The sequence below is a fragment of the Saccoglossus kowalevskii genome, chromosome 10 (genome assembly GCF_978046115.1).
Source record: "Saccoglossus kowalevskii chromosome 10, keSacKowa6.1, whole genome shotgun sequence".
In the NCBI taxonomy this organism is placed as follows: Eukaryota; Metazoa; Hemichordata; class Enteropneusta; family Harrimaniidae; genus Saccoglossus; species Saccoglossus kowalevskii.
In genome coordinates, this window is record NC_140650.1 from 28,793,129 (window position 1) to 28,937,307 (window position 144,179).

At 35.9% G+C, this 144,179-nt stretch overlaps 6 protein-coding genes and 1 long non-coding RNA gene across 7 annotated transcripts in view; 5 read left to right on the plus strand and 2 right to left on the minus strand.

The window, feature by feature from the left end:
- LOC100373841 (cyclic nucleotide-gated channel alpha-3-like) overlaps nucleotides 1-5,341 on the plus strand; it is a 17,081-nt gene extending 11,740 nt beyond the window's left edge. The window contains exons 2-10 of the mRNA XM_078006480.1: nucleotides 275-333; nucleotides 627-777; nucleotides 1,188-1,290; nucleotides 1,734-1,888; nucleotides 2,037-2,217; nucleotides 2,354-2,523; nucleotides 3,403-3,598; nucleotides 4,334-4,441; nucleotides 4,680-5,341. Coding sequence (XP_077862606.1) covers nucleotides 275-333; nucleotides 627-777; nucleotides 1,188-1,290; nucleotides 1,734-1,888; nucleotides 2,037-2,217; nucleotides 2,354-2,523; nucleotides 3,403-3,598; nucleotides 4,334-4,441; nucleotides 4,680-4,739 — 1,183 coding nt within the window. The 3' untranslated portion in view covers nucleotides 4,740-5,341. The remainder of the gene's footprint in view (nucleotides 1-274; nucleotides 334-626; nucleotides 778-1,187; nucleotides 1,291-1,733; nucleotides 1,889-2,036; nucleotides 2,218-2,353; nucleotides 2,524-3,402; nucleotides 3,599-4,333; nucleotides 4,442-4,679) is intronic.
- Nucleotides 5,342-10,256: 4,915 nt separating this feature from the next.
- Nucleotides 10,257-77,282, plus strand: LOC100375196 (dedicator of cytokinesis protein 1). The gene is made up of 48 exons (XM_085504465.1): nucleotides 10,257-10,384; nucleotides 19,733-19,816; nucleotides 19,955-19,995; nucleotides 20,547-20,602; nucleotides 20,800-20,899; nucleotides 21,834-21,982; nucleotides 22,148-22,271; nucleotides 23,101-23,249; nucleotides 23,493-23,574; nucleotides 26,907-26,970; nucleotides 27,965-28,060; nucleotides 32,179-32,341; nucleotides 35,666-35,789; nucleotides 36,976-37,057; nucleotides 37,491-37,615; nucleotides 37,726-37,824; nucleotides 38,010-38,094; nucleotides 38,189-38,292; nucleotides 39,136-39,328; nucleotides 39,725-39,828; nucleotides 41,029-41,118; nucleotides 42,411-42,511; nucleotides 43,390-43,524; nucleotides 44,367-44,490; nucleotides 46,309-46,486; nucleotides 51,576-51,703; nucleotides 52,395-52,490; nucleotides 52,917-53,110; nucleotides 53,745-53,924; nucleotides 57,831-58,041; nucleotides 59,020-59,105; nucleotides 59,528-59,684; nucleotides 60,271-60,402; nucleotides 61,285-61,398; nucleotides 61,710-61,799; nucleotides 61,946-62,050; nucleotides 62,335-62,479; nucleotides 63,119-63,200; nucleotides 63,437-63,521; nucleotides 63,751-63,837; nucleotides 64,948-65,124; nucleotides 65,250-65,333; nucleotides 68,623-68,763; nucleotides 69,983-70,176; nucleotides 71,759-71,927; nucleotides 72,095-72,185; nucleotides 73,107-73,255; nucleotides 73,417-77,282. Exons 1-48 carry the CDS (start codon nucleotides 10,342-10,344, stop codon nucleotides 73,741-73,743), a joined length of 5,919 nt encoding a protein of 1,972 aa, XP_085360591.1. The 5' UTR covers nucleotides 10,257-10,341; the 3' UTR covers nucleotides 73,744-77,282.
- Nucleotides 77,283-87,450: 10,168 nt separating this feature from the next.
- Nucleotides 87,451-106,024, plus strand: LOC100375052 (lysyl oxidase homolog 3A-like). Its single transcript, XM_078006485.1, has 13 exons — nucleotides 87,451-87,488; nucleotides 89,202-89,576; nucleotides 96,055-96,251; nucleotides 97,292-97,527; nucleotides 98,188-98,416; nucleotides 98,900-99,089; nucleotides 99,372-99,544; nucleotides 101,165-101,320; nucleotides 102,288-102,441; nucleotides 102,637-102,895; nucleotides 103,211-103,463; nucleotides 103,760-103,871; nucleotides 105,811-106,024. The coding sequence occupies exons 2-13, from the start codon at nucleotides 89,276-89,278 to the stop codon at nucleotides 105,822-105,824; spliced, it is 2,274 nt and encodes a 757-aa protein (XP_077862611.1). The 5' UTR covers nucleotides 87,451-87,488; nucleotides 89,202-89,275; the 3' UTR covers nucleotides 105,825-106,024.
- A 13,528-nt stretch (nucleotides 106,025-119,552) lies between these two features.
- On the plus strand, nucleotides 119,553-124,921 carry LOC100374900 (carbohydrate sulfotransferase 3-like). Its single transcript, XM_002742345.4, has 2 exons — nucleotides 119,553-119,791; nucleotides 123,679-124,921. The coding sequence occupies exons 1-2, from the start codon at nucleotides 119,659-119,661 to the stop codon at nucleotides 124,797-124,799; spliced, it is 1,254 nt and encodes a 417-aa protein (XP_002742391.1). The 5' UTR covers nucleotides 119,553-119,658; the 3' UTR covers nucleotides 124,800-124,921.
- Nucleotides 124,922-128,390: 3,469 nt separating this feature from the next.
- LOC102806519 (carbohydrate sulfotransferase 5-like) lies at nucleotides 128,391-130,963 on the minus strand. Its single transcript, XM_006825951.2, has 2 exons — nucleotides 130,861-130,963; nucleotides 128,391-129,373 (listed from the first exon to the last, which is right to left on the minus strand). The coding sequence occupies exons 1-2, from the start codon at nucleotides 130,949-130,951 to the stop codon at nucleotides 128,391-128,393; spliced, it is 1,074 nt and encodes a 357-aa protein (XP_006826014.1). The 5' UTR covers nucleotides 130,952-130,963.
- Nucleotides 130,964-132,155: 1,192 nt separating this feature from the next.
- On the plus strand, nucleotides 132,156-142,530 carry LOC100374603 (uncharacterized). The gene is made up of 6 exons (XM_002742344.4): nucleotides 132,156-132,271; nucleotides 133,093-133,226; nucleotides 133,573-133,793; nucleotides 134,514-134,619; nucleotides 135,670-135,822; nucleotides 142,023-142,530. Exons 2-6 carry the CDS (start codon nucleotides 133,130-133,132, stop codon nucleotides 142,112-142,114), a joined length of 669 nt encoding a protein of 222 aa, XP_002742390.1. The 5' UTR covers nucleotides 132,156-132,271; nucleotides 133,093-133,129; the 3' UTR covers nucleotides 142,115-142,530.
- Nucleotides 136,186-136,952, minus strand: LOC144344612 (uncharacterized). The gene is made up of 2 exons (XR_013419221.2): nucleotides 136,860-136,952; nucleotides 136,186-136,374 (listed from the first exon to the last, which is right to left on the minus strand). It is a non-coding gene; the product is annotated as an uncharacterized LOC144344612 (long non-coding RNA).
- Nucleotides 142,531-144,179: the final 1,649 nt, after the last annotated feature.

Here is a 144,179-nt window from a genome sequence, read left to right on the forward strand (position 1 = left end):
TCCTGACATTTTCCGTAGAAATCAAAGAATTTGTATATGAATATACTGTAGTTGTTTGTAAGTTTTACTTTTAACTTTTGAGGAAAAGTGACGTGTCTGCCTAATACGCCACAAAATTCCAGATAAAATACATAACAAGAAACCCCTAGAAGCGAACTTGAATATCATAAAATGAAAATGAGTTTAAAAAAATTCGTGAGTGTCCAATTCGTAACGATACATTAGAAATACAGAAATGTGACAACGCCTAACGATATTGTGTGTTCTATTTCAGGTATATGTTCTCAATATTGCAATGCATTCTGGGAGTATTCATCTTGGCATTTATAATAGGTAACGGCATAATTTCTTGACTAAAGTAACAGCTGTAATATTGTATTAGAAATTATTTGACAATGCTCCTGGTATTGGAGTCGGCTGCTAAAGACCCTGTCCGTCGATACGGGACATTGTTGCATACTGTACACTCGCCCAATTCACAGCTTATATGGCGTTAGTTCAAACATAATCCGCCTTATCAGGAAGACAAACCAACAATACGTCCTGTGTAACCATGGTGACCAGTGTACGGTCATGCCGTTACCATTGCTGCAATACGTTGTTTTTTTTTTGTTATTTTCCAACAGGTCAAGTCACTCATATTGTAGTGAATAGAAATACTGGCAAAACGGAATACGAAAGAGTTTTACAGAGAACTCGATGTTTTATGCAACACCGAAAAGTTCCTAAATCAACCCAGCTAAAAGTGCAACGATTTTATGATTACGTCTGGTCAAGGTAAAATCACTACTTACTCGTTCAAATAGTTTGACACAAACATATTCCTGCCAAAAAAACGTAATATTTTGTTGTAGGAACTACCTGACCGGGATGTTTAAATCATCTTCCTATCGTATGGACATCATGACATTTTTATGCGGGATCTCCATGTCAGATCCCTGAAATTCGCATTCATTAGTAAATTAATCTCGGCCAATGGTTTTGGCTGTTCCAATGAGTCAGACACACTCACTGATGTATGGTATCGACGCATTTTTGTTGTTCAACCCCAAGTAGGATTCAAACTCCTTGTCTGTCGATCGTCGATCAGGGATGATAATTACTACACTGCCTGTAGTCGATTTGTTGTTCAGTGTAACGATTTGCACGACGTTTACGTATGTTTACATATGTTTGTTTCATTACAGTGGTCAGTTTCATATTCTGGACGAATCAGAGGTACTACGGTTACTGCCAACTGAAATGAAAACAGAACTCGCCTTGAAGGGTAACTTAATTGCGCTGGAAAAGGTGAGTAAAAACAAAGATTTACAGTTTTCTAAGGTTCTTACAGCTAGTTTATAAATACGAAATTATTTGCCCTCTTTGAGACATAGATGAAATTGAAAATGAGTTTCACTTTCTCCGTGTTTGCCCATATTACCATGAAATGCGAACCTCATACTTACCCAATACATTTTATAATACCCCGTCTTTTAAAACCTGTTACTACTCAAAATTCTGATATTTTACAACCACTGGCTACATACATCTTTCATGCATTGAAACGTAGGAACGAGATATGTGATTTTATTTAAATATTCTTCTTGTACATGTAAAGTATTTTTATTTTTTCGAATATTCGTTTTGTACGTGTAAATACTTTTATGGGCCGATGGCCTTGAATTTGTAAATAAAGACCACTACAGTTAGTTTAAAGTTCTGTAATATTTTTGTTGCTTGAATTTCTTTAGGTGTCCTTGTTTCAAGGATGCGATTCGGGATTACTTCGGGATTTGGTATTGAAGTTGAAACACCAGATGTATTCACCGGGTGATTACGTGTGCAGATCTGGTGACTTAGGCAGAGAAATGTTTATAGTTAGCACGGGGAAGCTTCAAGTAATAAGGTAGGGTAATTGTCGACTACCCAATTCTCAGATATATTTTTACAGATTTGGTTTTAAATTTGGTACAAAGGCCAGATTAATGGATTAAATATTGTCGTTCGTTATTTTTGGATTTTGTTTTTAATTAACAAACTATTATTTTTTTCAGTTCTTCCGAGGAGGAAATACGAACAATAGGGGAAGGTGCAATATTTGGTGAAATCAGTGTTCTCAATCTAAATCGAGGCAGTCGTCGTACAACTGACGTCATCTCTAAGGGATACAGCGAGCTATTTATTCTCACTAATACAGATGTTCTGGACACTTTGCAAAATTATCCGAGAGCTAGAGTAAGTTTCGTTCAAGTTGATGGGTCATTTTTTTCCGCGCTGCAAGTCACTGAGTGAGAGATTTGGGGAGCGGCTTAGTCACGGTTAAATAATAACAAGATATTACTAATTGTGTTGATGTTATGCATTCTTCCAGGATATAATTTCTCAGCAAAGTCGCAGGCGACTCCAGGAGCAGTTAAACCGAGTTCGTTCATTTGATGGGAGTGATGCTGGATTTCCAAGTAGACGGGGTAGCTCGAGGGTTTACAGAGACCCGTTCCCAGGTCGTAGCAGGAAATCGTCTGCAAGGCTTAGGAAAATCAGGTATACTTGTTTATATATGTAGTGATTGCACAAATGTAATGTTATTGGAACAAACACGACAAACTCGACTGCCGTTATTTGCGACATACTAGTAGCTGTGCTACGCCTACCGACTTCGAAACGTCGGAACCTGCTACGGCAAGTATTGGTTACTATTTAACTAGAAGTTGGCGGTTGAGTGGGCTGGGGTTGTGTCATATTCACTACTACATTACAACAAAACTCTACTATGTTACGACAAAGATCTGGTATGTTACGACAAACCTCTAGTATGGTACGACAAAACTTTAATATGTTGCGACAAAACTATGATATGTTGCGACAAGTCTCTATTATGTTACGACAAAACTCTAGTATGTTACGACAAACCTCTAGTATGTTACGACAAAACTCTAATATGTTGCGACAAAACTATGATATGTTGCGACAAATCTCTATTATGTTACGACAAAACTCTAATATGTTGCGACAAAACTATGATATGTTGCGACAAATCTCTATTATGTTACGACAACACTCTAGTATGTTACGACAAAACTTTAGTATGGTACGACAAAACTCTAATATATTGCGACAAAACTCTAATATGTTGCGACAAAACTCTAATATGATGCGACAAAACTAATATATTGAGACAAAACTCTAATATGTTGCGACAAAACTCTAATATGTTGCGACAAAGCTTGGCCACATTATTAATACGTCAGATTACGTCAAGTCGATTCTACGTTGTCGTAAAACCATTAATTTAAAACCATTACAATTCGAAAACCATTAAACAAGTGTATCACGCGACAACGGTACAACGAAACGATAGTATACAATGATAAACCCTAGTATTTCACAATAAATCTATGATATATTTACATTGTTTTTCAGTCGCACTAGTAGCAATCAAAGTCGGGACAGTGGCTTCATGTCGACGTCGGGTCATAGTACACTGTCATCTGCACCGAGTGGGAGAATTAGCATGTCGCCCATGGTAGAGGAAGTGACGACAGACATGACAGAGAGACTCCAAAACATATATGAACAAAACACCAGAGCACTGAAGTCATCGCTAGAGCACGTGTTGGTAAGAGAGGTTATTTATTCACACTGGTCAGGTACAACAGAACAATAAGTTGAGGGGTAAAGTTGTCGGGGTACATTGAATAATTGATATAATCAACATACTACATAACAGTAGCTTTATGTATATTTCGATTCAAATGACAGGTTGTGATTCACAATTAGGAACCGCCAATTGGATTTTTCCATTTTTTTGTTAAATACTATAAATTGTTTGTGTGTATAGCGCAATTAGTAATATCTCAAAATAGTCGGTTGTCTCTAGTTGATAGGTTGTCCCTGGTGTGGAAGTCGGGCACACGTTTCTGACAGTGACCATAGTTGTTCATAAAACCTAATTTGAAAAGTGCAGTGAACGAGTTAGCTTGATATATCATTCTATCGTTGGTAACAACCAACCTTTGTGGGACCATCCCGTCAAAATAGCGCAATTGCTTGATTAGATGTTGACTTCCTGACAAGTATTATTATATTTTTCAACAAAATAAAAATGAAGAAATTAAGAAAAAGACTGTAAAAAATGCTAGATTATGGAATGATCGGGACATTTCTTTGCCGTTACTTTTTCTTTTCGCGATCACAGCGCTATTTTGTATTTAGGCATTTTTATGTTTATTTTTGTTGTTGTTGTTGTTTTGTTTTTTGTTGTTGTCTTGTGTTTTTTTATTGTATTCGACAAAACAGTTATATTTGTAAGTAAGTCTAGATTAGATATCATGACGTATTTTGTTTTATCCAGGATCACGAGGTGAAATATCTTCGGCAACGTTTACATGACACAGAGATGGAACGTGATTGCAAACAAAGGGAGATATCACAGTTAAAGAATCAGATCGGCAAATTAAGAGTAAGTGTCACGTGACTCACTCTAGTCTTACTGCGTTATATCATATGTGTATCTGTTTTGAGTCTGTCGAAAATATTTCATATTTAGACATTTTGAGAAGTCAACCTCGGTACAATGAAATAAAAATACAACAACACAATGTATATATCCTGTATTGAAATATTACAAATGTTTTAATCTCGGAATCAGAACATGACCGCCATTCATAATGAAGATCTTTTGTTATTTTACCTTTTAGCATCCAGACCGTGACCACGTTAGCGATGAAAAACACGAAACCAATACCGGGGAAGATTAATCATTTAGCTAGAAGCGAATCAACTTCTATTATTTTCAAAATTGCCTTTATTACTGATTACTAATTACTATGATTTGTTCATTCTTGGTATTTGTAAAGATTGCAATACAGTTTGTTGCTTACAGTGCCCTCAACGATGAATTTCAAGTCGAGAACGGCTAAATACAACGATGAGGGCGCCTAACTAACGCCGTCCGTGTCAATCCCGCTTTGCCTTGATATATATTTATTTGTATGCTGTTGTATAATGTTATATTCCCGGGTAATAACATGGCTATTCGCCTTGAGTACTTCACATTTTCTATTGACATTAAAATAAAAAATATAAGGAGATTATTTATGAAAAAATTATAGCCAGTTTCTTGTTAGCGTAATACGCAAATTAAAATAGCTGCCGCCTGCCAACTTTTTACAATCACCTGACCAGCTTGGATTGTGAAACAGGACGACATCAACAAAACGCCACGGTTATGAAATGAAAGCGGGATTTCGAGCTTGTCTTCTTACATCCAGTGATTATGACATGATTACTATTTATTGTGAAAACTAATGTACCCAAGATTTCATTGAGTTAAAAAATAAATATCGTGATTTGTATAGAATAGCATATGTGTATTTATTTCCGTGAACGAGGACATATTTAAAAACATAACATTTGTGTATGCCGTTTCTCAGTGGTATGAGAGGTGCTCTCGTTATTGTCCAAGCAACGACTGAATCCGCTATGATTCTGGACCATCATCCACCGTGACGCCACTAACAGGCAGTAATCTGTTGAGGCTAGGAGAAGAACTATCGCGTCCCCTAAGTCAGGTCGTGCCCAAGTACAGAGCCCGAGGGCGTGTGTACCTGGTTCTCAGTCGCCGGCGATAGCGACCTATAGAGACGGGAACCAGGCTAGTTTCGCATCCTAATGGTTGTCCATGATTTAGATCACACCGATGACTAGTGTTATTAACCATATTGCAAATTGACTATTGAGCAACCCCGAGATAAAAATAATATGGTTACCCATATCAACTACTTTTCGCACAAAAATCTTGTTTACTGGTATACTGTCTATGGTGATGAGTTGTTAGGACGTGTGACACCAACACCGTGCCCTCAACATTACACACCGAGTTAACGCCGGCGGCGTGTCTCACATCATGCTATGACCGCACGTGGTAGTCACGTGTTGTAGGTCTATCCCTTTCCTAGCAAGCTCTATTCCACAATTCACCCAATAATAACATTACATGTTCCATTCAGTGTACATTGGAATTCAGAATGCAAAGGGCGTATATTCCACCAATAATAAAATTACATGTTCCATTCAGTGTACATTGGAATTCAGAATGCAAAGGGCGTATATTCCACCAATAATAAAATTACATGTTCCATTCAGTGTACATTGGAATTCAGAATGCAAAGGGCGTATATTCCACCAATAATAAAATTACATGTTCCATTCAGTGTACATTGGAATTCAGAATGCAAAGGGCGTATATTCCACCAATAATAAAATTACATGTTCCATTCAGTGTACATTGGAATTCAGAATGCAAAGGGCGTATATTCCACCAATAAAACTCCAACAACCAAACACGCAAAAGTATTTCACTCGGATAACAACATTCAACCATACAACTCTGACATTAATCGTTCACCCAATGGAAACCTTTCAAAAATTTCGGTACTTCCATATATAGTATTGATACTCTCAAAATTAGTTGACGTCATATCGTCCCCAACAGGGGGTATGAATGCCGCTAGAGTGCAAAATACTAGTGTCAACTAGGAAGATGTGTGACTGGCATAACAGCCGTTATACTAATATAACATGTTCATCTGAATGTCAGTACCCTGAACATACTTGTTCGAATTGCGAGTAAACAGACGATGACATGTACATGACTCGCGCTGTGTTCGTCGCTATGTGACCCATAGCGAAATATAAGGACGCCCTCTTTTGGTGAAGGACGGTCATAAATCACAGGACAACGTTCATTGATTTATCATGTGCATATTTTTGAAATAACTCGGGAAACAAAAAGCACCACATTATTCACAATATATAAGTTTTGAGTATTTGCATTTATGAGTAGGCATCCACCTTAAATAATGGAAATAGATCATATCAGTGACATCACCAAGTTGTGCATTAACATCGCACCGTTGCGGCCACTTTATGATTTGACATGAAATAGTTTAGAAGTTTATTGTCATGACTTCAAAAGATGATGTAATAATAAAAAAGATTGGCAACTATATTCATAATGCATTTCAATCAAGAAATAAAAATGCCATTTGATATGTAACACTTGCTTTATCTTTTTTAACAACTAACTTTCTTTTTGCAGTAGTAGTTATCACAACTAATCTTTATTGCTATTAACTGATAGAAACATTGTATTTCTAAGGATGCAATAAAGTTATTATTATTAGTATTATTATTGGTTCATCTGGAGAACGTAAAAGTAGTAAAGTCTCCCGCTGACTAATTACTAGTTTGATCTTTCTAATAATATGTATAAGCACTTAAACAAACAAAACATGTACGTTGACAAACATTGTCTCTCGTTGAAATTCGTATCATCTGAATCGCACGGTGTCACGAGCTCGATGTGAACATACTACATACAGTGGTAAGGCAATGACTATATCGGATACATTGGATTTAACACTTTCCTCACCATACCCCATCACATAAAGTGATAACACGGGAGTGGGAAACTATATTATTAGAAAAATATAAATAGTTCGTCTTTTATCTACCCCTGTTGGCTCTAATTATCATGATTCATCCATTGGAATGGATGATAACGGTTACTAAGGAGATTGAAGATGCAATAAGCTATTTTGTAAAACGGTGAATATGTCCCAAACCAACTGTTTGCACATATATGACTAAATTAAAGTAAACGCATTTACCATTAATACAGATAAACTAGTAATTACGAAGAACGTACAAATTATTGAAATGGGAAAAATGAACAAGGCCTTAGGGGCGATAGAAGTGATTTTTACAATCATATTTTACAGAGATATAAACCAATTATTACCTGTATTGAGACAACACACGAAAATATACAGAAACTAGTGCATATCAAAATTATACACAAACATCCAAGAATTGCATTGAGGGTCACAACATACTTAGTACTTGGAGAATAGACAATATTTTATGTTAAAGGGAATTTCTGCTGTACGAAAAAACAATGAATCAATGTTAATTTGTGTTAGGATTTCTCAAAAACTTTTAGTGGAGATTGGCGTGGCGATCGGAAAGTGACTCTTTTTAATGCAGGAGATTTATAGAACTTAAGTAATGAGAGTAAATATACGTAACAAGGTAAACTTCAATGAAATTGAAACAGATCATTTTGAAAAATCTGAAGGAGATAAACAGGGACGTGTCTTGAGACCATTACTTATTAAATGTTTATGAATTTAAAACTAGGTGTTGTGATAGGTGATACACTAATTCCAGAACTATTTAGGGCAGATAATATAGCATTTATTACCAACAATCCCAATGACTTGCAAAACATCCTAAGCATAGACATTATTTATGCTACAAAGTGGAAATTAGGTTTCAATCGAAATAATGCACTTAAGACAACGCAAAATAGATACAAACTGGTCACTGGATAAATTAAAATTGAAATCAACGCATATTATTCCTTAGGTGTGGCTATAACAAGATCATTAAAAGACCATGAATGCTTTAAGAAGCCCATCGGGGGCACCGATACTGAGTCTCAGTAGCGCAGCGGCAAGAGACGGGAACCGTGTCTACACAAAAGTCAGATAACAAATAATTGGTCACCCAGCTACTCTTCGCATAAAAATGATTCAGATATCCATGAATATGTAGATGTTTAAGCCGTTAACTGTTGGTTCCCATGATAAATCATTTGCCCAAATGTTGGTACTATCATGCACATTCTATGAAAGTAGCATAAAGTACAAAGTTGTGAAGCAACCAATATAAAATGGGTACTTATTCAGAATTAATAGATTTTAGTGGATGAAACTTCTATGGGATTGACGTACTAGAATGAATGGGTTATCTAGAATGAATTATCAGTGTTCACGATGACGTCATTGACTGGCCCTCTATAGGCAAAATTACGCCAGGCAAAGCGGGCGTTTGTCGTCTGCTTCATAGCCCGTTTTATACCCGATATTTCGCAGCACATACAAGTTGTTTTCATCGACTGAATTCATTCTTAGATCTTAAATTTCATGTACAGAGTAACAAAAACTAGACCTCTGCTCCCCTTTAACATAAATAAACGAAAATACATATCCTATATAACATATCCTTTTCTCCATTTTTTCATGTACTAGTATGTAGTTGGTTTTAAAAAATAGTTCGTACCGAATAAAGCATTTTGCACAATGATGAAGTCATCGACTCATGATTTTTTTTAAAAATTTGTACGAAAAAATGCTGGAGTTCACATAAGCGAAAGATTTCGAACATCAAACTCAAATTTTATTATTTCTGTTGTGCGTTGGTTATTGCTATTCTGCTATAAAAGGTGGCGAATAATATGTTAGTCCTAGTATAACTAGTAGCGGAATTACGTAGCAGTGAATCGGAGCGCATGCGTTTTTTCAGTGTTTCATCGAACGAATACTGCTATGTCACCTTCCAGGATTTAAAATGAAATATAATTATTATTATTATTATTATTATTATTATTATTATTATTATTATTATTATTATTATTATTATTATTATTATTATTATTATTATTATTATTATTATTATTATTATTATTATTATTATTATTATTATTATTATTATTATTATAAATTGAGGTAATGTTTTGCATTTCCTCAAGTTGTCGCGGTCGGAATTGGCGTATTTGCTTCGACAGGTCATAAGCATGAATTCAATGAAATGCTGCCCTCAGCGATAAGATGTGTGCATGTAAATGAAGAATCAGCGTACGGCGTACCATCACAGTCCCTCTATCACTATCCAAACTATTACACCATTTAGCTCCATTAGGGATGCTGATATGTTAGACCGAGTCGTTATTTGGAAATGGTTAGGGCATTGGTCAGGTATAACAATGTTAGATAGGCAGGGTTCCAACCGTTATCATACTCATCATGCTTGCGAGCATAAATATCTTACAGACTTCGATTGTGTTAAGCATGGAGGTACCTCCATGTGTTAAGTTACTATGTAATGTAAATGTGACGACTCATGCATCTATGATACCTACTAGTATTTGAGATTAATTAATTAATTAAGAATATATTGCAATCATACCTAGAACTATTCAAATATCAAGTTCAAAGAGAAACCACACCAGAAAGTGAGAAGAAAAAATACCGTAAAATGGAAACAAAGAAAGTGACATATTCATTTCATTAAATGCAAATGAGATGAAGTGCTGACTAAATAATAGACATTGATTGATTGTCCGTGACATAACAAAATAAGCAAATCTAGCAACTGCTTTGCAGATTGAAGTCATGACCTCACTCTTCCGGTTCGTGATTGGACATTTACTGTCACGTGATCAACATCTTTAACATGGCTGCTTGCTGTACAATGGGCGCAAGTCTATAAAAGAAATCGACGGATTTTAGCTTTAAAATGTCGGGCTGGAGACGAACGACCAATGCCAAATACGGCATAGGTAAGTGATTGAATGTACAATGTCACAATTTGGCAGTTTTCTCGGTTTTGCTTTCGCGCGATTGCTTTTCATTGACATGGGTGGTGTTTCACATTGCAAGTTGTCCCGTCGGAGAGACTCTACTACTTCCTTATTCGTATTCACTTCCTGTTTCAACACCCGACAAATTAATCATTGAATTTGCAAAAATATATGAAGTTTTTTCAAATTTATCATCGTATATACTATCTTGAAGAAACTGTTTATACGATGTGCAATTTTAAACTGGTCATAGTTTCCATTTACCGCCCGTTTGTCCATCGTGGTTTATCATCGAATGACATTTAACCCAGGCACACAACCTTAATCTGACCTGCCCTATTTACAAGTTTATAACGTACCTCGGTTTAATATGTCTGCATTTTTGGAAGTCTGTTTTAATTTCATCTATGCTATGACCTGAAACTGCAGATACCGATCATCAAACGGACTACAATTATTAAATTAACATTTCTCTCATACTAAAAGACTGTGTTTACTGTTGAAAGCACTTTTGAGGAGTTCGCTGGTCAAATTAACATTCCACTCACCTGCATAACTAGTCTGGTAGATCCACCACCTCAGTTTGACCAATCCTAACTATATTTATAAACATAATTTAGAATATTTGTTATTCTTTTTTTTTTCGCTCCTACACATACTTGCCCTTTTGTGCCGATCAATTTGCATATCTAATTGACTGATTTTGTCTCTCAAATTGATGCATATCAGTTAAAACCATAATTAAAAGTTAGATTATTCAGGTTATGTGTTATCTGTATATCTGAGCCAGCATGTTTAATGGGCATTATTTGACATGCAAAACGCATACACATTTTGTTTCAACGAAACAGTGAATTTTACATGTAGTGTATATGTCATGCGTTGGACTCGATCATGAGGTGCTACGGTGACCATCGCCATTAATATACAATGTAAGTTTAAAATAAGCAATTGATTTTACTCGTACAAGTATATTTTGTAGTGAAGATTGCTGTCACCTCATGATTATTAATTCATTAATGTTGCACATGCAGCTCAAGATACCTCAAGTAATCACACATACAATGTTCTAACTGTATGGATGCAAATTTATAGGGTATTTTTTATGACCACTGGTACCTAAGACACTCTAGATTTAGTGAGATAGGTAGTAAAAGTCAATTTTAAATGTAGCCGACAGCAGAATGACCCAAAATGTATACAATATCTTTTCATGATGTAAATTTACATTTCTGTGGGTGTAATAATAATAATATCTTTAAAAATAACATTTCTATCTGTGTAGTGTACACCAATAAAGTGTAACATAAAATATAATATAAAGTAGTTTAAAATGAAAAACTGTCAGGAGTCGGCGCACTCTCTCCTAATAGAAAAAATGTTGTATAAATATTCCCCAATCTGTCTGACGAAAGTTTCTTCAGTTGTACTCATTAGGTAAATAAATTTCTGCTCTTTTGTGTTTTTACTTTTTGGAAGCGTTTTCTATATTTTGTACATTCCATGAAGAAATTGTCAATACTTCCTTGTGTACAATATTTACGTTTTCATTTCTAGAGGCATTTTTCCTGTGGGTGTTAACAGAATTAACTTAATATTTGTTTGGAAATTCCTTTTAGTGATTGGAGGCAAAAATGACATTTGTGTTTGCCAAATTTAAAATAATTGAATGAGATTGCCATAAGTTAGTGGAAGCCCTGATGAAGTGAATAGGTACATGTAGGCTATAATACATGTACATTAAATCTAGATTGTGTCTGATTTCTAATGTTTACCCTTATTCATATGCAATATGGGGGTGGGGAATACAATTAATTTTCTGTTTATTTCCTCATTGGATTTAAAATAGATTGGGAAAACAATAGACAGTTTGATTGAGATTTGTGGTAATTTTCATCTGAAACATAACCTAGGGTATAATTGTGTTTTCACATGTTGCTCACTTGTGAACAGTCTGCGCGTATATTTAACTGAAATGCAAGCTGTGCTAACCACACAGCTGATTTCTTTCTTCTGCAGTATGATACACAAATATACCATTTTTTGAATTATTAAATGATTTTTATAATGTACAATTGTAATTGATCTCTGCACTGCCCGATATTATGTAATGCGTCTCACACATTATTGTGTATATTCGTCTTTGCCTCGTTACTTTGCAATAATGGGCAACATGTTGTCTTTTATTCCTTAAATACAATGTTAAATTAATTCTAGTGACATTTTTTCAATGTTGCAAAAAGCAGGTACCCAGTTATCAAACCAGGGCTTATAGTTAAATTTGTTTATTACGGCTGGCCAGTGAAACTCGTTGATTTATTGCATGTTTGTACTTCCTTTAACAGGATCTTGATAATACCATTTCCTTGTGTACATTTACCCTATAAATAGATCATACATACCTAATGTTGTCTATCATAACAGGGTGCCCAGTATTTCTTTCTCTAATAATATATGCAAAGCACATATTTAAAATTTACATAACAATTGACTGCTTGAAGTGTGGAATAAGACTAATGTCTCATTATCAAGCATTTCAAGAACCTGTCCCGGCCCGAGAAAATTTTTGATTAATTTTGTCTTCATTGTTGACTCTAGTTTTGTCTTGTTTCTCATTTTAATATAAATCTTGATTTATATAAATTGATTTCATATTTGGAAATTTACATTTGTTTGATATGATACTACATGTATACTGTAAAATACTTTATTTTCGCTTGGAATTTATTTTCGCTGAAGGAATGATTTAGTGAAAAAAAAAATCCAGCAAATATACCTTTTTCCCTATATTTTACATTCAACTCAGTCAAAAATCAGTGAAAATAAATTCCATACAAAATTACCAAAAAGTCTTTTTCAGCGAAAGATAATTCGAGCTAAAATAAAGTATTTTACAATATCTGAGTAACAGTGGATCATATACTGTAAACCACTCAATTTCACTGCTAGAAATTTGCAAAATATGATGATATTATGGCATATGTAAAGAGAAAAAGATGCTGACTCTCTGATCGTAGGACATCTACAGCATTGTTACCACTACAAAATTGAAGAATTTTCAAATTTTTGGGTGACTTTTTGGAAAACAAATGAAGCAAGAGCGCAACATGTATATGGATAACGTATTTTATAATTAGATATTATTGAAGATGAGCGAGGGTATTTGGTAGCAGATTTAAGATCTTTAATTTTTATCCAGAGGTCTTATATCTGCTACTAAATACACGAACATACCATTTATAAGTAACCTTATTATAACATGCTCACACTACAAACTTGCTGTTTATATCACGTTGTTATGTGTCAATTTCCAATTATCCCAATATTTTTTCTTGGATTATAATATGCGTCGCAAGACAAAATCAACAACATGGTAGTATATTTCAATGAACTAGCAGTAATAACCAGCATATACCATTTTTGCACATAACTGATCCAAAAATGGTTTTTAGTTGTGATTCTTTGCCATTTATATTGACTAACGAAACAGGCGACATGCCAGGCGTGTCAATGCAGCAATGTGTTCAATTTTAATGCTTTGCTAGCATTTTTGGCAATAATAATTCGTGTCGGTACATGTTTCCTTGTTTTGATCAGTTGATCCTACACCCACAATCACTATGAACAGTGCTTACAGTCGGGCGATTTCGATTCAATTTTTTAAACCAGTTTATTTAGTTTTTTGAAATCACTGGTCATCTGACCCTAGATGCACCAAATATGGTCATCATCTATAATGGTCTGTCTTAACTTTGATGAAATATTCTCTGTTACAATATCAAGTTTTTCATTGAAATTTGGCAATCTAAAAAACATTCTTTTTAATTTCATGCATTTTGTGTTCAAATATAAAATGTCATCTTGATTCAAAATGATTTTAAGAAAAAATCACCAAATTTCAGATATTCATGTGATTGTTTACTACCCATACATGGACGTAGTTGGTCACAAGTACTTCAAGACCCATATGGGACAGACCAAGCTTGTTTCCTCATAGACGACATGTTATCTTTACCCTCCAAATGTCTTCTTCACATTTTAGCTCACATTCAGTCATTATACTTGTCCAATTACACAGTCCAGTAAATTTTTTGTCCAAACTAACCGAAAACCCAACCTCTGATCCTATCCAAATGCAGGGGCTGGTGATTACTTTTGTCAAACCGCACAATCCAGTGACTAACCAGACAAACAGACTTGTTTTAATATGATAATATTATCGTTTATTATATTCTTCAAAACCATCTGTGTATGAAAATTTTTGTGGTTTCAATCCTCTAATTAAATTGGAATAAATCGCTCTGAAGTCTCATAGTAATAGTAAAACCTGGAATTTCATGTCAATGCAATCGTGGTTGTTTCTGAACATAACTATTTTTCTAGGACCCCCTACCTTGTGAGAAGTAATTTAGCTATCTAGTGTTCATGGACGAACCATTGCATACATTCTATAATAGTCAGTTGAACCAAAAACACAGGGACAGGGAATTGTCATACTGTAAAACCATTTATTTTCACTGACATTTCATTTCACTATTTTGATGTTTTTAGCCTTTCACTGTGTTTAAATTTCATGAATTTGTCACGGAAACACGGATTGTTTTAGTTTTATTGTTATTTTACATGTTGACTTGGATTTAATTTAGTGGATTTTACTTAATATCGGTGAAATCAAAACCAAGTGACTAATTAATACATTTACAGTATTTTCTTTGATGTAATTAGGATTTGAAAGCAATTTTGAAAATTTGGTGTGTAATATTGCAAGATGTCACATGCACAAAATCCAATAAAATGCTGGGATAAATTTTAAAACTGAAATGTGCTCAAGCAACACATAAGCACTGCATTAGAATATAAATGAATAGGTTTTGATTTATTTTGTTAAATCACATCACAAATGGCTTTTAGGTGGCAGGACATTGTGTTTGTTAATTGAAGCAAGTAAACAATAAAATATTTATAACGATTTTTAAACAAGAACTAGTGAGCGCAATAGTATATAAACAATAGTACCTACCAGCACACTAGTTTGTTGTGAAGTTATTCGATACAGAATGTTTTCAAAAACGGGTCACATATTAAAGGAAATATGAATGGTAGGGGACTTGCATGCCCTGAGCACATGTAAACCATGGTGGTCATAGAAATGTACATATTAATTTGCAAAACATTTGCATAATTATTTCAAATAGAAATTGTGATGAACTTACAAAATTCTATTCCATTTGAAGTTTGTCATAGTTGTTCCTTGGATGGTACCTGTTTTTCTAGTATTGTGGGGTTTCTAATCCTTCCTGAATACACAATATTCTGTATGTGGGAAGTACAATTCCCACTTTAAGGGCTGTTTCGACTATCTGTGTTTGACTCGCGTGTGCAAAGCACACAATGGGGCTCTTGTATATGTGTGTGTGTATGGGTGTCTGTTCCACTGATATCTCAAAAAACAATCATCAGATTTCAATGAAACTTGGCACATAGATGTTTTGGGATAATGTTCAGACCTGTTTTTTGTTGTTGCAACCATGCATATTACAGTACTCATTCCGCCCAACCTCCCGCTTTTATCGCTTTTTTTCCGACCGCTTATCGCTTAATTTCCGACCGCTCGCTGCTTTCCGACCGGAAACCGACCGCTTTTTTTCCGCTCGCTCGCGTTCGCTTTTGTTCGCTCGCTCGCTCGCTTTTGTTCGCTCGCTCGCTTTTGTTCGCTCGCTCACTCCTGCTATGGCTGGCTTCAGAAACATCGTCCGCTTGCCAGCCGACCGCTGGAGTAACAATGATCGTACATTGTATGTATAAACTTAAGTTTTTATTCGTAATAAATTTAGGTTTTAATGACGATTCAAAACACAACGCCTATTGCTTCTCTGTTTTGGAACAAAGACGCCTTCAAATCACTTGACACATTGTAACGTTTGCTACGCAAGTCGAACTGTGACCTGTATTTACATATTTACGTCCTTGTGTGTGTAGTTCAAGCAGCTATATAACTGGTCAATCGCGATATGTATTGAGTACTAGTATTTGTGTGTTGTGTGTGTGTTTCTGTGTGTGATTTTGACTAAATTTATTCCAAACGGCGCTCAAAATAATTTGACACTTTGTTATTTTTGAACGCAACTCGCACTATGACCCTTACTCAATTTGCATAAGTAATACGAATGCTGTAGTTCAGAAAATCTATTGGTTAACTTTTGCTCGTGTCTGGGTGCGCAAAACAAAACTGCACATATAATTATCGCATAGCTGAATTTCTACAAATCAATTGGACTTAAACTACTAGTATAATGATTGTGACGATTAATCGCTTGTCTGAGTACATGCGGCGACGAATTATTGGATTGGCAGCAGCCGGACGAAAAATGAAAGAGATCTCGGAACAGTTAATTTGTTGAGGAAAACAAAACAAACGCAGCCAGTGATACATTTTGAAAACAAAAATACAATGTAATCGCAATCAGAGGCGCCGACCACGCGCGTTGGAAATAAATAAAACGTGTTGTGACAGTCTCACCAAACTCTTTCACTCGCGCAATATAATTATGTTATTTCCCAAAGCACTTATATTTAATACATTGACGAAAAACACCGCAAGAAAAATGTAAATCAGGCTTGTAATTACTACTCGAACGCAATGTTGATCACTGTAAAAGTGGATAAATTCGAACCGTCATCAAATTCAAAATTCAAGCGATCTCGTTGAATGTCAAAAATAAACTCGATGTTTAGAAAGACAAAAACAACACCATATTAGAGTGCAAAAAAAGTTAGCAGCAAAGAACGAGAAGTGCATGTGGGAAAGCGATGAGTGAACTCGAGGAAAATTATGCTGATGTGAGAACAAGCCATATACTCGCGGAGTACTCGCTAAAACATCGAGAAAATGTGCCATTTCAAAGGGCACCCTTACAAATAATGTCTGCGATTGTGTGAACATGAAAACGTGCAAACAAGGAACAGAACTCGTGGTCCACAAGGAAACTTAGCGATGACGCAGTTAGATGTATACGGCTGTTGAAAACAGACTCCTTCGATCTCATATAAGCAGGTTCACGTGGATGTATCATTTTCAACTATTACCAACAACGCTATGATAACAAAGACATTGTGAAATTCTTTTGTTTTTATGTAGAAAAATACAGTAATTTTACCAAGTAAAATCATATTTATTAAAATTGTTGTTCATACACGAGTTGTCGAACACACTACATAGTTTGTAATTTCATCTAGCTCCTTTCAGTCATGATTCAAAACAAATAAAAGGCACAAATATAGATAATATAGCAAATTATTTTTTTCTGTAATATTCGTGTGTAATCAGTAATTATGAAAAAAAATTATGGGTACATATGAAATAGATTTCGTTATGAATTATTCTTAATATCAATTTCTAAATTATTTTGTCAAAATCAGTTTTTTTTCCAGGTTTTTTCCCCAAAACGAAAGAATTTCGTAATGTCGGGAACGAGAAGTTTTTTTCTTCTTATTATTTTTTGGGAACGGAAAGTCTTTATCGTAGAGCTTCGCCTCGGTTGACAATGAGCTCTTCGGGTCGCTAAAACTGTATGTCCACTTCTGTTGGGGTGAACATTTGTATTATTATACTGAATAAATCTTAGAACAGAAATGGTGGCACTCAATTATGGCAATCTTCCAGCTCATCGTTAGAAAGATTTTAGGAGGTAAATTTAATCTTGAAGGATTGCAGGAAATTGACCCTTACCGATTCATATTTATGAATTAATCGGGATTCAGGTATCATAGTGTTTGTAACAGGAAGAAAAAAAAAACGCTTTTGCGTGGGATTTTTCATGCAAACATTGTGAATGGTTCCCCGACACTGATTCCTTTTTAACTTTAAATTTTTCTAAGACGCGGCAAACCCTGCTCATGACCGGAGACGTCGTCGAGATGCAGATGCGATTCCTCTTAGCAACGCGTTCTATTTATTTTCAAAGCGTGTGGTCGGCGCCTTTGATTTCGTTTATTTTGTTCTTTTATTCAGTGAACGTAATCTATCACTGGCAGCGTTTGTTTTTTCGCGTCTCACAACTTAATGTCCAAGCTGACTTTGTTTTGGCTGTAAGTGAACTACGTACAGCTCATGAAAGTATTTCGCCCAGAGTTCGCAAAAAACGGAATACCCTGCAAAATTTGAATCCTTTATTTTATAACGAGACATTGGGCGCAAACATAAAAACCATAATTGTAATTCAACAGATTTATGTAACGTGTTAGTCCGCTTGCCAGCCGCCTAGTTAGAAAACGCGATCTCCAGTGAAGTCGGTGTCGACAACTTCGGACAAGTAAGATGGGCGCTGGCCGACATTACATTTGCAAGTATTGTATTTGTTTGACAAATTGTACACTACGGTCATTCTATAACAATCGATCAGTCGTTTTTTTCACAGTTTTACTATTCCTGCAGATATTCTTCAATTGTTATAGGTGCCACGGATTTTAACATAACTACAACTTGACCCGTGTTAAACCCAAACCATGCGTGCATGACAACCGTCACCCTACACACGGTTTAACTCAACGAATACCGTACTCTACAGTAGACATTTTTCGCTCTCCACCAAAAATAGAATGGTTTTATTTCATATTAGTTGTGTCAGTGTCGTATTTGATTTCACATGTTTGGTTCGATCTTGTTTATGGTGTACATTATTATCACCAATTTTATATGGCCGTGTGATCCACCGTATTTTTTTCAACGGTCGTTCTATAAATTTCTAATTGTATTTATTCTTATTTTAACATCATAAAAACAAAAATGATACACTTGTACATGAAACAGTAGGTAATGAACTGTAAATGCGGGCGGTTGTGCTGTCGGGCGAGCGAGCGAGCGCGAGCGAGCGAGCGATTGCGCGAGCGGATACTTCCAGATTTGCGCGGTCGAAAAAAAAGCGGAAATTGCGCGGTCGGATTGAACAAAGCGAGCGAAAAAAAAGCGATCGAAATCCGGAAGCGGGCGGGAGGTTCGGCGAAATGAGTACTGTACTAATCTAATTTGCATATTAATTGGCCAATTTTAAACTTTTCCCTTTTTTCTCTAAAACTACCTAACAACTTTCAATAAGACTAGATACGTAGATGGCCTGGGATATCATGCACATGTGATTAGTTTATTATTGCAATCTGTGCATATTAATTACCTAATTTATACATTTTCACTTGTTTCTCAATTGTAAAAAACCTTTTTTGAAATTTTGAAGCAATTTTAAATGTGCTTCATTTCAGATTAATATATCTCCAATACTCTCAGCACTACAGTTATTTCTAATCTTTCTTTGATTGTATTTTATTTTCCAGTGATATATAATTTCCAGCAAGAAGAGAAATATTATCTTAGTTTATGCGTAGGTGATGCTGTTCAAATATTAGAAGAAAATAATGGTATGTTTGAAATGTATAAATGTTTCTTTTCAAAAATCAGTTCCATGTTGTGTGAAAATATAAGTATTCTGAATTTACCATAGTTACACCAATCACGAATTCTACAATCTAATAAGTGGCATGTTTTCTTTTATCTAGAGTGGTATAGAGGATTCAATGTCAAGTCCAGATCAGTCAAGGTAAGTTGTCTGAATGGTGGTGAGAAAAAGTCCAGATCAAAGTCAGATGTATTTTAGATATAAGATTTTAACCATTTTTGCATTCATCATTTCATTGCCAATTTATTAATCCAAATATCATTTGCGAAGCTATTTCTGTCAAAATTGTCATCTAACTGTAAGGCCGTCTCTGATTGGCTCTTGAGTTGGATGACAATATCTGTTTCAAAAACCCAGGGAAAGTGCTCTATGTTCATTGTGTAATTAGGTTTTCATATGCAAGGGATTTTTCCACACAGAAATGACAAATTCGGCCCAATTTTGTTCGCGGTTGCTGCCTAAACGAATCATATGGCTGTGAAAGTTTGGTATTGTTTTCCTGATTTGTAGGAATCTGAAATATGCATTTCACAACTTATCTTTTTATTTGTCTCTCCCCATATAGTAAATACCGGTTATTTAATCGCATTTATTTTATTGTCGCTTATGCACCAGCAGACTGGCTGGACGTGTGGCACTTTATCTTTCTGATGAGAACCTACTTTTGAATATTTCTGGTGTTTTCATTGCAGGGCATATTTCCAAAGACTTATGTTCATCTTAAGGATGCTAGAGTAGAGAGTGAAGGGTAGGTCATGAACATTATATTTCATACTGTATTTTCTATATGAGGATGGTATGCATGGTATGAATAATATGAAAGATATTCTTGAGTCCTAAGGTGGTATAAAACAGAGCTCTTGTCACCATAGCAACACATTATTAATGTGTTTTGCACTACATAATAGTGAAATATGCTAATATAATGTTGGTTTATTTCAACAGACATGTACATGAAACTGTTATTCCGAAAGACCTGCCTATTGTCTCAGAAATGACGACAGTGTTACGAGAATGGGGTGCAATATGGAAACAATGTTACGTGGTGAGTCTCAAGTGACACATATAGATGTACTTAATCTCTCAAAGATGAAAAAAGTTCCTTAGAGCTGGAATATAGATGAACTGATGAATAAATACACAAGATTATCACATCTGATTCCAATGCTTTAATTGCCTAGTTTGAGCACCATACTTTTACTTTCAAAAGTGATAGTTCAACATTTTGCATACTTTTACATATTTTTCTTCAATTTTTCTATTGTTTTAAAATCAATTGATTATAATTTCCCAATAGCAACTGAGCTCGATCAAAATTTTAGAAAAAATGTGAACAAATTTAAGTGTATTTATTTGTGAAAGTTCACTTTGATGGTTGATATGTAGTATAATGTGTGTCTAGGCAGCTATGTGTAATAGATAATGATCATGTACGACCAAATTGTACAAATTTAAATTAAACACATGTTGGATACTGATACAGATATCGTAAACTATGTAATTTTCACTTTTGAAAAGGAAGCCTTAACTACTGTAAAACATGTTTTTTTCGCGAGCACTTGACAGTTTTTTTTTGTTTTTATGGAGGTGATTATTGCGCATGACAAGAGAGATGCGCTAAATTAACATTTCGCTGTTACGTCATTTTACCACAATTCGCCAAAATTGTATGTCGCTTTTTCAACATGTTTTACAGTAATTACCGGTACCATTGAAATACAACCACAGTGGTTTATCCCATTCACCACCATTGGCAGCTTTTGTAACCTTCCACAAAATAGTCCCTGTTCAGGTTGTTTCCAAAAAACAAATATGCATAAGCAGTGTCATACTTTGGTTGAATGTTTTTGTAAATTGATCATGTTTCGCAAAATTGTACTTTAATTAAGTAATTTGGCAAGAAAAATGTGCCTGTGAAATGATATAATTAGTATGCGTTAATTTTTGCTCTACTTTACTTATGTTTCTTTCTTTACAAGGATGGAAATACTGAAAATTATGAATTAATCCGTACAATGATGTTAGAGCTTATCACATGGAGGCGACAAATCATGTCGGGCACACTGCCAGGAGAAGAATTCAAGGAACAGATACAAAGAGTCACATCAAAAATAGACTACGGTAACAGGTATCATATGCATTTCCGAATCTAACTTGTTACCATGGATACAAATAAAACTTATTCTGTACTTTTCTTTTCCCATAGAATTACACATCTTTTTATTCAAGTACCCCAATATATAGTTATGTGGGATCATACATACTAAGCATGCTGTTATTTGTATTTCTCCAGAAAATTAGGTCTTGACCTTGTTATCCGAGATGATGATGGTGGTATTGTAGACCCCACTGTACATAGTACCATAGCTGTATTCAGGATGCATGAATTAGCAGTGGAAAGGATACTTCAAGAAACTGTAAGTCTGACTTCATTTTGCCCTGTGTGTCTTTCTGTGAATTTTAAAACTAGGTCGCCATGGTCACAGAGTCGGACAGAGCTACTGGGTATTCATGTTACTGATTGTCCGTTGGTGTTGTCATTAACTTTACATTTTTAGACTTCTTTGTAAAAACCATCAGTTATGTATGGGTGTCATACTCACTCCAAATGTAACGTTTCCTTGGGTGCTTCTCTTGCATATTTGTTTGTTATTTTGTGACGATACCTCCAATTCTCTAAGTTTTGTGGATATTTTGTTTCATGTTTAGTAAAAAAATGTTATTTTTGACTTGTGCTTGAAAACAACTTGCTCAACTGCTTCATTATTTTATGGGCCTCTCTTAGATTTGTTGATTTTATTATGATAACTTTAGTTCTCTAATTTAAGTTAAAACTTTTGTCATTTTTGGCGAAAAAAAAAATATTTGCACCTTTTTAAAACCAGCCTCCCAATTGTTTAGATGGACCACAGTCAGAATGATTTGATTCAGTTTCCCTATCAGATTTATCATTAATTCATTTTTGTGTCAATAATTTTCTATTTTTAGTGAATATTCTTGTTATTTTGGACATGTGATTTGATATTACACATGTACTTTCTCATTATGAATCTGAAACAGCGGAGCTATATCAACTGACAGATTACTTGTCTCTGATTTTCGATTTTATGAAAATTCGTTTCACAAAATGAAACGGTCAGAATCTACATTATTCCGTGAGACAGTTCTGTCATTATAATCTACAACTAATTGTCTTTTACAGTATCTTTCTGTATGTATAAGATTTCTTGTTACTTTACTTTTCAGTCTGATACAAATCCAGCAAAACTGCGGCCTAAAGGAACCACGCATAGTTATAGTTTCTTTGTCACACTGAAAAATAATGTGTGCCATGTTGGTTCAGATGCAGAAGTCTTCCTGAGTCTGTACGACCCAAAAGAAAACAAATTTATCAGGTAAAAATTACGAACTTCATAACACCAATTCATATATGAATTATGTCATCGTCTTTCTTACTTGACAAAGTGTGCATTGAGAAAATATTCAGCAAATCTCTCTTGTTGACCAACATGTGAAATTTGAGCATTAACCTCATCACCTCAGTTGCTGTTCAAATAATTCAACCAATCCACTCCTCAGGTGTTTCTTTTCCACTGTATCTAGCAACACTAATGCCCTTCTCAATCCTCTTTCAACAGTGAGAATTTTTGTGTGAAATGGCCTGCCAGTGGACTGCCGACAAACTTTGACATGTTGGACAATTGCAAGGTGGTCTTTACAGTAAGTAGCATCTTATTTTGCAAATTAATATCCCAAGAACCGTCTACCAGATTGAAATGAAAGTTGGTTCAAGGTGGGCTGGAATACTTCACATGCACTCAGTTTAGTGTTGAAATCCATACATATTAATCTGTATATTAAATGAGGCTGTGGTCAATATAATAAGCTGGTTAGAACCATACTGAACTTAGATGCCTTTGTTGTGTGAAGAATTAACTTCATTACCGTAAATTAATGTATTTAATCATGTCATGTCTGCTTTAAATCAGTACTTTTTAGCTCCGCTGTCGACTTTGTCGAGCGGAGCTTATCATATGAGTGATTGTCCGTCGTCGTCGTCGTCGTCCGTGTCAATGTTTTACTTTTTCGACTTCTTCTTGAAAACTACAAGCCTAAATGCTTTGATACTTGGTGTATATGTACCTTGGGTATACCACTCTTAGGTTTGTTCATTTCATGTTGATATCTTTAATTCTCTAATTTTGGTGAATATTTTTGTCATTTTTGGTAAAAACTGATATTTTCGACTTCTTGTTAAAAACTGCAAGTGCAATTGCTTTGATATTACATATATAGGTACTACATGTGGACCTCTCTCAGATTTGTTAATTTCGTGATGATATCTTCAATTCTCTAATTTTGGTGAATATTTTTGTCATTTTTGGTAAAAACTGATATTTTCGACTTCTTGTTAAAAACCGCAAGTGCAATTGCTTTGATATTACATATATAGGTACTACATGTGGACCTCTCTCAGATTTTTTCTTTTTGTAATGATATCTTTAATTCTCTAATTTTGGTGAATATTTTTGTCATTTTTGGTAAAAACTGATATTTTCGACTTCTTGTTAAAAACCACAAGTGCAAATGCTTTGATATTACATATATAGGTACTACATGTGGACCTCTCTCAGATTTGTTCATTTTGTAATGATATCTTTAATTCTCTATTTTTGGTGAATATTTTTGTCATTTTTTGGTGAAAAGTGATATTTTCGACTTCTTGTTAAAAACCGCAAGTTCGATTGCTTTGATATTACATATATACTTAGGTACTACATGTGGACCTCTCTCAGATTTGTTCATTTTGTGATGATATCTTCAATTCTCTAATTTTGGTGAATATTTTTGTCATTTTTGGTAAAAAGTGATATTTTCGACTTCTTGTTGAAAACTGTAAGTCCGATTGCTTTGATATTACATATATAGGTACTACATGTGGACCTCTCTCAGATTTGTTCGTTTTGTGATGATGTCTTCAATTCTCTAATTAATTTATTTTGGTGAATATTTTTGTAATTTTTGGTAAAAAGTGATATTTTCGACTTCTTGTTAAAAACTGTAAGTCCGATTGCTTTGATACTATTCATATTGTTCATTTTCTAATGATGTCTTCAGTTCTTTAATTGAAATGTGCATTGCTAACAGCAGAGCTATCTCAGCCGATAGGCTGCTTGTTTTTATTTTGCTATAGAACCCAATATTCCACAATAAAGTATTTATAAGTAAATAAAAAAAATATGCACTTGTATCACAAAATAATCCTGTATCATTTTTGGAATATTTTTCTTTTTCAAATAAAAGATTTAATCACAACCTGTAAGCAATGAGAACAGAATTAACAAGGAAATGCATCAAAAAAATTGTTGAACAGTTTATTAATTTCCTAGTTTACAAACTGAAAGTTTGATAAGATAACTTCCCAGTAAAAATAAAACAAAGAAATTAACCTTATCAGAGAAATAAAGCATTCTTTTGTGTTATTTATAGAAAAAAAAAATGAAGTGAATTTTCCACATTAATATATGCAATTACAGTCTTGGTTCCTGATTGTGTAATATACATTATAATTAATCTTTTGTTTTCCATTGTTCTTTCTTGCCTTAAAGTTAATGATCAATAAAGAACCTTTATAGATGAATTCTTTTGTTGTTAGAATACCATGCTTGTAATGGCATTGATCTATATCGTGTAGTGATTTTACTATGCAGTTGCAGTTTTGTACCAAATATGTTGATTTTTAAATGTGCAAGTAGCCTCAAGGCTGTCTTCAAAAGTTTACTGATTTTTTTTTTAAAACATTTTATTGAGTCATCTTATAAGGTTTACAAGTTTAAAGATACATGAAAGTTGGTACTGTAAACGTTACAATGGTTTGAATACAAGATTACAATATTCAGTCTTTAGTGGTTTGGTCGGTATCCATAAGTCGTAATTTCCCCCACTTTTTATTGAGTTTACTCATTTTCCCTTTCCTTTTTGCGGTGTAACATTCAATCATTTCAATCCCTTTAACAAATGTCTTAAAGTTGACATAATTTGGTCTTTTTTAGTGACACCTACATACACAGATAAATCTCTTGGCCAACAGAATCAGACAATTTAGTAACATAGGACGAAGGCAATCACCTAATATAATGAATTCAGGGTCTAATGACCCTGGAGCTCCAACATGTTTTCCCCATTCTTCAATGAATTTTGTCCAGAATGCATTGACGTGAACACAGTGGTTGAACAGGTGAAGAAGAGTTTCGTCTGGCCCTTTACAAAATGATTACTGATTTTTTGTAAAATATGATATTTATATACTTTGATGATGATGATCTTGGTGTTCATACATATACATGTACATACATTTCATGAAAACTGCCAAGCCAAGCCAAGCCAATCTGCTGAATTTGTGATAAAATATCGGAAACTGTCCTATGAATGATGTGTAATAAAATTCCACTTCCTGTCACGAAACTGACACGGATGCACGCTCTGTAAAATAGGATCTAAAAAATAGAGCTGCAAATATTTTAGTTTCAGGAGAAGTCAATTGACAGCTTAGAAAGAAATCCTGAATTCTAAGAATGTTGGAGGCATATGAAGTTGAAAGAATATTTTAAATTAATTAAAATTTACGATTAGCCTTTTCAAGAAGAAGCCTGTTGTCTAATATACTGCTGTTTTTTTTAAATGTGCTTTTTAAGGAATAACATTTGATTGTACATCCGTGGTTTGCAGTCTGTGGTTTATCGCAGAACACTTAATTAAGCACAAAGTTTAACTTGAATCTGATAGGACATTCTTGAAATATCAGAAAGTTTCTTAATTTATGCAAATAAGTTAATTAATATACACAGATTGTGACACTTAGCTTATCTGGTCTGTGGAATAAAAAATAAGCTACTTTTTCATGAAGTTTCATTTAAATCTGCTGAGTTGTTATTGATATACATATGAAGGAGCTGCATATTGACTAACTTGTCAACAAATTATGAATTGAATTGAATTTATGTGTACAGTTTTCATAATTATTGACAGTTGCATAATCATTTACTTCACAGGATCTCGGCAGTAAGGACTTGAAGCGAGAAAAAATATTCTTGGTTTGCCAGATTATCAGAATAGGTAAGAAAATAAATTACTTTCAGTATATAACATAGTCTATAACACACCATATGCAAGCTGGTCACAATTTCCTAAAATTCTAACACTTTTCACTCTCACAGCTTTGAATTTGATGTTTTTAAACCAGTATGTGTACATCAAGAACAGATCACAGTTCAGGAGAAATTTATAAATGTCAAGTTAATAATTGAACCAAAGTATTTCGGCATGGTGGACATGCTTACACTGTTTTATTCCTTCTCAGACTTAGACTGGGCTATTCTTTATACTAATATTACATGTAATATGTACCTGTACTTTAACGATGCCGCAAAAACTTGATTCTGAAAAATGTATAGAGCAATAAACAATTGAACTTAATAGGACACTGGTATCATGTACATGTATTGAGAGTTTCTCACAGTTTGTAAGTTATTTATTAGTTACTATAGTTACCAACTCCTACCTCCCTCCCTCATCAGTACCACTAATTTTTGACACAATAACATCGTGGTGGATCTGTGCTTTAATTCAAACCGGAGCAATAAAGCAATCAAGAAGATTTACTTATGATAAAACTAAGTTGGTGTTTACATGTTTTTTTATAGCAAACCACAAAAAAAAAACATTTTTGTATAGCATTTATAATGAAAAACAATGCAGGTAGCACCCCAAAAAGTAACTTATTTGTGTGTGTCTGCTGTAACTAAATGCTTTCTACAAGTGATGTTTTATTTGTTGCCGTTAATACCAAAATTAGAGGTGAACCATCAGCCAAAGCCAGATAATTTTATGACCACTCCGTAAGTTCAGACAAATAAACAAGTTATGAAAATCTTCCCAATTACATGGTCAATTTTTTTTAGAAAGGTTAAAATGTTGGAGTTTTCACAGTATTTACTTACCTAACATCCTGATAGTTTGCTATTTGGCTCAGATAAAAGCAACACAATTTCAAAAAAAATGTGTCTTAATAATAATCTGATGCGCATAATGTTTTATTTGCACATACTAGATAGGTGTATCAACCTTAAAAAGCCACTAGCAAAGGCAAATTCTGAAAAAAGACCCACTCAACATGTTAGGCGTTTTGGTAAGACACACTCTTCAGGTAAGCACCCCCTACCATGGGGAATTTAAACCATGGTACTGTCCCTACTGCAACTTGCTCATCTGTATGCTCAGACTTTTTCATTCATTGGTGAGGGATGAAAGGTATAAAAAAGAGGTGCTCCTTTTGAATATAGAAAAAATCATTTGCTTTCTCTTCAACCACTAAATGGACAAACTGAAAATGTGACTAGATGTAAATCTTTCAGCTCCAAATTTGTTTTCTTGCTTAAATTGGGGTTAATTTTTCATATTTTCTGTAATTTTCACAGAATTCAATTCAAATTCAAATGCTTTCATTTTTGATCAAAAAATTTGAAATTTTCACTGCATTAAATGTGGAAAAGAGCTGACTATAAATGGAATTATTTGTGGGTGGTACCTGAAGTTGACTTTGGCGCTCAAAAGTTAATAAAAATATAATATTGATTGCATTAATTGAGGATGCTGTCTTTTCTTCAAACAAAAGCAACTTATTTTCCTGCCTGATATATTTAAGTATCGTAACACTAAAAAAAATGAACCCAACTGAATAAAAACTAATAGGACTCAGTTATCAATTGGTTCGTGATGGATATTTGCACTTCATGGCATGGCATATTTCATGGTATTTTACCCTGCAAAACTGAGTGCGTGAACGTCAAGTGAAATGTTATGCTATCTGTGATTTATTTTAGATTTAAATATTTCAATATTCTGTTTTTTTTAGAATTTATTGTCTGAAGTTTATATTTCGACGATTTGGTAAACTTGGTTAGGCTTGAAAATGATAACAATTTAGTAAGGATCATTAATAATTCAAAAGCAGTTTCCAGTATGTCCTTTTAGTCATCTGAAGTTTTTACAAAAACTTGATAAAGTTAAAATGTGAAATCAATTCAGTTAATATACATGAAAGTATTTGTGATGTGCTCTGTTGATTCTAGTTACATTGCTACGTGGCAAAGGTGGGTTTCTACAACACCAAGGTAAAATGTTATGAAAATTATTTTGTTCTGTTCATTTGAATAATAATAATCATAAATTTGTATCATTATCAAACATAAACATCAAGCCACACCACATCAGTCATATTTCACTTTCGGTTCACCACCTAAAGATAAGTTTTAATTAAAAAATGAGCATAAAATATTGTTGTTATATAATATATAAGCTCATCGAATGGTATTTCTTGCATTACTAATTACTATAAACTACTTTAATTATTGAGAGACAAATTTTCGCGAATATTGAGAGTCGTAAAACTTTTGTAGCAATAAGCAATTCATGAGGGTCCTATGAAAATTGACAATTTTGTAGCAGTATACAATTCACCAGGGTCCCGCGATACAGTGTCGTTGGCGTTTGAGAAATTTTGTTTTCACGAATACCATCAAATTTGAAAATTGTGACAACTTTGTAAGCAGTATACAATTCACCAGGACTCCGCGACACAATTACTGTAATATTTACATTGAATTTTATGCTATCTGCTTCCATTTTGAAATTGTGAAGTTGAAAAGCATGTACCACACCACTTCACAAAATATTTCATTTTTTGACGACTTAACATCACATTACTCAATAATCGCATGTATTTCTCAATTTGATTCTAAACAACTTTACCATTTTAAAAATCCACCCTCTGAATTTAACCTTCCACCCCTATTATTCTATTAAAATGGAGCACCTCAAACACTTAAATCATGTATGTGGGGTGCAGCTCATTCCATTTATAAATAAAGGGGTGCTTACATTTCTCCAAGTGCTTCTGTCTAATTAAATACTTCTCTTTGCAGCAAGCAGTATTCCCCTGCTGGTCCATCCACCTGTGTATGTAAACATGTCTAAGGAGACTTGACTGATCTTGTCAGTAATTGACCGTACATACATAATCATAAAATATTCTCATCTGTGATAGTGTTGACTTCAAAACTTATCATTTGATTTACACACACTGGAGTTCAACTATTTTGATTTCCAAATTAATAAATTAGATAATAAATACACAAAGTAGTCATTGTGTAGAATACTACTCTTAGGGTACTTGCCTCCCTAGCTAACTTGAAATAGTGAGTAGATCTCCTTAGGTATGTGTATCTTTACCTTATTCCTGTTTTTTTCTTTATTCCTTGCTGAATTAATGAGTTTAGAGTTCTCTGGTTGCTAGGTTACTGTACATCTGTCAGTGTTGATTGAGTTGTGCAAAAGGGAGGTAGTTATTATGTAACCAGTCTCAAGATTATATAATTGTTGTCTTTTTTTTAAGTGCAAAAGATTTTGATCCTTGTCCCCATTCATTTACACAGATGTTCTGGAAAGTACATATAGTTACCAAGACTATACTAATTATATTGTTTGTCTTGTTTCGTAAGTGTGCATGAAAACTAAGAATTTTTTTACACTTTTTGTCAATCAAATAAACCTGAGATGACTAAAACTCAGAATTGACATGATCGCTGACATGTTCACCTAGCGACTACAGAATTCCAAACCAGGAGAAAAGCACATGTTAACACATTAAGTCATAAAGATGTATTTTAAGGGTGTTAATGGTGGTGGTAAATAAATATACCATATTATCTGTATTAGTATGTTTGCACAATAGGTTTGTTGGTGTTATTGGAGTGTTATATGACATAATTGGAGGCGTGTAAATGCATTAATTATTAACTGGGTTGTAATTTTGTTATTTTTCCTGAAAAGTAAAATTTGCTAAATTTAATCAATATGAATATACCATTGAATAAACTCAAAATATTAAAGCGAGGCAGTCGTCATCTACGTTATGCGTCAGGTGGCCATAGCGTGTCTTTGTTTACAAACAAGCGTCTACACATGAGCCTTTGCGTTCTTAGCGTGTGTTGTTATCATCGCTTTGGACTCAATTCCCTCATGTGCACAGGTGACAACTCTCCTGCTTTGAAATTGAATGATTTTACAGTATTTGACAATTTACTTGGATTCAACTTTGTTTAGGACATATTTCCTGCAATTCATAGAAATCCTTGCTGTCATAAAATAGTATTATAACAACTATAAACCTACAAGCCTCATCATGAGAAAAGATGACTGTAAATAAATTCTATACATATAATGATAGAGTAATATTCATGTATAGTTGTTATAGGTTTAAGTACTGGTGACTAGATTTAGTCAAAGACCATATAAAAGAAATAAACGACTCTCGGACTTGTACTACCGTAATATATTGTGAATGCTTTGTTTGGATTGGTATCCTAATAATATTTCAATTTTCATTTTATAAAATATTACACGGACAAAAATATTTTTCTGGATCTCAAGCTTGCTTAAGATGCTTACTGGTTTTGTTGATTTTCTCTCAATTGTTGTCCTTTGTATTTGTAGTAATAACAACTTATGTTCATACATACATGGGATTTGCCATGTTTTACCAGAAAACGCATCAATTCAAGCGTCCGAGTTCTGAAATAAAATAAATGAATATATGGCAGATTGATCTAGTCACTGTCTCAGTATGATCATTCAAAAAAAAAAATTCAGCAAACATGTTAGGCAAAACTGATCATTGAGTTAGGCAAGAGTTACATTCTGAACATAGTTAGGCAAGAGTGGAAATCGAGTTAAGCAAGAATGGACATTGAGTTAGGCAAGAATGGGCATTAAGTTAGGCAAGAGTGGACATTAAGTTAGGCAAGAAAGGACATTGAGTTAGGCAAGAATGGGCATTGAGTTAGGCAAGAAAGGACATTGAGTTAGGCAAGAAAGGACATTGAGTTAGGCAAGAGTGGACATTGAGTTAGGCAAGAGTGGACATTGAGTTAGGCAAGAAAGGACATTGAGTTAGGCAAGAATGGACATTGAGTTAGGCAAGGATGGGCATTAAGTTAGGCAAGAATGGGCATTGAGTTAGGCAAGGATGGGCATTAAGTTAGGCAAGAATGGGCATTAAGTTAGGCAAGAGTGGAAATTGAGTAAATCAGTAGGTAAGAATGAACATAATATGTTAATGTCATGGTTACATATATTTAGGAAAGTATGGAATTTTCATGTTGAACAAAGTAAGGTATATATAGTTACTGAACATAGGGTTTTACAAAGTTGGCACATTCGTGATTTTTGAGTCATCATCAGTGTCTGTTTCTTCTCCATAAACAGGTAGGATGGAACACCGAGAAGGGACGAGTACACACAAGGATGAAAGAAAATATACACAGAATTTGAGACGGCCATTTGGTGTTGCTGCCATGGAAGTCACGAATTTCATTAGGGAAAAAGTGACGAATGATGACGAGCAGCAACATTTTCTACCTTTTCAACCGTGAGTTCTTTGGACAGCGAGTTATGTGAGCTTCAGTCCTGAATGCCCAGAGCACTAAACATTTTGAATGTTGCACTGAGCACTTTGAATGTTGCACTGAGCACTTTGAATGTTGCACTGAGCAATTTGAATGTTGCACTGAGCACTTTGAATGTTGCACTATGCAATTTGAATATTTCATTAAGCACTTTGAATGTTGCACTGAGCAATTTGAATATTTCACTGAGCACTTTGAATGTTGCACTGAGCATTTTGAATGTTGCACTGAGCACTTTGAATGTTGCACTGAGCACTTTGAATGTTGCACTGAGCACTTTGAATGTTGCACTGAGCAATTTGAATGTTGCACTGAGCACTTTGAATGTTGCACTGAGCACTTTGAATGTTGCACTGAGCATTTTGAATGTGGCACTGAGCATTTTGAATGTTGCACTTAGCACTTTGAATGTTGCACTTAGCACTTTGAATGTGGCACTTAGCACTTTGAATGTTGCACTTAGCACTTTGAATGTTGCACTGAGCACTTTGAATGTTGCACTGAGCATTTTGAATGTTGCACTGAGCACTTTGAATGTTGTACTGAGCATTTTGAATGTTGCACTGAGCACTTTGAATGTTGCACTGAGCACTTTGAATGTTGCACTGAGCAATTTGAATGTTGCACTGAGCAATTTGAATATTTCATTAAGCACTTTGAATGTTGCACTGAGCAATTTGAATATTTCACTGAGCACTTTGAATGTTGCACTGAGCACTTTGAATGTGGCACTGAGCATTTTGAATGTGGCACTGAGCACTTTGAATGTTGCACTGAGCACTTTGAATGTTGCACTGAGCAATGCGAATGTGACACTGAGCACTTTGAATGTGGCACTGAGCACTTTGAATGTGGCACTGAGCACTTTGAATGTTGCACTGAGCATTTTGAATGTGGCACTGAGCATTTTGAATGTTGCACTTAGCACTTTGAATGTTGCACTTAGCAATTTGAATGTTGCACTGAGCACTTTGAATGTTGCACTGAGCACTTTGAATGTTGCACTGAGCACTTTGAATGTGGCACTGAGCACTTTGAATGTGGCACTGAGCACTTTGAATGTGGCACTGAGCACTTTGAATGTTGCACTGAGCACTTTGAATGTTGCACTGAGCACTTTGAATGTTGCACTGAGCACTTTGAATGTTGCACTGAGCACTTTGAATGTTGCACTGAGCACTTTGAATGTTGCACTGAGCACTTTGAATGTTGCACAGAGCACTTTGAATGTTGCACTGAGCACTTTGAATGTTGCACTGAGCACTTTGAATGTTGCACTGAGCATTTTGAATGTTGCACTGAGCACTTTGAATGTTGCACTGAGCATTTTGAATGTTGCACTGAGCACTTTGAATGTTGCACTGAACATTTTGAATGTTGCACTGAGCACTTTGAATGTTGCACTGAGCAATTTGAATATTTCATTGAGCAATTTGAATGTTGCACTGAGCAATTTGAATATTTCATTAAGCACTTTGAATGTTGCACTGATCAATTTGAATATTTCACTGGGCACTTTGAATGTTGCACTGAACACTTTGAATGTGGCACTGAGCATTTTGAATGTGGCACTGAGCACTTTGAATGTTGCACTGAGCACTTTGAATGTTGCACTGAGCACTTTGAATGTTGCACTGAGCAATGCGAATGTGACACTGAGCACTTTGAATGTGGCACTGAGCACTTTGAATGTGGCACTGAGCACTTTGAATGTTGCACTGAGCACTTTGAATGTGGCACTGAGCACTTTGAATGTGGCACTGAGCACTTTGAATGTGGCACTGAGCACTTTGAATGTGGCACTGAGCACTTTGAATGTTGCACTGAGCACTTTGAATGTTGCACTGAGCACTTTGAATGTTGCACTGAGCACTTTGAATGTTGCACTGAGCACTTTGAATGTTGCACAGAGCATTTTGAATGTTGCACTGAGCACTTTGAATGTTGCACTGAGCACTTTGAATGTTGCACTGAACATTTTGAATGTTGCACTGAGCACTTTGAATGTTGCACTGAGCAATTTGAATATTTCATTGAGCAATTTGAATGTTGCACTGAGCACTTTGAATGTGGCACTGAGCCTTTTGAATGTGGCACTGAGCACTTTGAATGTTGCACTGAGCACTTTGAATGTTGCACTGAGCAATTTGAATATTTCACTGAGCATTTTGAATGTTGCACTGAGCACTTTGAATGTTGCACTGAGCATTTTGAATGTTGCACTGAGCACTTTGAATGTTGCACTGAACATTTTGAATGTTGCACTGAGCACTTTGAATGTTGCACTGAGCAATTTGAATATTTCATTGAGCAATTTGAATGTTGCACTGAGCAATTTGAATATTTCATTAAGCACTTTGAATGTTGCACTGATCAATTTGAATATTTCACTGGGCACTTTGAATGTTGCACTGAGCACTTTGAATGTGGCACTGAGCATTTTGAATGTGGCACTGAGCACTTTGAATGTTGCACTGAGCACTTTGAATGTTGCACTGAGCACTTTGAATGTTGCACTGAGCACTTTGAATGTTGCACAGAGCATTTTGAATGTTGCACTGAGCACTTTGAATGTTGCACTGAGCACTTTGAATGTTGCACTGAACATTTTGAATGTTGCACTGAGCACTTTGAATGTTGCACTGAGCAATTTGAATATTTCATTGAGCAATTTGAATGTTGCACTGAGCACTTTGAATGTGGCACTGAGCCTTTTGAATGTGGCACTGAGCACTTTGAATGTTGCACTGAGCACTTTGAATGTTGCACTGAGCAATTTGAATATTTCATTGGGCAATTTGAATGTTGCACTGAGCACTTTGAATGTGGCACTGAGCCTTTTGAATGTGGCACTGAGCACTTTGAAAGTGGTGGAGATGAGAGAGTGATGTTGCCATTGCTTTCATGTACCTGGTGTGTACTGATAAGTGTGATGATGCGCATGATGTTTGTTCAATTTCCTCATCAACTACTCACTCAGTAGTAGAAAATAGAATACACATCGCAGATGACAAAACATGTGGTTTTGGGTTTGGAAGAATGACGTTCTCTTGGATATACTGTGTTCGTATGTACAGTGTATGTTAAAGAACACATGCATCTTAACACAAATCTGAGTGTTAACAAATAAATTATTAAATAAAAACCCAAATTTTCTAACACATTTTACATGGATTGTGGGAGAATAGTTTGACTTTGTTTTCGACTCTGTACTTTGTTCTTGTGTGGATCTCTTTACAAAACTTAGCAATTCTAACTTTACGATGTTTCCCCCCCCCCCTCCCTAGAGTGGTTAGTGATGCAGATTTCCTGGAGAATGTCATCAAGAAGGTTGTCAGTGGTAAAGAGGTCAATGCAAAAGGTCAAGGGTTATGGGTCACCGTGAAAATGCTTCATGGTGATGTTAATCAGGTAGGCCAGATACATTTTCTATTTCCCAACCATGATATTGGCGGCATAAATGTATCAATTTAAGAACATTTGGAAGAAGTATGAATTTAAGCACTCTGATTTACATAGGAGCCTACTCATACATGCAAATACTGTAGAATACTTTATTTTCGCTTGGAGTTTATTTTCGCTATTTTCGCTGAAGGGATGATTCCGTGAAAATAAAATCCAGCAAATATACTTTTTTTCCTATATTTCACATTAAACTCATCAAAAATGAGTGAAAATAAATTCCAAGCAAAACGCCCAAAAAGCCTTTTCAGCGAAAATTAATTCCAGCGAAAATAAAGTATGCCTCAGTACCCAGAATTTATCTATTTTGCAATGAAATTTACTGCAGGGAAATATAAGGATATTGACTTAAAATTTGGGGCCATCAGACTACTGTAGAATACTTTATTTTCGCTTGGAATTTATTTTCGCCATTTTCGCTGAAGGAATGATTCCGTGAAAATAAAATCCAGTGAATATACTTTTTTTCCTATATTTCACATTAAACTCATCAGAAATCAGTGAAAATAAATTCCATACAAAACGCCCAAAAAGCCTTTTCAGCGAAAATTAATTCCAGCGAAAATAAAGTATTCCACAGTAATTTTTGAGAAAATGATTGTTGTATTTTAGTTGATAGTATTGTAACACTTTTACCATAGGTTCCTATGGCAAGGATAGTATGTCATATCTTAAATTGTAGGCTGTTGATATAGGCTGAAAAAAATATTGGTAATTTTGGGGTACTTATTGTAGTCCTGAATTATTTAAAAAAATTTGGGTTTTAAAAAATGTTGAAAGATGCAATTCAATTGACTTGTTTTTTGATGTAAGCTCTGGATCTATGCCAGTCATGTTAAAGCAACAACTCTGACAGGATTTTTCAACAAATTAGAGCACATCTTACTGGAAGTAACACAAGTTCTGATTGGTTGCAGTTTTGCATTATGTGAATGCAACATGGATAGTTTGTCAGATTCAGTAAAAGACAATGACCACAGTTAAAAACCAATGGCTTCTCTATTTGATTTTAATTAGATTGGAATTAGAGCATGTGTACATATTGTCAGTTCACCATGACAATTGTTAAAAACTATTTAAATTTATACATTTTTAGTTTTTCTTTAGTTATTTATTTATATCTTATTTCCTGCAGATCACCAAGGACTATGCTTATCTTGTTGATCAGAAGACAGCGATTGCAAGAAAGATGGGATTTCCTGAAGTTATAATGCCAGGTAAGACTTGTATTAATGTAGATTTTCGTTTTCAATATTTTTGTTTCTTGTAAATAATGTTCATTCAAAGTAAAAACGTATATGTTCTTTGTATCGTTAATTTTTAGTACTTGTTTATCGTTGACATTGAAATGTGGAATTGTAGAAACAGAAATGCTCATGTTTTTTTTTGTTTTGTTTTTTGCAAAAGCAAAAAAAATAATACTTGGTATACTCACTATGATTACACAAGGATGCTAAAGTAGCTCTAGAAAGTAGTTCCAGTCGTCAGGCTACTTTGTGTTTTATATGGGTCCCACGGAACATGTGCCTTGCATGTAAAAAAATCCTTGTTTATTTGAATACAATTCAACCTTAGGCTCCTTTGCATTTAGTTGTTGTATGTTACGTAAAATAGATTGGATTTATTGAGATATTGGTATTTAAATTCTAGTTGATGTTCGGAACGATATCTATGTCACACTGAACTACGGTGATTTTGACAGAGGAAACAAGAAATCCTACAAAAATGTGGAAGTTAGCGTGATTGTGTGCGACGCTGCAGGAAAACTCATTAAAGTAAGTCATTTTTTTCCTAGATTAATTTTTCCATTTTTTTTAATATAATCAAAACTCAAAATAGATTTTAATGACTTTTAATAAAAATGAAAATTTGGTTACATTTTCAGGATATCATTTGCAAGGGTGCTCCTCAGGAACTGATTGATGAATTTAAATCAACTGTGTACTACCAAGTGAGAGGACCACGATGGTTTGAAACGATCAAGGTAACCTTGTGTTTTGATTTGCATTCTATGAATGAGGTCGGCATAAAAAATTACATGAATGGAAAGTTGGATCTGGGTCTACAAATGATGTACCATGATATGATTACAAATAGAGTAAATGCAAAATATTGTCAATGAATATTGTACAATATACTTGTGAATTACGGTGTGTTGTTGCATTTCAGGTTCAACTGCCAATTGATGTTCCGATCGAACAACTCCATGGAACTCACTTGAAATTCAGCTTTAGACACAGATCATCTAAAGAAGGTATTTATTTTATCCCCACTGTCACGCAAGATGCTTACTTTTCACATTCGTTTATTTTTTAATCATGCTTACATTGCTATGTTGTGTTTTACAGCAAAAGATAAAGATGAGAAAGTTTTTGCAATATCATTCTTGAAGTTACTTCATGAAAATGGCACGTCAGTGGTCAGTGGTACCCATGATTTGCTAGTGTACAAGGTAATGACGCTAATATACCGTTTTTGGGAAAGTAAGAATAGTGACAAAATTTCTGTCATCGGTGACAGTCATAAATTTTCCTTGTGGCATGAGAACTCAATAATATTCAGCCGATGAATATTGAATAATTTTATTATGTGATGACTTTTTAGTTCTCGTTCGGACGCAGTCTGAAAACAGGGACTTATGGATTGACCTCTGTGCATATGAACCTATATCTTAGACATGCCTGGACCGATTGCATCATACATATTATTATACATATGCACATCAATTTGTTTCACGATCTGATTCAAGATTGCCAAATGGTGGCCATTTTTGTGCTGAAAAATTACCAAAATCAAGAATTTATGGAGGGATTTTGTTCAAACTTGGTACATACATTGAACATTATGGGACCTTGATGTATGTCATTCTGTTTTTCAGATCGGATATATAAAATGGCTGACTGGCGGCCATTTTGTTTTACTGAATGCAGTTCTCGTGCCATATCTCTGCCATGCTTTGACTGATTATGTTCCAATTTTATATATTCTTATGTTCCAACTATATTACTATAAACAAAACTATATATCTTAAGTTTGATAACTAATTGGGACTGTGCCATGCATGCTTTGTTCTGTGTCTGTATTTCCCGCGCAATATGGTTGGATAATATATTATTTCATTTTTTTTTAGGACTTTTATATTCAATTTTTACCATGCAAAAAAAATATTATTTTGTTAGTGTGTTATCTCTCTATACATTTCTAATTTAATCTAGATTCTCAATGGACAAGGTTGTTATAGTTACGCTATGTTTATAATTTGAAATGTATTGTAATTGACATTGATATTCATTAGGTTGATGGTAAATTGCCGAACAACGCTAAATCTTACTTAGAACTGCCAGCAACTAGAGCCGAGGCTGAAGCAAGAGGCATTTTCCAGTCAACGCAACATAAGGGTGGTATACACCACGGTGGTCTTTCACTGCACAATAAAGATAATTTTCAGATTGCCACTCTGGTTTGCTCTACAAAGTTTCCTCAGAACAGTGAGTCAATTTTTTATTCATTTATTTTTTATATTTATTTTTAAAAGATCTAAGAATATTCATCATATTAGTAATTCATTCAAGAAATAACAGCACAAGGATATTTGTATTTAAAGGTATATGCCTATGCTTGCATGATATATGAATAAGGAAAATATGTCAAATTTGTTTGCAAATAAATTTAAATTAAAAATAATAGTCTATGTGAGGAACGAGAGGATGTAGCAGTGTTACATCGAAGCATCGCTTTATGAGTGTACTGAACAATTAGTATGTGGATTGTTAATTACACAAAACTTGTTTGATATAAAATATTGTGCACAAAGCCAGATTTCATTGTTGACATGTTGCCTAATCTTATTTGTTTGCTGATTACTTGTGTCGTCTATTTTCTAGTTGACTTACTTGGTTTGTTGAAATGGAGAGCCGATCCAGAATTCAACGTTAAAGACAAGCTGTACACCTTTATGAAGAAGGTAGATGGAGAAGAAATCGTCAAGGTATCGTGGTGATAGAAAATAATTCTCTCCGTCCTACTTTGTTGATATTGAATCCAGTTTATTATTGATCACCAATTGTTGATCCTGCAAATCAGTTTCTGTCCAGTTTGTAGCAATTTAACTTTGTTGACAAATTAAGCAGACCTACTTACAATTGGATAAAACGCAATACTGCATTTGTATGTAAGGTGCGTCCCACTCAAAAAATATATTTACATAACAACCAATTTCAGGTAAATATAAATATTGGATAAAACAAAAATATACATCTTTGGGTTGATCCAATGGTCATGAGGCACCAGATGCAACTGGTAGGCTTCTTCATCACATACCACCTTGTTGAGATTGAATAAACTGTGTAGTGCATGTTATATAGGTGGGAACCAATCAGAGAACAGAAGGAGCAAAAATTTCTGCAGTTATGACAATTTTTTCCTTGCCTCAACCCTTTGAATACCAAATCTACATTTGTCTTCTTTCTGTAATTTCTTTAAAATTTTGATGAAAAATATTAGCCAATAGAATAGTATTACTGTGGAATACTTTCGCTTGGAAATAATTTTCGCTATTTTCGCTGAAAGAATGATTCAGTGAAAATAAAATCCAGCGAATATACTTTTTTCCTATATTTTGCATTCAACTTGTCAAAAATCAGTGAAAATATATTCCACACAAAACACCAAAAAAGTCTATTCAGCAAAAATTAAATCCTGCTAAAATAAATTATTTTATAGTATGTCACTTTGGTTCAAAATCAACAAAGATATTACAGTGAAATACATAAATATGTTGCCTTAAAATGCGGAATCTAAGATTACAGGGGGATTGTGAATTTAAAATTTTTTTATTGAAAACCGTTAACTTCATTGCTTTCATACCTGGTACATATGTTCTTTCGGTGGACATCTGTGCTTGATCATTTCGTATTGATATAATCAATTTTAGTGAATATTTCTTGTCATATTTGTTCAAAAACTGCAAATTGAAAACTGCAGGTTTGATTGATTTGATACTTAGTACACATGTGCCGGTACATTAGATTAGTTTATTTTGTGACTTATGCATGCTTAGTTGCATCAGGTCGCTTGTCAAAAATCAAAGGTTAAAATCAATGTCTAAACCGAAGATGTACTGACATTTTCTTTGTACAGCCTTGTATTTTCACATCTTTGACATCTTAAATTTTCCTCTTTCTTCCAGTTTCTAAGAGACACCCTAGAATCATTGTTTTATATCTGGATGGAAAACAATGAAAAAGATGATTATGATGATATGATTTTTGATGCCCTGGTAAGCTTTTTTGAATTAATCCTAAAACAGTGGATGAATGCATAGTATTCTGCCCAATTCCTGTGGTGCCCTTGAACACGTACCTCCATGGAGTGCATGCAGTTGTGGTCTAATTCTTGTAATGCCGCTCAACTCATACCCGCCAAACTGTGTTCAACTTGAACTTTCTAAACTGTATTAGACAATGGCATTCAATATAACTGCTGACCTCAAAGGGTTTCTATGGGAGCATTTAAATACCATATTTGCTCTATTAGTAGCGAGCATGCACATATGTTTATTATTTTTTTTTTATAAATGAAATAAATTATAAATGATCCAGTATAAAATAGAATTTTTTATTTGTCTGCATTTATGTTGCAGATTTATTTCCAATAGAGTGAATACAGTACATATAAATATATTTCTGTATCCAGTGGTACAAATTAAATTGAAATTAAATGTCATCATAAAACATGCTTGTATTCTCTCACAAGAAGTTCTGTAAAACATGTCTTTTTAGCATGTTATTTTAGCTAATCCACAATTTCGTTAAATTAAGATGTCGGTAATTGAAATAGAGTATATTCTCACAGTGAGATTATTGGCACTTTAGCTAAATTTAGATTCAGTTAATTCATGCATTGAGTCAAATTCGCTAAAATGGTATGTAGCTATATGATATGTAGCTAGTGTTTCACAGTATTCAGCAGTGTATTATTTTTTTTAAATTTCCAGTGATATACCTTAAAATGTTAAATATTCATGAATTGGTGATGTAAGGGTGTTATTGACTTCCATTGAATAATTTACTGCTATAGAATTCACATTGATTTGTCTCTTGAGAAATGGAAACACTTTATAGTAACTTATGATCAGTATTTTGTATATGTATTATACTGTGGAATACTTAATTTTCGCTAAAAAGGCTTTTTGGGCGTTTTGTATGGAATTTATTTTCACTAATTTCTGATGAGTTTAATGTGAAATATAGGAAAAAAAAGTATATTCACTGGATTTTATTTTTCACGGAATCATCCCTTCAGCGAAAATAGCAAAAATAAATTCCATGCGAAAATAAAGTATTCTACAGTAATATATATTTAACTGCAATTGAACCACATTCCAAAATCTAAATTACACAAAATGAATAAACCTGCTATTTTTTTTTCTTATCTATAGCCAATGAGTAATTATTTCTATTTGCTTCAAAATTAAAAAAAAAAAAGGTTTGGACACAAATTTTATTTGAAAAATTATAACGACAACGTTAAAAGATGTTGTGCTGACATTTACTGATTTCTCTGTGACAGGTGTTTGTGATTCAACTGATTGCTGACAAGAAGTACCAGCATTTTGGTACTGTACTTGATACGTACATTAAGAAACACTTCAGTGCGACATTGGCGTACAAGTAAGTACCATACTTATTCCATTTGAAGCTCATAATGTGTTGGTATGTAAAGCCCCCAAAAAAGTTGTTTGCTTCTTGCCCTAAAGAAAACGATGCAGTGATACATTTTAATTTATTTATTTTTTTACACCACAACAGCGAAGAAATATGTTCACCATTTAATAATAATGTTTTTAAATACATGAATTAAAGATTGATTTGAATCAACAAAACTTTCTAAATTCTCAGAAACAGGTAACATATATTTACCCTTTCTACAGTATGTAGCGCACTTCACCGGCATAATTGAAAAACAAAATGTGTGAGGTGGAGATTTCAAACTTGCGTGCATGAAAATAAAAAAACAAAACCTTTTTTTTTCTGGCTTTACATAGTCGTTTAGTTGGCTATTTGCTGAGGCAAATTATGTATGTGATAATTCTGTTCGCCAAAGTCTGTGATAAATGATGGGTAGCCAGTTAACTTTTGAATTAGCTAACTAGTAGGGTTGTGTTTGTATAGGCAGATGGCTCTGATTTAACATCTGTCATCACTGATTGTGACAACTGTTTTGGATCAATTCACTACAGAGTATCAAAGCATGTTTTTTACAATGTACATATGGACATTGCTTTGAGTTATTCACATTATCATTAGATAATATACATGTATCAACTTACAGGATGAGTACATGAGAATCACATACAGGATGCAGAGTACCAACACTTTTCAAAGAAAGCCTGACTTTTAAGTTGTCTGTATTCTCAGAAGTTAAACTTGTTTGTCATTGAAATTTTTCTCGATTGTCTTACTGAACCTAATTTATTTTCACATTCATTTCCCTTTAATTTCCTATTTTTATTTACCACCTTTGACGTATGCAATTTTTCTTCTTGTAGGAAATTAATGACCGTTCTTACGAAGTACGCAACCCGTGCTGAGGAAACCGAAAAACAGGAGCCACTATTCAAAGCTCTCAAAGCCTTAGAGTACATATTTAAATTCATCATTCGTTCAAGAGTTTTATTTTCACAGTAAGTTTTCTCTGATTTACAGTGCAATCTTTTTAAGCCAAACAAACAAAGGAACCAAAATATTATCCAGTTTTCAGTGTGTTTAGTTTCGACACATAGTCCAGTGTTCTCGACAAATTAAAATTGATGGAGGAAGCATGACCCAAGAATGTAGAAGTGGTCAGGGCAGTAACAAGTCAAAGTTGGTATGGAAAAATTATGTCAAAGTGGGTGGGGCAGCTGACCTAGTTAAAGGATAAGTGGAATTATTCATTCAAAGAGGATGATTACACCTCAAGGAGGTTTTATTTTTATAAATAAATATTTTACAGTGTTTACATTAATTCATGATGTACACGCTGTATGAAACAGTGAAAGACTTACTGACAATACAAATGTTTCGGCTTAAACGCTCTTCAAATTTATTCACGCAGCATTTATAACTTCCTAGGTGAGAAATCATCTGCCAGCTACCGGTAGCTCACACCATAAAATCTCTAATTTAGGTGTCATTTTTCGAACATTTCAATTTTTCCTGAAATTGCAATATCGCTAAATAGTCATTAACACGGCGGCTATTCTTTTATATGTAATGCATTAGCATGTCAGAGACCAGCATTAGTTCCCACAGGAAATCGACAAGATTTGCCAGTACGGCAAATACGTCTATCAGTCGCTTGTCTAATAACATACAGGGTCAGTTATTAAACTTACCTATATGGTGTTAAAGCAGTATGTACGCACTTATGGTTAAACTGTTTTATAAACTTTTGGCTTTGTATTTGTAGTCACAAAGTAGTTGTAAAATGCAATTTCAGCTGACATTGAGTCAATCAGATGATATTTTGTTCTTTCATTCATAGAGTCAACGAAGGACGTGGTATGGATGAAAGGATTGAGTTTAACAGTGCAATGACTGAATTATTTGTATCTATTAATTGTATGATGAAGTATACTAGTACTTCTGACGCCATCTTGCTCTGTCAGGTAAAATTCATGATCATTCTTATGTGTGTGTATGAAATTTTTTTTTTTTTGGCAGTTCTTGTTTTGCAACATTGCACATGCATTCGCACACATGTAGCATGCAAGTAGTGTAGTAAATTGTCAATAAAAAAATTATACAACTCATGCAGTGTTTTTTTTTTAACACCTTGCCTTCTAAGATCCTTCACAGACGTACCAAATTAAATGACTCGGCTAGTGATGTTACAAATCAAATAAATATAAAAGCATTCATTTTTTCTCTTCACATACATGTATTTTCTATTTTTTTTCTCATCAGTGATAATAGCTAAAATAACTTTAAAAAAATTTAATTTCATGAGACACACACACTTTCAGTAATTTTAAAAGATTTGAACAGTTGCTGATTTACAGGGCTGTATACCACTTTAATTTTGGCAAACAAATTTTTTCAAATTCTGTAAGCCAGTGAAAGTGGTAACATTTTGTAGCAGTCAAAATTTCTCTGAGGTTCGAAAACACAGAGTTTTGTAGTTTTTTTTCTGAATTGACTCATCAAACTCCCAAGCTGCAGATTAACATTGTAAATAACATAAACTACAGTGTCCTACGATTGCCTTACATAATCCCTGAGAATAACAGCTTCCTTTTTAACATCTTCACCTAATTGGTTGGTTGATTTGGAATGTCCATTCATATAACAGTACATTTTGAAGGGGTGTGCATCTCTACTTTGATGTGTATTGCATGTTTATATCATCAGCTTTTCCCCATTCCATAATAATGACTACATTTATCATTTCTTTGCGTCATTTCAACTTCTTTTTTTTTTCTGTTGGTATTCACTTTATTTGCTCATTTAGTGTCGTCGTTCAAACATTGAACGTCACTCCAAAGTTCATGAATGTCTCCAGGTGAGTTGTCATTGGCTGTCATATTTGCACACCGCTCAAAACTAACAAATGTTGCTAATATCAATAGATCAACTGACAAGTCACATGACCTGTCGCCACAACCAGCCAAAAAGCATGTTTATTGTGGTTACCATTGCTTTTTAACACTCAGCTTTAGTTAGAGTTGATTTTTTTTTACTATTTTAAAATTTTATAGCCAGCCACATACACATTATCATTGTAATGTGATTTGTTCTCTGATCATATTTGTAACGCACACATATCACTGTGAACCAGATTTTTTTGGTAATTTAATAATTTTATGGCATTTGTAATGACAAAATTTTATGAAAGTTGCTGACACTTAATGTTGTAGGACCGCAAAGAAGTTTCACAAAGTTTCACCGACTGAAATGATAAATTTGTGTCTTTCTGAATTAAAGTTGTTAACAGTCATCAAAGTTTATGGCTTTACGTGTCGTAGGACAGCAGATAAATTTTCACTGTTAAGAAATTTCACGATATTCACAAACTTCTTGAAACTTTTAATGCCATCCTCCTGTTGTTCAAGTTAAATTGATCTAAATATTATGAATATTGTTTACTAATATTCTTCTTTTAGTTTCCATCTTAACTCTACTTGTTAATGCATTGAGTATTTTCAAATTTAAAAGTGTTTTTTCTACATATGTAAACTAACTACATTGTAAACTAGTGTGGTGTACCTGCACTGCATGGTGTTTGTGAATACATGAAGTATTATAAAAAGTAAATTTATAGAAGTGTGGATTTTACTAAATATGTCTAATACAAGAATGTGGAAATAGTAAATAAGATTATCTTGCAGCTTGGTCACATGACATAGACTTTAAGTCTGCTAGGACAAATGGTGGATTTTCTTTCATATCTTTGTTATTGATGTTTTTGTTTTGTTTTTCACACACAGGGAGCAGCACTGAAGTCATTACCCCTTATCATACCGGAAGTAATGCAAGTGTATGACCATAAAGAACTGAGTAAATTATTGAAGTTTTTCATTGAGAACATACCGCCAGATAGATTAGTCAGACAGAAGATGATATGCATTGACGATATTGTGCATAGTAAATTATTTGAGTTACCAGGTGAGGCTATATAAACACTAGAAATTAGGAATACTAATAAGCCCTGCACATGACTACTAATGGCCATGCATCTTGGTATTTTAAGGAGGTATTGTTGTTAGCACTAATTGCTATTGTTTTATACTTCAATTGTTAGGGTTTAAAGCCCAAGTGGGTCAAAACCATTTTGTAATTGTTCTGTTTATTGTTATACTCCTGCCATTTTTTTGAAATTTTTTTAAAAGACCAACTGGTACATTTTTATATGAATGTATTTTCAAAAATGCAGTCTGAGCAATAAGTCGTTTTCAAGAATGTAGAATGTTTTTTCAAATTTTTTTCTTATTCTGCAAAGCATCATGAGAGGGAGGATGCAGTTTGTTCTGTCTGTAATATCTCAAGCACTGTTACAGAAGGGACACATAACCAATACAATAATGAAGCCATTGGACAAGAGATGTGTTGTAACATATCAGATGACCATATATGGTCATGCGACCTCATTAAATATGCATAACTATTTCCAGCACTGTTACAGATAGGGACATTCCACCAGTGAAGCACAGCACATTTTGAAGACATTGTACATTATCATGTAACGATAGAAGACCATACAATGTCTTGTCAATAATATTAGCTTTGCTAATAATCCATGCATGGGCTCGAAAACCATCATTGCTACAACACAGCTATATTTGCTATTGTTTTTGACTTAATTAATTTTGTGTAAGGAAAAGTAATGTAGAAGTTCTCATTAAAAGAGATTTTGTACTTTAAGGTAGCGAGAAGGGAAATTTTCACTTTTTTCTTGATTTTTTAAAAATTGATAAAACGAGTACTTTAGACCTTGATACATCATCCCAGGTTTACAAAAGATCGAAATTGCAAAATAACGTTGCTTAAATTAGTGTTTTAAAACGCTAGCAGAAAAGACTACAACTGCCGTTTCGTGGATATTTGCATAATGTTTATCTTTGGTACGGTTTAAATGATAACATCTCATCTGTATACTCTGTTGTTGACGATTCTGATATAACGGGTGATAAGCTTCCCGTCGCAAACAATGCGTGTTTATCTAACGTCCATTGTCAGCATTATTGTCAGTCGAGACTTCGTCGGAGAAACATGGTCATACATCGATCGCTTAATTTCCGACCATGCGGTCTTGTCCGACCAGAAACCGTCCACATTTTAATCGCGTTTTTTTTCGCTCGCTCGCTCATTGAAACACCGACCGCTCGCCCAAACTGGCACATGAGTGGTCGTTTTGATAGTAAAGTGTAAACATACAACTAGTATTAACTATTATTAAATTCTGAACGATGATTCAAATCTAATAGTTGTATGACACTTGTATCGTGAAAGCAATTGGAATGTGATCTCTTGTTACGTGTTTTGGGTGCTTGTTCTAGATGTAATATTTTAAATTGTTTTAATGAGACAGTTACGTGAAAAAAGCATAGGTAACTCATTTTGAGAGATCAGAGAAACGAGAAAATGTAAATGATTAATTCCAAAAATAACGATACCACTGAATCCACGTCGGTCGGTCTGGTAAAATTTGACATTCAATTTTCAAAAATAAGTCACAATCATTGAACGAGTTCAGTCTATACAAAACATAAATTTTTTTCGACTAAAAACGGCCACATGCCCTGAAAAAGTCGGACAGAGCTTGACATGTATGAATAATTTATTGGGCTTAAAAAACGTGTCAAATTTAGTTAGCCATAAATATTTGGTGGCCAATCGATGAACAATTCGAAACTCAGGATTCACACGGAAGTCACCTAGGGCTGAAAATCATCGACTCTACTCTGGTTTACTTTATTTCCCAACTTGCAGAGAAAACTGATTCGCCGTGGACTCTAATGTATCTCAGTCTAGTATTTTCTTTTTGAACTAAGGTCAAATTCCATCCGTTTGTCAAAATATACCAATGTTTTTCAGCTAATAATTTTGAAGCCTGTCACAGCACAAAAACATTATGTGAATCGAAGCCGGAAATTGGATGGTACGACGACCCTTCACTTAGCATCAAATATGCTTTGTTACAACATCACTAATTGGCTGAAAGTCACATGATCGGAGCCGACCTGGGTCACAGAACCATATTTGTCCGTATTATCAACAGGACCTCGCAAAAGAACCGCACCCACATTTTCAATCTTTTTTTAGCGCGAAAGTTGCCAACAAATGTAAAAAAACTCGTGAATTTCATGGATTCGAATAAAATAACGCAAGCGATTGATGAAAATGATTATTAATATTTTCCCGGATGCTCTTCGAATTTTTTAGTCCCCGTTCGGACGCAGTCCGAAAACGGGGACTTATGTTTTGCCCTGTGTGCGTCCGTGCGTCCGTGATCACCTGTATCTCGAACATGCATGGACCGATTAAGTTCAAACTTCACTCATACATCACACATTATATGGGACATATGCACATGCATTTTTTTCATGATCCGATTAACGATAGCCGAATAGCGGCCATTTTAAGGCCGAAAATGCATCAAAATCGCACATTTTCACCATTCCGGACCCGGATCTCAGTTATGCATGGGCGGATTTTGTTCAAATTTGGTACATACATTAAACATAATAGGACCTTGATGCACGTCTTTTTTTTTTTTGGATCGGGTTCGAAATGGCCGACTGGCGGCCATTTTGTTTTAAAGAATTCAGTTCTGGATCCGTATCTGAGACATGCTTGGATTGATCGAGTTCAAACTTCACACACACAAGGTACATCATGTCACAAATATGTATGTGCATTTGTTTCATGATCTCATTAACGATAGCCAAATGGCGGCCGCTTTAAGGCCGAAAATGCATTGAAATCGCACATTTTCACCATTCCGGACCCGGATCTCAGTTATGCATGGACGGATTTTATTCAAATTTGGTACATACATTAAACATAATAGGACCTTGATGCACGTCATTTTTTTTTCCGGATCAAGTTCGAAATGGCCGACTGGCGGCCATTTTGTTTTAAAGAATTCAGTTCTGGATCCGTATCCGAGACATGTCTGGATTGATCAAGTTCAAACTTCACACACACAAGGTACATCATGTCACATATATGTATGTGCATTTGTTTCATGATCTCATTAACGATAGCCGAATAGCGGCCATTTTAAGGCCGAAAATGCATCAAAATCGCACATTTTCACCATTCCGGACCCGGATCTCAGTTATGCATGGACGGATTTTGTTCAAATTTGGTACATACATTAAACATAATACGACCTTGATGCACGTCATTTTTTTTTTTTGGATCGGGTTCGAAATGACCGACTGGCGGCCATTTTGTTTTAAAGAATTCAGTTCTGGATCCGTATCTGAGACATGCTTGGATTGATCGAGTTCAAACTTCACACACACAAGGTACATCATGTCACAAATATGTATGTGCATTTGTTTCATGATCTCATTAACGATAGCCAAATGGCGGCCGCTTTAAGGCCGAAAATGCATTGAAATCGCACATTTTCACCATTCCGGACCCGGATCTCAGTTATGCATGGACGGATTTCATTCAAATTTGGTACATACATTAAACATAATAGGACCTTGATGCACGTCATTTTTTTTTTCGGATCAAGTTCGAAATAGCCGACTGGCGGCCATTTTGTTTTAAAGAATTCAGTTCTGGATCCGTATCCGAGACATGTCTGGATTGATCAAGTTCAAACTTCACACACACAAGGTACATCATGTCACAAATATGTATGTGCATTTGTTTCATGATCTCATTAACGATAGCCAAATGGGGGCCGCTTTAAGGCCGAAAATGCATTGAAATCGCACATTTTCACCATTCCGGACCCGTATCTCAGTTATGCATCGATGGATTTTGTTCAAATTTGGTACATACATTAAACATAATAGGACCTTGATGCACGTCTTTTTTTTTTTCGGATCAAGTTCGAAATGGCCGACTGGCGGCCATTTTGTTAAAGAATTCAGTTCTGGATTCGTATCCAAGACATGTCTGGATTGATCAAGTTCAAACTTCACACACACATGGTACATCATGTCACAAATAGATATGTGCATTTGTTTCATGATCTGCTTAACAATAGCGGAATGATGGCCATTTTAAGGCCGAAAATGCATCAAAATCACGTATTTTCACAATTCCAGAACCGGATCTCAGTCATGCATGGATGGATTTTGTTCAGATTTAGCACAATGTGTTGTACATATGCAGGTGCATTTCGGTCATGATCTGCTTTGAATGTATATGTCACTCAAATATGAACGGAACGGGGACGTGTCATTGACAATGACTTGTATTTTTTTATTTCAAGGTAAGAAATGGCTAGTTGAATGCAGTTGTTCACCACCAAGATCCGCAAACAACTCTAGCTCTGTTTTATTAGATCTCTTATCAGAGACACTTGAAAGATATAATAATGCAGCAAATCTACAGTGTTTTATTAACCAAAACTGTTTTTCGCGTTTTTCTCGAGTTGAAGATTTGATTGAGTACGACTCATTGGGACCGCCGCCAAATCAAGTACGTTCGGACTAGGACATTCATACTCGCAGTTATCGTTCAAAAGATAATGATGGTGCGAAATATGTCTGGGTTTTTAAAGAAAATGCTTTGTCACAGAATAATAGTCTATTAAAGGTGCCAAGTATGAAATAATTTGGGGACAAAAAAACAAACCTGCATAGAAATCGGAATAATAGGTCTTTTGATTACTGTGGACACATTTCAATGGACTTGATTACGGACAATGCATGACGTAAATTTCACCAGGAAATTCTGCAGTGTGCTCGCGCAATCGCGGACTTAGTCATTTTTACAAGGTTCGGCATTTTTGATGTCACGTGATAATTATGTAAACAATGACTGTCCAGTTTGTGCAAACTTGTACCTCTATACTTAGTCTTTTAAAATATATAAGCTAAATTACTGTTCTGAACGAGACAACAGACAGAGAATGTTTTATTCGAAAACGTCACAAAAACCTTCTTGCTACCTTAAGAACATACCATTCATTCATCATGGTGTACTCTCAGACTATCTATCTATCTGAAAATCAAACAAAATCGAGTTAAATTCGAATGAACTGACTCGTATGCTGTTTTCACAGAGAGTCGGGGTATATTGTTACAAGTCATTACAGCTCAGCTGAAGCCATTGCTTGAGAGGAAAGAGGAGTCGCATATATGTGTTAAGGTCCTGTCAGATATAATGGAAATACTTTACAGAAAGGATATAGTAAGTATTAACAGATTCAGTATCATTAGCGGATTCCAAAGAACACTTCTTTATTATGCTCAAATATAACCATTTACTAAACCTAAGCTTCACAAACATTCCTATATTTAGTCACATGATATATAACTTGTTAGCATATGAGTGATTGTCCGCTGCGACGTCCGTGTCAATGTTTTACTTTTTCGACTTCTTCTTGAAAATTACAAGCCTGAATGCTTTGATACTTGGTGTATATGTACCTTGGGTAGACCTCTCTCTGATTTGTTTATTTCATGATGATATGTTTAATTCTCTAATTTTGGTGAATATTTTTGTCATTTTTGATGAAAAGTGATATTTTTGAATTCTTGTTGAAAACGGCAAGTCCGATTGCTTTGATACTATACATATTGTTCATTTCATAATGATGTTTTTAGTTCTTTAATTGAAATGTTTTATCTCAGCCGACAGGCTGCTTGTATTTATTTATTTTTGTTAAATACAGCCTGAAATGTTTTGTAAAATTGTTTGACTTCTGAAAATGTTCTTTCATGTCAATTGTAGAAGCGTGATATTGCATTAAATTTGTATTCACACTTACATGTACATGTAATTATTGTACATATGGTATGACCTCCTAACTCAGTATTCTTTATGAAACAACATTTCAAATTAGCGAATTTCCTTGACATTATGTTATTTTTTCTTGCAGGGACCAACACATACTGATGTTGACATTTTGATGAAGGAATTATTGCGAACTGTCATACAGACCGTCATATTCATGGATAGAGATTCTCAACTCATTGTATGTATGCAAATTTACTTTAATCATTATACAAATGCCAAGCATGGGAGCTAATGTGGTCACCATGTCTGTGTGTATGTGTCTAGATATTTATTTGATTGTTATTTTACTTATAATGCAGATACTCGTGGTATTGTTATCATTGTGAAAGTTATGGTCACGATATCTTGACAGTTTGATTGTGTCACATGACATTTGAACACAGTTACAATACACAAAGAAGTAAAACAAAATGTGGAAAATAAAAAATTATTTAAAATGCAAATTTATACATCAAGAAATCATTTTTCATAGTTTTTAGTGTTTTTGTGTTTCTGATGTTATATACATACATTTTCATCATACTCGTACATGAACAAAACCAATTCGGGATTTGAGCAAGGTAATTTAAGGAAATTTAACTATGTTTTTTTCTTTTCTTTGTAGGGTAACTTTGTAGCATGTATGATTGGCCTGCTTCGTCAAATGAGTGAATATCACTATCAGAATTACATCAGTAACTTTAGTAACAGAACTGATCTTGTAGATTTTCTCATGGAGATATTTATGGTCTTCAAAGACCTGGTGTCCAAAAATGTCTTCGCCACTGACTGGGCTGTCATGATAATGTTACAAAACAGGTAAGTTTATTGTCTTGAGCTTTCAGGCTCTGATAAAATAATCCTGTAAACAGGATAATTGACAGAAGTACTGTATTAATTAGTTTACATGCAATTTAAGGGGCACTTCATTAGGAGGACCCCTCAAATACAGGTAACATGCTATGCCTTTTTTGGAAATACTCCCATGATGCCCCACTAGTTGCCATGTCAACATCCTCTACCAGATGTTTCTATCAGATATGTATTTGAACTTTCAGTTGAAATAAAGCCCACCTATCAGCAGCACTAGTTTGAACATCTTAGCTAGCCATAGTACACTTTTCCAGCCATCGTCTCACCACTATACCTTGGTAGATCCTGTTCCCTCTTCAGGAAGCATCCCCCATTTTGTTTTGTTTTTGTTTTTGACTGCCAACTCAGATTAGGTACATGCATGTTTCCATGGCGCATCTGTTCACATTTATCTGTTGTACTGAGGTCAAATGTAACTTCTCTGTTGAATCATTCAGAAATATTTTTATGAAACAAAACAAAACTGTGTGATTCACACAATGCTCTCTGAATCATGACAAAATAAGCAATACAGTTTAGCAATATTCGAATCTTGGAAAATGTTACCCACTGTGGTTACTAACGGCCATTTTGTTTTCAGTGTTATCCTAGGTGCCATGAAGCAGTTTTCACAAACTTTGAACAAACACTTTATTAGTGAGAAGGAATTTGAATATCAACTATACAACAACTTCTTCCACCTATCTGTGGCATTTCTAACGCAAGAACCATTGCAGTTAGAAAACTTCTCCACTGGCAAGAGAAACAAGATTATAGAAAAGTAAGTCGCCAAAAAAATAATTTATGATACACAAAAATTGTTCCACCTGTTTTATTATTATAATTCATTGTAGAGCACACTTTCCACTATGCAGCACATTAAATGGGACATTATGTTGTGATACTGTCTGTGTGTTTGTCTGCATGAATTGTGATCACATTGTTCTAGATAGCGACTGATTGACCATGCTGTATAGCTGTATACTCGCATATTAATGACAAATATTCATTCTTTGGCATTATTGATTATTTTTATTCATACATGTTGTTACTTCTCAGCTTTGCATCACATCTTTACATCTGCTTCTCTGTGGAGACACAATAGACTGACTTTGGTATACAACCTTGCAATCTAGAAAAAATATTGTCTATATTGTGCTTGGCACATGAAAATGATTTCATGTTTATCTAATTATGTATTAAAAAAGGCAGGCTTAAATTGACAAATTTCACAAGAGGGAAAATTACTTTTGTGGAAGGACTAAAATTGTTTCAATTTAAGCCTTGAATTTTGATATTTATTTATTTTAATACTTATTTGTGCGTGGTCAGTATTTTCGTTTCTGATTGCACTGTGCTTTATTTTGTATGCCTCCAATAATCTCATCACAGACTTCTCTCATGAACTCAGTGTCTTTCATCAATACGCTTACATTCTTTATACATTTCTTCTTTTAACGCTCTGCTATATTGGAATTAACACATAGAAGGTACTGTATTGTCATATTTATCTCAAGTGCTTTGCATAGCATGCTCAATAATCCAGAATATTGAACTTTTCATTCTCTTAAAGTTGCATTTCCTCTTTGAAAATATATGAAACTATGTTCCTAAAACAAGCTAAAACATGGAATATGTAAAAATGAAATTGTTGTCACTAAAAAATATGAAATATTAATTAAAAGTTATGACATTTTACACATATTTCATTTTGAGTGTACTCGAAACTCTTATTCCTCAGACAAACATATCTACAATGTAACACCTCCAAGGATGAGTAATGATCTTAATCAGTGAGTGTTTACAAATCTAGATTACCGTACTTTGAAGAGAATCATTTAAATTCATCGTTAATTTCTCATTAATCATTCATATAAACCCTTTATGGGTTATCTCAGAGATGTTATTTCAAAGATTTGTAAAATGGAAATGCACCTTTAAAATGTCATGTTCAAGATGTATTTAGCATAAACCTCAAACCATGAGATTTCTTAATATTCCTGACCCCCTAGTGTGATAATAGCAGTGTCTTGATTGTCACTTAGCGATGTTTCTACAATTCATCTTTCTAGACAGGGTGAGGAAGGTGAAGCAGGGCAACTCACCCGGATAGCACCATGTTGGCCTGCTACAACTTTGTGATACTACTGACCTTATGTGCTGAAATAACTCTTGTATTAATGTATTCATAAACATGTTAGAAGGTTAAGAATGGAGAAGAGGTTTACCGGTTCACACTAATTATTTTTAGAGAAGAATTATTTTAAACTATATATTAAATTATATGTTTTATGAGAGTTTATAATTCACACTAATTAAAGATTAATGTCAGGTTTTGTGCAACCTTCATGCGCTCATGTGACTGCTAAGTAAAATCTCTTATTGCAACTGTACTGTGAAGAAATTAAAAATGATACCTTATTTTTGTTATTGAAAAATGTAGAATAAGACATAAGAAACAAAACAGTCCAGCAATTTTTTACTCCCGTGTGCGAAGCACACAATGGGAGTCTTTGCAGTTACCCTGTCTGTATGTATGTATGTGTGTGTGTATGTATGTGTGTGTGGGTGGGTGGGTGTGGGTGTGTGTGTGTGTGTGTGTGTTCGTTCGTTCGTTCGTCTGTTCCACTGATATCTCAAGAACCATACATGGGTTTTCGATGAAACTTGGTGCATAGATGCTCTGGGCTAATGCGCAGATTTGATTAGGTTTTGGTAGAAACCCCATGCATATTAATTACCTAGCTTGCATGATAATTAGCTCATTTTTAGCTGTTCCATGACTGTTACACTGATATCTAAAGAACCACTCATTGAATTTTGATGAAACTTAGTACATAGATGCTCTGAACTAATGCCAGGTTTTGATTAGTTTTTGGTGAAAATCTGTGCATATTAATTACCTAAATTGCATAATGATTAGTAAATTTTCGGCTTTCCCACTGATGTCTCAACTACTAATCATCACATTTCAATGAAACTTGGTACCTAGATGTCATAGGACACTGCACAGACCTAGTAGTTTTAGGTTAATATCAGTACATATTAATTACCTAATTTGCATAATAAATTAATTTTCAGCTTTTGATATTTCAAGTACTAAGCATTACATTTCAATGAAACATGGTACATAGATACTCAAGCACTATGCGATAAATATTTGTGCATATTAATAACCTGATTTACTTAATTAGTTAATTTTCGGATTTTCACGTATATCTCAAGTACTAAACATGACATTTCAATGAAACTTGGTACTATGCAGAGATCTGATTAGTTTTGGGGTAAATAATTGTGCATAATAATTAACTTATTTGCATAATTATTTAATTTTCAGCTTTTTCACTGATATCTCGAGTACTAATCATCACTTTTAAATGAATCTAAACTATGCAGAGAGCCAATAAGTTGTTGGTATATATTTATACATATAACATTGATTTTTTTAAATGATCATGAAATCTTCTGTGATGATAGGTAAACATCTAAAGTTGTTCTAAAATTAATTCACACTTGACTGTGTGATTTATTAATTATTTAAAATACATGCAAATTAAGTCATCACAGGGTGTTAATTTTGACCACTGTTTTGAGTACGGTATGTTTCATTTATGATAGAGCTTTGAAATTGTCATAGAATAATAAGATATACAGGGTTTGCGCTAATGTCTCGGCAAGACAAGTCCCACTTACAAAATTTCAAGAAATTGAAATTTGACCTTGGATAACTTTATTAGAGTTTGGGCCTGAAAAACTGGGTCCCTCTTCAATAATTGGAGTCCGAGAAGCAAAATAATACTCTACTACATCCTTAAAACAGTTGTCTACATGCTTAAATACATACATGTACATGGTTAATCTGTAATTTCATTTGAATGCCAACATCCTGTGATGTTGTAATTCTGCTAATGTATTTTTTTATTGATAAAGAATAGTTATGTTTGACTCCTAAAGGTCACACATCCTGGTACTTTCTGTCTTTCTTCTTGAAGTACCAGGATGTGTGACCTTCAGGATTCTTAATAATACTTAATAATGACTCATAATATAATATTTGATTACTGCTTATGTATATTTAGTTTTATAAAATTTACTTATTAAGTTGTACAAGAAAGAAGCCTTGTAAATGTAAATTTCCTGTTAGTAAATTTTTTGCTTTAAAAGTCAGTGTGGTATGGATGTTATAAACTGTAGAATGGTCGCTACAAAACCAGATGATTAAAATGCAACTTTATACAGGGTTGCAATTTAATAAGAGTTTAATTAAACTCAATTAAATTGTCACTCTATACAGTGTTACATTTAACATTCTTGCCCAAAATTGTTTTTGTACTTTTTTTCTTTATATCCTTCAATATTTTTGGAAAAGAACCCTAATTTTGAAACCAACAGACAAAATTTCAGTCAATTTTCAGTTTTTACTCAAAAAATTTGGCTATTTTTGTCCCAATATTCTGAAAAGAAAATGCAGACTATATATTTTGTGAATTTGTGATGAAAAGAGGGAACTGGTGAAAAAGTTAATCGTAATTGAATTAAATTCAAAGTAGTAGAAATAACATACAAATTGTAACTTGATTTGTAATGGTTTGTTTAGCTTAGGTTTACAGAGTATATACAGTATACAATTCATATACGGTTGATAACTTGCATATAATTATACAATCGTCTTTCTCTCTTGCTGCAGGTACAAAGATATGAGAAGGGAAGTTGGAATTGAAATAATACGGATGATGTGGTATCACCTTGGTGGTCACAAAATACGATTCATACCGGAAATGGTTGGACCATTCCTGGAGGTCACATTGATTCCAGAAGTTGAACTTCGTAAAGCTACCATTCCAATATTCTTTGATATGATGCAGTGTGAATTCAATAACAGACATCATTTCAAGCAGGTGAGATTTGCAAAACACTTATAATTATAAACTTCAATAGTGCATCTCAAATAGCAGACAAATATTAGTCACCAAGCATCTTGTTTGAAAGACTAATCTTAAGTTTTGGATTAATTTAAAATTAGCGTTAGTTGCGCCATCCACCGTGCTCCAACACACACCTGACAGAACGATGTAGTTTCTCACTTCCCCAGACAATTTTTTGTTGATACCAATTAAATTGCAGGAACGTCAGATAGCGACAGCCATCAAAGAGTAACTATTCACAGCAGAGTTTGTTTGTTGGCATATTTCCATCCAATGTTTATCAACTTATTGAAAACAATCTGTGATTTTTGCCGACAATGCAAACACGACTTTGACTGATGGTGTTACCATGAGCACCAAAATGAATATTCAGTGAACTCATTGCGAGAAGGCGTGAACTTTGTGTTAGGTGTTAATGGGGGGGGGGGCTGATGCTGGTCGGCCGGCGAGGACTTACTCATGCCTACATGTCAGGCTAATTTTAAATATTCTTCCAGTACTCATAGGAGTTCTTTCTAAGCTTTCTTTGATATTTTTTAGATTGAGTTCAAACTGGCCGACTAGCGTTCATTTTGTTTCAAAGAATGTAGTTTCGGATCTATTTATCTGACATGTCTAGATCGATCAAGTTTTAAACTTCTCAAAATCACACGTTTATCGTTCAGGAACCAGATTTCAGTCATGTATGGATAATGGGACATTGATGTGCTTCATTTTATTTTTCGAATTTAGTTCAAAATGGCCGTACGGAAACTATTACATTACTTGTTTATATATTTCACATTTGACTCATTAAAAATCAATGCAAATAAACTTCATGCAAAACTGCCAAACTGTCTTTCAGAGAAAATTAATTCCAGCTAAAATTAATTATTTTACATTATACATGTATCTTATTTGAAATGAATCCACACATGTATTTTAAATTCTTGTCTTGTTTTGTTTCAATAGGTTGAATCTGAGGTGATTACACAATTGGATGTTCTGATAGAGGGCGGTAGAGGGGATGAACAGTATAAAGATTTATTTAATGTTTTGTAAGTTTAATAAATCAATGTAATATTTAATTTTTGAATTTGAATACCGGTATTGTATTTTCCTTTGAAACATACTTTGGAACTGTGGAATTGATAAAATAATTTATTGATTAATCACCAGTTTTCACCACCAGTTCCGTTCCCTCTTTTCATCACAAATTCACAAAATATTTGAGTTTATAGTCTGCACTTTCCTTCAGAAGATTGAGACCAATATAGCCAAATTCTTTGAGTAAAAACTGAAAATTGACTTAAATTTTGTCTGTTGGCTCCAAAATTAGGGTTCATTTCCAGAAATTTTAATGAATATCAGAAAAAAGGGCAGAAATTTTAAAGAATATCAGAAAAATTTGTGTGAGAAAGTCTGGGATGAAAGGTTAATGGTTGGTTATCTAATGATTGTTTTTCTGTTTTTTTCACAGAATTTCTGATCTGTGTAGCAAGCATAAATTTCTTTGTGATTCTGGTTCAGAATTCGTATTGTTAGTAACTCGACTTTTAGAAAGATTATTAGACTATAGGGCTATAGTGACAGACGAAAACAAGGAGAACAGGATGAGTTGTACAGTGAATTTACTGGTAAGTTTGTTACATTTAGTAGTACATGATGACTTATTTCCTCCAATTAGGGCATCATTTAACTAATGGAAATATTTATGTGCAGGCTGCAAATAACTGCAACTCAACTGCGAGTTAATTTAGGCCAGGAAAATTCTCTTTCATGTTCCCACCCACATTTACTACATGACTACATATAATGGGTTACATAAAATCATTGTTTTTCACTATTTTTTACTCAATGAGTTTTAAATTTTTGGATTTTTCAGTAAAACAATTGTTATTTTACATGTTACATGGATTTAATTAAGTATATTTAGCAGAAATAGCGAAATTAACACCCAGTGAAACATTAATGCACTTACATGTTGTTTTTTTGCAACCTTGTGATTGGATGGTGCAGTGATTGTTGATGGCTTGTATTGAAGTACCCATAATTCATTGAAGTAATAAATGCCCAACCTAGTGCCAAAATAGCCGCAAACTTCATAGTTTTAATTACCACAAGACATGCCTACATGTTTTTTTTCCAAATTTTCAAAATATAAAACAAATTATTGTTTTGTGAAAGGTGACAAAATGTAACCAAAATGTTCAATTATTACAGAATTTTTACCGAGACATTAACAGACAGGAGATGTATCTGAGATATCTTTACAAACTATGTGACTTGCACTTAGAGTGTGACAACCATACAGAGGCTGCGTTTACATTGCAGATGCATGTGAGTTCTCTGAAGGTAAGGCGGTAACAACCAAGTCTTCTTTCTCAAACAGATTTCTGTGTAAATGTATAATTGAATTTTATTTCATTGAAATCCTGCATTATGCATGAAAGTAAAGCGTGGTGTTTGAATTAAATGTAAATAAACAATGTATTTTACGTGCATTGTATACGTCGCTATGAGTCCCATATCGAACAGAATGCGGCACGACGACTGCCGCTCTTTAAACATAAAAACGGGACAAACAAAGGTCGCAGCGACGTTAAAACATCGCTTGGGATTCAAAAAAAGTCTTTTAGAGTATTTCCACACTCAATAATATGCTTATACATATATCTTGGCTAATTTTTAAAAAGTACGTATATTTCAATGCAATATTCTTCTGATCAAAGATTGACATTTTGACAGTGAGCTATAAAAAAGAAATTTACATTCAAAATAAGATCGTTGGTTTTTGTGGCTGACGTTCAGTTCGCACCTTTCATGCAATATGCAAGATCTCGCAGTGAATGATTATGTCATCTATTTCCAAGATCAAAAGTAACACAAAGTGTAGTTGGAATTTGTTCACTGTATAAATAAGATGATATATGCATGAATATAAATTTAAAATAAAAGCTGGCATTCCCTGCTGTTACTAAATTATGATTACAAATAGGAAAAGATGTATATTAATATGAACTCTGACACCACATATTAGTGGATATGTTCACCTTATTGTTTTCGTACTTTACGATGTTATTGCTTGGTTTGCTCAGTCATGATTATATCATATTTATAATGTGTCGTCTTTGTGTCTATTCATTTTAGTGGAGTGATGAGATGTTATTGCTTGGTTTGCTCAGTCATGATTATATCATATTTATAATGTGTCGTCTTTGTGTCTATTCATTTTAGTGGAGTGATGAGATGTTATTGTTCCATACAGAGAAGTACCCAAATGCACATACACAGAGGCAACTGAAAGAATGCTTGTATTATGATATTATTGAACATTTTGACAATGGCAAGGTAATATTTAGCAATAATTCTATCAATATTAAGTTCTAGTTAAAATTACTGATTGATTTTCTTTGTGTCTGACTATTCCACATCTAAGCATATACTCAACATGGTCTTGTTGATGGATTTAGTAAATGTTTATATATTGATGTGTTCATCGTGACCAAAATTTCTATTCATCTTTCTTCTATTGATGATAAAAAAAATATTCCCTTGGTGCTTCCAAGCTCCAAAAAGTAAAAATATTTTATATATACTTCTAGCACTGTGATAAAAATCTGTCTTACAAAACACTTACCGGTACTTTTATCCTATTGTAGATGTGGGAGAATGGTATCATCCTTTGTAAAGAGTTAGTACACCAGTATGAAACAGAATTGTTTTTGTACGGGCAACTGAGCGATCTTCTGGTAAGTAATAGTATAGGATTTTCTGCCAGAGTACCGATAAGCTAGATTCTGCTTCAATAAATTATATAAGGCCATAAGGTGGCACAAAGTTTAACAAAAGCCATTGTTAATGCACTAATATTCATGTTATAATATTTCATTAACAGAAACGGCAGGCCACCTTTTATGATCACATAATGATGACACCAAGACCAGAACCAGAGTATTTCCGTGTTGGGTTTTACGGACAGGGCTATCTGCCTTTTCTACGGGTAAGATTATTTCATGATTGTGTTTGTTAACAGTGGAAGTTGAAGCGGTGATTCATGTGAATTTCTATACGTTTCTATTTCTAAAGTACATTTCTAATATATTCTGTTGACTTGTATGCCATAACTTGGTCATTTTGGTTGTCTTCTTGTAATGCCATATTCTGTTATACAGGGTAGTTGATTTTTAACTGTTCTCACCAGTTTATCATCACTTTATCTCCTGTGTGTTGGTCATCATCTCGCATACAGCAAGTAATTCTCACATCTAAATGTTTATTTTTCAGAATCGCGTATTTGTGTATCGCGGGAAGGAGTACGAGAGGCTAGGTGACTTCAACAGCCGACTACAGAATATGTATCCTATGGCCAAGTTAATGGTAAAGTCAACTACTCCTCCAGGCCAAGAAACCAAAGAAAGCAAAGGACAATGTATCCTTTTATAATATTATATAATTATAATATGGGAGTCTTGAGTCCACTCAAATTGTTACAGAAACAAGTGTAACATGTACTATGTGTTTTTTTAAATGTTTTTGTGCCCGGCTGGACATTGAATGTCACTGTTGTCTCTTCTGACTTTTTTTTTGTATGTACAAGTGCTAGTGCTGACACATTTTTGCCATAGAAACCATATTCATGTTTTGGACTACATGACAGGGCTGTGCGGCCATCTCTCTATCAAATGGCCATTTAATGCGCCAGTGGAATTGGCCTACCCATTGAGTCTGTGTCACACTTACCCAGGGTAGGGGTCGACCCTTTTTGGGTGTTCAGCCTAAGTTAGGATTTGAACTTGGGTCTACCGATCATGAGTTTGTTTATGCAAAATTTGAATATAAACTGCACAATGACCATGGCCTTTTAAATATATAAAATTTGTCACTCCACAAAGTTCTTTTTATGAGAACTAAACTTTTATTTGATTATGATCTCACTTGGTAAATCATTGAAATGTTTGCAGTTGTTTCACAGTTTTAATAATTGTATTATATTAGCAGCATTTATTGTTTAATCAACATACAAACTTAGTGTTTGAGTTGTTGTTTCTTACCTGACATATTTGTTCAGATCTTCAAATTTTCACTGTACATCCTGTTCAAGAAGAGCATAAACGATTCAAAGGCAAGACTGTCAGTAATCAAATATTGAGGTAAATTTGGTATTATTCAAATTTTGAATTGTTATGCTATTAAATGCTGTTAAGTACCATAGCTCTGATGGCATTCACACTTTGGATATATGTAGTACATTATTATGACTGACTGGTCGCCATACATATAATACATTTTGGTTGTGAAATTGTACCAAAACATTTATTAGATTAATAATTTTAGTTTGAAAAAAAGTTATTACAGTGTTCTTCTGATGTTTTTATGTTTGTTGTAGTTATTACAAGGTTAATGAAGTGGACACATTTGTTTATTCAAAACCATTCAGAAGAGGGAAAAAACAAGAAGATTTAGATTTTGCTGTAAGTTCACTTTATTGTGTATTAGTCTGAAACATTTATTTCCACCTCTCCCAACATCTGTCCACACTTGGTTGCTGTACTGCTGACTGAAATCATCTGTGGGACCCATGCAATAGGTCATCCTGAATCATCAACTCACTACAAACATACATAATAGAAGAGATGCAACAGCTCTGGTGCAATAATTTAATAACTTAACCTCTTTTTATTTGCTTATTTCATGTTATAGAATCAATGGTTGCAAAGAACATATTATAAAACAAAGTATAAACTGCCTGGTATTTTGAGATGGTTTGAAGTCGTCAAGGAAACCACTGTGAGTAGTTTTTCTATTATTTTAAATAATTAAGTATCCCCATTATTATGTACAATATGATTGTATTGGTGACTGTATTATGAGAATCCGACAAGCTACTTTCACATATCAGGTCATTGAATGCATCCATATATGGTACTGATGACCTCAAGTCTCACCTTTCAAAATGGCGGCTGTGCTCACTAAAGGTCTATCAATCTTACACATTTTCTAGTGTTAACAGATGCAAGGTTACGATATAAGCCTCAAAACAAATTCAAGAATAATTTTGACTGCCACACACATCTGTAGTTACGTTTATGCTATGGGTAAATTATTTTAAATTCATGTTTTGTTTGAATCATCTAATGCCAGCATACTCCCCGTGTTTTAGTACCGGCATGTGATCATCGTTTGTCAACTTCATACCATACAACACGACTCTAACATATCCTCTTGCAATAAATGATTTTCACATTGAGGTATTAAACAACAAACTCTAAATATATCATAGTAAGCCATGATGACAGGTCACAAAAACTGCGTTTGAATTCTCGTAAATGAATCAAGTTTTTACTGTACTAATAATACAGCATATACAGGTCACTGGTAGCATAGTGTTTGTTGCATCGATTCATGATCGATATATTCCAGTTCAAATCCTACCTTTGGTTGAACACCAAAATGGGTCGACCCCTACCCTGCACCAAATCCACTCTATAAGATTCAATCAATAATGGATGTGACTTTTGGAACCCTGGTTAACGCTCGCAGGTACTTGTGTTTAACTGGGCCTGGTTGACATCAGGATAGCTCATTAAATTGTCATTTGATAGACATACAGCACTATCATGTACTTGTAGTCCCAAACATAAATCCGCTTTCTGTGGCAAAATTTACTATAAGTCAGCACTTGTACATGTACTTGCAAATTTCACATTGAAAAAAATCAGAAGGGACAAGAATGACATTCATTGTCTGAAACTGTCATCTGTCACCCAAAAAATACAGCATAATAATGATTGGCCCATATTTGTTGAAATCTTCTAAAGTAAGCGAAATATACCACTAGTAAAAGCCTGAAATTTCACTTAATACCCTTATTGGCTTGTATTCATATTGTGTTTTTAGAAAGAAGTCAGTCCCCTGGAACACGCCGTAGAGACAATGGAAGAACAAAATGATAAGCTGAATTCAAAGATAAAACAGCACATTGCAGATCCAAATGTACCATTGAATCCACTCAGTATGCAGCTGAATGGAATAGTAGATGCAGCTGTACAAGGTGGGCCGGAGATGTATGAAAAGGTATGTATGAAACAACACAAACCATAGAAATGTGAATATCCCATTTGTTCCAAGGATTGGAAGCTACAAGCAATAACCAAGATATGAACTTCTGGAAAAATGTTTATGTTTTATTTTATTTTCAGGCTTTCTTTTCTGAGGAATATCTGAAGGAACATCCTAATGATCTAGAGTTGATAGAGAGACTTAAAGATGCCATGTCAGAACAGGTAAGTCTACAATCCTATCAGAAATGTACATTATTCATTTTACCATAAACTGTTCCTGTAACTGGGCCATTATCGTAACTTGTCCAGTAACTAAACCATTATCCCAACTGGTCCAGTAACTGGAACAATATCCCAACTAGTCCAGTAACTGGAACAATATCCCAACTGGTCCAGTAACTGGAACAATATCCCAACTGGTCCAGTAACTGGACCGTAATCCCAACTGGTCCAGTAACTGGACCATTTTCCCAACTGGTCCAATAACTAAACCATTATCCCAACTGATCCAGTAACTAAACCATTATCCCAACTGGTCCAGTAACTGGAACATTATCCCAAACTGGTTCAGTAACTAAACCATTATCCCATCTGGTCAAGTAACTGGAACATTATCCCAACTGGTCCAGTAACTGGAACATTATCCCAACTGGTCCAGCAACTGGAACATTATCCCAACTAGTCCAGCAACTGGAACATTATCCCAACTGGTCCAGCAACTGGAACATTATCCCAACTGGTCCAGCAACTGGAACATTATCCCAACTGGTCCAGCAACTGGAACATTATCCCAACTGGTCCAGCAACTGGAACATTATCCCAACTGGTCCAGCAACTGGAACATTATCCCAACTGGTCCAGCAACTGGAACATTATCCCAACTGGTCCAGCAACTGGAACATTATCCCAACTGGTCCAGCAACTGGAACATTATCCCAACTGGTCCAGCAACTGGAACATTATCCCAACTGGTCCAGTAACTAAACCATTATCCCAACTGGTCCAGTAACTAAACCATTATCCCAACTGGTCCAGTAACTAAACCATTATCCCAACTGGTCCAGTAACTGGAACATTATCCCAACTGGTCCAGCAACTGGAACATTAACCCAACTGATCCAGCAACTGGAACATTATCCCAACTGATCCAGTAACTGGAACATTATCCCAACTGATCCAGTAACTGGAACATTATCCCAACTGATCCAGTAACTGGAACATTATCCCAACTGATCCAGCAACTGGAACATTTTCCCAACTGGTCCAGCAACTGGAACATTATCCCAACTGATCCAGCAACTGGAACATTATCCCAACTGATCCAGCAACTGGAACATTATCCCAACTGATCCAGCAACTGGAACATTATCCCAACTGGTCCAGCAACTGGAACATTATCCCAACTGATCCAGCAACTGGAACAATATCCCAACTGGTCCAGCAACTGGAACAATATCCCAACTGGTCCAGCAACTGGAACAATATCTCAACTGGTCCAGTAACTGGAACAATATCCCAACTGGTCCAGTAACTGGAACAATATCCCAACTGGTCAAGTAACTGGAACAATATCCCAACTGGTCCAGTAACTGGAACATTATCCCAACTGGTCCAGTAACTGGAACATTATCCCAACTGGTCCAGTAACTGGAACATTATCCCAACTGGTCCAGTAACTGGAACATTATCCCAACTGGTCCAGTAACTGGAACATTATCCCAACTGGTCCAGCAACTGGAACATTATCCCAACTGGTCCAGCAACTGGAACATTATCCCAACTGGTCCAGCAACTGGAACATTATCCCAACTGGTCCAGCAACTGGAACATTATCCCAACTGGTCCAGCAACTGGAACATTATCCCAACTGGTCCAGCAACTGGAACATTATCCCAACTGGTCCAGCAACTGGAACATTATCCCAACTGGTCCAGCAACTGGAACATTATCCCAACTGGTCCAGCAACTGGAACATTATCCCAACTGGTCCAGCAACTGGAACATTATCCCAACTGGTCCAGCAACTGGAACATTATCCCAACTGGTCCAGCAACTGGAACATTATCCCAACTGGTCCAGCAACTGGAACATTATCCCAACTGGTCCAGCAACTGGAACATTATCCCAACTGGTCCAGCAACTGGAACATTATCCCAACTGGTCCAGCAACTGGAACATTATCCCAACTGGTCCAGCAACTGGAACATTATCCCAACTGGTCCAGTAACTAATCCATTATCCCAACTGGTCCAGTAACTAAACCATTATCCCAACTGGTCCAGTAACTGGAACATTATCCCAACTGGTCCAGCAACTGGAACATTAACCCAACTGGTCCAGCAACTGGAACATTAACCCAACTGATCCAGCAACTGGAACATTATCCCAACTGATCCAGTAACTGGAACATTATCCCAACTGATCCAGTAACTGGAACATTATCCCAACTGATCCAGTAACTGGAACATTATCCCAACTGGTCCAGTAACTGGAACATTATCCCAACTGGTCCAGTAACTGGAACATTATCCCAACTGGTCCAGTAACTGGAACATTATCCCAACTGGTCCAGTAACTGGAACATTATCCCAACTGGTCCAGTAACTGGAACATTATCCCAACTGGTCCAGCAACTGGAACATTATCCCAACTGGTCCAGCAACTGGAACATTATCCCAACTGGTCCAGCAACTGGAACATTATCCCAACTGGTCCAGCAACTGGAACATTATCCCAACTGATCCAGCAACTGGAACATTATCCCAACTGATCCAGCAACTGGAACATTATCCCAACTGATCCAGCAACTGGAACATTATCCCAACTGGTCCAGCAACTGGAACATTATCCCAACTGGTCCAGCAACTGGAACATTATCCCAACTGGTCCAGCAACTGGAACATTATCCCAACTGGTCCAGCAACTGGAACAATATCCCAACTGGTCCAGCAACTGGAACAATATCCCAACTGGTCCAGCAACTGGAACATTATCCCAACTGGTCCAGCAACTGGAACATTATCCCAACTGGTCCAGTAACTGGAACATTATCCCAACTGGTCCAGTAACTGGAACATTATCCCAACTGGTCCAGTAACTGGAACATTATCCCAACTGGTCCAGCAACTGGAACATTATCCCAACTGGTCCAGCAACTGGAACATTATCCCAACTGGTCCAGCAACTGGAACATTATCCCAACTGGTCCAGCAACTGGAACATTATCCCAACTGGTCCAGCAACTGGAACATTATCCCAACTGGTCCAGCAACTGGAACATTATCCCAACTGGTCCAGCAACTGGAACATTATCCCAACTGGTCCAGCAACTGGAACATTATCCCAACTGGTCCAGCAACATTACAATGACAATCACTATCATTTCTCATTACAGGAATTTTAAAATCGTCTTCAGATGTCATTGCTGAGCTGTATTTAAATAATTACATTATTAATTAATTAATTAATTAATTAATTAATTACTTTTAATGTTGATGTGTGTTATTTGTAGATTCCTATATTGGCGGAAGCTTTGAAAATCCATGGAGAGAAATGTCCACAGAATCTACTCCCACTGCATAAAAAGATGGGACTTAATTTTGAGAAGAGGAAGGCTTTGGTAGAGCAGAGATATGGGAAAAGAGTGAGCAAGGTAATATATTTGTTACAGTGCATGAAGCTTAGTCGGCTTACATCTATTTGTTTTTTAATTGACTTGGCAATAACAAACAAATTCATGATTGCACTGGGTATTTTCATTCTACCATATTAGGAAATGCAAATTTCAAATATGGAACAATTATGCGTGTAAGCGTCCTCTAATAATAAAAACAAACATGGCTGCCACCAGGGTTTGACCAGACCCCTCACAGGACGTTCACTAAATCTTTTCTAAACGAATTTGATTTTGGCATTCCCATGATGTATAATAATAAGGTTATTACGAGGATACTGCAAAATATGCACTCGAACAGTATGCGGTCGATAATTCTGCTGTATTGTCTTTGTGCATACTTTGCAGTATCCTCGTAATAACCTCATATTACCGTTGCTAAACCAATTGTGTTTTATCATATTGTTATCCATGCTGTAAATTTGTAAACTCAATTATTGATATGATGTGATGCAATAATTGAGCACAAACAGAAGGTTAATATCACATGTGTGCTACGATGTGTCAAATTTTGTTTCACCAACATCTCAAGAACCACTTAGTGAATTGAAATGAAATTTCTACACAGTTATGATGAGCTTGATTAGATGTGGGTGGAAATATGTGCATATTAATTAGGTGATTTGCTTAATAGACTACTGTCAGCATGTTTTAATGTTATTCTAACAGTTTGCGCAAATGATTGAAACTTGGCACATGCATACTGTTTGTGTAGTTGAAAGACGGGCAATTGTTTCAAATCTATTTGTTTTAATTAGGTAATTTGCATATAACAATTAAAGTGTTTCAGTATGTTCATTGCATATTTTCGCAGTAATTTGCATTGATATTAACATACTTGTGTAGATGATATCAGTTTGTACATATTAATTAATTAATTTACATATTAATTAACTTTTTGACTTGTTTATTCTATATCATAAGAGTAGTTATTTCAAATTTATTGAATATATCTGTGTAACTGAAAATCTGACACATGTATCTGAATATTAATTAATTAATTTGCATACTAATTAAGTATTTTCATTATTTTGTATTCTACCAACAGTAATTACAGTATATCATTAGTTTCAAATCTATCTATAAAGTAGCATGAACAATTTTGAGTGAGGAATTGTTCTATGTTAATTGCTCAGTAAACATCAATGAACATTGAATTCATTTGGTATCATTTGTTGTATTCTCGTCCTTTTTTCAGGCGTCTGATTCTCTGTCATCTGGGAGCGGAGATTCCCAGATCAGCAGCAACACAACAGCACTTCGACGTATTACAGTAATGGGAGCCGGATCCAGACCAGCTTCTGTTATATCAACTGGTTCAACTGAATCTGATAGAAGGGGATCTGGGGGCAGCTACCAGCAGATTAATGTTGATCCTCAATTTTCCACTCCGTAAGTGATGTATTTCCATCAGTTTACACTAACAATTTTTAGCTCCATGATTGTTAGTCAGCGTCCGCGTCTACTTTTTATTTTGTCAAGCAGAGCTTATCATATGAGTAATTGTCCGAATAATTGCCTTAATGCTTTGATACTTAATGTACATGTATATGTACCTTGGGTAGACCAGATTTGTTCATTTTTGTGAGGATATCTTCAATTCTCTAATTTTGATGAATATTTTTGGTAAAAAGTGATTTTTTTGACTTCTTGTTGAAAACGGCAAGTCAGATTTCTTTGATCTATACATATAGGTACCAGAGGTAGACCTCTCTCAGATTTGTTCATTTTCTAATGATATTTTAAGTTCTTTAATTGAAATGTGCATTACTAACAGCGGAGCTATCTCAGTCGACAGGCTGCTTGTTGTCATTTTTGGTGATAAGTGATATTTTTCAAATTCTTGTCAATATTTTTGAATTCTACAGCAAGTCTGATTGCTTTGATACTATACATATTGTTCATTTTCTAATGATATCTTCAGTTCTTAATTGAAATGTGCATTGCTAACAGCGGAGCTATCTCAGCCGATAGGCTGCTTGTTGCTACCAAACATTATCTTAATGTAAGGGCTGAAATATTACCAAAAATACTATTTTAAGGGTCTTAGTGTAAAGTCCACAGCTAAAAAAAAAAATGTAACTTATATTTCATCCAATCTTTCACTTACTTCATTTTGGAACAAATTTTGTAAATCCCATTTAAAAATGGTTGTGTCCAGGAGCATTGCCTTGAGTTGAAGAATATATAGTATATGTATATATCTAAAAACTTGTCAATATACTAGCTGCTCTCTGATTAGTCTTGACTTTTGGGTATTAGGGCCAGGCAATCAATCTGGCTTGCTGAGACAGAAAGTGCTGTAGTCAAATCAAGTATCACTGGCAATGTTCCCTTGAAATTACAGTGTTGCAAGGGAGATCAGATCGATGAAGAGACTGTGGTTCAATTTATTCAAGCATTCGCCCATAAGAATTAAATAACATGGCACATATTAATTTTCAAAGCCCCCCCCCCCCCTCAATTAGATCTGTTTCTGGGTTCATATCAGTTCCAAAGACTGTGCTCGCAATTTGTTGTTGTTTTTTATTAGAAACAAAGGAAAAAAGGAGGAGTGTATGTATGTATTCTTGATGTTTTATATTACAAAAATCATTTTTTTAAAGAAACTTTCAACCAGAAACAAATATTTTGTTTTGGATTAGAGCAGGATTTTTAAAAGCTGAGACATTTTAGACCAACATGCAGACCTAAAATTAGAATCAAGTCACTGATGAAATTGTTATAAATTATAAATATAAATTTCACTTGATATCTCAAAAAAATAATTGATGGAAAATTTGATACTAATCACCATGTCGTCTTGGTGTATTATGCTAAACATTTGCATGTGACACATTAAAGGTGTCTATAATATTGACTTAAACTTATTAACGTGACCATTCCTGTTCATAGTCATTCCAGAACTGAACTGTCGTTATGTGACCCTGAAATGTTTTTTCTAAAGAGTGCACTTTTCCTTTTTCACTAACAGTCCTCCAGTGCCGCAAAGAGCGCCATCAAGAATGACACCAAAGATATCACCAACCAAACCCATGGCAAGCAGCCCTTGTGTGGATCCATCATGGCCGAATAATACCAACAGTCCTCTCTCCAGCAATGATAAACAGGCAATGAGGCAAACCATTGTGCTGGAAGAACCGGTTAGTACATTTGTCACTTTTTACTTCACTATTATGCCTTACCTGTGACTGGATGCCATTATCCCAGTTTGGAGCACTGCATGGCAATTGAAAAGAATGTATACGTGGTTGAAACTTACTTTGTTGGCATGTGTGATTCAATAATTATGTGTTGACATATTTTACAGATAAAACCACAAAGGCCACAGAGACCAGCACAATTAGAAAAAAGAAATAGTAGTCAGATTTCACCAGCTACAACTATAGCTACAGAAAGTGGTAAGTCAAAGAAACATGACACACTTGTAACAGTCATAGCAATAGATTGTAGTATGCATGCATGTATGCCATGGAGTTAAATTGCTGTTAATAATGAATATTATATAGTTTGTGTGACATGCAGAGATTGTTGGTTTTTAGCTCTGCTGTCGACTTTGTCGAGCGGAGCTTATCAAATGAGTGATTGTCCGTCGTCGTCCGTGTCAATGTTTTACTTTTCCGACTTCTTCTTGAAAACTACAAGCCTGAATGCTTTGATACTTGGTGTATATGTACCTTGGGTAGACCTCTCTCAGATTTGTTCATTTCATGATGATATCTTCAATTCTCTAATTTTGATGAATATTTTTGTAATTTTTGGTAAAAAGTGATATTTTCCACATCTTGTTGAAAACCGCAAGTCTGATTGTTTTGATACTATACATATTGTTCATTTTTTAATGATACTTTCTGTTCTTTAATTGAAATGTGCATTGCTAACAGCGGAGCTATCTCAGCCGAGAGACTGCTTGTTTTAGTACAAATGTAGCTGGATTACTGTAGAATACTTTATTTTAGCTGGAATTAATTTTCACTGAAAAGACGTTTTGGGTGTTTTGTATGGAATTTATATTCACTGATAATTGACAAGTTGAATGTAAAATATAGGAAAAAAGGTATATTCATTGGATTTCCAAGTGAAAATAAAGTATTTTACAATATATGTAAATGATGTTAATTCCTCGAAAGGCCAAATCAGTTATGCCCAAATCTTGCACATTTTCATGCAATCTTCTATAATTTCTCGTATGTTAATTTTGGATCAGATTAATATTATTTTCTATAAGTCTTAATCAAAATATTGTTGAAAATATAAATATGGAAAATATTCCATGGGTTTATGTGTATGAAATGGTTAAGTGTATGTTTGTTTTGGAATAGGTGGAGGCATGCCACCGCCATTACCCTTGAAAGAAAATGCAGATTATTCAAACCTGCCTGATCTTCCGTCTGCATCACCTGCAGTCACATCGCCTGCAGTTCCTGTTCCTCCGCCAAAGCATCGTCATACTACGTATAGGCAAGACCAGGTGTGTATATTGTTCTTTTAATTTCTTTATTTCTGTTTCTCAGACGTACAAGGTCATTTTTCAACATGATAAACAGATTTGCATATTCAGTTGTTTGTATCTAGCATGTAAAATGTTATAAATAGCCTTTTGATTGCCTTTCAAAACTGTTACTTCTACAGCCCCTCCCAGATCCAAGTTTATATGAAACTCCTCCAAGGGCTGCAACTACAAGACGGCCAAGGGTATCTGGCTATGAAAGCCCTGGCATTCCAAGAAGATTGGAGACAGCGCCAGCACCAGCACCTGAGAACATACATCGTCATACTGTGAGTCCTGATGCCAGACTGGTGGAGATTCATATTGACAATTCATTTAGTGAAGCAAATGATGGCACTATGGAAAACAATATAGCTACAGATGCTAGTACAAACAGAACTGAAACTGAGAGTCCTAGTCGGAACCGAAATACCAACAGTATAGCAGGGCCCGACAGCACCTCATTGTGATAGTGGTTGTTGCCAGAATGGGTTTTAAATTTCAGTTATTGAGTGAGTCAAGTTTTATGCAAGCAGTTGAAGAACTTAAAGAGAAGACACAGCTGCTACACATGTATATATTAATATTATTTGAAAAAGGCATTGTACATAGTAATATTGAATGAAAGAATACCTACATCTAATTTTATGTCAATTAATATAAAGTCAGCCTGTGTTGTCTTGATACGGATTACGGCCATGGTAGTCACGTAGTATCAGTCGTGAGTAGAAATTGCCATAAGATGAAATCATGAATATTAATATTGTAATAATTTTGTGTCCTTTCCCATCACTAATTAGTATAACCAGTAACCAGAATATTCCCTTCATTAATTATTATACCCAGCAAATAAAACCTTCTGAGGAAAATACAATGACTGTCTCTTTTGCAGTTGATGGAATATTTTAATTTAATGTTCAAATACTCCATCCCTAAGAACATGCTTTTGTTTTATTGCTGTGTATCACACTGTAGCCAATCCTGAAAGTGAAAATGCAGATTTTGTGTTTTCTGTCATTTTCAGCCATATCAGATTTTTTTCTGGTGAAGTACAAATAATTACAATTCATTTATACTAACCTTTGTAGCAAGTTGTTTTTGTAATTGCCTGTAATTCTAATAGAACTAAATATATTTAGCTATAGAGCCTTGTTATAAGTCTGGCGCCCTCACAGTTTGGTAATTGCAAGGCTACAATGGGAAACTGCTTTATTAACCTGGTTAAAAATGTTAAATTAAAACATAACAAGAAATATAAAATGTTTCTTACCATTCAAGGAATGCCAAGTTGTGGTCTATGCCTAAGCACTACCGCAAAAATAGATCGTCACCAGGGAGCCTCTTTGTAAGTTTACTTGAGAAGCCTTACCCCCAGCAAACTATGAGAACACCAGAGTCATGAGAGGGTTCTTTTAGCATTGCACATTTTATTTTTCACATAATTTCTAATTATCATAAACAATAACTTTTTTTTCTAAGCATGTCTGAGTACCGATGGCTTGAACTAATCCAATGCAAAATTTCCCCCAGCTTCCAAAAGAAGTCTTATTGCTTTCCATCACATGCGCTGTCTCTTAGCAACCAGAGAACTCCATTTTGTGAACATTATCTTGAGATATTTACTACGATATATACTGCCAGCTGTAAATATGTCAAGCATTGTTTTCTATTGTAAATCAAGTCTTTTTTGAAAACCTACAATTGATTAGTTTAATAAGTTTTTTTATTTACTCTTTTTTATCATTGGGAAATGTTGTATGAAATCAAAACTATTTTGTTGTCATCTAGTTAAGGTCAAATTCATCACTATGCACATGCTGACTTTACAACACTGCACCACTATGAGTAAACCGTATAATTTTTTATTATTTTGTAAAATTGATCATGACTGGTGAAGGTAACTGTAGTTTGTCAAGAATGCCGCAGAGATTACTAGTAAATGTAGAAGAATTTCTGAAAGTTAATTTTAGTATTCACGTTTGACAATTTAGTATTTATTTTTGCTGAAGCAAAACCGATCATGAATATTCAGTAAGTCAGGGAATTTATTGAAAAATTGACAGTGGAAGACATTCATAATGAAAAACTACCATATTTGTTTTATTGGAAGTGCATGTTGGTATTTACAAAAATTAAAAGGTCATAGTTATCATGGCACTTTCATGATTCCCTATGTCTACATGAAATTCAAACGCTATGACAATGTAATTAGCCGTGTTACTAATAATGTCACCACAACAATTCACATCACATCATTAGAACCATAAGGTCACAACTACATTCAGTGAATTTCGTTCCACTTGATGAAATCTACAAGACTATAACACAGTTGATTCCAAAGTGTCGTTCTTGGACGTTTTTGTCACTTTTCACACACGTTAGCATTCTATAGTTATGTTTTGGCTGGTATTACCAACGTAATAATTCACAGTCTGGTCTGTCATACATGTGTTTTCAGCACTGTTGATTGTCTGAATGACAAAAGTTGGTAAATACAAATTGTTTTGTCCTGCATTTACGTCCATGTCTTCACAGGTGTGAGTAGTTGATCTTTTCATTGCTTTCTCATAAATGTATCTGGCTGTGCTCGTGTATCTTTTGGTTTTTAAATAATAATTTTCATAAATTTTAACAGCATCAGCAATATCTTATGGAGATTAAAAGATTAAAAACTATTTGTGTCTTTCATCATACAGCCTCGATTTTCAGAATTGTAATTTTCTTTCATTGTTTGTCTGTTTTTTTTGTTATAATGTGAACCAATGTACTGGTTTCTGTCCCATAATTCCGTGCAAAATTTCCAACTTTAAATGTTATAATTTCTAAATGATAATTAATTTCATACATTTGTAATTTTGTTTTGTAAAAAAATAAAAAAATTATGATGTTGATTGCTGGTAAGTTGACTGATATACAATGAAGCTTTGTTATCCCAACATGTTGCTATTTAAATTCTTTTTCATTTTCTTGTCTGAATTATTATATTGTCCATAAAGAAGGTTATAATAAATTTGGGGGAATTTGAATCATTACATTAATATTTGCATTGAAGTCCTATTGATTGTTTTTCAAATCAGAATAATCACCATGGAGAAATCACAAAACTTGTTTCCATGGAAACATTTTGAACTATTCAGTTGGTGAAAAATCAAGCATTTGTATTTGATTTTCTCTTTATTAGTTGCATACTGTTGGCTTAGTACTGTATTTGTTGTATTTTTGTGTCTATTCTATCTGCCATTGAGATGCAGTAAGGCAAAAAGTGTGTGTTCGGTTTTATTTATAAGTATGCCCAACTACCAAGATAATTTATGGTAACATTACTGATCATTTATGTGGGTTAATGCCCATTTATGGACATATTGCTGATTATTTATGCTAGGTAATGCCCATTTATGGTCATATTGCTGATTATTTATGCGAGGTAATGCCCATTTATAGTAACATTACTAATTATTTAGTCAAGCTCTTCAAATACAGCAAATATGGTATATAAATGCCAACAGTGTGTAGTGCCTTGTCCAATACTCATATTGTAATCAGCAATATTTACATAATGCAATTGACAAGACAACTACTGGTAACATTTCATTTTGTTGTCACAGCATGGTGCCCTCCAATGATATGAGAGTATTTTATTACTAATCTTTTCAGTACTTTAGTTCTATTGGCATATGTCTCCTAAATTACCCTCAAAATCCAAAGTCTTTATGAACATGGTAGCCACTGTAAATAAACTAAGACAATTTGTATTTTTGATAAGGTTTCTTTTTAAAATTTTAAGAAGCAGTTAATTGTACTGAGTTTTAAAAAGTTTTGCACTCTGATGATACTGGATACTAATTGTCTCCAATTACGGCAAACATCATTCATAAGTTAATTCTAGTTAGTGAAGAATGAGTTGAAAGTGGTTGGGATCTGATATCTTGTTTAATTATTCCTTACAACTTACACAGTTTTTAGAAGAATGTATATTGACCAAGAAAATAATAAAAATATTAAACCTGAATAGTTGTATTGTTTGTAAATTGCAGTAAAAGTGGATATCTAAGAAAGTGTTAATCACCAAATTTAAACTAGAAAAACTGATTTAGCTAGTTTTGTTACCTTCAACAGAGCAAAGCTATTCTTTGAAAGCTACCATCTCAATTACTTTTGTACCGGTACTTTGTTTTTAGGTATCGTCATTTCTTTTTTTAGGCGTTTTTGATAAAAACAATGCTATTATCTTGAAAACTACAGGCTCAATTGCTTTGAAACTTTGTATAAAGTAGCTTTGGGTGTACCTTAATCAGATTTGTTCAGTTTGTGACAATATCTTTAGTTCCCTGTTTTTAGCTTTGCTGTCGACTTAGTCGAGCGGAGCTTATCATATGAGTGATTGTCCGTGTCAATGTTTTACTTTTTCGACTTCTTCTTGAAAACTACAAGCCTGAATGCTTTGATACTTGGTGTATATGTACCTTGGGTAGACCTCTCTTAGATTTGTTCATTTCATGATGATATCTTTAATTCTCTAATTTTGGTGAATATTTTTTTTGTTTTTGGTAAAAAGTGATATTTTCAACTTCTTGTTAAAAACGGCAAGTCCAATTGCTTTGATATTACATATATAGGTATTACATGTGGACCTCTCTCAGATTTGTTCATTTTGTAATGATATCTTTAATTCTCTAATTTTGGTGAATATTTTTGGTAAAAAGTGATATTTTCGACTTCTTGTTGAAAACCGCAAGTCCAATTGCTTTGTTATTACATGTATAAGTAATATATGTGGTTCTAATTCAGATTTGTTCATTTCATGATATCTTCAATTCTCTAATTTTGATGAATATTTTTGTATTTTTTGGTAAAAAGTGATATTTACGACTTCTTGTTGAAAACCGCAAGTCCAATTGCTTTGATATTACATATACTACATGTGGACCTCTCTCAGATTTGTTCACTTTGTAATGATATCTTTAATTCTCTAATTTTGATGAATATTTTTGTAATTTTTGGTAAAAGGTGATATTTTCCACTTCTTGTTGAAAACCGCAAGTCTGATTATTTTGATACTATACATTTTGTTCATTTTCTAATGATATCTTCTGTTCTTTAATTGAAATGTGCATTGCTAACAGCGGAGCTATCCCAGCCGAGAGGCTGCTTGTTAAAGATTATTTTCATCATATTTGCTAAAAATTACTATTTTCGATTTTTTTCTGTGGATTTCTGTGAGATTTTTATTATCTATTCTCTCTCTTTTATGGGGGTGTGAAAAATGCTACTTTCGACCAGATTATTGTGTAGATTATTGTCTAAACTAGACAAATAGGGTTTCGTTATGCAAAAAATGTAGACTAGCTGGAGGGAAATTTGTTGGGTAACCTCCAATGGTTGCCTAGCAATACCAGGCACTCTTTCCTTGGGTTAAAACCAACCCTCACTAACAAGCACAAGAGGTACCTGAGAAGAAAGAGTTGGTTGTGAGTAATTCGTTGTAACTAATGCACAATAAAACTTGCTAAATCAAATTTTCTAGTTTATACTAGGGAGTCACTACTACTGTCTTGTTTTTAGATTATTGTTCCAGTAATCTGCAACCAACATATGAACAATGGTGGCTCCATCACAGAACTCAAAGTTTCTTTTTAGAAATCTCTTTAACCATCTATTTTAGGTATTTAATATGCTCCTGAGTATTCTGACTTTGATAAGCAAGAGATGCTATATAATGCAGCTCGTAAGGAGAGACATCTATACTACAAAAACCAAGACCAATCAGACATCCCTGAGACGTGCCCTGTAAGTTTGATAGACCATTGGTAAATCCCCCTTACTCCTGGCAATGTTCCTATCTACACTGATCGACAGTATGGTGCCCGGGGGGGGGGGGCAGTTGATACATAGATGGGTATGGAGGTGCCCCTGAGTGCTCAAAAGTGTGACCATTTTTATACCTGGATAGTGGCAAAATTTATACCCATATTTATACCAAAGTACCATTTCTGTCATCACTATTTATTCCAAATAAAACAGTTACCGTATTTGCTCTATTAGAAGAGCATCTCCAATAGAAGCCAACAGTTGCATTGTATATTGATTTATTAAAATATGTATTTTGACCATAGAAACACCTCTGTCACTTACATAAGGGCATATTATTAACAAAATGTTCAGGTTATTTAGGTTGTTAAATGAGAAAAAAACTGTTCGCTTTCTCTTTGATCTCCTTAAGGGTCCGCTATCAGAAACTGGGGCTTGAACAAGTATACCAAATCGGAAAAATAATACCGATATTTATACCTATCTTGACCATAAATAAGACCGATACTTATACCTAAAATCCAAAAACGAGACTCATTTCAGCAGACCCCCCGGGCAGCAAACTGGTCTTCTCGGCCTTTTCTCAGAAAGACGATTTTTCTTTGAGCTCGTCTGTTTCCCTGCCCTGATTTCAACGCTGAGGGCGGTTAATAATTGGGGCAGGGAACCAGAGTGAGTTTGACAATTGACAATAATTCGACTAAGTTTATGGCTGACACTGTGGACATTGTGAAGTCACATGAACAAGATACACCATCTATATTTCCAGGCATCTCACAAGCTTTGATTTGAAATGCGTACAGTGACCACCTATTTTATTTACAGCCAAAACAAAGTCAGCTTGGACGTTCAGTTGCGAGACATGACAAAATAAACGCAGCGAGTGCCACATTTCGAAAATAAAAATACTAAGTAAACGCAATCAAATGCGCCGACCACGCGCGTTGGAAATAAATAGAACGCGTTGTGACGCGGTCTCACCAGCCACTCACGCAATATAATTACGCTATTTTCAAACGCACTGTGCATGTGGGAAAGCGATGCGTGAACTCGAGAAAAATTATGCTAGTGTGAGAACACGCTTTATACCCCGCGGAGTACTCGCTAAGGCATCGAGAAAATTTGCCATTTCAAAGGGCACCCCTCACAAATAATTGTCTGCGATTTTGTGAACATGACGTGCAAAACACGAATATAGCAAATTATCTTTTTTTCTGTAATATTCGTGTGTAATCAGTAATTATGAAAATAATTTATGGGTACATATGGAATATATTTCGTTATGAATTATACTGTAAAATGACTAATTTTCACTGGGTTTAAATTTCACTGATTTACTATTTCAGGCATATTCAGTGGGTTTTAAATTCACGGTTTCGTCATTTAGATAATGTGTTCTATGCTAAATTTTACATAGCATTTTCCAGTCAGCGAAATAAGCTAAATTAAAACCCAGTGAATAATTAACCCCTTTACAGTACTTAATATAAATTTCTGAATTATCTTGTCAAAATCATTTTTTTCAGTTTGTTTTTTCTCCCCAAAAACGAAATAATTTCATAACCGTAGCCGTTGTCTTCGTTGAAAATTCGCCAATTCACCAAATCGTGGTTGTGAACTGTTTAGCTAATTTTTCAAAAGATCATATGGTTACTAAGTATTCAATTCGTATTATGCCAACCATAGACCTTAAAATATATATTCTAAGGTCTATGTCCCAACTAGTACTCGAATATTCTTTCGGAAATTTGAGACATTGTTCAAAAAATCATCCTGTACAGGGATATGTCTGATGACAACTAATAATACGCAATTATCCATGTAGTACTAGAAATTATTGCTGATACTAATTACGTTTTTATCGGAAAGTTACTCGAACGTGTAGTAGACGAACATAATAGTACTGTCGCATGTCCTTCGTCTTAGCCACATAACCACCACAGTTCGCTTCATGTATGTAACAAACGAATATTTAGCTCGATGATTGATAAACATATATTCACCGTTGCTTTCATGTTACGTTAATACAAACATGATTTAAACTTGTCCTTTGCGGTGTTTTTTTCTTTGCCGAAATATACAAAAATAGCACGTGTGTGTGCGTTTCCGTGAGTAAAAGAGGCAGGCGAGACTCCTTGCCACAACGTGTTCTATTCATTTCCAGCGCGCGTAGTCGGCGTCTTTGATTGCGTTTATTTTGTTGTTTTATTCTCGAAATCTATCACTGGCTGAGTTTATTTTGTCACGTCTCACAACTGAACGTCCAAGCTGACTTTGTTTTGGCTGTATGGAGACCATTTCCCAAAATCCGTAATATATCGACCAAGTATGTAGCATATATAATAAACAAACTCGCTGGTATAATTCCAAATATAGTCGTTTGTGTGTATATGTTATAAGTATATCGCGTTCATTAAAAATGATAATGTTCTTCTCTACATTGTACTTTATGGCTTGTTTATGCCAACAAATATTACTTCTTGTCAATCTATTTTTCTATTTGTATCTTTGTCCCAACGAAATACTTTTATCACTATCATCCATCTTATTTATTGTACCTTTTAGCTGTTATTTCTGACTTTTCCGTCCAATATATGCCTATCGACTTTTTAATTATTCCAAAGTGGCGATACTAAAAAAATCCAGCATCTTAGCTGGGTTGTTCAAATTATCCAATCTACATATTAAAATATAACAAGCTAATTTGCATATTGTAACTGTATTTATTTATTTTTGCATAACATTAAGAATATAAAGTTGATATTGCAGTTCAATTAATTGCATTGTTAACAGACTGTACAGAAATTAGTAGACTACATGTGCGCATGTTTTGGGGCATACATGGCAGTGACAATATTTGATGTGAAAATCTGCCTATTAATAATGTGGACGTTTTCTGTTCACTGTCAATCTTTTTTCCCTTTTTTAATTTATGATAAAAAACGTCGTACAATATGCTCAAAATGTTAGTATTGCTTTCTGAAGACATCAGTGAAACAAATACCGGAAACGCCGTGTCGCAATTTATTGCAAAGGGCGCAATTTATTGAAAAGGTGTATGTCCAAATCCAGGGCAGTAGGCAAAAGTGTAAGATAAGCCAACTTAGAGATTAATGACAATTTTTAAATGTTGACGATTTATTTGAATAATGACAATAGAATACATTTGCTTGGAATAACTATGTCTAAATGTACCTTATATATGTACATAATTCTGGCTGTACCATTCGCTTATATTATTTTTGATTCCACATTCGATATAAAACGCATTGTATCCTTCGAGCCGTAAGTTATGAGAAGTATTGAACAGCGCCACCACTGGCCATTTTTCGTTTTGGCCAATATCCAAAAGGAACAATTTCGTTTTCAGGGGATTTCGCGCTAACACCTCCATTTCGCGATTTTTTTTATTTTATTTAAACTACAAAAACAAATTAATCGCCCGACTGCGCCAGTCTAGGCAAGACGCAAAACCAATACATGTACGAGTTCGAGTCAAAACATGTCACCACTGACGGTGATGCTCGTAGTAATGTTTTATCATTTCTAGAATGTAACTAATAACTTATTTTATCCAAGAAGAAAATATTCATGTATTATGTCTAGTATTATATTAACCCAGGCACTCTTGCCTATCGCCCTTGGTCTAAATAGGGTATCCTCGGGGCGGAGCTACGTCACAAGACGTTCCACGTTGCTAAGACGCGCACCACTGTACATGCATTTCCATGTGCTCTGTGCGCGCTGCTGTGGAACGCCGGTCGAGCCGGTGAAAATTCGAGAAAACAACACAAACTCAACTTTGAAGTAATCCTGAAAAAGTAAATTTATATATGTTACACACGTAGGGATAATCTTGTTACACTGTCCAGGGGAGTCTCAACAACTATCCCAAAGTACCGTTTTCTGCGAGTTTTTGGCCTTTGTTTTCACCGCGAGGGTTGCCAGGCGGTGAAAATGCCCGTATGTTCGCCCCGAGGATAGAGACTGTGGTCTACTATATCACATCAACTTTTAGTCGCCAGAGCTAGAAACAACATTTGGTTTCTTAAAACATGAAATGATGTTCTGAATAATCGATAAGATTACAATATATGAGAATGTCGGGTATGTGTAATTACGCTATAACAATGCAATATATGTTACGTCACAGTCCCTCTATCCTCTAGAGGGACTGTGGTTACGTGTTTAACTCAGCATTAACCTAGAGGGTGTATTTACTTCGATATTGGGCTGACAATGTCAGTCGGTGAAAATACTTTTGTTCACTTCTGAGTGGATAGGTGCGGTACCCATGTCGAAGAGAGGAATTATGTAGACCATTCCGGTCTAGCTGATACTTGAGAGTCTATGGTATATGTTTAGAATGATACACTCTTAAAGTACTAAATACTAAAAGTAAGTTCCATAGTTCAACCATTACATGAAAATTGTTTTTTTATTCAAAATAAAAATGTTTATCTTGGCAATGCTAACCATCGATGGATTTAGGTGATGTGTGTTCTATTTGCAAACCAACAGACCAATGAACTCTCAGTGACCTTTGTCTAGACTGTACAAAACTTGCTAGTTATGGAAATTGCCACACTTATGCAGAAAATCATCAATATTCTGTATTACTGAAAAAAATTATAATTATAAAATAGTTGCATTTTGGCGTTGTAGCATTGTACAACCGCGCCATTATACAGATGGTGGACCGCAGACAACTATTCAGCAGCCTCTTACAACTCCGCTTTGGAATTGATATCTAACAAATATGCTCCCCGTGTGAAATTCCATTTGTTGAGACTTCCCATCTTGTTCATTGTTGTTTAAAATTACGTCTTGTCTAGTGTCTGCATGTCTTCCCGTGCCACGACAACCTCCCACTCACTGTCCAATAGATATTCTGTTTTCTGTCTGATGTCTGGGGACAATGTGATGCTCATTGCCCTCACGTGGAAGCCATGTATCATTTGCGTGATTTAAATCGATGTAAAACATGAAACGTAAGGGACCACATCAAAAGTTTAATGTAGGATAAAAAACTTAATTCCTTTAGTTTTTTCCCAAACCCCCCACCCCCACCCCCAGTGAAACTTAATTGATAAATATTGATCATGGCGTCAGACTACACTCACCATTATTTGTAAATACAAATTGATAATCGGACAGTAGTATGGCATAGCAGTTGGTTCTAGTTCCATGCCCTGAAATTGACCTCATTTGACGCACATATTTACACTCTGACCAAACCATTTTCTCATCTTGGATGTGTGTTATTTTTGTCCATGATTGGATAGAAAAAAAAACTACAAATACTCCAAGATTTTTTGACTTCATTAAAAAACAAAATCGTTTTTGTAGGATGGAAACTTTTTGAGGTCAACTCACCACCCCCCACCCCACCCCCAAACTAAAGCAAATACGTTTTTTATCCGACATCGATCTTTTGCCGTCGTCCCTAAATAGATATAATGATTTTGAGGAGGGGACTGTACAATAGAATATTTAGTAAGCCTCTGAGGATCCAACATAGACGTATTTGTCTTGCCCCAGTTTGGATTTGCATCTACGCCCTTTATCTGCTAACAACTGAATAATGTGATTTTATTAGTTCTAGTTTCATCGGTGACAACGTTGTGGTACGAGTATGTTTGACGAATTACTCAATATTGATTGGCGTGGCTTCATACAACCATCACATGGACACCGACACTATAAATAAGAATAATATGAGATTATTACGAGGATACCAAAAAGTATGCACGAAGACAGTACAATACGAGTATCGACCGAGACGCGGCGGACTGCCATCATCAGGGCCATCATAGTGTTTGTTTTTATTATTAGACGACGCTTACGCGCGTAATCGTTCCATATTTGGAATTCGCATTTCCTTATATTGTAGGATAAAAATACCCAATGCAATACTGCAAAATTACAGAAGTATAATAATAAAAAACTAACTGTGATAAACTATATTTGTTGGTTCTTGTTCTGTTGATACCATGTCATGCACAGGAAGAATATTGATCGATTCATTTCCAGTAACTAGCATCAGGAATTGCAGATATTGACCAGTTTCACTGTTGTATTAAACGAAATAATCAAATTGTGAAAACATATTTCTATTCACACATTTAAAAGTGTCTCTAAGAATGTGTATTTAGCTTGTGGGAAAACTAAGACAAAATGTCTCACAAGCGACTTGTAAGCCCCCGCATCGGTGTTTCTGTATCTGTGTATCGAACACAAATTTCAAAATTTGTATAATTTTGCACCAAATATTCCAACACTTATCGCCGATTGTTCGTTACTTTTATGTGTAATTTATGTTTGTTCTATAAACTTGTGGTTTGGGCAAATACTATTATACGTATATGCAACTCTGTTCGAGTGTGCGCAGTGTGTTGGGCTTACAACTACATTGCCCTTATTGTACTAGTATATATGTATTGTACGTTATCTGGGGCATACCGAGATGGAGGTATTCCACTTCATTCAAACGACCTACATCTATGTACAATGTCACCGTGATCAAAAGGTTAAAATATGAACTTTGCAAAATATTTCACGAATTACAGTGGCGCGGATTGTTTCTTACTTGGCGTGACACGGTATAAAGATGACGGTTTCCATGGCGGATCAGAAGAAATCAATGCGCGTACTTCTTACGTGTAAACAGCAAGCTAATTAATTTAGAACTGGGTCGGCATCCTTGTTTCCAGTCTGATGCTGTCCCAGATGATTAATGAAACAAATCAAAACAAATCATAAGATTCAGTATGGTGGTGGTAGGAAAAAAAATCTTTTAAAATTTGAAACTGTTTAAGAAATCCTGTAAATAACCACATAAATAATTTACGCAATTATAGACAAGTTGTTGGATATTATTTAAAGATAGTCCCTAATCCAATTCAAATAGATCAGTCATTATGAAATTAGGGATAAGCATACTTATATTACAGACTTGAAGACGTTAACAGACTTGACAAAGAACGCCGGTGCCAAATATGTGAAAACATTTTGAAGACTAACCGCATCTCGTATTCCAGTGCAAAGTTTATTATTACTATCGAAGTGCAACTTTTCCACCAAAAAAATCACATAATTTGAAATCGCTGATTTATATAATTTAGTAAACTTTTTAATTCGGCTTGCAAAATATATTGACTACTTCACAAACATCGTAGGAGTTTTCTACCAGCCGGGTAGCTTCCATTGAGCAGGAATATAGAAGCATGTCGCCGTATGTCACCGGTGGAGTCTATAGAAAAAGGCGCCTACTTTTTCAGTCGTCAGTCTCGGAAAGAGTCTGCAGTGAGCACATGCAGATAATAATCTCTGGAAATCAACACAAACAGCGTTCTTCAAGCATAACAATTGCTATTTCTGGTGTGAAAAATCAACAAAAGGCCGCTTTCAAGCTTTAAAAGTCGACATTTCGGCGAGGGAAATGGTCCGTACGGAAATACACAATAAATGATAATCTAGTGTCAGAAGAGATACACGTGTTCAGTTTGGGAAAGGATGGATTTGTGGATGTACTGGCGGCACATTCCTACCATATTGCCAGGGTAGTACCCACACCCTGGGCCAGACCCCATTCCGCCGAGACCTCCCCGACATAAACATATTCCTACATATTTACATCATTTCGAATACCCTGTCGCAGACAAATGGCTTTTACTGGAATTGGGTGTTAATATCAACGATTTTGGAATCTCATCGGATCGTGTAATAGGAGTTCAACAACGGACGTGTATTCCCGTCCCCTACATGGAGATTTAAAATTCAAGTTTAACATGCGTCCATCAAAGTTTGTCGAATAAAACCATCAGCTGGAATCCCACTTAACTGTTGAGTATGTTATGTTATGGAATAATAAATAAGTACTTTGTTAAAGTTCGCTTCTCAGCATGACATATGGTTTTGAAAACTCATAACACCCCCCCCCCCTTATTCCTACTACAGTACTTGAAACCATATAAGCCTAGATCTCATTGGCATGCGTAACGGAACAGCCTTCTGTGTTCGCATGATATATGTATAGACTGTTGATTGAGTCAAGGGGCAAACTCGGTAATTGGAAATATCCCGCATAGCATACACTACCAGGCCTATGTGAAGCAACTTTCCGTCGTTTTGCTGTCATCAGAAGAGTTCATTGTTGTCGAGTAACTTAAGACATTGTGGTTCGGTGTCAACAGATTGACAAGGTAGGAATGGTTCTCATTTTTGGCATGCCTCTCCGTCTTTCTGCACACCTCATTTCACTCAGTTATTCCGCCATGGCTTCATGCATCTGACATTTCAGTATAGTTCATCTTGCGTACTGAAGCCACCCATAAACGGTTACACGTTTGCCACGTAGGTAGAGTTTTTTTTTACAAAGTGGTTCCATTCGCAGCTGCTCGTCCAGGTAGGTGAAGACGTTGTCGCTATAATACAATTTTCTTGATAGTTTGATTTCTTCCCTCGACTTCCGTTTCTTACAATGTTTAGAGATTTATTGTATCAGTTTAACTTGCCTTTACAAACCATAATAATCCGACTCGATGCAAAGACTGGCTCTCGTCCAACACGTATACATATCGAGCAAGTCTGCACGACGGCGGGTCGAAGGTTGTGGTCGTTTATTCGCAGTTCGTAATCTATGATATTTTTATAGAGAAAAAAAAAACTTACTATGCTTAGTTATGCAACAGTGTGCGTTAATTTAACAGGGAATCAATAGTTCCTGAATCAATTTTAACAAATACAATTGTTTGCCTGCATCCAACATCCAACGTAAGCCAGTTGTCATCACACGGTAGGTCAACACGACAACTACGCAGTATGTTTAGAGCAAATTTTACGTTTTCACGATTCTCGGGGTAATCTTGATAAAAAGAACAGAAAACAAGATTGCTGTATGTCTAATAGTGAATAGTACGTAATGATCGCAATTCATACTCGCTGTACTTCAGTTGTTTTAATGGTGACATTTGTTACGTAGTAACGTGTGTTTCTTGCCGGGAATAGATCGTTTCGTCATGGTATGTGCCGGACACTGTCAGCTCCCGGCGTTTAAAACAAACATTTAAAGAACGTAAAACCAACGTGGTGAGAATACATCTACGCGTATACGATGTTAGCAGTATGTTTAAAGGTAGTGCCATAATGCCAACAGTTTACGAATTACGAAAAATCACACTTGGTCACGTGACTTTGACGTCGTGCGCTTTCTTCATTACACATCTAGATCGACCAGCTGTGCGTGTTGTACAGGTTGAAACCTCGAATGTCTTTATTACGAGAATCAATAATTACAAGTATTTGACGTCCAATTTGTATATGGTCCTTGATATTTAGTTTAAAAGATCCTAAATTGTGCACAGTATCATATTTGTTACATATGCACTTCACAGCAATTATTTGAAAATATATTTTGGTAGTACTAGTAGATTTCTTTACCGAACAATAGATTCGACAATTATTATTATAAATTGCCGCCAAATATATAAATACAAATGAAATTCAAAGTAACACAAAGAATGGCAACAAGTCAATTCAAAATAGTCGATGTCAAGAGATTTTCTGAAAAATTACTATGACATTTTTTAGGATAGTAATGTACTTCTAACGTATGAAACATTTGACTCGAATGCACAACTAGCCCATCAAAAACTCTTCGAATTACTTACTATCATTAAAAGTACGTGCAAATGCGCTCTTTTTTAAATTGGCACTCCTATTGACACTGACACTCATCCCATTCGGGTCGATATTTACCGGCTCAAATAACCCAAAATACAGTCATGAACGCTGGTTATATAATAGCATAAATTTGGATATTGGTTCTAATTTGCATATCGCTTAGACCTACAGATCGAAGTAAATTGTATACTAAGAGGCAGCGATCGGGGTGAGGGTTTACTAATACCCCCCGCGGTTCATTGAACTATAATAGTTGTTGATTACACGTATATCACATTCCCAGTTGTTTAGTATATTTCTGTATTGGCAATACAGTGTACAAGGTGTTGTATTTATCCAACAAACCTGAAGGAGGTACACAAAACCCGTGTGTATGGGGTAATTTACGCCGACTGTTTTGATAGACGCGCTCAGGTTCAACACATTCTCTCCGCAGGGATTTCGCTTTGCCATACTAGTTTGACTCACCGGGCTTCTCTTGTTGCTTCAATTTCGAAGTGGAACAGTAACATGGAGTTGGTGTGTAGACCAGCCCCGTGGCTCGCGACGATAGCGATGGTCGTTATTTGGACTTTATCTTCAAATACGAATGGGCAAAGCATTGGAAATGACGAGGATTTAAAGATACAGTTGAGATTAATGGATGGCAGATCGATTTATGAAGGGCGTGTTGAAATATTTGTAAATGATGAGATGGGAACGATATGCGATGACTACTTCACACTCACAACGGCTAATGTCATCTGTAAAGATCTTGGGTTTGCTGGAGCTGAGTCTTTTTACTATGGTGGGCATTTTAACCCAGGAACAGGTGAGTTTCGATTTATCTCATTGGCTTCGATGAAAAGTAAGTCTGTACAGCTTTAAATATTTTTCATTTTCATTATGTGATATATCCATTTCGTACGAGCGAGCCATGTTATATATTCAGTGAATGTAACCCGTTCGTTAGTACACCGCCGTCGACATTGCCTACTCAAGACACGCCACGTATTATATACGCACACTGTTCCGCAGCTGAGATGAATATTTCAATTGTAACACCCGTCGTCTCACGGCATGAAGCGTTCTCCATATTATATTAGCGATGTTCTTTAGGTATACTCGATTATTGCATGTGGTTCATCATTGTATGTTTCCAAAATAACGGATATTTTTACTCGGTAAGAACTTATCTATTTGAGAATTACGTTTAATATAAATCCAAATGTACATTAAGTTAAATATGTTTTTAATTTTTTCCTGTAATCAAATCAAACCTATACGCACTAAGTCATAGTGTAGCGATTATTTAGTTATGAATATTTTACTGACTATAACAAATCTAGCTATAAAACGAGGATGAACAACGACGGCGGATTCCGTGATGTACCCGGATGAAATCAGTGGATGGTCAATTTTTCAAATTACGATGTCTCTTTGAATTACTGCAAAAGTTAGTTTCGGAGTAATGGCCTAGCTACTTCCACGGCAATAATGATCTATTCCCGGGGTCGCCTTGTATACCACGTATTGGGCATGATACAACGTAGTGACATGGTTTAGTCACAGTATATGTGAAATTTTAAGTAAAAGAACTCCCATACTTCTCTTATATTGCAATCTATTGCATCGAATAACCACTTTGTTCAGTCACCCAGGTGTTAAATGAGAGTTTCGAGAGCGACTATTTCCGGTGTTTATTGTACGCGTCTTAAGAGCCCCGCATAGAGTTAGATCTTAAAGTAGGCGGGCTTCACTTGTTACATTCATAAAATAAAAAGGGGTGAAAATAAAGAAACGTTCGATTGAGAGAGTGTTTCGGTGGGTGAGCACAGTCTGCACGAAGTGTTGATTGAATCTTCTCTTGTTTACGAGTGTGAAAATTGCCCCCCACCCCGAGACTGTTCAAGTATTGGCGTTGTTATGGAAGCGTACTAGGGTCGCCGCGAGGCCTCATGGTCTAACAGGCTTGACTTTCAGGTCAAACTCGAAATCTCAGCGCTCTCGTGGGAACTAAATTGGACGTATGTGTGAATTCTCATAAAGATATGTCCTCTATGACCCCCAGACGTTGGTCTGCCCTTGTGTTAACTCACGCGTATCACAAAGATGTACTAATTAAATATATCATGGTCATCAAATAAAACTAGTTACGGAATACTTAGCGATTTAGCAAAGGGCCACTGTATATGCAACGGTAACATCAGTTGGCAGTTCGCAACCGCTGTACAAAACTTGTTAACAGAATATTATTAGTTTACTCTCACTAGTACTTGCATTATCAAGGGTGAAAATGCGAATCCGCTGTATTCAGATTACTGTAAGAGTATGTGTTCACACAGCTAGCAGCATTCCATGGTGTTGTTAAATTAAATTCCTGAAACACGCTATGCACAGAACTTGTACTATTAATTCTTTATAGTTTACACTTTGCTCAGAACCTTTTTTTTCACTTACAGCTTACAGTTAATGTATCTTCTTTTCTTGTTTTTAACACTGATGAAATAAATTCACTTTTTCCTCAACTCGTGCCCCTGGTGGCGAAGCGTCTATGTGATACAAACGATATAAAATAGCCACTCAAATTGTTGTTATCCGTTAGTAAAAAAAAAAAAAAAAAAACGTTTTTAAGAGATTTTCTACTAGTACGCTCTAAATAACGAACGACTACACAATCAAGTACAGTTGTTTCTTTTGAATGTTTCTGATTTCTCCCATCTACGTATTTTGACGTCACAGTAGCCTGTGTCGCTAGAAGGCGCGACTTTTAAGAAAGGGCAGTAATCGTCGTGGAATCGAAACCTTGCCTACTTCGCCATTTCGCTAGCGATAGTTTCGGCTTTACATTTGATTGTACTGTTTTTAAACGCGCGTGGATTCATGGAGATTCGCGTCCGAGTCTGTTATGAATTATTGCGGAACAGTGTAATTCGAAACAGGTAGCATACTTGTGATTTCTCGTCGTTTGTTCACAATACGTACAAATTTGGACCATTAAATATTTCACATAATAATTCCGACACCTCTGATAAAACTCTATAAATGCGCTTTAATTGATTTTATGTTCGTCGAACAGAACTCCCGCGTGCGATTCGATGACTTCATGACCACCTAAAATGTGGAAAACTCAATCACGAATTTCGACGGAAATGTTCGGTAATTTTCGGCTACTTGCAAGAAAATTCTGACGTGGATATCTTGCTATTACCGTAACCGATGCACTTAATATATTGCACATATCACTTGCAAGACTTCAAATTATGGCGACAATACAATTATAAAGGCACAAATTGTCTAAAATCAGGAATTTGCAATAACAACCGAAAACAAATATTGGTAATTTTGTGAACAACTGTAAACAATGTGATATCTACTATTATGTCGTCACTGATGGTCGACGAGGTATTTAAGTGAACGCTTGAAGCAATCATCGTTTTTAATTTCGCTGTTTATATAAAGCTATGTCTCAAATGACTCTCGTTGCACTTCATGTCCTTTTCAACTTGTTCTACATTCAGAGACAAGGTAAACAACATCCGGCAAGCACAACTCACTTTTCGCATGACAGTGTAATTCTAAGCGATATTTACTTTGTAGATCCACTTTACACCTATTTTGTACTGTTTCGAGTGTTCACGGCGTGACGGTAGGGATATATAAATCAATCAGTACTATCCTCGTGTGAGGGCGTCAGCTGGTAAGGTAATTACGGTAAATGGGGCGTGGAAGCCGAGAGTGCGAAGTGAAACGAAATGAATGGACTGTAGGTGTCGCGGACTTGGTGGTCCAGCTTATAAATTACACACGTGTAAAATAATGTCAAACGTCAATCTAGAAAAATTTAATTAAAAACACATCTACAATGTATCTATTTCAAGGTAAACAGTAGTTTTTTGTAATATTATTGTTTGATGTTAGTTAGAAATTATGCCATCTTTGCTGAATTTTAAGAAATTGTATAGACAGTTTAACTTTGAAACAAAATCCCACAAACTGAATAAAGTTTAATGTCGACATATGTAAACCACATTGACGTTAAATTCATGCAATCATTTGCAAAAATTAGTACTTTTTTGGGCTGCATTGCGTTTAAAGGTTACCCCTGTACGTCAAGAGTCAACACAAGCGTCGACTCAGACTTGGCGCTGATTGGCTGATTGTTCATACAGTGACATAAGTTCGAAACTTGTCACCAAGAATAGTCTACCCTTTAGCTATCTCCCGTCACGTAATCCTGTCAGATTTATATTTTTGCTTGAAAACCCGTTTAACAGCTGTTAGTATATAAACTTCAGTGTAACTAGTAAATTATGGATACCATGCATAAATACGTATTATTTATTACTCTCTTTATTATTATGCAATGTATACATTGAGTTATATATATATGTGTGGAAGTCATTCGATAAAGAAGCTAACATGGCGCTGTGTCAAATACTTGACGTATTTTAAAATGATTATGTTTTTATATATTAGCTTCAATGGGATATGATTTATCGTAAAATAAGACATTGCTGTTTTAGTAGTATTCGTTCAATACACTGATGAACGCGCTGTACACACTCACCTCTGATGTACATGTGATTAGAAGCGCTTATCCATTATTGTATCGGGCGAATACTGCCAGTGCTATACTTGCTTTGTTTTTAATTTACAATAAATCACACCTTATCTGAGTACAGATGCATTTCTGGTTACAAATCGTGACTATGTTGACGTCGATGGCTATCTTCAAGAGAATCAGTCAACAGAGAGAGTGTTATCGAAAATGGTACTACCTGAAAGGTTAGACTGACCCAGCCGTGGCAATTGTATTATTTTATTATATTGTTAAATTGGGGCTGACGAATTTCGCGTCAAAACTAGAAAATCTACAAATTCGTTCTTAAAAGTACTATAAAACTTACAATAAAATTGCAACGTCTTGGCCATTCTAATACAAGGTGTGCCTTATCCACGTGTGTATTCTACGATAGATCGTGATCCCTTGCAACACCGAACACAAAAATTTGAATAATAACCCAGTCTTCTCAATTTCGGAGTCTCGGAGAGTTTCGACGCTGATTGAACATCGAATAATGATAAATACGCGTCGCATATTGTATGCAGCTAAGCTCGGAGCTGAGTAACGACTCAGCGTGCTGCAATAGTATTTACGACCAGTTAAGTTCGAGTTATACGCACAACTACGACCGGACTACAATGGCGACATTCGGTCGTACATCAGTCGTAGTCGGTCCGATCGAAAGATGTGCGGCCGGTTTTACACGTGACGCTCAACCGTCGCATATCATATCGTGTTTTGGCGTAAAATACACAACATCCGGAACAGTAAACTACTAGCATAGTGACTTCTATAGTTGTGAACATGCACACAAATATGAACGGACTACGTTCTGTAACGGCATTCAGTTGTACACCAGTCGTAGTCGATTAGATCTTAAGGTGTGCGGCCGGCCTTACACGTCCAACTCATTGAGCTATATCGTTTTTAGCGTCACAAATACACAGTATCCGGAACAGTAAACTATAACGACTTTTCAGAATCGATTTTCTCGTTCATGGGTAATGGGAAATGTGTGTCTTATGTCACGCCTTCTTAGTGCTTGGAGTCGTCGAGTCTCAAAATTCACCATCGAGGGAAACCTGAACGATATTTTATTATTTGGCTTTCAAATCCAATACGGTAAGCGATTTCACCTGTCCATATTCTGTATCAGCTGATTATTTATTTGCGTTGATGTTTTTTGACCCCTGAAAAAGGGGCAACCTGCGAAGCTGATATTTTCGAACACGAATGTTGAAGTCTACCAGCGGGCCATGATCACATGTTGGACCACACGCATGAACCTGATAACGCTCTCTTGGAAGGCTTGCCGAATACAATTCAACTTAAACGACAATGAAATACGTAGCCGGTTTCTCAAGTGCAACAAGTGTATATTTCTAGGGATAATATACAGTCTTAAATAAACGCTCAAACAAAGCGTTGTTTGGGATTAAATGAGGTGGGGTAAAACACCAAAAGCAGTCTGTCCATGCCGAGCCATTGAAACATACAATTCAATAAAAACATGCAACAAAAGACCCCCTAATGGACTGCGGACACGGCTGAATGAAGCTAATAAAACGGCTACTTGCGTCGCCGCGAGTCCGAATAAATATTACCCATACACAGTCTTTTGTTCCACCACGCCGTCGAAGGTTTACTCATTACAGTACAAAAGAATTCAACATATTTGAATCATTCATAATATTGCCAATGAACTTGACTGTCAGATTAAAGTGGCATACCGGTTAAAGTAATCTCTTCTGTTTTTATTTCTAGTATATATTGGCGATTTGATACCGTGCGTAAACCTCTCAACCAATATACCAATATACACATAAATTGCCACGTGATAACGCTTTTCGTGGTCATTGAGTCGTAACAGAGAACAAGCGTTCAAACTCCACAAACTCGCATGAAATTCTTGGTGCTCTCAAATGATAAAAGTCACATTCTTTCGGAATAAACAAAAATATTTTTGGTTATGTCGTTGGTATCGCGTGACACACTTGAACACTAAGATAATACACTTCAAATTTGAGATGAGAGCATCGTAGTATTGGGGCCGATGATTTCCGTTACAGGTTATCGTGACTTCATTTCCTCCACTATTTTGTAATATGTTTAATATTGGATGACGTAAACCCTTATATATATAGTAATAAACTTTAAATAAATAAACGAGTACAAACAATTCCCATTTAATGTATCAATCCAGTCACAGTGAATACACAAATATCCTGAACCCTTAGCACTAGAATTCACGTCACGTACTATAATGTTACCAATGTGAATCGTAACCACGGATACCGAAGATTACATACGTGTCGAGTTTGAAAAAATAATAAATAAAATCGTGATTGTCGATAAATATTAATATATGTGGTTGAAATCTGAACGCGTTTTTCATTACAGAGAGTATGTTAAACAAGTGGCATCCCCTGACATGCATATTGAACACGCCACGTGCAGTAGTTATCCCGGGGCAAGGAAAGTTTCACATGCCCATAGCCCATGCCATCGACTGAAATATCTTGAGAATTGCGTTTTATTAAACATATAAAAATGAGAACTGTAAAACCTTTCTGATTATACTGTTTTGTGAATTGGTCAGAAAAGTGACCCTACCCTTTCCTGGCGAAGGACTGTGGTACAACGTATATGTGGCCCGCCACGCTGGCAAGTGACTGGGACTACAAGCCGGGAGACAAGTCACAAGGAATATAACGTTTTATTTGTATTTGTTCACTATCCACAGGAAGAATCTGGTTGGATTCGTTGCGCTGTGATGGAAACGAGAGTAGTATCAAAGAGTGTAGCCATGCGCCTTGGGGAGTCACTGACTGCAGCCATGATGAGGACGTCGGTGTTCGTTGCAAGTCGTCCATGATCGCTAACACAGATTTCGAAGATAGTGAGAGTGAATCCAATCAATTAACATCAGACAACGAAGACGTAAGTGATCATCATCAATCACTGGGGAGCCTAGGGAGCTGGTGATTGGATGAGTGCTCAGCGAGACCCCTCCCCCTCATAATGTCAAAATTTGCTTTAAATCGCAAGAAATCGCAAAACTGGCACTAAAAAATACCACAACTCATCGAATTGGCGTTGCCCCACTGATGCGTATTAGGGTGCATACGCATCCTGTGTGGGCGTATGCCTCGGGGTGGGGATTCACCACATGTTACTTGATGTTGATCCATAGCCATGGTTACCAACGATAATAACATATTATTGTAGAGGTAATTGATTTCCCTAACATGTGCATACTATGTATCCAGCGCGTATCAAGTTGTTGGTTAAATTCAACTTGACACTCGAGATGTCTGTGTAGTTAATCTTAATAACACCTTGTGGTATGTTTGTGTTTGTATTTGGTGGAAAGCTGCATGGCGTGGTATCCACATTGGAACCTTGATTGTGGAAAGCAGACACAAAAATGTGAACTATTCGCCCGAAAGGGGAAGTACTTTTTTTTTAAATTGATGAATTTAATTCAATGACAGTGTGAGAAAGGAAAAGTATGACTTTTGTTTATTTGGATATCGAGCCACTTATACCCCATGTACAGTTGTCCCAATTCGTCTTACGGATGCTTAAAGTGGATATCATACATTGCTGATTGTTGTTTTGACCGCTGTTTACATTTCGTAAAAGTTTCTTTGCTGTTTTGTAATGGACAAGTCATGTTAGGCACGGGCCCCGCTTTTAGTCATGTTGTTATAGTGTGGGTTTTCACCTAAGGTAGTGTTCTTAGATCAATCACATGTTTAGTAATCTTGGTTTAGGTTAGATATAGAATTTAGAGGTAAATAAATAAATATAAATCAGCAATGATGACGATGAGCACCACCACCATCACCCCACTACTACAACAACAGCAACAAGCACCGTCCTACTAAACACAGCAACCTGAACATCCTCAGTACCACCTTCACAACACAACAACAAACCAGAAGGAAACTCATATGTCAGTGTTGCACTCATTTCAGTCTGTAGGCAGACGCGAACATGGTCCAATGAGGGTAGATCTGAACGTGGGTTCATTGAAAGTTCGACTCCGAGGTCGGAGGACAGCCTACCCTAAATCAGAAGGCTACGTAGAAGTGTACTTCAGAAACAGATGGCGACCGGTGTGTGCAGATGGCTGGGATATGGCGGATTCCAGAGTCGTGTGTGGACAGATGGGTTTTAGCGAAGCTATTCCAATAAAACTGTTAGAGTTTAAGTGAGTTCAATATATACCTATGAATATCACACATTTCACACGCGTTACCATTTTCTATGTTTGAAAAAATTATATATTCTCGTTCATATTGCATGCAATTCTGAACAAAACATTAAAAAGTACTCAACGTCATTGCTGCTGTCTACTTCATCAATTCCGGAATGAGCATTCGACTGTCATCGGATGACTCTTAAAAATGCGGGCAGAACAAATTGTTATTTTTTCAAGTTAGCAAAACCATAATGTCAGGGCGCCCTCTTAGATAAGACTCAGCGTATATGCTCCGAGCATAAATCACGGTATGTACAAGAGGTATGTTTACTTAGAAGTCGAGGGTATGCTTTGCGATTCAAAATAATAACCCGGCTTTCGCCATTTACACATGCACATAAAAAAAACAAAAAAAAAACAAGAGACTGTATGCAAGTCTAGATTCAAAATAAAAAAACGCATAGACACAAATGATGTGTGTATTAGTGGCAGTGGCGGATCCAGAGGGGGTCGGGGGGCATTCATATCATCTGGATTACGCATAGCTTCTCTGCGATTTTCGCTCCGTAATGTTAAGCGAAGCTCCCCCCCAATACATTTTGCTGGATCCGCCACTGATTAGTGGTGCGACTGTTTTGAATTTACTATTTGTGGCATTGTCATTGGCAGGGATAAGATGCGAACACGAATGCAAAACGCATGGCTTACCAATGTTACGTGTAGAGGAGTGGAGTCAACGCTACAGGAATGTTCTTATCACACACTCTCAAACGCGGAACAGTGCATATCAGGGATGCCTGCAACGGCTCGATGTGAAAGGGGACATTTCGTTGAAGATTCCAGAGGCAAAAAGACCGACAATGTACTTTCTGAATACTTGGGAGATGATGCCATATTGGTTAGTATTGTTTATCACTAGTGCTCAAGTCAATGGACTGCCCTCCTCAGCACCCCTCCACGTGGATTCTTTTCCGAATGTTTGGAGTTACTTACATACACATACCTTTAATACATGCAGCCAAAACGAGAAAAAATATTTCCTTTTTTTTTTATAAATTTAATAAATTCCGCTCAGTATACCATATTTCGTTGACAGGTAACCTTATGATATTAAAGCGGGAGGGTCGTCACCTGCGCACGCGCGGGAATTGGGTCCCAAGCAACGATAACAACACGAGCTAAAAACGCAAAGGTTCATGGGTAGACGCTTGTTTGTAAACAATGATACGCTATGGCCATCTGGCGCAGGTGACGACTCTCCCGCTTTAAGTTTTTTCAGCAAGTTGGAAAGTAAGTCCATTCCAGAGCCCATTTTGTGATACTCTGATCCACCGAGTTTTCCAAACAAAGTTATAGTGCATTTTAAATATTTATTCAACAGCAAAAACCTATAGTAAGGTTAAAGTCTGGCCCTTATCTCGGATCAGGAAGAGTTGAAGTTTTTTATGACGGCAAGTGGGGTACTGTGTGTGGCGATTCTTGGAACATGGCAAGTGCTAATGTCATATGCAGAGAGCTCGGATTTGGCACAGCAAAGGAAATTTCGTTGAGTAGCGACACTTACGGTCAAGGTAAGTTAAACTTTCTGATTGAGCTATAGAGTGACCAATTGTCAACTTGATTTCATTGCCTGATGTATCTATGGCTACGATGAGTAAAGGGATGAGTGTTTTAAACGCTGTTGATGAGTTCTAAATGATCACCTCTATAATTAGACAGTCTTTTAACCGTTTCCTGGACTACTAGTAATTTGTACATGAAAATCCTGTTTTAGTTATTTGTTTTAAATGCTAATACCACCGGAATTTAACGCTTCCACGCATTCATTGCTCCTTCTCGACTCTTCATGTAAGGTACAAGAAATGTCTGGCTCGATAAAGTAAATTGCACAGGAGACGAAAATTCTATTTTTGACTGTCCACATTCCACATGGAACTACGCAGGTGAAAGCCTAAATGGATTCTGCACGCACGCCAATGACGCAGGAGTCGTGTGTCACGTGCCTGGGCAACGGGGACTGTTAAAGGTGAAGTGACACTGATGTTTACATAGACCGTCTAATATATTGACCATTTTACTAACAAAATATCGTATTAAATATTAAAGTTGCAATATGGATTATGATTTATTATAAACTAAAAAAATGCTGCTTTTTCGGGACAGATGTATAAGTAGTTATTTTACGTACCAAAGCAATTAGTGTACATGCGTATTAGAGAGTGTATTGTTTATCAAACGAATACTTAGATGTACACTACAAGGACACCATTTTCAGATTATGGTAAATCATAGTCCAATGTCAACGTGCTGTATTACAGAAGACTATTAAAATTTACATGTTCATGTTCATATTGCATCTTCAATAAGTTCGCATGCTAATCCATAGTCACATACCTGCATATATTTGCATATAACTTGTATAGTAATTAACACATGTTTATGTTTCTAAGCATCCCAGCATAGCCAAGAAAGTTAACCACGGCATTATCAATGAAAGACATTTCACGCCCTCTGTCGATAACCCTTTGCTACCTTCTCCGTGAAGGCGAAGTTACCGATAGAGGGCGTTATGAAAATATCTCTGATACTCAGTGCAGCTCCCGCTGCTTACTGGGCAACGGAAGATATTTAAATGTTACATGTCTTGCTTTGCCGGCCTCTAACTGTCATGCATTTAAGTTGTGACACTGCACACCTGTATTGCACTGTAGTACGTACCGTAAAGCACAAATAAGCAACGCTACTAATAACAATTCACCAACACCAAGGCAATCTTAACACACGTATACGCAGTAGTTGAAAGCAAAAATTGCACAAGCTTCAATGGCGTCATAACACTATTAATAACAATGTTACAATAATAATTACAAATAATTTAATATAATGATACTAATGATAATAATAATGATTCAAATGGGTAACTGAACGAGGAATTAGATAATAGGTCATATTCACTTTATATCAATACTTTTTAAGTATGAGTCAACATAGATTACGTTAGAACAATTCGTTTAGAAATATTGAATACGTTGAACTCATTTAAAAGAGACGCAGAGACAAAATGGGATCTAGATATAATGTATTGAAATGAAATAGTTCAAATACTTATATATTACTGAAATTTTGTTTATGTTTTCCACAAACAATTTGAAATACATTCGAATGTACAATAAATACAAAATGTAAAACCTTCATAGCGTACTGAATAGTGCCTTGTAGAACATGCACATCGTCCTGAAATTCACTCTGACGTCATAATTGGTCTGGGCATGGCTGCCTTTATTGGAGAGTAGCATAACATTACTACGGTAGTACAACTTGCTGGTGACTAACAACCGCTTCGTCTATTTTATAGACCAATATTCTCAATGTAAAATAATGTGTTCAACTCGAAAAAGTTTAAATAAAGCCTAAGACTTCAACTGACTCACAAAATTTATAAACATTGATGCCACAAAATCAAACTTACGAATTACGTTTTCAACTATTGGCCGATAAACTGAGTCCTGCCCATCTTATTCACATCAAACTAGATGCCGTAAATTTGCATATGTATTTGATAAGTAACGGAAGGGGGGTAAAGTTGTTGGTCGTTGTTTAGTTTGTTTTACGGTACTTGATGTGTACTATACGCCACCTACTGCAGATAAGACTGGTGGGTGGTCGCACTGAAATGGAAGGTCGTTTAGAGGTACAGCATGGCACGACATGGGGATCAGTTTGTAGCGATGAATGGGACATGCGTTCAGCGATGGTAGCATGCAGGCAGCTGGGACTTGGATTTGCTCATCAACCACTAAGAGTAAGTATACGATTGTAATACCACTCGCAATGAAAGAGATTTGTGATCGTTCAGGAATATCGTTGGGCTTATAATGTTCAATCCCTAACGAAGAGAAGAAAAGAATCGGGTAAAACTGTTTTCCCAAATCGATGCACATGTATAATATAATTTTTAAATTGCCATTCAAATTTTGAATTTATTTTGAATATTAGTGATACTTGAATTTTCGCCATTTTTTCAGGCTCTCTTCTTTCATTCACTTAGCTTTGAGCATTGTTTATTTTTCTCAGGATGATAACGGTTCTGTTTGTTGTTATTGTTATTGTTGTTGTTGTTATTGTTGTTGTTGTTAAGTTGCTTTCCTTCATCAATTATGTGTGTGTGTGTGTGTTTGTTTTTAAACAGTTTTCCCAACATTTATCCTCGCAGTCGCAACATACTAGGTACCTAGCTCCAAACCGTCCTCCTGTTTAGTTGTCTACCTTCGTCTATATGTATTCGACTCTCTACTTCAATGACGAAGATCTTTGAAGCGGGTATCATTGTTTGTTGGTACATTTTATTGAAATGCGAAAGCAGTGTTCGTATAATATCACATGATCCGCTACTAAAACGTGACTCATATATGGGTGGTGGAGACAATACTATTTTGGGAAACATTTTCGTGAACCTAACCTAATTTTGATAGTTTTACAGATTGCATCATTCAGGGTCAGGATTCAGTTCTGTAAAAATAAATGGGTACCCAGCATTGTTTCCATGGCAAATTTGCATGGATAAACTGCACTGAAAAGGCGACCTTTGTGCGAAAAATCTGTTTGCAAGTGGGTTCTATATTAAAATAATAGTTTCATCCTTTTGGGGGAATATTTGAATGAAGTGTCACTAAAAGTCACATGTCAATTTCAAGAAATGTTTACGTCTACCCCCGTGTACTATTTCTCTCCCATTTTAACGCCATCATTTCCGTTTTTAATGACTACAGGATGTGACGTATTTTGGTGGACTGGATGTGCCAATCATAATGAGCGGTGTTAGTTGCCGTGGTGACGAGTTGTCCCTGAACCAATGCAAACATGACGGTTGGCATACGCCGAAATGTGATCAATATCATATTGCAGGAGTTGTCTGTTCAACTTGTAAGATTTTTCTCTTTAATTTTTGAATACATTACTGAACATGTTTACAAATTTGAAATTTAATAGTCTGTCTTTCCATACAGAATAACACACAAAAACTAAATATGGTTGAAATCCAAATTTCAAATTTAAATTATCATGTCTTAATTAATCAAACTTTTTCATCTTGTTTTTTTCGTGTGTTTTTCTATTTAGCTCTTCCCGATTTAGTACCCGATTTAGGCCTAATAGAGTCTACAGCATACATTGACGAACGCCCTTTTGGATTACTTCAATGCGCCATGGAGGAAAACTGTGTGTCAAGTTCGGCTTATGACGTCATACCTGGTACCATGCCGTTCATATTTGGTACCCGACGCCTCTTGAGGTTTTCAAGCAGTATCGCAAATCGCGGTACCAGTGATTTCATTCCAGTAACTGACAAAAGATACTGGGAATGGCACCAATGTCACCAGTAAGAAATCTAAATACATTCGAAATTCGTATGTAAATATATTCAATATATCTAATAATTGTTATCTTATATGATAAAATAAAATAATATGAATTATTCAGTTTGAGATAAAAGTCGCAGATCTGACAGTAAAAATCCTCATCATATACAGTTATTTAATGTCAGACCATGGTTTCACGATTTCCATCGACCTGTGATCGATCGCATATTTAGTGGCGGCGATGGACATTTATTTCATCATAGTCTGTCGAATGTGAGTGAGGGCGCAATTTATAAAAACCGTGTTCTAATACAACTGTATATAAACTTTTGTAGGCATCACCACAGCATGGAAGTGTTTGCTACCTATGACTTGCTGAACAGCGAAGGTTACAAAGTGGCGGAAGGACATAAAGCCAGCTTCTGTTTGGAAGACACCCATTGTGACATCGGTGTTTCGAAGCATTACAGTTGTCTGAATTATGGAGATCAGGGAATTTCCGTGAACTGTATAGACGAGTATAAGCACACTATTGATTGTCAGTGGATCGATATATCTGATATCGAACCGGGTTTCTACATTCTAAGGGTGAGTGACGATGTATACAAGGGGTCACAGTCAGTCTTGAGATGGATAGGTTGTATTCAATTTAGTTGATGCGAGAGTGCACTTTTTTATATTCAGGAACTGGATAATAACAGTAAAGTTTATTATATATTACATTTCTAGTGTAGTGCATGCATTTTTTTCCCGCAGTGTCTAACTTGCAATATATTTTAACAAATCTTCCAGTCATACCCCATGATTTCTAGTGGTTGACCCCTTAGCCAGATCACGCGAGATCAGAATACTTACTGAACACGTTCAATTTCTTTTGTAACCAGGTACATGTTAACCCCAATGTCTTCGTGGCAGAGTCTGATTATTCAAACAATGACGTGTTATGCAATTTAGCATATAACGGCTATGAAATCTCCGTCAATAACTGCAGGTTTGGTAAGAAATTTTATTTTATTATAAACCAATCAGTATCGCTGTCGTGGTATTGTATTTGCCCATTGCAAATTAGCGTAAAACGCTGTGATTTTATGACAATGGTAGTCTCATATGAAATATATTAAAAGGCGGTGGTCGTCGCGCCACGCGTGCGCGAAATATGGGCGTCATATAAACAAAGATGTCGATTTTGAATGTTGTGCACACCAACGAGTACAAACGTAGAGGTTACCAATCTTTTATTTGGTATTTTTTTTTTGGGTGATTGGAAGGTGTCCAAGGAGTAGCCGGCGGTAATTATTGCAAATGGCGGCCTAATTTCATTAGGAAAGCGCACTGGATTGTGGGAAAATCAATGTTTATCAACACAAATGTCGCACATGCACAATGTGACGACTACCACCCTTTAATATGTCCAGATTTAAAGGGCGGTAGTCGTCGCGCCACGCATGCGCGATATATATGGGTCTCATATACACTTTAACTGTTGCGCAATGAGTACAAACTGTTACGTTACCAAGCTATTTTTTAGGTGATTGGAAGGTATCGAAGAGGTCACCGGCTGTAATTAGTGAAAGTCACGACCAGGTCAAACCTCGTACTTGTGATTTCCATTAGAAGAGCGCATTGTATTGTGGGAAAATCAATGTTAATCAACACAAATGTCGCACATGCGCAACGCGACGACCGCCGCCTTTTGAGTATAATTAGACACAAAATATATGTGTTCTAACACGTTCGATGCAGATAAAATTATAACGCAACTGAGAATTACATACTACTTTGAATATTCAACCATTTGTATTTTCTGCATTTCTAGCGCCATCTTGGGGCCATATTGGAACATCTCCAAAAGTTCCCTGCTATTCACATTTCCTATAAATTGCGCCCTCTTGTGACAAAGCGCTACTATGACGTAAATGGATGACACAAAGGCCGTTCAAAAACGTCGATATCTTTACGGAATCGTCCATTATGACATATTTTTAGAGATTGCACTTCTAGTACTAACCATGAGAGGGTGTGATTTACAGCAATGGTGAATACAAATAACATAATATAAATAAAACACCTCGTGTTGGCGCACTCATGACGTCAAATATTTGTACCGGGTTTGACAGTGTATTGGGCGCACATTGGGCCAATAACAAGAGAGAGGGGGCACCAAGCGACTGAAACCTACATAAATACAATAAATAGACAAGATTAATACAATGTCATTGGAGGTACGGAGATCATAATTCCAAGTAGAAACCATGATATCAAATACAATAGTTCAGCTACCATGTAAGTACTGAATGTTCGAACTGCACAATAAACTGAATCATGCCTCTCAATAGACTCAAGTCGACGCATAGAGACTTCCTTTTTTCATAAATATAAATAAATAACATCTAAATTCCGTGTGCGATAAATGCGAGTCACAGAAATAATATTGCACTAGAGTAGCGTATATAAACTCACCCCGACCAGTACATTTCAGTGACGCCCTATATAATTACATAGTTTCTTTTTACACGCAAACACGAAAGTGAGTTCCTAAACGTGGAAAGTAGATGGGAAATACTGCACGAGTGTCATCCCTCAGTGGTTTCAAAGTGATGCTCACGCCGCAAATCTAAGTGACCTACTGACTGAACGTCAAGTTAAGCACCGCTGCGCATGCGCGAAGTAAATTACAATGCTAATTAGAATATGAATACATTTGACCTGTCACACATTCTCTACATCACAACCACTAATATACCACAGTCCCTCTATCATATGATAGAGGGACTGTGAATATACGTAACAAAGAAGAGAACTGGATATGGGAGAGAACAATACTGTATTTGAGTTCTCGCTCTCGTTGTCAACGAGATGTCGTCGCCACATATGCCTACAGTCTATTTCTACACTGACAGATAGCTCATTTTTATTTTTTTTATTGTTTTTTCAGCCTCAGAAGAATAGATAACTGCGCCTGTATTGTTAATTTCAATGAAATTATTTTTATTTTATGAAGTGGCATATTTACTACAATAATGGGTGTACTGTGGTGCTGTTTTAAAACTGAAATACGCTGTGAGTGGATTTCGTCTTAATTGTTACTTTGAACAATCGTAGAGGCGAGTCACACCAAGATACCTCAATAGATATTTTTTCAAATATAGATAAACAGTAATTTAATCTAGAATATTTTTAAGAACAAAAAACTACTGTCCTACTACTACTGTTTTATTTTATTTTATTTTACAGTTAATGTATTTTTGTATGGAGATTTGTGTCTTCAAATACTGTTGTATGTAATATCTGCATTATACTTAAATCGGGTTAAACAATCATAAACTTTCATGATTACACTATTATAATAAATAAGCGTAATGTGGGATCGAGCAAAATAAATAATGCTTTCTGACGCTTTTTTAACACAGGGACATTATTTTCATTTGCAATTATTGGAATAAATAACAATTCTTTCTTTTATTATCAGTATCACGAGATATTATTATTAAGTAATTAAAATTACACAACAAGTGTTCAGAAATACGAATATTTTAAGGATTACTTTTCTTCCATCTTGAGCATGTGTAAAGTACAATGAGTGCAAAGTACAAGATGGAAGCTTAGCTTAATGCCGGACTACATTCAATTACCACCGTCTTCACCACTTCCCTGGTTTGTCAGTGATACACCATAAGAAATGCAAAGCTTGAACGCGTATTAACTACAATCAAATACCATCCTCTACTATCACATTCCCTATTTTATCAATGTTATGTCCTTCAATTGGTATTTTGAAATCCAACGCTTGAAGGCTTATTAACTACAATTAAATATTAACCTCCCCTATCACATTCCCTATTTTATCAGTGTTACATCCTAAGATTAGTTATTTAGTAATGGAAAGCTAGAAGGCTTATTAACTACAATCAAATACCATCTTCTCCCCTAACATTCTCTTGTTCATCAATTATACATCATGATTTTTATTTTAAATGCAAGGCTTGAAGGCTTATTATCTACGATCAATTACTATCCTCTCCCATCACATTCCCTATTTTATCAGTGTTACATCCTAAGATTGGTTATTTTGTAATGTGGCCATTCCAAGATGTAAACTCGTTCTTACAAATAAATAAATACAACATTAGTATATTAGGCCCATTTTATATGATATTTCAATCGTGTGCATGCGACGCAAAACTTAATATATTGCCAAATATTGTGATTTTATATTTGTTTGCATGAGATAGCAAATTTAGTATTTTTTGGCAAATGTTTAATTCATTATCAGTATCAGTGTGTTTAAATTTACGCGAATTAACATTATGGCATTTTACGTCTGTCAAATAACGGCCAAATAAATACGTGGAATCATTAATTACTAAGGACCTGGCGTAGAATTGGAAATTACTTTAAATAAACAAATGTCCAATTCGGGAACAGGATAATCGTATATTTGGTTATTGATGAAATAGTAGGGCGCCACCAGACGGTCTGACTTAACAAGTGCGTCGTGTTTCTCTCACGGAGTTGACGCTGATTGTGCACAAAGGAAGCCGCTCATCCCGCCATTGGATGGCGGCACATCGTGTATGTGGTGTTTACAAAGGACGTGGAAATGATCCGTGGTACATCGTGACCAATAATAAAATGATTGGTTGTCCAACTGTGGGCGTGTTTATTTTTTCAGTGCTAAATGTGCAACACCAAAGTCCCGCCATTTATTTCTCATGGTTGTTCAACCATAGTCGTCTGCACTAGTATCGCGAGTTCTAAGTTTGGTTTACTAAGTGTTTTCTATGTTGGTAAAACCGCGCAAATTCATTTTACCACCACTTTACAGCGGTTTTCACACAAACACCAGTTAATTCCGTTACCCAATAGCTGAAGCAATTTCACATCGACCAGACACGCCCCAAAACAGATGACGAGATTTGACAGGATCGGCCAATGCGCATGCGTATACAACAGCTGGTACTAATATCCTAATTTCCTAATAACTTAATTTGCACTCGTACAATGCAAAATACATATTTGATTAGGTTGGTTGGCCATCAAGTACCATCCTATGGCACCCAATTCATATATCACCAATACCATAGCACAGAGTCATGCTAACAGCGAGTCACAAATACGACTAATATACTAAATTTGCATTTAATTAATTGTAAGGATGATATTACATTGTGAAATGCCCATGATGTACCACGGATCCAAATACCATCATCTCCCATCACATTCCCTTTTTATCAGTGTTACATCCTAAGATTGGTTATTTTGTAATGCAAAGCTGGAAGGCTTATCAACTACAATCAAATACCATCCTCTCCCATCACCCTCCCTTGTTCATCAATGTTACATCATGATTTTTATTTTATTTTGTAATGCAAAGCTTGAAGGCTTATTAACTACAATCAAATACAATCTTCTCCCAACACCCTCCCTTGTTCATCAATGTTACATCATGATTTTTATTTTGTAATGCAAAGCTGGAAGGCTTATTAACTACAATCAAATATCATCTTCTCCCATCACATTCCCTTGTTCATCAATGTTACATCATGATTTTTATTTTGTAATGCAAAGCTTGAAGGCTCATTATCTACAATCAAATACCATCTTCTCCCATCACCCTCCCTTGTTCATCAATGTTACATCATGATTTTTATTTTGTAATGCAAAGCTTGAAGGCTCATTAACTACAATCAAATATCATCTTCTCCCATCACCCTCCCTTGTTCACCAATGTTACATTATGATTTTTATTTTGTAATGCAAAGCTGGAAGACTTATTAACTACAATCAAATATCATCTTCTCCCATCACCCTCCCTTGTTCATCAATGTTACATTATGATTTTTATTTTGTAATGCAAAACTGGAAGACTTATTAACTACAATCAAATATCATCTTCTCCCATCACCCTCCTTTGTTCATCAATGTTACATCATGATTTTTATTTTGTAATGCAAAGCTTGAAGGCTCATTAACTACAATCAAATATCATCTTCTCCCATCACTCTCCCTTGTTCATCAATGTTACATTATGATTTTTATTTTGTAATGCTAAGATGGAAGACTAATTAACTACAATCAAATATCATCTTCTCTCATCACCCTCCCTTGTTCATCAATGTTACATCATGATTTTTATTTTGTAATGCAAAGCTTGAAGGCTCATTAACTACAATCAAATATCATCTTCTCTGTAATGTATACTTGTACTCATGTTATATATATTTGTGAGACGCCCCTTACTTGTAGGTCATTGGAGATGACCTCTAACACGTGATGTAAGTTATTCTCTGGTATGACGACATTCTTGTAATGGCGGACTGTATGAAACATCGTGTGAATGAATAAAAGCTATTTCTGCCTCACTGGTTGGACTTGTGTGAATACATTACATATTGGCGACGAGGTAAACTGGCAAGTACCCCAAGATTCATTTCGTTTATCAATATTGAATGAAAATGGCATCTTTTGGGAAAATTGAAAAGTTCAATGTGGCAGACAAAGAATGGTCACAGTATACGGAACGCGTGACGCAATACTTCATCGCAAACGAAATTACTGATACGACAAAGCGTCGAGCTGTTTTACTGAGTGTCTGTGGGGCAAAAACGTATAGTTTAATGCGTAGCTTGGTGTCGCTCACAAACCTTCCGACAAGACGTACACAGAACTTTGTGAATTAATGCAAGCATACAGTTTTATCCAAAGTCTTTGAACACATTCTTCTAAACAGATGTCAAAATTATCTTGATGTTTCAGACAATCAATTCGGTTTTAAAAAGAAACACTCGACTTACTTATGTATTTTTACTCTGAATGAAATTATTAAGCACTACAATTTCCGTGGAAGTCATGTATTTGTTTGCTTTCTCGACAGGGTCAATCATTGGACCTTGTTTAATAAGCTCACAGAACGCATGGTGCCGGGTTACATTATTCGGTTTCTTATCAACTGGTATGAAAATCAAATGTACTGCGTAAGTTGGGGAAGTTCTATTTCCCGCTCATTCAGTGTATCCAATGGAGTTAGACAAGGTGGTGTTTTGTCACCTTCCCTGTTCAATGTGTATATAGATGACCTAAATGTGAAGTTAATTAAACTTTCATGTTGCTGACTTGTTGGCAACAAATTAATTAATAATATCAGTTATGCGGATGACATGTGTCTAATAGCGCCCTCTATAAAAGGGCTACGAAAACTGCTGAAAACTTGTGAATTGTTTGCTACTGATCATGATATGCTCTATAACGTGTTGAAAACGAAGTGTATGTACTTTCCATCCAAGCTTAAACTGAACATTCTGCCACAGATTAGACTGATGGGCCAGAACATAGAATTTGTCTCGCAGATTACGTATCTGCGTCATAGGGTTACGTGTGACATGAAGGATAATGCAGACATTGACCACCAACGTCGTTTGTTTTGTGTGAGAGCAAACCTACTTCTTAGGAAATTCGTTAAATGCAGCTATGATGTTAAATGTATCTTGTTCAAAACGTATTGTTATAATATTTATTGTTCACAGTTGTGGTGCTTTTTTAACAAAGCGACCCTTAATTCTTTGAAGGTTTCTTATAACAACCTATTCCGTAGACTTTTTGACTATCCATATGACCACAGTGCCAGATCCATGTTTGTTGCTAACCGTGTCAAATCATTTTATGAAACTTACAGGAATATAGTATATAAATTTAGAGAGCGTGCATGCTCGTCCAACAACAGTATATTAACTAGTTTATGGAACAGTGATTTGAGATGGAAGTCAGCCTTGTTGCAACGTTGGAATGAAATGCTGAACTGAGATGCTATGTGCAATTATGTAATAGCAAGCGAACTATCATTTCCTGTTTATGTTTGTTGTTCTTTCTAGTATTTATTTACTATTATTATTATTATTATTTTTTGTGTGTATGTGTGGATATGGACTTATTAGTCTTATTACCACCCGAAGCCATCGCCCATTGTTTAACGGTTTAAGTTCAATTCGCTAGTTAGAAAACCGGGTCAGTCTGTTGCTGAGTTTGTAGCAGATCTCGGACATATCGCTGAACACTGTGATTATGGGGCTACTTTGCAAGAGATGCTACGGGATAGGCTGGTATGTGGCATCCAGGATGATCGCATACAGAGAAGGCTACTGTCCGAATCAGCACTTGATTTCAAGAAAGCCATGTAACTTGTGCAAGGTATTGAAATTGCAACGAAAAATGCAACAGATATTCAAGTATTGAAAGCAGCCACTCCACAAGGGAGGGAAGAGAAAGTTCACACAATTCAAGAGGTCAAACCCAAGAAAACGAACCAGAATAAACAGAGAGGTTCTGGTAGTCATGGAAACCACAGTGGTAACAACCAAGGTAATACCAAACCATGTTACCGGGGAAATATCATTCACAGGAAATGTGTCGTTTCAAAGATTCTGAATGTCATCATTGTCACAAGAAAGGACACATTGCCAAAGCATGCAGAAGTAAACAACATGGTAAACAAGCATGGAAACGAAAGGATGATCAACATGGAACAAACTTAGTACAAAGTGACATTAGTTCAGAAACTCTTGACACTAGTTATACACTTTTCAATGTTGTGGGGTCAGATCAAGAGAAAGTGCATAGAAACATATGTTAATGTTTTAGGTAAAATACCAGCTCTTAGTAAATTTACCTCTGTGCTCAGTACATATACTGGTGAGAAAATCAGAGTATTGGGTGCAATGAATGTTCATGCTAGGTATGATAGTCAAAGTGCTACTGTTCCAATCCTAGTAGTTGAAGGATGTGGTGCAAAATTATTAGGCCGAAATTGGTTGAAGGTATTCAAACTAAAATGGGCTGATATTTGTCATATTAAGAGTTCACAGTTTCATGAAACACTGGTGGACAAGTATGCTGAAGTCTTTCAAGAAGGGTTAGGCACTGTTAGGAAAATGTTCGGGAAAATTCATGTAGACCCAAATGCCCAACCAAAATTCTTCAAGCCTCGCCAAGTACCATATGCGATGAAAGCAAAAGTTAACCTAGAATTGGATCGACTTCTCTGTGATGGAATCATAGAGCCAGTTGAGTTCTCTGACTGGGCCACACCTATTGTCCCTGTTCTGAAGGGTAATGGAAATGTCCGTATTTGTGGGGATTATTTGTAACGATAAACCAGGTGTCAAAGGTCAACACATATCCAATTCCAAGAATTGAAGATTTATATGCTACATTGAGTGGAGGAAAAACCTTTACCAAGCTTGACTTAAGCAATGCATATCTACAACTTCCTCTGGATGAAGATTCCAAGAAATATACCACAATAAATACACTCCATGGTCTCTTCTAGTATAACCGCCTCCCATTTGGTGTTTCTTCATCACCGTCGATATGGCAGAAATGTATGGACAGTCTATTGCAAGGTATACCACATGTCTGTGTATACATTGATGATATTCTGATTACTGGGGAGTCAGAATCTGAACATTCGCAAAATTTAGAGACAGTTCTGTGCAAGTTATCCGAAGCGGGCATTCGAGCAAGAAAAGTAAATGTATTTTCAATGCAAAAGAAGTAGAATACCTAGGATACAAAATTGATGCTGAAGGGTTACATCCTGTTGAAAGTAAGGTCCGTGCTATAATGGAAGCACCCATTCCACGTAATGTCACAGAATTACAGTCATATTTGGATTTTCTCAATTTCTATGGTCGTTTTGTGGGTAATCTGTCTACCATGTTAGCCCCACTACACCTGTTACTAAACAAGAACAGAAAATGGTTCTGGGGTAAAAACCAGGATGTTGCTTTCAGGAAATCCAAAGAGTTGTTAAATACTTCAAGGTTGTTGGTTCATTATGATCCAAGTAAGGATTTGTTACTTGCATGTGATGCATCTCCTTATGGTATTGGAGCCGTACTCTCTCACATCACAAGTGAAGGCTCAGAGAAACCGATCGCATTCGTTTCGCGTACATTGGCACCAGCAGGAAAAAACTATTCACAGCTCGAAAAAGAGGGATTTGCAGTTGTATTTGGGGTTAAGAAATTTCATAATTATCTCTTTGGTAGGCACTTTAAAATATTGAGTGACCATAAACCCTTACAGTCATTATTTAATGAAGCCAAAGGTGTACCAATTATGACCTCACCACGAATACAACGATGGAGTTTAACATTGTCTGCATATGACTACACATTCGTGTATAGACCCGAAAAATTGATGGGTAATGCAGATGCGCTAAGTAGGTTACCGTTACCTGAAAGTCCTCCAGAAATTCCTCTGCCAACAGATACTGTATTATTAATGGAGTTCTTAGATGTTTCACCAGTGACTGCAAGTGATATTAAGAAATGGACAGACCGCGATCCAGTCCTATCACGTGTTCGAAGATTTATTCATCATAGTTGGCCAGCGAGTATAAGGGCGGATGAATCAGAATTAAAGCCATATTTTGTCTGCAAAACAGAATTGAGTGTGCAAGACGACGTCATTCCTTGGGGAAGTAGAGTGATTGTGCCAGCACAGGGCCAATTACGCATTCTGAGATTACTACACGAGTCTCATCCTGGAATTGTCCGAATGAAGGCCTTTTCACGAAATTATGTTTGGTGGCCATATCTGGACAAGGATATTGAAACTACTGTGCAGAGTTGTAATGCATGCCAGATCAATACTAAACTACCACCCACAACGCCCATGCATCCATGGGAATATCCTAAAGGACCTTGGGATCGTGTTCACATTGACTTCGCAGGACCTTTCCTGAACCGAATGTTTCTCATTGTGACTGACGCTTATTCCAAGTGGATGGAGGTAATTCCAATGGTTAGTACAACATCAGAAGCTACAATAAATAAACTGAGAGGACTATTCTCATCACAGGGATTACCAACTACACTGGTATCAGACAACGGTTCCCAATTCACAAGCAGTGAATTTCAAACATTTATGAATGCAAATGGTATTATCCATTTAACGTCTCCACCATATAGGAATGAAAAAGCCTTGTAGTGGGAGTGTGGAAACAAAGTTGTCAAGATTTCTGTTCAAATATAGAGTGACGCCACACTACGACAGGTAAAATGCCTGCAGAGCTACTTATGGGACGAAAATTAAGAACACCTTTGGACTTACTACAACCAAATGAGCGATCAACTGTACTTCATGCTCAAGCAAAGCAAAAATCTGGGCATGACACGCATACAAAGTCCAGAGAGTTTGAAGTTGGAATGACTGTGTTTGTCTACAACTTTAGGCCAGGTCCACGTTGGTTAAATGATAGAGTAGTAGAGAAGAATGCTTCTTCTTATATAGTTAGATTAGAAGAAGGTCGTGAGGTGAGACGCCACACTGATCATGTTAGATTATCTAAAGTAGGGTTTAGTACAGGTTGCGACATGTATAGTTCCCTTTCTACACATGATGATGACAGAGAGATGCATGTTCCAGCAGTTTTATCATCTAGTTTAGGGGGAAATTTAGTAAGTAAACAGATTCCGATCGAACCACTTGCTTCTCCTAGTAAACCATTGTTACCTGTACCTGCTACACCCAAACCAATGTTGAGGGTTTCTACATGCATAAGAAAACCACCAGTTCGTTTAGATTTGTGAGTTTTTACTGTTATGTATTTTTGATGTTTTCAAAGTTCAAAGAATATACCCATATCCATGATGTGAATGATTATTGTGAAACCAAAACTGTAAAGTAGGGAAAATGGATGCTGAGGATCCATTTGAGGGTGATTTGTGCGAGAACCTCTCCCCTCTGGTGATAGGATTTAACGTTTATTGTTATTTTGTTAAAGTAGGCAAAGAACATTTGAATTTAAACTTTGAGATTTTATTGTACAAGTTCTCAGCTTAAAAAGGGGGAAGTGTAATGTATACTTGTACTCATGTTGTATATATTTGTGAGACGCCCCTTACTTGTAGGTCATTTTAGATGAGATGAGATGACCCCTAACACGTGATGTAAGTTATTCTCTGATATGACGACATTCTTGTAATGGCGGCCTGTATGAAACATCGTGTGAATGAATAAAAGCTATTTCTGCCTCACTGGTTGGACTTGTGTGAATACATTACATTCTCCCATCACCCTCCCTTGTTCATCAATGTTACATTATGATTTTTATTTTGTAATGCAAAGCTGGAAGACTTATTAACTACAATCAAATACCATTTTCTCCCATCACCCTCTCTTGTTCATCAATGTTACATCATGATTTTCATTTTGAAATGCAAAGCTTGAAGGCTTATTAACTCCAATAAAATATTACCCTCTCCCATCACATTCCCTATTTTATCAATGTTACATCCTAAGATCGGTTATTGGCTTATTAACTACAATCAAATACCATCTTCTCCCATCACCCGCCCTTATTCATCAATGTTACATCATGATTTTTATTTTGTAATGCAAAGCTAGAAGGCTTATTAACTACAATGAAATCCCATCCTCTCCCATCACATATCCCTATTTTATCAATGTTACATCCTAAGATTGGTTATTTTGTAATGCAAAGCTGAAAGGCTTATTAACTACAATCAAATACCATCCTCTCCCATCACATTCCCTATTTTATCAGTGTTACATCCTAAGATTGGTTATTTTGTAATGCAAAGCTTGAAGGCTAATTAACTACAATCAAATACCATCCTCTTCCATCACATTCCCTATTTTATCAGTGTTACATCCCAAGATTGGTTATTTTGTAATGCAAAGCTGGAAGGCTTATTAACTACAATCAAATACCATCATCTCCTATCACATTCTCTATTTTATCAATGTTACATCCTAAAATTGGTTATTTTGTAATGCAAAGCTGGAAGGCTTATTAACTACAATCAAATACCATCATCTCCTATCACATTCTCTATTTTATCAATGTTACATCCTAAAATTGGTTATTTTGTAATGCAAAGCTAGAAGGCTTATTAACCACAATCAAATACCATCTTCTCCCATCACATTCCCTATTTTATCAATGTTACATCATGATTTTTATTTTGTAATGCAAAACTGGAAGGCTTATTAACTACAATTAAATACCATCCTCCCCCATCACATTCCCTATTTTATCAATGTTACATCCTAAGATTGGTTATTTTGTAATGCAAAGCTAGAAGACTTATTAACTACAATTAAATACCATCCTCCCCCATCACATTCCCTATTTTATCAATGTTACATCCTAAGATTGGTTATTTTGTAATGCAAAACTGGAAGGCTTATTAACTACAATCAAATACCATCCTCTTTCATCACATTTCCTAATTGATCAATGTTACATGTTAAGAATCGTATTTCAAAATGCAAATCGTGTCGGCTTATTTTTACAATACCGTCCTCTCCAGTCACTTCCCTAGCTAGAAGGCTAAACACAATAAAATAATAGTATTCTCTTCAGTTTCCTAGAGTCTATCATTTATAAAGTTTTAATGAGATCCCATGAATATTGATGATCTGAATGTGCGTGTAGTATGCAAAAATCGCTCAATTACCTAATATGATTATCAGTGCATCTCAATTGTCGGCGATCATTTCGATTTCGAATTTCATTGTTTGTTTCAATTTCATTTGTTAAAGCCTTTTCGCATGCATTGCAAATTAAATTGCGCGTGCCACTCAAATTTTCTCATAGATTTATACCCATAGTGTATGCGCATAGGCAATTCGACAAGCAAGCATACTCTGTCTGTCATTTACTTAAATTTCAGTGTTTATTTTTAAAACAACTTTTGTCAACTGATTAGACTCGATTACGATCGTTTGCTAGCACATATATATGATGAAATTGTTTTTGAGTATCTGTTAATCGACTTAATTAGCTGATTATTAGCTGAATGGCTGTGTTATGTCTGGCACCGTTTAGGCCATGTGAAGTTTTGGACGGAACTCGACTCAGTGATTTGGAACTAATTATGAGATAACCGTCGCTATTCGGACTACTATTTCTGACGTTAGTATTCATAATTATTAATGTAGTGAACGATTAATCAAAAGATATGACGTGTTCAGTACTTAGTTTGATTGGCTGTATGATTGAAGGTTACGCCCTAGAGTCTTAATACTGCTTTGTAATTGGTTAATGTTTTGAAAATGAATAAAGTTGTTTTAGTTGGTCTTGGCGAGTACAGCACGACAGACGCAGTCCAGTCCTGGAGAGTCTTGGGGCGAGCCTTGAGGCAGTCCAGTCTTGGGCTAGTCTTGGGTCAGCCTTGTGATAGTCTTGGGGATTTTTCCCCAGGGCACTGTGTCTTATAGAGTGCTCCACAGACCGACTAAGACGAGAGTTGAAACGTATTTCGTTGTGTGTGTCTTATTTGACTGTAAAGCTTAAGTGACTTTCCCGATCCCGTACCTCAAGGGGACTAGATATAGAGACAAGACGAGATTCCCCCCTGACACGTGTGGAGAACCCCAGAGAAAAGAATTCCCCCTGATATATACGTCCATGTTATTCCAACATTTGTGTATGCTGTCCGTTGATATTTTGGTCAGGTTACACGGATCTGAACTGGTTTCGTGTGGAATAAGGAGTAGGCATCAACTGATTTGAAGAGAGATAGGAGATAGTGTTTCATATCACAGCTTGTTGCTAGCTCATTTCAATTACATGTGACAAGTGTTCTAGGATCATTTGATATGGGGCCATTCAATTTGCAAAATCACCAAAGTGCGTTAACAGAGTAGATCACAATGTTGTAGGTTGTGTCATGAATTGGTTTTGCGTATCTGTTGACCGACTTAATTAACTGATTATTAGCTGAATTGCTGTGTTATGTCTGTCATCGTGTAGGCCTATTTGAAGTTTTGGACGGAACTTGGCTCAGTGATTTGGAACTAATTACCAGATATCCGTCGCTATTGTCATGAATTTGTTTTTGCGTATTTGTTAACCGACTTAATTAACTGATTATTAGCGAATTGCTGTGTTATGTCTGTCATCGTGTAGGCCTATTTGAAGTTTTGGACGGAACTTGGCTCAGTGATTTGGAACTAATTACCAGATATCCGTCGCGATTCTGACAGTTGGTATTCCATAGTTATTAATGTAGTGAACGATTAATCAAAAGATATGACGTATTCAGTACTTAGTGTGATTGGCTTTATAATTGAAGGTTACGCCCTAGAGTCTTTTTACTGTTTTGTAATTGGTTAGAGTTTTGAAAATGAATAAAGAGAGTTTGAGTTGGTCTTGGCGAATACTCCACGATAGACGTAGTCGAGAGTCCAGTCTTGGGGCGAGCCTTGACGCAGTCCAGTCTTGGGCGAGTCTTGGTTCAGCCTTGTGAGAGTCTTGGGGACTTTTCCCCAAGGCGCTGTGTCTGGTAGAGTGCTCGATTGACCGACTAAGACGAGAGCTGAAACGTATTTCGTTGTGTGTGTCTTATTTGACTGTAAAGTTAAAGTGACTTTCACGATCCCGTACCTCAAGGGGACGAGATAGAGAGACGAGACGAGTTTCCCCCCTGACAAGTGTGGAGAACCTCGAGAGAAGTATTTTCCCCCTGATACTATTCTGACAGTTGGTATCCATAGTTATTAATGTAGTGAACGATTAATCAAAAGATGTGACGTATTCAGTGCTTAGTGTGATTGGCTTTATGATTGAAGGTTACGCCCTAGAGTCTTTTTACTGTTTTGTAATTGGTTAGAGTTTTGAAAATGAATAAAGAGAGTTTGAGTTGGTCTTGAGGAGTACTCTACAATAGACGCAGTCGAAAGTCGAGAGAACAGTCCTGGAGAGTCGAGAGCAGTCCTGGAGAGCCTTGGGGCGAGCCTTGACGCAGTCGTAGGCCAGTCCTGGAGAGCCTTGGGGCGAGTGTTGACGCAGTCTAAAAGAGTCTTGGGTCAGCCTTGAGATAGTCTTGGGGACTTTTTCCCCAGGGCGCTGTGTCTTATAAAGTGCTCGATTGACCGACTAAGACGAGAGTTGAAACGTATTTCGTTGTGTGTGTCTTATTTGACTGTAAAGTATAAGTGACATTTCCGATCCCATACCTCAAGGGGACGAGATAGAGAGACGAGACGAGTTTCCCCCCTGACAGTGTGGCGAACCCGAGAGTACAAGAAGAATTTCCCCCTGATAGTTGCCCCAAACGTGTCGTTTTGCAGAGGAGTATGAGAATTGTCTAAAAAGGGAGGAATTGGCGCTTCATGTAATTTGTGTTTTCACGACTACTGCTTCCATACAGTAAATATCGCATAAAATTGTCGCATTATTATATTACCACCAGCTGACACTGAGTCGAGATGTACTTATACTGAGAGGAATACTAGCTAGAGCAATATTTTCCAATATCGTGTACAGATGTATGATACCATTTATTGTTTTAAGTTCGTGACGACATTAATCTCTCAAAAATAGACAAAACAATGTTCGTTATATAGTATTGAAACGTGTTAGTATTCGTGCATGCAATTATAATACGTCATCAATTGCAAACAGATGCATCATGAGATACCAGCTTTTCCTCGACTATATTTATTTCTCAAATCATTCATATCCGTCATTTGAGGAGTGTCCTACACACTCCTGATAATCATTTATTTCTATAGTTTGTTTATTATTGCTCCAAACATGTCGATCGCCTCTTTAAAACCGAACAGTCGTAATAGACACACGTTCTACGACCAATACTGTAACAATATGTCACGCACGTGGCTTGCCACAGTGCAATATCGCCACTGAGTCGAGTAGCGAGGTCGCCACCTGTCACCATGTTGGATTAATATAGATATGTGACGGAGAAAACAAATCGTAAATATATTCGATCTCCTTATACGTTACTAGGCTCCCATGACGGACTACACTGCCCGGTCGGCGAAACGACAGAGCCGTATCATGAATCGAATGGCGGCCCTGTCTGTTCTCGGCGTCTGTTCAGTTGGACTATTGATGTATACGTGGTTATTCCTAGGCGAGCAGCATGGTAAGTTTATCTATCCTTTATGACGTTATTAATCGCAGTGTCATTATGTATACACATATGTGGCAACTCGACAACCAACATAAATCGATTTGATATCACAGATCACAGTGGGATTGGGGGACTGTGCACAGATTAATAGTTGTTAGTTATTAAATGCACAGGCTCCGTATACATAGACTCAGTCAATACATCGGCCAGGTCAAAGGCAAATTATATTTCAATATAATGACCAATATACAATACATTCGCCATGAGTTAAGTCCGCGCACATATTATAATTATAGTATTCAATCTGTATGGGCTTACACGGTGGGCAAAGAAGCATATATCATTTCTGTTTTTTATTACGCAGTTAAAAGCAATTTACATTGCAAATTTACATATTTACATGAAGCTTAAAGAAAGAAATATTGCACAAAATAAAAAAATTGATACTGTCATAACATAAATAACAAATAAGTAAATAACATCAATTCATATACAAACTGTGCAATGTTAATAAACATACATAATACATAGTAGCATATATCATATATTTAGGCTCAAAACACGCAGCTGTATGTGCTGCGTGTTTTTGCATATCGCATTTGCTCATATTCATATCAAACTTTGATTAAATGCATATTGACGCACCAGATGAGTAAAAACGCACTGATTTATGGTAAATGGTATATACTTATCATATCCTTATGCCAGAAACGTGAATTTTCGCAAGAACAGAAATCTAATCTTCCAGGTGACCGGTATATGTGTTATTTACATGTGTGTGCAACATGTGCGTCCTAACAATAATATAACAAAGGTATTACATAGTGGACTAAAAAAACTCAAGGCTCATTCATATGTGCGTAATATTTGTATTACCTCGTGTGAATATTACATTTATTGGTATATTCGTTTCACATTTGCAAATCAACAATAACTTACACGGTCACGCGATTCAAGGTAAATAAAATTCAAGATAAATAAACTAAATTTATCATTGAAATAGACAAATTGAAATCGTCATAAACTTCTCCAATTTTAATTTAAATAATTATTATATCTAATCTCGAAATCCAATCTCACGACACGTAGCCATGTGATCAGAATGACGATTGTTTGGCCAAACGTATAAGATATATACGAATAACTAACTGGCAAACTGGGGGGGGGGGGCATAACAACAATGAAATTTCAGCGAGTTTAGTCTAGGCTACAACATAATATTTCCACAGCAAAACTGTCAATTCCAAACCACGATGAGGTTTCAATACTCCATTCGTATTAATCGCGCCCTCTGGTGGTGGGACGCTTTCGCTGCGCCGAAATGACGTACTGTTATATGCCATAGACCATTTTGCCGTTTCGGGGTTTAACGTAAACTTGCACGCGTGACATTGTGCTTCTGAGTGTACCAATCGACGTAACAAAAATAAAATTCACTACACACGAATAACAAAAATAAAATTCCCTTCTATTAACGTCACTCGCGTCAGAGGGCGCGATTTATAGAAAAGGTGTATCTTATGTCGTGTACAACACATGTGATTGAACTCACGGAGCATGTACGTAAAAAACAATTGAGTGCGACTTCTCATTATTCGGAAATAGCCAACAAGAACATGACAGGTTTTTTCGACCAACCTCGGGAATTACTATATAAGACATTACTAATCCAATATAACAACATGAAAATATACACACGTTATCTCAAATGACACAATAGAGACATACTTAGTACACAGATACTAGTAGGTGAATACATCTTACCGGGGTTAATTCTCTAATATTATGTACCAGTATGTACACTACACATGAATACGTACACTACACAGGAATACGTACACTACACAGAAATACGTACACTACACAGGAATACGTACACTATACATGAATACGTACACTACCCAAGAATACGTACACTACACATGTATACGTACACTACACAGGAATACGTACACTATACAAGAGTACGTATACTACACAGGAATACGTATACTACACAGGAGTACATATACTACACAGGAATACGTACACTACACAGGAATACGTGCACTACACAGGAATACGTACACTACACATGAATACGTACACTACACATCAATACGTACACTACACAGGAATACGTACACTACACAGGAATACGTACACTACATAGGAGTACGTATACTACACATGAATACGTACACTACACATGAATACGTACACTACACAGGAATACGTACACTAAACAGAAATACGTACACTGCATATGAATACGTACACTACACAGGAATACGTATATTACACAGGAATACGTACACTACACAGGAATACGTACACTACACAGGAATACGTACACTACACAGGAAGACGTACAGTACACAGAGGTGCACACACTACACAGGAATACGTACACTACACAGAAATACGTACACTACACATGAATACGTACACTACACAGGGTTACGTACACTACACATGAATACGTACGCTACACACGAATATGTACACTACACAGAAATACGTACACTACACATGAATACGTACACTACACAGGAATACATATACTACACAGGAATACGTACACTACATAGGAGTACGTATACTACACAGGAATATGTACACTACATAGGAGTACGTATACTACACAGGAATACGTACACTACACAGGAATGCGTACACTGCACAGGAATACGTACACTACACAGAGGTGCGCACACTACATAGGAATACGTACACTGCACAGGAATACGTACACTATACAAGAGTACGTACACTACACTGGAGTATGTACACTACACGGGAATACGTACACTACGCAGGAGTACGTACAATACACAGGAATACGTACACTACACAGGAATACGTACACTACATAGGAGTACGTATACTACACAGGAATACGTACACTACACAGGAATACGTATACTACACAGGAATACGTACACTACACAGGAATACGTATACTACACACGAATACGTACACTACACATGAATACGTACACTACACATGAATACGTATACTACACAGGAATACGTACACTACACAGGAATACGTATACTACACACGAATACGTACAGTACACATGAATACGTACACTACACAGGAATACGTACACTACACATGAATACGTACACTACACAGGAATACGTACACTACACAGGAATACGTATACTACACACGAATACGTACAGTACACATGAATACGTACACTACACAGGAATACGTACACTACGTAGGGGTGCGCAAACTATACAGGAGTAAGTACACTATCAATGTCAAGTAGTCTGTGGATGATTACTTTAAAAAGGTTGAAAAGTGGTGTCAATCTTTGGACCTTGATGAAAATGTGAGCTAGGTCATCGGTTTCATGACGAAAGAGTCATGCATCTGTTTTACGTAATTTGGGCTTGAGCAAAACGCCACCGTGGGGTAGCCGCCATGCAGTAGGAGCCATTGCAGGTCACCGTCTTTTTTACATACACTACACAGAAGTATGTACACTACGGAAAAACGTTACTTTGCCTGAATTTGAATATCTACACAATTACGTATTGTAAAAATAACTCGTCGATTGAATCGTTGCATTGATACGTGTATTTTTTGGCTATTATTGTCTGACTGGCGTCACGGGAAGCTTCTCGACATCATCCTACGTCAGGGACAGAAATTGGTAGCGTCTCGACACTATGACGTCATGGTCAATAATATAGGTTTTATAATGCAGGGTTTATTCTGATGTTAATTAATATTTATTATAAATAAACTATTTTAATTGTTTTGCAGCACACACGACATTATTCATGACTGAATAATGAATCACAATAATGCGCATGAACTTTGAATTACTGGTACGTACCAGTAATTCGAAGCGCATTACACTTTTGCAATATATGATCTCATCTGCACTGTTCACTTTCAGAATACATGTATTTGGAAGACGCACATTATCAAGGAAACGATTTTAATGAAGAGATGGATGAACGCGAAGGGATGACAAGCTTTACCATGGACAACATCGACCGGAACCCGGCTATACCAAAGGTAGACAAACAAATGTCAAGCAAAGCTGTTCTATTATTTGCAACAAAACGCAGCGGTTCTTCATTTGTCGGCGAGCTCCTGAACCAAAATCCAGAGACTATGTACCTATTTGAGCCGCTGAGGTCGCTATCGTTTGACGTATTAGGTGGCGATTCTGCCAATGATTTGTTCGAGTCTTGGGCTATCGAGGTTGTTGGAAACTTATTCAAGTGTGAACTGTCGGATCAGATTATGGCGCCAACACTTCGCGACGACAGAATGTGCAGAAGTTTAGCTCTTAGGTCAACATGCAGATTGCACCACCGTTTTCCTTTTAATGAAAAAAACGTACAACCTAACCAAAATAACGACGACCTGTTCGTCGTGTCTGTCGCCAAGCAATGCAAAAAACACAAATACCGCGCAATAAAAACGATACGGTTATATGATTTGAAAGAACTCGAGGTTCTTGTGACAGAATCGAATATAGATCTAAAAATTATAATCCTCGTCCGGGACCCTCGCGGAGTCATGCACTCTAGATGGAAATTACATGGAAAAAATTTAGATTATATGAGAAAGAACGCGTCGTGGGACGAGACAGAAGACTTATGTAGGACTTACGCCTCCAACGTCAGATATGCTCAAACGTGTCCTGAGTGGTTGAAAAACCGATATTTATTGATACGATATGAGGATGTAGCACATCAGCCATTGGCTAGAGCTAGGGAAATTTACAACTTTCTTGACATGTCTATGCCGCAGAATATAGAAGCTTGGATCCAACAAAATACACAGAGCACGGGAAACTACCCAAATGGGGTTACACGTGTTTCCAGTCTAGTTGCTACAAAATGGCGAGAAGAGCTTCCTTTCGAGCAGATTTTGAAAATTCAGGAAAAATGTCAAGCTTCGATGAATTTTCTAGGATATAAAATGGTCACCAATATGGCGGCGTTACGAAATGAAAGTAGCGTACTGGGGCCACCAGTTAATCCGTTCACAGAATGTGCCAATTAAAAAATAATGCGATTTTCCGCAAACTGTTCGGAAACAGCCCATGGCGCCATGGATACCTATCACGTGGATATTGTCGTCAGCGTCACACGTTCTATCAGGATGGAAATTTACGGTTCTCGAATATTTTCATAACATTATCTGAAATTTCCTTTGAATATTGATGGAATATTGTTTTACCTAGCGGGTTGTGAAAGCGGGAGGGTCGTCGCCTGTGCACGCGCGGGAATTGAGTCCCAAGCGACGATAACAACACACGCTAAAAACGCAAAGGCTCATGGGTAGACGCTTGTTTGTAAACAATGACACGCTGTGGCCATCAGACGCATGCGCATCTGACGACTCCCCGGCTTTAAAGATGCAATGTAAAAACATATTGTTGTTTTGTAGCACACTGTATAATATTCGTTTGATGAAAAAAGAAAAACACTTACTAGTATACACATGGTCAATGCGCATGCGTGTAGAGAATGTTTTATTGATCAGCTGTGTACTTAAGTATTGCGGTTCAGAATAAATCACAATGTATTCAACAAAAAAACAGTATTAAAACAATTTTGTAGAGGCTAACTAGTAAAAAGTATGGAAATTGTAATAGCACTAACAATCATTGATATTTTGGTGATTTAAAGGTTTTATCATGGTGCTCAAAATGAACTAATATCACTAAACGATAACAGAAATGTGTTGCCATGGAAAAAAACGATTTCCCTATAGCATTGAAACGTTCTTTGGTAACCATGGGTAATGCATATAATCGAGATTCATAGTTCAAAAACTAGTTCGGGTACTACCAGTTTTTCTTTGAGAAAATGCCAATCATAAGAATTAAGTGTGTTATCGTTCCCGTTAACAGTCCAACCAATACTTATTTACATTGTGCCGATATACGTCCTAACCCCTAACACTGGAGACCCACAATTCCCAATCATGTTGACATTCTATCATCTGTCTGGTGAATTTAATTAAATTTCATAACAAATAAAACATTGTTTATTACAGTATGTTTCTTTTAATCAGTATAGTCATTGAATGTTGTTAAACAACAAATGTCACTTGTGATTATATTTGGGGTCCCTTTTGAACAAGTGATTCTATGGAACTTTTAAATACATACCAGTTTCGGTGTTGTTATGTAACCTAAAGTAATGGACAAATTTCGTGAAATACAATTTCCAGTCCAGACAATTTATTATTTTTAATTAAATTGCAATTATATATAGAAACGTAATTAAACTATAATTTTATTGAAGCCAATTAAATTGCAACTAAATATAAGGGTTGTGTTTTCATTGAGTTTAACTGGGTTAACATTAATCAAACTGTACAATTTTTGGTTTATAATGCTCTGTAATATATGGTACGGACACAGTCAGCTGGCGCACATCTGATATAATAAAATAAATGCGATATTTACTATATGGGGGGCGCCATCTTGAATGACGCATAAAACTAAATAAGAAACAAGTTGTGAAACGCGTTTTTCAGATTCCTACAAATCAGTACAAAAATACCAATCTTTCACAAAAATACTGTCCGTTGGGTTTATATTAAGCCAACCGATAACAAAATTGGGCCGAATTCGTCGTTTTTGTGTGGAACAATCCCTTGCATACGAACATCTAATTACGCGAAGAACCTAGAACACTAAGCCGGGGTTTCACAACTTGTCTCTTATTTAGTTTTATGCGTCATTCAAAATGGCGGCCCCCATATAGTAAATATCGTATATATTTTATTATCACGGTGCGCCAGCTGACTGTGGGTACGGATTACCAAACCTTGCCTTTTTTGTATTCTAAACCCTTTCAAACTCAGATTAAATATTAATGAATCTCAGATAGAGTCTCTCAGCTGGAGTGTGTTGTCAAGTATAAGAACTATTTTAAGAGTTTTATAAACTCTAGGCACACAATCTAGACATTTCCATGTAATTATCCATAGACCTAATAGATAAATAGCAACCCAGTCTGCATGGACAAGTACCATACAAGATAAAGGTGTCGGGGTAATCAGAATGCTTACGGCAGAGCCGGCCTAGTACAACCTTTTTTTTTCAAGTAATAATACAATTATTTATTTGACTGAGCTGAGAAAATACCCTAAAACAAACTGATTGAAGAGGTGTTACCTACAATCCAATTACAAAATATTAATAGTTAAAATCGAAATTACAGGTACACTGACGAATATGAACACAAAACACGAACTTTAAAATTAATTTAACAAGGCGTCTTGCCACTGTAAGCAGACATGTTCCACATCGCTACAACCATTATGTCACAACTCCCTGTTCCAAAAAAAGAGTTTTTGAAATAGCATGTAGTGAATTTGCTTTACAATGACTAGATGGACATGCGACTCTGACGTCACAAACAACATGCAGAATAAGTCTGCAACCAAATAAAGCCTAGTATAATTGTGTTCAAAATGACCATTTCGCTTACAATCGCCCTCGGAGACAAAATTGTCTACTAACAGCGACGAACACCTAAGAAGATGTAATCAAGGTACATATTTTCGGGCGGACATCCGGGCATTTTCACCCCTGGCAGAAAACAGTACTTTGGGATGGATGGTTGTTGAGACTCCCTTGAACAGTGTTACACAGTGGCGGCGGCGGTCGCCCCGAAAAATGTTGGAGGGCGTCCCCCAAAATCAAGCTAAAACCTTTTATGTCAACAAAATTTGGCCCTTAAAATGCAGGAAATAGCGTTTCAGAATGTCTAGATTTTGAGCAGATCCCCGGAGCAAATCTCGAACCCGCAACTCAGACGTGTAAAGCAGTGTTCCATTATTTCTCAGAAAAAAACAAACACGTTGGTTGTCTAAGCTTATTTCGAGAATACTTTATATCACTTTTCGGCTTCACTGCCGTCAATTACATGTACGCTTCTCACACTGATTCAAATTCAATTAATTTAGTTCCCTGAAAACATCAGCACATTTTCTTTTTCAGGAATAGTCAGTCAGTCTATTCCATCACACTGGTTATTCCATCACACTGAGTCCGTCATAGCCAACTGTGATCGAATTACCAAAATCTGGGGTTATCAAAATGTTCAGACATTTTGGATCACAGACCTTTGATTTGATAAATAGCAGTTTTATTGTCGGCAACATTTTGTTGGCACCCTTAGCATGTGAAAATTAACACTTACGATAATCGCAAGGTACCCACATCAGAAGGTTCTATCATTAGTGAGAAATACCGAGCATTTTTGTAGATAGCGTTTACGGTATCTTAAGGTGTCACCAAATCACTGACGGGATGTGCCGGCGTTCAAAGATGGATCATATCATATCATTCGGTAAGTAGCATGTTCCATTATGATTAATATGAGATGCACGCCAGACTGTTGTCTCATTTCATGCATGAGAGAATTTGAACAGCAATGTATTATGGGATTTATTGTAGTTTCAGCTAAATGTTGCCGACTATACAACTGTATTAAAATAATCCACTTTCAGTGTACAGTGTACACAACATTCGACACTCGTATAACTTTATGTAAACAAATCATACATAACTATACACAGAGTACGTAACTGGGCCAATCATGATAGTTGTTCGTATAATCCACCTAATAACTCTTAGCTGCTCCCACCACTATTCCTAGTACAGTATCGTAATGCTGGTTGGTGTCCAACGATTGAAGTCATTTCCGTTAGCTCTGAAATACTATTTACTGATTTGTAGCTTAACAATTTCATCGCAAAAGAACATTTTTCTTGAATTGCTGACACGCTTAGAAATGATAATGGGTCATCTTGTTGGAGATCATCGCCGTTATGGGTGAAAGTTACACCGTGTGTACGCAGGTTTATGTTTAGAAATTCATTAATATGTTCCACCTGCTGGCTGGGGTGCATAATGACGTCTTCGTAACGTAACAGCAAATATCGACCTTCCAGCCAATCGGGGCAATTTTGTAAGAGCATTGCATTTTTATTTAGCAAATTACAGAAGTCGTCAACGTCTTTTTGTGAAATAGTACGTTCTCCTACCGTGCTCTCGTGTGTAATTTTTAATCGGAATGTAGCACGTGGATCGCGAACGAGGTGAATGATTTTCAGATTGACCATCGTTGCAAGTTTACTGATCTCCTGGAAGTTATTCAGTCGCGATGTTTCAATAACGCTGAAGCGCTTTCTGTCGCATATATCCGAAAGGACATCATCTAACGTCGTATAATTGTTTTTAACTTGTGATAGCTGGTCCTGTGTGAGCAAAAAAGAATACCTCGAGAGGGCGTGGTATATAAAACTGTTTTTATTCGAGTCAGGATTGTCAATCGGTAAATTTCTTGTTTGAACGAGCTTTGTAAAATTGCATGTATATATCGCTTCCATAATTTCGACAGCGCTCGGCGAAGACACGCCTTCTATAAATGATGACTCCGTAATGTACATACTATTAGAATCATTGTCCATAAGTTCCTTTATAAAGGACGGACTGGTGCCATCCATAACCACGACCAATAAATGGACGCTGTCACTTTGTCGACTTTTCCGCAGTTTGGAAATCTGGCCGGTGTCTGGAGTAGCGCCCTCTCGAGGTATAGGTTGCGAGTATCCTGCAAACAAGTTAAACAGATCATACAATATTATTGTTAGATACACGAAGAGTAGTCATCGTAAGAATACTAATCATCATAGTTGCTACTCTAACCACCGTGTCTGTCCCGCGAAAAAATTAGGAAATTAATTGCATATTTTCACAATGTTAATTTTTGAGCAAATGTATTCATTATACAATATTTCAATTATTCAAAAAAAAAATCTATTCACCAGCGAAATAATTTGTCATGGTGTTCAAATAAGAGATTGAATAAAGGTAGTTAGTGTGAAAAATGCTAAAAGAAAATCATATTCATCTTTTATTTTTCTCTTTCAATTATTACAAGCAGTGTCAATAACAGTAAATTAATCGGGGGAATTGCGCCTTGCGCAATGTGTTGTAAACTGAACAAACATCGCATCGCATTTGCTGCACCGGTAAACCGATATCGGGATATTTGAGGTACGCCTGACGCCATCCCTCTATTAATTGTGCCTTCCATTTTTGACATTACTAGTAGCTGCAAAGTGGGTGAGTGGTGTGTTGCAAAAGACGGAACGACGCTCCACGTTCGATAGCGGGAATCGAACCCTTGCTTAGTATTTAGGTTAGAATTCATCCCAGTTACTAGCACCCTCACCGGTGCCTTAGTGGACGAAGCAAGCTATTAACCGTCAAATCGAAACTAATAAAATTTGAAAATTCACCGATTTCCCACAAAATAAATAGCCACGATGTTTTCCGAGTTCGAACCTGCCGTTGTTTTGATCAAATAATTATAAGCATAATTATATTATATATATAAGTCATACCCAGAATTTCAGCGATAAATTGTATTCCCGTTCAATATAAGAATATTGACAATATGGGGTCAGCAGCAAACTTTTTGATTGTTGAATTTTAGTGAATTGTGGGCAATAATATACTTGTTCATACCATTGGTTCCAATATTATATCATATCTCAAATTAGAGGTTATCGTGACATGGGGTGAACAAACTATACATCGTGACTTATGGATAATCTGGGTTTAAAAAAAATGTGATTTTTTATTTAAATATTCCGTGGAACTGCTCGATCGTGGATTAGTTACATGATTGTATAATAACCAGTGTCACGTGATACTCCGTAAATACTGAAACCCAAAACGAGAGTTGTTCCACAATGACATTAACATATCTGGATACAGTCAACCGAATGATTAACAATAATCGTTTGGGTAGAGATGTAACCATCAATACTAGTATTCAGATGTGTTGTGAAACGAACCAATCAGAAAAGCCCCATGGCGACACATGTGAATATACTGTTAGCGTCTGCTGCGTTGCAATTAAAAAATATCAATGTAAACCAACAACCAGATGATAATTCAATACATTTATAATTCATATGAGAACATTGACAAATACGGAATAAATTAAATAAATAAACTCTCAAACAATTACTTTTTGTTAATTCGAAAATAACAACTTTTTACAAATTAATGCATGGTTGTTAAACATACCTTCTATTATGGCCATTAGACAGGTCATCAATGACAGTAGAGCAATTAACATAATAGTCAGGCTAACTGTTACAAACCGTGGCAGTACCATTCCGCGTGCATGTCCATCTGACACCAGTGAGCTCATATTTTATACGACAGTCGTGATAGATGTATGCATGTATGTATAATTTCTGTGTACTTAACAGCTGACACACAACGCCGCCACAGTTGTAGCTGCCGAGTCTTATGTTTGCTGATGAAGCACGTTGTTCAATAAGTCCGCTAGACTTTTGGGCGTCCACTCGCGCGATCGTTATACTTGATATCAATCTCCCAGGCAGAGTTCTATTTTTTACAAATATACTTTCGATGTTCTGGCCGCAAGGATCTCTGGGAAGGAGAATGATGCGGTATCATAGTAGGTGTTCTCTCGCGCGATCCTCTGTTATTCAGTATGGCACGCATTGAATTATTACAATTCGATTTTTTTCTGTTAAATAAAAAATATCAAGAAGATTTCAATGGACTGTGCGTGAGCTGCTGTGGAACAACGGTCGACGGGCCGGTGAAAACAACACAAGCTCAACTATGAGACAATCCCGAACAACCAAATTTATATATGTTGTAGAAGTAATCTTTTTTTTTCACCGGTTGTTTGTGCCAGGCGGTGAAAATGCCCGGATGTTCGTTCCCGAAATACAGGAGCCAATAATCAGAATCCAGCTATTGTTACGTTTGAAGGAGGATAGTCTTAGTCATAATATGAAAACAAAATCGAATATGTTACGTTTAATGTTTTTATATTCTGACTCTGGGAGGTAGACCGGTTTATTACTACCTAGTATTTTGCGTTCGTGTGAATCAGTCGGCGAGGGCGCATGTTCAGGCTGAGGTCTAGCTGGGGTACGTAATAAGTGATTCACACTTCCATTTGTTTGTTTGTTTTGTTATCTTTATTCCGTTCTTGTTATGCAACTGTAGTGACCTTTCTACTGATCTTCTGTGGAACAGTGTTGTGTCTAATACATAAAAGTACAATATCAAGTGATTTTATTTACAGTTTTTGGCAAAATTTAATACTGTTATTTCCACGGGTATGTATAGATTAACTCCGGGAGTTTTTATTTTAGCTCCATGACCCAATGAATAATCTATGGGTTACCTAAATATGCCACTTTAATATATGCGAAAACAGGTGCATGTTATTACTTATCTCACGAAATTTGTCGTGAAATAGCGCCATCATACGTGCAGCATGCAGTAAAGTTCAGCTGGGACATGTGACCTGTTATCTCATCTGTTATTGGTCCATGGTTTGTGAAGCGCGTCACTTCAAAAAACGAGAGGTTCGGAGCAGTGTGAATGTGTTTTCTTCTCTACGTATTCCTTTGAAACTTTCTTGTTTGATTATCATTTCTGATTTTATAAGGTATGTGATGTCCGATAAGTACCATTTGGCATAATGTAGGGTAATTCTCGTCCGATAGAACAGCAAATTTTAAAGTCTCCTGTTTTGTTGTTTTATTTTTCAACATGGCGGCGGAGCTGGCGTTGCTTGGAACTTCCGCATTCGATTGGCGATTCCGTTCGAAAACGATATTACTTGTGAATATAGTGGTAACACGCATTGCTGCTCATAGAGTATACTGACAAAAACAGGAAATCGGAATTGTTACTAAGCGCCATTTTGGTAAGGTTGTGTCACGAATTCAACATGACAGTGAATTGAATTTGAAGCTGACTGGGTGGAAATGTCTGAATTCTTTGGTTAATAATATTGTGCAGACCATTGTAGAGAGACTGTGGTTGCTGTAAATTTTTCGGTTAATAATATTGTACTACAGTCCATTGTAGAGAGACTGGTTGCTGTAAATTCTTCGGTTGATATGATAAAATTGTACAGTCCCTTGTACAGAGACTGGTTGCTGTAAATTCTTCGGTTAATAATACCGGTATTGTATAGTCCCTTGTACAGAGACTTGTTGCTGTAAATTCTTCGGTTAATAATACTGGTATTGTACAGTCCCTTGTACAGAGACTGGTTGCTGTAAATACTTCGGTTAATAATACTGGTATTGTAACAGTCCCTTGTACAGAGACTGGTTGCTGTAAATTCTTCGGTTAATAATACCAGTATTGTACAGTCCCTTGTACAGAGACTGGTTGCTGCAAGTTTTTTGATTTGATAGCAAATTTTAATTCACCGACGTATACTGAATATGTTCTAATCGTTTTTATTCGTCGTTTCAGTATTAAGTCCAAGTAGATGCAATATTGTATTTAGAATATGGCATCGTCATTGGTTCATGCTTTCATTGACAAGGAGAATACTGCAACGATAACTACTGGCAAGGGTCGTCTGGGCTCAACCTCTGGCAGACAAAGTAAGATTATTTTTATTTGATAGCCTCATGAGATTTACAAATATACAGACTACAGAACGAAGGCTATATTTACTTTTCTTTACTGAGCAGCTTTGTTATAAGTCTAATCAAGACTTCAATAATTTTTAGAAACTTTTGTGACTTATATTGCTAATGCCTTGTGATTGGGCAAGTTAGCAGTCTACTCACTAAGTCCAAAGAGCCACTAAAATAGAAAATGTTCGAAAAGGTCATTCATTTAAGCCACACCCATCCTTTTTCTGTAAGGCGCTCGGTCAGTACAATTTTAGCAGTATTATTTTGATCTAAGTTTATCTAACACTAATACATTTATTGCTGTTTTTAGTTTTAGGAAAAACATTCAGCAGCAATAATTCTACACTTGACACGCCAAGAAAAGCACTGGGACATGTTAATAACACTCCTTTGAGAACTGCACTTGGTAATGTCACAAACACTGCAAAGAAAATACATCAAGGCAGTTTACTGAAAAAAATTCCATTACAAAGTAGAACTCCTGCGCCACAGAAAAAAGGCCCAAGAATACCATCAACACCTTCATTACAAGTAAGCTTTTATTTTTTTTATTAATGACTATACTTACAACACAAAATGATCTTTGCTAAAAAATACAGCAAAGTAAGTCACAGAAGTATTGGCTGCTCCGGGCAGCCAATTTGCAAACTCGCTAGCTAATTGGTTAACTGCTGGTGTTTTGACTAAACAGTTGGCTTTCAAATTTCACTGGCGCAGACAGTGGTCGCGAGACTATATTGTGTTAGGGGACATAAAATGCTTTTACATGTCTGGATTCCCCAGAATGATTTACTTTGTTACGCGAGGCATGATAATGTATAGATAGTTTTTCTGTTCAGCCTGAGAATGGCCACAGTCAGCTGGCGTACAAGTGATAATATGATAAATGCGATTAACCCACAGATATTTACTATATGGGTGTAACCATCTTGAACATTGCTTGAAACTAAATAGAAAAGTTGAGAAACATTTTCCTACAAATCAGAAAACGACAAACTTTCACATCCAAACGATCCGTTGGGGTAACATTAAGCCAACCACTAACAAAGCGAAATAGATATCCAACTGTAAGAACGTCATTGCTGATTAGAATCATATTAGGAATCAATCATCAATATTTGATTAGCACATTAATTAATGAGACATCTGACATTTTGGCATGTTCATAAATAACAGTGCCAATCTGCAGCTGCAGAATTGCAGGACTAAAGTGACTGATGACCAATTTTAATTATATTTTGACTCACTCAGTTTTCCAGAAAGAAGTGTGTAAAAGCCTCAGTACAAAAAGTGGAAACACGGCCATTTGTGGAGGACTATTCAGAAATAGAATACATGCCAGATTACAAACAAAAAGGTGAAGTGTGCATTTGAATTTTTACTTTTCTTTTCAGACAGTCTGAGAACGTGGGCTTGTAATTTGACTTTTTTGCATCCATCTGTATCTCTTGCATGCCTGGACCATTCTTGCTCAGAAATGCATCACACAGGTTGGATATGTGTGTAATTGTTTTTATGGCAAATATTTCAATTCTCATAATTAAAAAATCCAGCCTTCTGCCATACTTGAACTACTTAAAATGATTAATTTTCACTGGGTTTAAATTTCGCTGATTTAGCATTTCAGGCATTTCAGTGGGTTTTAAATTCACGGTTTATCATTTAGATAATGTGTTCTTTGCTAAATTTACATATTCACTGGGTTTTAATTCAGCGCATTTTTCAGTCAGCAAAATTAAAACCCAGTGAATAATTAACCCTTGTACAGTAGATCTCAGTCGTGTATGAGTGGATTATTTTCAAACTTGATACATACATTGGACATTATATAACCTTGATGGGTGGCATTTTGAATTTTGTTACAGAGCCATGTCTGACTTGCTTTGATCGATCATGTTCCAACTTTACACATGCTTCGTACATCAATTAAAAATATTCAAATGGCGTCCACTTGCCTGTCCCTGTAGGCAAGTGAATAAAGATATAACATTTTTGACTAAATGACTGAATATGGTTAGCCAAAGCTGTGTCCAGAATATTGCTTTCAGAGTTTCTAAGACTGATAAAATGAGCCAAGAATGAGGATTTGATTTTGAATAATAGTTTTTTTTTTTAGATCTGATTCAAATCGAGCATTTCTGTTATTCTTTATGGCTATCAAATCAACCTTTACACTCAAGTTATAAATCATAAAGTTCAGATTCAAAATGGCAGACTGTTTTGTTACTGGTTTCAGTATTCGACGACGGAGGCTGTCTTGTCGGCGACGGAGGCTGTCTTGTCGGCGGCGGCGAGACGGTCATGTTGATGACTGGTCACATTTGTACTATTGCATGACTTTGTTGAATTCAGTGTAGATTTGGAATGTTTTTTAAATGTGATTTGAATTTAATATTCTTAATAACAGACGACTTCAAGATCAATGTTTGGGAAAGTGAATTTCCAAAGATATTCAGTAAATCTTGCAAGTGGCTGCCAAGTCGAGAATTATTTACAGCCAGAAAACATTCCGAACCAGATTTTTCCGGACTGGAAATAGAACATATGCCACCAAAAGAAGGTAGGAGTTTTGAAATTGAAGCACAGGGCTTCAACTTTGTAGTTGAAAGGCAATCTGATTAAAATCTGATGTAGTGTACGGGCTTTAATTATTTTGGCTATAAACTTATTTTAATTTTATTTTTTATTACTTTTATTATTAATATCCTTTTATTTTATTATTTTACTTTGATTTTGATTTTTTTTAATTCCGCCCTACATACATCTGATCCGACGCCTACGTAAGTTCCGTTCAAATCTCGCGTAAGTAACAGCCAATCACAGGCCCCCTTTTATATAGGCTGTCGGTTGCTTACTTTTCAGTGTAGCGATACTCCACGGGCAATCTTTCTGTACATTATATTTTGCCTACTTGAATAAACCATTAATAGAAAATTGCTAGTATATTTTTATTTACAAAAGAAATTCCACAGCATTTTACAATTTTTGTCATTACATTGAATATTTTGTCCACTTCCAACAAATGTGTACACTTCCTGATACATCTTCGCCAGCCAAGGTTCGTTTATTCAGTCATCGCTTCAATTTTACATCAAACACTGAGCATAATTATCTAGAATGGAAGCAAAAAAATAAGTAAATCGTAATGATTAGAACACTGTAAACAGCTATAGTAAACAATGCAAATTTTAAATTGTATAACGATCACCGGCCCACGGCATCGACGCAGAAAATTGGAGCAAAAAAATATTTCCTGATCAATTGCAATGTGTTCCAAATAAGAAATATTTTATTCCAGTCCAAATCAGCTCAATTACTTTAATAAAGAGTTATTGTATAATGTACAAAATGTTGATACATTTTGATGAATATTTACAGCTACGGCTTCAATAACGTAGACGGTTTTGACCCGATCGTCAACAAAACATTACCCGTCTCCAGGGCAAGCAACTGGAAAAAAACACCGGTGTTCGGTCGAACCGGTGGAAACAAAATCGTCACTCCCAGAATAACTACACAAAATAATGATCTAAACTCGAACCACAATATAAACATAAAAAAAATGACTTTCGTTGCATTTGACAATGATAAACTTACCGAAAAGCCGTGTTCTTCTCGGTCGCTAACGTCGGTATTATCCGCCATTTTATTTGAGTGTGTTTGCCACCTGACTCTGCCCAGTGACGTCATCATGTGCGCTATAGAAGGTCTGTGATTCGTTGACTAAAATCGTCGACAGTGGGTCTCGTTGAAATCTCGTTACATAGGCATCGGCTCAGATGTATGTAGGGGCGGAATTTAAAAAAAAAATCACAAAATCAAAGTAAAATAATAAAATAAAAAGGCATTAATAACAAAAGTAATAAAACATAAAATTAAAATAAGTTTATAGCCAAAATAGTTAAAGCCCGTATACTACATCAGATTTTAATCAGATTGGTTGAAAGGGTACCTATTTTTAAGGTCAAAATTTATAAAATGGCCTTAACACATAGGGGTAACAGAATATCAAAAGCACAAGACAAACTCATTGGAAATCGAGGCAATTGCCTTTCTCCAAAAAGTTCAAGCCCTGAAAGCAGAACAGATCAAGAATGGATGAACTGCATTTCAACAATGAGCTGTTATCACCGTAAACAAAATTTTTAAATTCTTTTTCAATGCTCAGTTAATTTTTTGAAAACTACTAATTTATTGATTTAAAAAAATCATCTCGTTTTTCCCATCAAAATCAAAGCCAAAAAATCGCATTATAACAACGGTAAATCTCTTTTGTGTTGCGTTAACCATGAAGTCACTGAACTGTCATTAACATATTTAAATGAGCTATGGTAATTCGAACACGTTGACGCCATCCAGCATTTTGATTGGTTAATTAGTGACCTATCAGGTCAAAAAACAGTTGCAGGTCACTTGTATGCATGAACCAACATGGCGGGTATTGTATCGCATCAAGCTTTTACATGTGACTGAAATCATTCGCTTACAGTGCAACTAAGTTGAATTTTATTTGCATTTCATAATAATTCAACGAATTTAGCAGGTCAACTCGACCCCCATATCTATGTGTAGGTATTGTCCATGTGTTGGTGACACACTGCATTGTCGATTTCACAGATTCGTGTGCTCTATGGTTAATGGCTAGTACGTTGTCGATTTGACTAACTTATGCTATACCTATGTAGGTGGCCCCAACATACACTACAGCGAGCGAGCGAGCAAGCAAGCGAAAAATCAACATTGCACCAGACCTAGCAGCTTCACAATTTCGCACGTGCTTATCATGCAACGGAAGTTAGACAGGGATCAACCATTTATTCAGAGGTCTTCTCGTACGGCATATCTCTTTTCGATAGTTGTGGTTAAGTAAAATATAAACTTGAACGTGTCCCACAAAAACACTTGAAGGTTTCCTAGAATAGATATGAAGCAGATCTATTGTCAATGGAACTTTATTCAGCGGTGAAACAACGTATATATCTTACTACATTGCTCACAAAATTGTGACTAAAAAGTGCCGCACACGACCGGTAGCATATTATTGTTTGTCACACAAGATTGCACTGGATCAGACTTCCATGGTATATAGTAATCTTTTTTCGAACATTGTCAAAAAAATTTTCACAAGTTTTTTAAAAAAAAAGTTCACAATTTTAATTGTCCCAGAAATTGTTAAAAGTACATGATTTCTTCTGTTAAATAAAAACTTTTTTAAACAGTGTGTGGTCTATTCAGCTTGCTATAAGATCTCCATAGATTTGTTGCATCTATTTCACAATCGTTGTACTTTTCCCATAGGTCGAATAAGCGAACATTAAGTCTTCTGTAGTTTTTTCTCTGATAACGTCCAAGGATCTCGACAGCCCAACACGAGTGCCGGTCGGTCATGAATATTAACGAGCTATATAAATATTAATTTGCAATGAATATTAATGAGTTACGTCGCAGTGCACATATTTTTGAAATTAAGACATTATCTTTCACAATTTAGAAGAGTTTGAATTTAAAAATTAAATGTATTCGAAATGTGAATGCTGCAGACTAAAAAACAGAAGCAAATAAATTATTGTTGCAATATTAATGTCTATTGTAAAAAGTTAAATAAAACTCATTTGAAATGTTTCAGCCAAGAATATTTTCACGATCTTATTCACTCCAAATACATTCTCCTTCAAACAATCGAACACTCAATTATTTGGAGTATTGTTGTAATTTATTATTCGTACCATCTATTTCTAAAGCGTATATATTCACAGTAATGAACGAACAAATAAAACTTCCAAACTTTCAAAGTTACGACGTGACATAACTTACTTCGTGATGTTATACACCAATTATACCAATAATTTCTCTTACTCAGTTATGATGCCAAGCAAAAAATGTTACTTCGTTTTTTTTGATAAGAAATAAAAGTAAAATTTGACTTAGTTTTATCAAGAGTGGATATTTTTGATCACTCGATCGCTTCAATAAAAAACAGCCCGCCATGATGTTTGTGACGTATTAGTTGACCGGCATGTGTTCTTTGACCCGATGGTTCAATAATTCCATTAACCAATCAGAATGTGGCATGGTAATGCCGGTAGAATCCGAAGTTTTCCCGTTCATGATTGTTATCGAAAGAGGTGATTGGCAATTTTTAAAAGGTAAAATAGGTCTTGAAAGAAGAGTTTTTACATGAATCGCGATGATAACAGTTCAAATGTGTTTTACCAAATCACGCAATAAACATGTTGATTTTTCTTCTTGAATAGCGTAAACTGTCAGATCGTGAACTCCGCTTTGACCATGTTATATCGGGGTGAAATTGATTTTGAAAGAATTTTAGCTTTATATCTAAAGACTGTGTCTATCACAGAAAGTATTTACTTTCACAAAAGTTTCACAAAATTGACTAGCCGCTACGTATCGTGCGTCTAGGTCTATTGTTCACAAATTATAATCCACGACTGACAGGATGCGTGTCGGTTGGTACATAATTATAATAACAATCGGACAATAGTCCCGGTCGGAAACATTTTCGTGGTGGTCGCTAATTTTGAGTGCCGGTCGGGGCCGACCACCACGGCGAGATCCCTGCCGTTTGAGTATACCATCCATCACGAGCTTCATTTATACTGGTTAGCAGAGCCTCTTCATGGAGGAGTGGGAACATGGATAATAACATATAATTGGAGATAACTACGCCCAGCTTTACCATTTAATTTTCGATGCCAGCCTTGTACGTCATTATTGGTGCGGGTACTTTTCATGAAAATACTCCATAAAGACGGCTTCCAGATAGTGTTATCGATCCATGTTTATCTAATATATTCTACCAGTCTATCCAGATTTGGTGTTGCTGTATCCTTTAGCGTTGTAAACGTTGCAGGAATGCATTCGTGTGAAAGATAAGGGAGTGCCATGTATTGTTTGATAATTTTACCACTGTCACTTTGTTTGTCTTTGTATTCAGTTGTCCAACCATATTGCTGAACTTTTCTGTATACTGCCTTAACCAATGGAAACGGCAAACTTGAATTTCTAATTCTGGAAATACTGATCTGATAGCACCCCATAAACCGGCTTCGAAATCTAATCCAAAGTTTTTAATTTTGGAACTTGGTGCTGCTCTTTTCACTGCTTTCAGGATCTTCTTGTCAGCTTTGTTCTCCCTCCGTGACATAACTGTGAATAGTAAACGAACCTGTTTTACATAGCCTTCACCATCCTTCACAAATGCATAAATAGAAAATAACTGGTAGAATGGTTCGTGGACTTTTGAAAGTACCATCCATATACCATGACTTCGCACTGCTCAGTACTTCAAGTTGATCCAGGGTGGAGAAAACTAGATGACGTGTGCCCTAAATGATGATGTCTTTCTGCAGGAAGTTGGACGGACGGAATAAAGTCGCAGGCAATATCGAAATCAAGGTCACTGGGTTCTTCTGGACGCATGTGTTGTCTTTTATGATTTGCAACTTTGACTAGATTGGCTCTGTCAGGTATACATGCTGATGACTGTGCCAGATTGCTGTTCTTCTAGAAAGTACCTGCTCGTATAGTGTACTGGCAGATTTAAATAAATTGTCTGTTTCTTCTTCACTTCATCTTCTGTTTTCAATCGCTCTGAGATACCAGGTTGACCAGAGTCGTTGTGTCCATACATGCCGGGGACAAAATTATCACCCGTCTGCAACACCACGTTTCGACAAATGATGGTCTTGTCTGTTTGAGCACTGCATTCTCCAATTTTTGTCTGGGACCTTTTGTCACTTTTAAGTTGATACCGGTAACCCATGCTATCAGCTAATATTGCGTTGCGACGCTGGGATGCACCAGGTATCAACTCATAAGACATAGCTGAGGCTTTAGGCTGATCACCATCTATATCATCACCAGATAAAGTACCTTAGCAAGTCTGGCCTGGAATTTCATATGAAATTTTCACGTTCATTTCAACATCGTTGACTGGATCAGCTAATGGGGTTGAATCTGGGGTGACAGGGTCTATTTTGGCATCATTGACTCTTCTTTGGTTGACCACTTCAGCTACTAAACACAGAGTACATTTCCAGCTGAAATCGGTGCCTCGTTTTACGGCATCATTATAAAATACTGCTGTTATTCCGTTACCACATTTTCCACAACCACTCTGGTCAGGTAAATGGCATGAATCTACTTATCGATACACTTGTCCACTCAAATTCTGCTGCACGGTTGTGAAGCTGCTAGGATGGGTGCCATGTTTGTACGCAAGTTAGTGAAATCAACAACATACTCGCCATTAACCATGGCGCACACGTGGTAGGTGAAATCGACAACGCAGTGTGTCACTGACACCGCCAATACCTACACTAATACGGGGGTCGAGTTGACCAGAAACCATAATCACTGAGTAATAATCAACAATTCCAACACTTCGAAAACAAGCATATTATTCATCAGTGAAAAGCTGCATAACCGGAATGCACTACCGCACCGAGATTACTTGCTACTAAGCAATGCAGTCTTGTTTTTTATTTGAAACTTCTTTTAGTTATAATATATTTTTTGTTACCAAAAAAAAAAAAAAATGCATATTACATTAAATATACTGAGTATTTTTTTTTGTTCATGTGAACAGTTTTTTGGATTGACTAATTTTTCAACATTTTGTGACGCCTGTTTTAGATTAAGGCCTTTCATTCTTTCTCAACGCCTAAATTAGTGACGCCTATTCAAGAGATTATACAGTATGTAATTTACGACAGTATTTGTACATTTTTTTTGTTCCAGATGATGTTTCACCTCTATTTGACATGGATGATTTTGCAAAAGGAATGCTAGATTATGAACCAATAGAACTGCCAGATATAGATCTTCTTTAACATCCTAATGCAGCAAAATATTATTCATTGTTGGACAAGATTAAGATCCTGTCATGTCAATCTTTTCAACCAAAACAGTAATTGTTGAATATTTCTTCCAATGTCATACCAATTACAGCTGCCATAAACGATCAAGAACAATTTCCCTTGCCCCTTTTAATATTTACTGTGCACAACTTGTTAGTTTTTATTTGCCCCAATGGTCACTGCCATGGTTTGCAACAAATTACCTCCTGACAGTGAAATGCATGCTGGGTAACTAAGTTCTTATTACTGCCAATGTTGTGTACAAAATACTTTTGTGTAGCGTTTCCAAGTGTCATTGTACAGTAACAAATTGTCAAGTGTTTTTAACTTTATCTATTTACAAAGTTATTTTTTTTATATTTGTTCCAATAAAGTTATAAGAAACTAAATATTTATGTTCTTTGTTTACTGGCAGGGATGTAGGGCTTTTGCCCCTGCGATCTGTGATGACTTGGTTTTGGTTATGGTGGTGGTGGGGGGGGGGTCATAGGACTCTGGTATGCTTGCCTTGCCTTGCCTTGCGTCGTGGCGTTAACACTTGTTTTAGCATAGTGTTTAAATTGGGCATGTCTATGCATCTAATTGTAGTCTGCAGTGGTGGAGAGTGCAAGACGTTTGTCCCAGTTATATCACTCTCACCAGTTGAGTGATGGATGAGTCTACTCTGCCTACTTTGGTGGATGCTGCCCGGTATAACCATTATGACATTGTACTTTTGTACAAATGATTCATTTTGAACATGTTCAATATCAATCTATACCCTTCGGTGCTGTAGTATGATTTTCTTCTGGTCCATTAGTGTTGGGAATAGTCATTGTAATGCTTACTGGTAGATTGTTTAGTACTGGACCTAGTTTAATTAAAGTTGGCAGTTTTGGAAATTGCAAAATTTCAAGAAATTTAAAAGGCCGATATTTGGTTTGGCTGAATGATCTCCCAAGCAGTGATTTCATTTCTCTTAACTGATGAGGCTTACACTAGTTGGGCAACACAAGTCTGCATGCAAGTAATCATTTTTTGAACTGGCAACTTTGTGCCAGTGGTGTTTGGAGCCTCGACTATGGGTTTGACTTTCAAAAATACTTTTTGCAGTTTACACATTTGGACTGTATGCAAGTCTACATATGTGTATTGCATATGCCTTCTGTGGCCAGTAGACCACTGCAACAGTATACAGTCTTTATTTAGAGGGTGTGCCCAAGCCACTGGCTAGTCTCCAAAATGTTGAACAAGTTGCCATGGAAGCTGGTCTGTGATAGCTTTTGCTTTGTGTCCGTTTTGTACAAATAGGGTGAAAAATGTGTGGCATTGGTGACAAAAAGTGCAATAAAATGACAATTTATTTCCCAAGGATTGTAGAAACTCCACTTGGAGAATCGCATGGAACTATAAAATGTGATGGCGGACTTCTTAGAACATCCTTCAACCAGGACAAATGATACTGGAACACTGATTTGACCTCTTGTAGAACACTAATTTGACCTCTTGTAGAACACTAATTTGACCTCTTGTAGAACTGGGTAGAAGAGTGCCCTCTAATAACTGAACACAAATTGGTTGTTTAATGCACAGTCCCCCAACACTTAATGTGTGGAGGGACTGTGTTTAATGGAATGCAGAATTAGATCTGGTAAGGTGCTCTCAAATGAGATGTTGGATAAGGGTTTATATACTGAAAAAAATGTGATGGTGCAGTAACTGTAGAATTGAATCCAATGTGATTTTTGGTTGCAAAGATTGGTAGAGCTGTGGTTCATTCACTTAGAAAAAAGGTGGCAGAAATAGTCGATACATGTACCACTTGGTGGCGCTGTTTGTTTTATTTTTACATATGTATTGCTCTGTTGAAAAAAACAAAAGGCAATTAAACATGATTTAATTTCTGATCACCATTGCAAAATTAAAAATGGCACTTACATTCAAGTCTCCAAAAACGATGACTCGTGGCTGAATTGTAGTGTTGATACCAGTGTTTTGAACCACTAATTTTAAAAATCTTTTCCAAAAGCGTTTTGGCTCGCTACACCAACAGAACAAG

What these genes read in the sequence shown, in the direction of transcription:
- LOC100375196 (XM_085504465.1), top strand. Translation starts at nt 10,342, where the DNA reads ATGTCGGGCTGGAGACGAACGACCAATGCCAAATACGGCATAG. An exon ending in AAAGAAAACAAATTTATCAG is followed by an intron (nt 23,250 to 23,492) that starts GTAAAAATTACG and finishes CTCTTTCAACAG; the next exon opens with TGAGAATTTTTGTGTGAAAT. An exon ending in GGCCGGAGATGTATGAAAAG is followed by an intron (nt 65,125 to 65,249) that starts GTATGTATGAAA and finishes TTTTATTTTCAG; the next exon opens with GCTTTCTTTTCTGAGGAATA.
- LOC100375052 (XM_078006485.1), top strand. Translation starts at nt 89,276, where the DNA reads ATGGAGTTGGTGTGTAGACCAGCCCCGTGGCTCGCGACGATAGCGATG. An exon ending in TTGCTCATCAACCACTAAGA is followed by an intron (nt 101,321 to 102,287) that starts GTAAGTATACGA and finishes TAATGACTACAG; the next exon opens with GATGTGACGTATTTTGGTGG. An exon ending in GAATGGCACCAATGTCACCA is followed by an intron (nt 102,896 to 103,210) that starts GTAAGAAATCTA and finishes AAACTTTTGTAG; the next exon opens with GCATCACCACAGCATGGAAG.
- LOC100374900 (XM_002742345.4), top strand. Translation starts at nt 119,659, where the DNA reads ATGACGGACTACACTGCCCGGTCGGCGAAACGACAGAGCCGTATCATG. An exon ending in ATTCCTAGGCGAGCAGCATG is followed by an intron (nt 119,792 to 123,678) that starts GTAAGTTTATCT and finishes GTTCACTTTCAG; the next exon opens with AATACATGTATTTGGAAGAC.
- LOC102806519 (XM_006825951.2), bottom strand. Translation starts at nt 130,951, where the DNA reads ATGGTACTGCCACGGTTTGTAACAGTTAGCCTGACTATTATGTTAATT. An exon ending in TCTAATGGCCATAATAGAAG is followed by an intron (nt 129,374 to 130,860) that starts GTATGTTTAACA and finishes ACTTGTTTGCAG; the next exon opens with GATACTCGCAACCTATACCT.
- LOC100374603 (XM_002742344.4), top strand. Translation starts at nt 133,130, where the DNA reads ATGGCATCGTCATTGGTTCATGCTTTCATTGACAAGGAGAATACTGCA. An exon ending in CATCAACACCTTCATTACAA is followed by an intron (nt 133,794 to 134,513) that starts GTAAGCTTTTAT and finishes TGACTCACTCAG; the next exon opens with TTTTCCAGAAAGAAGTGTGT. An exon ending in ACATATGCCACCAAAAGAAG is followed by an intron (nt 135,823 to 142,022) that starts GTAGGAGTTTTG and finishes TTTTTGTTCCAG; the next exon opens with ATGATGTTTCACCTCTATTT.